The following is a 121,896-nucleotide window of genomic DNA, read 5'->3' as shown; positions in this document are numbered from 1 at the left end:
TGACGGCTTAACAATGGACAAGTCATCGAATGTGCTTGCTCTCTACCAGGCAGAAACAAGGATTATGACTTGCTGAGAGTTGTCGGCAGTCATCTTGGAAACACAAGCAGAGAGTCTGAAGGAGAGTGAGGCTAACATCAAGGGAAGTAGATCCAATGCTGTGACAGGGGATCCAGAAACTGTCTTTCGTCCATTCTTAATTCTGGACATAATCTTTAAGCCCTGGCAAATAACCCTTCCCTGAAGCTTGATCTTCCCTGGATTGTCCCATTACATGATTCAATGTTTCCTTTTATGTATAAGCTAATTAGAGTCAGGTTTTCTAAAACATATCTGTTAAGAATGCTCTCTATGGTTAGGTAGTATTTTTCTTGTCAAATGAAATAAATTTGATCAATCAATATCCAAGGTAGACAGTAAATAGTGGGAAGACATTTTATGACGATCCATGTACATAACGGTTATCATTTACATTCTCCTATGATGGGCTTAGACTCTAGCCCTTGGTCCAAGACAGAAGACCGGGTGGTTGACATAAATGTCCTCTCCTGCACCACCTGATGGTGGATTGGGAGGGAAGGGATTTCTGTAGTTGTTGGTTGCCTAGAAAGATAAACACAGAGGATGTTAATAATTCACTGCATTTCAGCACTTAATCAAGACACTCAAAACAAATTTCTCCTCAATTCATCCATAATATAGGTCAAATTTCTATTACAATTAATTTCACAAAACATTCTCTTCATTGCATGGACTTTCCATGAGAAAATCACATTCTTGATCTCACGACTCTGAGATACAACAGAGATTAGTCTTGATTATCACTTGATATAGAGGGGTATAAATTACCTCTTTAGATGCAAAATTCTCTCTCCTAAAGTTACGCTATTTCAAAGAGAACAATAATTGACATTTTTATGTGGAAGGTCTAGTACAGTATTTTCCCATAGTGGATAACCATTAATTTCTGTTGAATGGATGAATTACCAAAGAAATGTTTTTAAAGTACACCATGTCCTGGCTTAGGAATAAGCAACTGAACACAACTTAAAAATTACAAAAGCAAGACTACATTCACTTTCAAGACGATCTTTTACAATCATTAATCTTCTCTAGCTAATCAAGTCACTTTGACCACATGTATGTATGTGTGTGACAGAAAATACAGAGGCATAAGTGAGAGCGGGGAGAGAGAACAGGGGATGGAAATGAAGGGAAGAGGAGGAGGAGGAGAGAGAGGCCTTTTGGTGAGTAGTGAATAGCTTGAAAGTTTAGAGTGGTGTTGGTGTTTGCACAGAGAAAGTAAAAGGAAAGTTCAAGTGCTATTGCTGTCTACTCAATTTGTCTTTTTTAAAAGAGCCCCCAAAGAATCAAGGAAGTCTCACTTTGACAGACCAGCTGACTATCTAACTTTCTAATTGCCACTCAAAATATCAAAAAGCCTGCAGAAGCCTGGAAGCATTGAATATCTAGGGCAGGAAGTTGCAAAGCGCCTTTCCTCCCCCGGAATTCAGAGCAGTACATGTGCCTTTGCATTGGCTTGAGTGGACAACAGCTAAGGACAGAGAAGAGACCCAAAAATCGTATGTGACAGAACAAAGCCAGGCTTCTCCAGCCTTTGCGATTGGTGCCCAGAAGCAAAACATGAGTTATTGAGGAAGACAAAAATTTGTTTTGCAAAGAGTAACTCCTTAATAGAAGAAGAAAGCTAAACTGAGAGATTATTAAGAAGTCTGAAGCGCACACACTGGATTGTCAGAAGCTTTTTAGTACTAGACGTTTTGGCCATGTAGCATTCAAGTGCAAATAATTTAATTGAAGAGAAATGGATGTAATTTTAGATAACACTCGGGAAAATGTTTTATTGTAAGATTTTGTAAACAGAATAATGTGCATTAGAGGGAATATTTGACCTACAGTGGAGATGAGTGAGCATGAAAATAAGCATACATCTTATCTGCAAACCTAGAAGTAAATTTCCTCCTCTTTCAATTAAACATGAAGGAGCAGGAGCAGGTAGAAACACGGGCACAATGTCACAGTTAACCCGAGTCCTGCCGCCCAGCAGAAGGGTCTCTAGCTTCATAATCTGGACATCAATTAATTAATCAATTAATCCAAACATCATCATAGTAATGAATATCCTGTACTGCGTCCTTTTATGTGCTTGCTATGCATTAGTTCAATTTAATTTAACCCTCACAAAAACCTCAAGACACAGAAATATTATCATGCCCTGCACCGGGTCAGATAGCATCACCCCCAAATGTATGTACTTCCTAGACCTTCATGAATGTGACCTTATGTGGAAATAGGGTTGCTTCAGTTGTCACAGTTTAAGAGGAGGTCGCACTGAAGAACCATGGGCCCTTAGCTCAATATGACTGGTGCCCTTAAAGGAAACGGAGAAGAGACACAGACATTCACATGTGCACGCGGAAGAACGCCATGTGAAGACAGAGGAAGAGGTTTGAGCAATGTGTCGGCAAGCTGCAGATCGCTGATAACCACGGCAACTGAGAGAGAAACATGGAGCAGAGCCTCCTGCCAAAAAGGACCCGACACTGCGGAGACCTTGATTCTAGATTTCAGCCCTCCACAACTGTGAGACAACAGGATTCTCTTGTTTCTAGTCACCCACTTTGTGGTAATTTTGTGGTTGCAGGCCTCCGATGGCGGCAGCTAATTGTGCAATGTTGACTATTATTTTAAGTGTAATTGCTCCTTTATTTATATGGATATAAAACAGTGTCCAAGGGTATTAATCATCAGTTCAGTTCAGTTCATTTCAGTTCAGTCGCTCAGTTGTGTCTGACTCTTTGTGACCCCATGAATCACAGCATACCAGGCCTCCCTGTCCATCACCAACTCCTGGAGTTCACCCAGACTCACGTTCATCGAGTCAGTGATGCCATTCAGCCATCTCATCCTCGGTTGTCCCCCTCTTCTCCTGCCCCCAATCCCTCCCAGCATCGAAGTATTTTCCAATGAGTCAACTCTTCGCATGAGGTGGCCAAAGTACTGGAGTTTCAGCTTTAGCATCATTCCTTCGAAAGAAATCCCAGGGTTGATCTCCTTCAGAATGGACTGGTTGGATCTCCTTGCAGTCCAAGGGACTCTCAAGAGTCTTCTCCAACACCACAGTTCAAAAGCATCAATTCTTTGGCGCTCAGCTTTCTTCACAGCCCAACTCTCACACCCATACATGACCACAGGAAAAACCATAGCCTTGACTAGCCGGACCTTAGTCAGCAAATCATAGGAGACTAAATCAGAAAAGAACTGCTTCATCAAATAGCTGAGACTTGAACAAGAGGCGACTGTGTGGTTAGGTTATTGAGAATAAAAAAGAAGCTTGCAAGCTGCAAAATAGACTGACTTACCAAGACACTTAGGATGCAAGAAAGAGTTGCGGGGGAGGGGTGAGTAACTATTCTGAGAACACTTACCCTATTCTGTGTGATCCAGAAGTCTTTAAATAGGCCTCTTTTCTGTTGCCTTTTCCTTCTGGGAACGCATGTACAAAAGAGAAATTAAGAATGACATGTCAGCACTAGCAGTATTTCTTCTTTTTTTCCAAAGATTTTTTTTTGATGTAGACCATTTTTAAAGTCCTTATTGAATGTGTTACAATGCCTCTTCTGTTTTAAGTTTTGGTTTTTTACCGCAAGGCATGTGGGTCTCAGCTCCCCAACCAGGGACAGAACCTGTACCCCCTGCATTAGGAGGCAAAGTCTTAACCACTGGACCACCAGGGAAGTCCCAGCACTCTCATGATTTCAAACGCTCTATACCTCACCTGCACCCCGACCCTTACTGATTATTCTGAAGTTGATCATGGCTGCTTTATATGTAGTCACTCAAAATTCCATTGACCTAAATTTTTCCATTTTTCCTACATCCTCCAATGTGCTCACAAATGGCAAAGGCAACTAAATGGGTATCCAGTAGTGTAGCTTAGTAATTAATCTCAGGGAGTTTACTAAAGAATGCTGCAGAGTGGGTTATTACATATATGACTGACAACCTTCTCCAAATAATCTCAGACATATCCCACAATTAAAAGTTCCTTTTAAATGCCCACAGTGTAACTTCTTGGATGACAATGACAAAAGAACTAAGCTTTACAAACTCTTTCAGGCATTTCACTAAACCATCTGTATTGCTTTGCTTGCTGAGTCCCTTCAGTTGTGTCCCACTTTTTGCAACCTTATGGACCATAGCCCGCCAGGTTCCTCTGTCCATGGGATTCTCCAGGCAAGAAGACTGCAGTGGGTTGCCAAGTCCTTCTCCAGGGGATCTTCCTGACTCAGGGATCAAACTCTTTTCACAAGTGAGGAAATATATGCAGATCTATGACCTTTGATTCATTGTTAAATTATCATTTATAAGGCTTGTTATATCATAATATAGAGTTAACTTTCTAAGTAGGTCCAAATATATATAAATATATATATACATGTGTATCTGTGTGTATACATGTGTAAAGAAATATATTTTAACATAAGCCTTAGTGTATACAATGTGATGAAAGAAAAGAGAACATGATTTTTTTTCTTCCAGTTTTATTGAGATATAACTAACATGGAGCACTGTATGGGCTTTCCTGGAGGCTCAGCAGTAGAGAATCTGCCTGACAATACAGGAGACGTGGGTTCGATCCCTGTGTCAGGAAGATCCCCTGGAGAAGGAAAGGGTGCTTGGTGCCCAGGGGCTTCTGGGTGTGTGCCAAGCATGAAAGAAGGATTTCGTTTCCTCCAGGCACCCTGTGATGTATTTTGGCTTCTCTCCAGGTCAGCGCATCTGAAGCTGAAGCGGCAGGATTATTTTAAACGTTAAAAAAAAAAAAAAAAGAGTTTTGCTAAAACACAGTTCAGAAGGTCATTGTCAGGCCCTTGGGTTATTTTTCAAGATGTTTCTTTTCTAAGCAACGACCACAAACGGATACTAGCAACAGGGTAGAAAAGAGCACTCAATTTTTGCTTTGTGGTTTTGGCCATGATCGTGCATTCAGGTCCACTAATCTTTTTCTCACATTTAACCAAGTAGAACAATATATTCTACTGTTCCATTTAGCTATTCATGTAAAAGTGATGCATTCTCATGACTCAAAATCCATCCTGGCTGACACCTGTGACCCTCCCGAGACCTGCCTGTCACTCAGTCTCTCTCCGCTGTGTTCCTCGTGTTCCCACGTGCTCCGGCTGTCACGTTGGCCCTTGGCACATTTTTTATGAACCAAGGTGAAGCAGCGGAGAAACCCTCACTGCCACTAACCACCTGGGTTCCACACATCGATTTGCTCGTTTCTGACCAGGGATTGACTGGAGGGCAGCTCACGATGCAGAGAAAGGGACATCGACAGTTTCATGTTTCAGCTTAATTAGACAAATGCTTGTGGGCCATCCACTGTTTGGAAAGACCAGCAGTAAATGCCATCAAGCACGAAGAAATGTACAAAACACAACCCCTGCCATTATGAATAGCAGGGAAGACAAGCGAGGAGGAAATGATTAAACTGCAAAGCAGGCTGCGAGGCGGGGAGGGTGAGAGGCGCGATGGCACTCTGGACGGTGACCTCCCGTCTGCTGGCAGGAGGTGGAATGCAGGGCAGCCTCCCAGAGGGGGCATGCTCCTGCACCAGAACATCCGCAGGACTGAGACTAAATCTGGGGAAACCAGCATTTTGGTGGCATCACAGAGGGGAAGAGCGGGGTGTGTTCACAGAATAAAAGCTGTATTTTAATACAACTGGTCAATATCAGGAGAGTAAGTAAACTAGAAAATACAAATGAATATTAGATTGAAAGAAAGTGAAGTCACTCAGGCGTGTCCAACTGTTTGCAGCCCCATGGACTGTAGGCCACCAGGCTCCTCCGTCCATGGAATTTTCCAGGCAAGAATACTAGAGTGGGTTGCCATTTCCTCTTCCAGGGGATCATCCCAAACCAGGAATCGAACCCTGGGCTCCAGCATTGCAGGCAGACACTTTACCATCTGAGCCACCAGGGAAGTTCCTAAATATTAGATTGAGGTTAGATTAATCAGGCTGAACAGAGGGCACCCGTGACACAAGGTTAATGAGTTTAGCATTATTCTGGTTGCAGTGGAAACACAATAAATAGTCTTTAAACAGGGAGACAAGGTGGCCAGTCTAACTTTTAGAAGAGGAACCAGGGAACGTCAGATGAGTTAGAAGGAGAGAGATACCTGGGAGCAGGCAAGCAATTTGGAGGGATCTCAGAAGGCAGGTGAGCAGTGAGGGCCACTTTTGGAGAGCTGCAGGCTGGGGGCATGGCAACAAGATGGAGAAACCTATGGGAAACCCTACCAATAAGCACACATGAGAGTGTGTGCGTGTGTGTGTGTACATTAGTATTACTGGGGGAGAGGAGTGGAGATGGATGTAGTCATTCACTCAACAAACATATAATAAATGTGTGTCAGACAATGTGTCAGACTTTCAAAGAGCAGACACCAAAATTTGGTTCCTTCTTTCCCTGAGACTTTAACACAAGGGATGGATGGGAGGGAAGCTAAAAGAGGGGGATATACATACACTGACAACATCCATTGGATCATCACTGAAAAAGCAAGAGAGTTCCAGAAAAACATCTACTTCTACTTTATTGACTATGCCAAAGCCTTTGACTGAGTGGATCACAACAAACTATGGAAAATACTTCAAGTGATGGGAATACCAGACCACCTCTCCTACCTCCTGAGAAATCTGTATGCAGATCAAGAAGCAACAGTTAGAAATGGACATGGAACAACAGACTGGTTCCAAATCAGGGAAAGAGTATGTCAAGACTATATTGTCACCCTGCTTATTTAACTTATACACAGAGTATATCATGAGAAACACTGGGCTGGATGAAGCACAAGCTGAAATCAGGACTGCCAGGAGAAATAACCTCAGATACGCAGTTGACATATAACCTCAGTAACCTCAGATACACAGATGACACCACCCTTATGGCAGAAAGCAAAGAGGAACTAAAGGGCCTCTTGATGAAAGTCAAAGAAGAGAGTGAAAAAGTTGGCTTGAAGCTCAACATTCAGAAAACTAAGATCATGGCATCTGGTCCCATCACTTCATGGGAAATAGATGGGGAAACAATGGAAACAGTGACAGACTTTATTTTGGGGGGCTCCAAAATCACTGCAGATGGTGACTGCAGCCATGAAATTAAAAGACGCTTGCTCCTTGGACGAAAAGTTATGACCAACCTAGACAGCTTATTAAAAAGCAGAGACATTACCTTGCCAACAAAGGTCTGTCTAATCAAAGCTATGGTTTTTCCAGTGGTAATGTATGGATGTGAAAGTTGGACTGTGAAGAAAGCTGAGCGCTGAAAAATTGATGCTTTTGAAGTGTGGTGTTGGAGAAGACCCTTAAGAGTACCTTGGACTGCAAGGAGACCCAAACAGTCCATCCTAAAGGAAATCAGTCCTGAATATTCACTGGAAGGACTGATGCTAAAGCTGAAGGTCCAATAATTTGGCCACCTGATGCGAAGAACAGATTCATTGGAAAGGATCCTGATGCTGGGAAAGATTGAAGGCAGGAGGAGAAGGGGACGACAGAGGATGAGATGGTTGGATGCCATCACCGACTCAATGGACACGAGTTTGAGCAACTCCGGGAGTTGGTGATAGACAAGGAGGGCATTCTACAGTCCATGGAGTTGCAAAGAGTCAGACACAACTGAGCAACTGAACTGAACTGAATACATATGCAAATAACTGATTCAGGTTGTTTCATGGCAGAATCCAGCACAACATGGTAAAGCAACCATCCAATTAAAAATAACTTAATAAATAATACATTAGTTAGAATCACGAGTTATAAGGGATTATTCCAACCCAATGTGACTACAAATAAGATTGCAACAAATACCTAGACTGGTGAGTCGATGAATGTGGGGCAGCTAGGAGGGAACGGCCAACCAAGAACATCCTAGAAAATTCCCAAGTGTGTCATAGCCAATAAAAGGTAGGAGACTTTAGAAGAGGCCAGGTGACCCCCTGCTCTCTCTAGGGTAGCCCCTCCCAACTCCTTTCTTCTCAATAATCTCTAATAAAGGCACCTATATTACTTGTTTCAGACATTATATAACCATTTAAAATCACATTGTTTGCTTATTAGAATGTGCATGCCATCACATCTCATTCACCGTGGTCAGAATAAATATTTGATGAATGAATAAATGAAGGTGTTGGGGGTTCCCAGGTGGTGCAGTGATAAAGGACCTGCCTGCCAATGCTGGAGACACAAGAGATGCAGGATAGATCCCTGGGTCAGGAAGACCCCCTGGAGGAGGAAATGGCAACCCGCTCCAGTGTTCTTGCCTAGAGAATCCCACAGACAGAGGAGCCTAGTGGCTACAGTTCCTGGGGGAGCAAAGAGTTGGACATGACCAAGCACACGTATAATGAGTGTTCAGCTCTGGTCTTGTCCTCAGAATCCACCCCTCCCTGACCCCTCTGTCACACACACACACACACCTCGCCCCTCACCTGCCAGCCTTTTGTGTTTGCAGGAGGAAGAAGACAGATACAGCTGCAGACAGGCAGTTGAACCTGTGGATGAGGGGGCAGACGGCCCACTCCTCCTAATTCTGAGATGAACTGCTCTAGCCTTCTCCTCTAACACTCCCACAGCCCCTGCTCCTCCTCTACCTTTAAGAACAGCGTTTAAAGGATGTGGCCTCAGTACATAAGTCCTAAGACAGCTTAGCCAGCTACTGGGTCATTGATAGAGAAATTCGAGCATCAGAATTACTCAGGAGGAGTTCCAGTACTCACCTCTTATAAGTAATGACAGTGATGGTGGTAATTAGGACCAACAGCAACAGCAGAACTGCCCCACCAGCCACAAAGGGGATGTATGTGTTCTTGGTTTCACCTAGGAGGAAAAAAACAAATGAATTATAGGAGGAATTAGGAATTCAGCTAAAGCTAGAATAGAGAGGAAGTTGGGAAAATTTAAAAAGGGTATGTTCAGTTTAGTTCAGTCGCTCAGTCGTGTCCAGCTCTTTGCGACCCCATGAATCGCAGCACGCCAGGCCTCCCTGTCCATCACCATCTCCCAGAGTTCACTCAGACTCACATCCATCGAGTCAGTGATGCCATCCAGCCATCTCATCCTCAGTCGTCCCCTTCTCCTCCTGCCCCCAACCCCTCCCATCATCAGAGTCTTTTCCAATGAGTCAACTCTTCGCATGAGGTGGCCAAAGTACTGGAGTTTCAGCTTTAGCATCATTCCTTCCAAAGAAATCCCAGGGCTGATCTCCTTCAGAATGAACTGGTTGGATCTCCTTGCAGTCCAAGGGACTCTCAAGAGTCTTCTCCAACACCACAGTTCAAAAGCATCAATTCTTTGGCACTCAGCCTTCTTCACAGTCCAACTCTCACATCCATACATGACCACAGGAAAAACCATAGCCTTGACTAGACAAACCTTAGTCGGCAAAGTAATGTCTCTGCTTTTGAATATGCTACCTAGGTTGGTCATAACTTTTCTTCCAAGGAGTAAGCGTCTTTTAATTTCATGGCTGCAGTCACCATCTGCAGTGATTTGGGAGCCCAAAAAAATAAAGTCTGACACTGTTTCCACTGTTTCTCCATCTATTTCCCATGGAGTGTAAATCATCACAGAATAACAATGTATATAAAACAAAGAATCCAGTTTAAAAAACATAGGATGAGTAGGGGGAAAAGACTTCTTCTTTCAGAGTTACCTAAATATCTCTGACTCCTCACAGATTTTCCTTACTTCCTTGATCTAATAGTGGGTTTGACACCTTAAGAAGAATAAGAATAGAAAGCATTTCTTCACGGTAGGTAGCACTTCATTCTAATGAACTCCCAATCAGAAACACAAAATCTTTAGTAGGAAAAAAAAACTATCAAACTAGTATATAAATGAAGATTACTGCTGGTACTTCCCTGGTGATCTAATGGTTAAGACTTGCCTTCCACTGCAAGGGATGCAGGTTCAATGCTTAGTCAGTGAACTAAGATTCCACATGCTTTACAGCCAAAACCCCAAAATATAAAACAGAAGCCATATTGTAACAGACTCAATAAAGACTTTCTAAATGGTCCACAATAAAAAAAAATCTTTTTTAAAAAATGAAGACTACTCCTTAGTTCTGATAATAATAAGTACATCACAACAGTAAGTAACTTTGATCTCTGTAAGTGGAATTTTGCTTAAGAAATACGGTCTACTTAATGACAGTTTAGGATAAAAATAATCAAGAAAAGTATGTTACTTTTCCAACTCAGGTATTAACTGGACAGACCAGCGATCGGGGAAAAATCTGAAATTTTCACACTGATTCTTTCACTATTTAGCTATTTGACCTCCAGCAAATTCCTAACCTTCTCTGCCAGCCTTCCTCCAACAGTCAAGTGATGCCAACACTCCTAATTACATCACGGAGTTGGGATAAGAGTCTAATGAGGCAATATTCAAATGAGCAATATTTGCTCCCCTCTGGACCGAGATCCCAGGAGATCAGAGACCATCTCATCTTTCAGATGTCCTCCTACCCACAGCACCCCTCACCCACCGCCACCCACAGAGCTCCTTGCAAGAAGACATCAGAATGTGTTGTTGATGGAAGTGGGATTGAATGGAAACCAAGGTACTGTCTTTATGGCCATCTCTCTTTAGGTGGCAAATTTTCCAGGCCCCCATCCTGCAGAAAAGGGGCGGCTATGGCAGAGACAGCACAACTGCCCAGCCTGTTGAAACTGAGCTTTAATTTCCTGATTCCCAGGCTGTCTGGAATCCCATGGCATCCTGAAAACCATGCTTCTCACAGCAGTCTTCCCAATCTCTCATTCAGATGATTTCTTCCTTCCTGACTCACTATTTAGCTGAGATTTTTTTTCATGATAAGAGCTCAAAGTTTACTCCACTCATTCTTTGGTAAGATTTACTGCAAAGAGAGACTAAATCACATAATAAACATCATTTTTACTTTATAAATTTGTTTAACCTATAAGGTGAATAAAGGTAGAAAAATATATGAACACTTTAAAGACCTCGTATGTAGCATCTAAGATGGGGTTTTGTTCAGATATGATGGGGAAAAGAAAAGTGAAATTTATTCAGAACAAAAATACATTGAATCACCACTGCAAAAGGAACAAGGGAATTTTCTCCCAATCAAATAATAAATTAGCATTTTTTGGTTCTTGGTACATTTTTAAAAGTAAACAAAATATCTGAAGTTATTCTGCATTATAACATAGGCTTATAAAAGGACTACAGTTGCTATGCTGACATAATTTGAATATAGTAGATGCTAAGGTTAAGTCAAATGAACAATCATGAAAGAAAAAAATGAAAGTTATTGTTAGGTAGGTAGAATAGGGACAAGGAGTCCAAAATGGCGGTGGCTAAAAGACAAAGAAGGGAAAAGCCCGTGAAAATAAAAGAAGGTCCGAGGACCGTTGTGAGGACCTCAGGCAAAACGAAGAACACTCCTGGCTGGCCCAATTTACATAGGACAGGCCCAGGGAGAGATAAACATATAAAAAGAGGAGCCAAAGCTAGCTCTCTCTCTCTCCACCCAGCCACCCCACCCCCACCCCCACTCCCACCCCACCCCGCCCGCCTCTGCACACTGGGGCGCTCTTCTCTTTGCGTCTTTGGATCAACATGCCCTCACACCTCAAAGATGTCACCTGCTGTCTTCTAAATAAAATAGAGCTGTAACACTGATTTGTCTAAGAGCTATAACATGGTCCTTTCGAGACCTGAGAGCTGTGACATGCCGAGGGGGATTTAATGTCCGTCACTCCAAATCTTTGTTGTGACAATACAAAGAACCGAGGAACATACACTCGTGTGACTGTTATGATCAAAAAATTCATTGACAGTACTCTGGGAAAATAATTTACCTACTTTTTGAAATATTATTTAGATCTTAATTACAGTAAAAAAAGAAAGAAAGAAAACCAATCTGGGTAGACTACAGAGATCTAAATGTTTAAATGTAAACATGAGAAAACTGTGAGTATTATTTAATCTCTGAAATGAGAAATGAGTTTCCAGTTTACACAAATAAGCAAATACATAGGATCAACTGGGTCAAAATAAAAAGTATCTGGAGGTCAAAGTCATCACAAACAACATACAGAAACAAGAAAATCAGCATCTTTAACATACCCTTGTTATTAAGAGAAAACTAAGCAAGACAATGAGAAGGATGTGGATAACTTATTAACCAAAGCACTTAAATTTGCATGAAAGGAAGCCAGTGGCAAGATGGATGACCTCAAGTTCAATCTAGGAAGCGAAATCTACCACGACCAGCCTCTAGGAATAAAGCATTCTCTGTACATCGATCCTTTCATGAGCTGCTTGCACATTTGATCAATTTTTTCTCTATAAAAACGTTCAGAAATGTGAACAAAGAGTTTTGTGAAACATTTAGAACAGCAAAAAAAAAAAATCCTTATTTTCCAAGAGCAGACTAAAGCAAGACTACATAGCGGAGGGTCTCAAATGTAACTAGCATCACTAGGGGGCTTGTTAAACTGCAGATGGTTGAGTGGTCCCCTCGGAGTTTTTGACTCAGTAGGCTAGGGAGGGCTTCCCAGGTGGTGCGAGTGGTAAAGAATCCTCCTGTCAATGCAGGAGACACAGGTGACTCGAGTTCAATCCCTGGGTTGGGAAGATCCCCTGGAGAAGGAAAAGGCAACCCACCACAGTCTTCTTGCCTGGAAAATTCCATGGAGAGAAGGACCTGGTAGCAGAAGAGCCTGGTGGACTACTGTCTATGGGGTCATGAAGAGTCGGACATGACTCAGCAACTGAGCACACAGGTCTGGGAGGATCCTAGAATTTGCAGGTCCTATGTGGTGCTGGTTTGGGGCCACCTCTTTGAGAATCAGGGCCTGGACGTTAGAATGATGAATGTAAAGAATTCCAATGAAATGGAAAACTGTTGACTCTAGATAGAAAGTTAAGTAAAATTTCAAATCCAGAATTCACAAATGCGTATGGTAAGATATCTCAATAGAGGATAGAACTTATGAGAAAAAAAAGCCTGCCAGAAAACAGCATGCCACAGTTTCAAAGTGATGAGCTTCATGGAATAGAATTAAAAGCAATTATTTCTTTAGGCTTTTTGCTATTTTCCAAATGTACTAAATGATAATAATCAGAAAAAAAAAAAAAAACAGTAGAAAAACTTAGAGGTCTGCCTGCTTAAAACTCTGCCAGTTTTTAATGGTTATATTTAAAGTGCAGGACGTAGAGAGTTTCTCTGCAGAACTGTACTCAGAACACTTAAGAATCACAATGGCTTTCTTTGTTAAGCTCTACATTACGATAATTAAATAGAAACCGCTAAAAAGTATGGTGATTTGTTTCATGCTGCTCACTTATAAAACCAAAATCAAAATTTCAGATTCTTCACATGCTTTCATGTGAAGTATGTTGGCTCTTTTTAACCTCTCTAGCAAATGTTGGACTCAGATCCATCTTACTCATTCACTTTTTAACACGTAGTATTTTAAGGCACAGTGTATACTTGGCATTAGAGATGAAATGGTGGGTAAAAACAAAAATCATGAGAGTCTGGTAGAGATTCAATCATACTGCAGAGGTATGACAATCCAGATATCTCGGCCTAAAGCCAATACTACTTTTTAAAATTTTTTCTTTCTTTCTTTCTTTTTTTTTTTTTTTTAATTTTTTGGCCAGGCAGTGCAGCATGTGAGATCTTAGTTCCCCAAGCAGGGATTAAACCTGCGCCCCCTGCATTGGAAGTATGAAGTCTTAACCACTGGCCTGCCAGGGCAGTCCATAGGTAATCCTATCTTTTACCTCTTCTGTACCTCCCACTCCTCGGCTGCATTAATATGAACCATACTTGCCGGGGCTAGTGTAACCACACAACTTGCTGGGCCCTCTGTAACTAAAACCAGAAACAAAAGGGAAAAGCAAACGGTGGTGGAAGCTTTAGGGAGTCACTCAATAGTTCCTAATGCTGACTTTTTCCTAAATTCTGCTACTAGATCCTAACTTGAGTAATGTCAGCCCTCAAGCCCCTCTCTTAAAGAAAGAAGAATTACTGTCTCATCTCAGGCAGCCACTTTTTGGCCGATTTTTTTTTTTTTTTTTTTTCGATTTTCATCCCCATGCTGTGTTGATTCATGGGAGGACAAAAGTGTCGTGAACCATAAAGCCATTATTTTCCCACCCATCAGAAAAGATAAATACAGTTAAAACAATTTAAAGCACGTCAGTGAGAGATATAAATGAATAATTTACTCCAGGACTGCAGCCCTCCCAGCTACGTTTCTGCCGATGACAAGTATTTATGGCTGAGTTATAAACCTTTCTTTAGAAAGGCTCGGATAGAAATGCTTTCTGGTCCATTCCTCAGAGCCAGGCGGGCAAGAGCAGGGATTGATGTTTACAGTTCATCCTTTATTACGGTCTGGGGTGGGGTCAGGGAGTGGGGAGACCAGGTAATTCAAAACCTAAATATCTGGATCAAAATAACATGCTGGGAAAAACTCACAGGTCCTGACCCTCTCTCTAGCCAGCTCTGGAAAGGTCATGGTAGATACCAGTAAAAGTTATCTGTGCTGAATTACCCCATTAAAAAGGAGAAGTATTCAAGTTCCCTCTAGGTACAGACGGGATATACACAGGGTATGTGTGTTCCCACAGGATGGATGTGTTAGTGGACAGACTCAGCATTATCAGGTCGATTCCAATTGTTTACTAACGGTACGATGCAAATATCCAACCTGTCCCAAGCAAGATATTGATTTGCTGAGAAGAACAGATTGAGAAGGCAAGCCTTGGGGTCTAAGTTCTGTCTTCTAATTCTTTTCTCTGGAAGACCCCAATACAAGATGCTTGAACTTCTGGACACTTGTCTTAGCAACTGCAAAATGATGATGAAATCAACACCAGAGTGGCTATGGGGGTGGCTATGGATCATGAACTCCTTATTGCCAAATTCAGACTTAAATTGAAGAAAGTAGGGAAAACCACTAGACCACTTAGGTATGACCTAAATCAAATCCCGTATGATTATACAGTGGAAGTGAGAAATAGACTTAAGGGCCTAGATCTGATAGCTAGAGTGCCTGACGAACTATGGAATGAGGTTCGTGACATTGTACAGGAGACAGGGATGAAGCCCATCCCCAGGAAAAGAAATGCAAAAAAGCAAAATGGCTGTCTGGGGAGGCCTTACAAATAGCTGTGAAAAGAAGAGAGGCAAAAAACAAAGGAGAAAAGGAAAGATATAAGCATCTGAATGCAGAGTTCCAAAGAATAGCAAGAAGAGATAAGAAAGCCTTCTTCAGCAATCAATGCAAAGAAATAGAGGAAAAGAACAGAATGGGAAAGACTAAAGATCTCTTCAAGAAAATTAGAGACACCAAGGGAACATTTCATGCAAAGATGGGCTCGATAAAGGACAGAAATGGTATGGACCTAACAGAAGCAGAAGATATTAAGAAAAGATCACAAGAATACACAGAAGAACTATACAAAAGAGATCTTCATGACCAAGATAATCACGATAGTGTGATCACACATCTAGAGCCAGACATCCTGGAATGTGAAGTCAAGTGGGCCTTAGAAAGCATCACTACGAACAAAGCTAGTGGAGGTGATGGAATTCCAGTTGAGCTATTTCAAACCCTGAAAGATGATGCTGTGAAAGTGCTTCACTCAATATGCCAGCAAATTTGGAAAACTCAGCAGTGGCCACAGGACTGGAAAAGGTCAGTTTTCATTCCAATCCCAAAGAAAGGTAATGCCAAAGAATGCTCAAACTACCACACAATTGCACTCATCTCACACGCTAGTAAAGTAATGCTCAAAATTCTCCAAGCCAGGCTTCAGCAATAAGTGAACCATGAACTCCCAGATATTCAAGCAGGCTTTAGAAAAGGCAGAGGAACCAGAAATCAAATTGCCAACATCTGGTGGATCATCGAAAAAGCAACAGAGTTCCAGAAAAACATCTATTTCTGCTTTATTGACTATGCTGAAGCCTTTGACTGTGTGGATCACAATAAACTGTGGAAAATTCTGAGAGAGATGGGAATACCAGACCACCTGACCTGCCTCTTGAGAAATCTGTATGCAGGTCAGGAAGCAACAGTTAGGACATGGAACAACAGACTGGTTCCAAATAGGAAAAGGAGTACGTCAAGGCTGTATATTGTCACCCTGCTTATTTAACTTATATGCAGAGTACATCATGAGAAACGCTGGACTGGAAGAATCACAAGCTGGAATCAAGATTGCCAGGAGAAATATCAATCACTTCAGATATGCAGATGACACCACCCTTATGGCAGAAAGTGAGGAGGAACTAAAGAGCCTCTTGATGAAAGTGAAAGTGGAGAGGGAAAAAGTTGGCTTAAATCTCAACATTCAGAAAACGAAGATCATGGCATCTGGTCCCATCACTTCATAGGAAATAGATGGGGAAACAGTGGAAACAGTGTCAGACTTTATTTTTTTGGGCTCCAAAATCACTGCAGATGGTGACTGTAGCCATGAAATTAAAAGACACTTACTCCTTAGAAGGAAAGTTATGACCAACCTAGATAGCATGTGAAAAGCAGAGACATTACTTTGCCAGCAAAGGTCCATCTAGTCAAGGCTATGGTTTTTTCTGTGGTCATGTATGGATGTGAGAGTTGGACTGTGAAGAAGGCTGAGCGCCAAAGAATTGATGCTTTTGAACTGTGGTGTTGGAGAAGACTCTTGAGAGTCCCTTGGACTGCAAAGAGATCCAACCAGTCCATTCTGAAGGAGATCAGCCCTGGGATTTCTTTGGAAGGAATGATGCTAAAGCTGAAACTCCAGTTCTTTGGCCACCTCATGCGAAGAGTTGACTCATTGGAAAAGACTCTGATGATGGGAGGGATTGGGGGCAGGAGGAGAAGGAGACGACAGAGAATGAGATGGCTGGATGGCATCACGGACTCGATGGACATGAGTCTGAGTGAACTGCGGGAGTTGGTGATGGACAGGGAGGCCTGGCGTGCTGCGATCCATGGGGTCGCAAAGAGTTGGACACGACTGAGCGACTGAACTGAATAGATAAAACATGTAGAGGTGCTTTATATATTTGAGCACCACATAACATAAATCATCAAGAGTGTGCTAATTTTGTATGCATGCATTCAAAATCAGAGTTAAGTAACTAACTTCTGTTCTTTCATGTTGAAATTTCATGTTATTCTAATCATGTAAAACAGAGGGTGTTTGTTTCTGTAACTAGATTCACCTTTCTGGGGAAAGGTAAAAGGGGTGTTGATAAACATGTGTAGCATGGCTGTCCATTTCAGGGACCCCTGGAAATAAAGGTAGCTTTGAGTTTGTTGAACTTTCCCATATGCCTGAAACATGCATCAAGCAGTTTTTGGCATGGTAATATGGTTCCAAGTTTTCAAAGGTCAAACTTCTTTGTGCAAATCAATTTTATACTCTCTGTATTTCAGAAACCTTTCCCTGTTTTATAGCAAGAAGGTCCTAGGGAATAAATTATTTGCAGAGAATTAAAGGACCGTGACGTCAACCTCTAATTTTTCTTCAGAGTGCATAGTAACTATTCCTCCTCAAAATAAAGGTATCATGCATGCAGAATCCCAAGTATGACACAACACAACACTGTAAGTCAACTATACTCCAATAAAATTAATTAAAAACAAGTATAATAAAATGCTGAAACTAAAAAAATGTAAAAGTAAAATAAAATATGACACAAATGAACTTATCTATGACACAGAAACAGATTCACAGACTCAGAGAACAGACTCATTGCCAAGGGAGTGGGGTGGGGGAGGGGTGGATTAGGAGTTCAGAGCAACAAATGCAAGCTATTATGCATAGAATGGATAAACAACAAGGTCTACTGTATAGCAGAGAGAACTATATTCAATATTCTATAATAAACCATAGTGGAAAAGAATATATATGCATATATATTTGTATTAATATAACTGAATCCCTTTGTTGTACAGCAGAAAGCAAAGAGGAGTTAAAGAGCCTCTTGATGAAGGTGAAAGAGGAGAGTTAAAAAGCTGGCTTAAAATTCAACATTCAAAAAATTAAGATCATGGCATCCAGGCCCATCACTACACAACAAATAGATGAGGAAACAATGGAAACAGTGACAGACTTTATTTTCTTGGGTTCCAAAATCACTGCAGATGGTGACTGTAGCCACGAAATTAAAAGACACTTGCTCCTTGGAAGAAAAGCTATGACCAACCTAGACAGCATATTAAAAAGCAGAGGCGTTACTTTGCTGACAAAGGTCCATCTAATCAAAGCTATGGTTTTTCAAGTAGTCATGTATGGATGTGAGAGTTGGACTATAAAGAAAGCTGAGCACCAAAGAATTGATGCTTTTGAGCTGTGGTGTTGAAAAGACTCTTGAGAATCCCTTGGACTAAAAGGAGATCAAACCAGTTAATCCTAAAGGAAATCAATTCTGAATATTCATTGGAAGGACCAATGTTGAAGCTGAAGCTCCTATACTTTGGCCACCTGATGCAAAGAGCCAGCTCATTAGAAAAGACCCAGATGCTGGGAAAGATTGAAGGCAGGAGAAGGGGACGATAGAGGATGAGGTGGTTGGATGTCATCACTGACTCGATGGACATGAGTTTGAGCAAGCTCTAGGAGATGGTGAAGGACAGGGAAGCCGGGCATGCTGCAATCCATGGGGTCACAAAGAGTCAGACACGACTGAGCTACTGAAAAACAACAAGAATGTTAAGACCTGCACACATCTTGCTCACTTCCGTGGTGAATCAGTGTGCAGAAAGGAGTCAGTGTAGCAACCCCAAGACCACTGTCCTTAGAAAGCCCTGCTTACAAGGTTTGCCCTTGGCTGGTGTGTGGGAAGTTGAGTTTGGAGAGCATTCTCACCTTTTCTTAACTGCCAAGGTAGTTTATTGAGTCTGAACTGTTGATACAATGTGGTTTATGCTAAACACCTGTTTTCTTTCTGGGAATCAGCCAATCCTGACTTTGCCCCGCCCATCTTTTCCATTAGCTGATATTGCTGTGTATCCTTTCGCTCTGATAAATCAGGGCCATCTCTTTGAAATGCAATCAAGGAAGAGAGAGCCCATATCTTCCAGTTCTGTGGGAAGACAGGAGTCTAAGTTCCAAGGGCACCATGCTTCAAGGTGCAAAATGACCTCCAGCTGTAAAGATCTAAAAAGCTCATTTTTCCTTTGGATAAAGCCAGTTAGCCAACACAGGTGGTCACTCTGGATGCCAGGTGAATTTAGGAGTAGCTGTGCAAGACAAATGATGTTACCGAGTCCTCCTACTCAAGGACTAGTTACTGTTTACCTTGAAAACATATGTATAGTTGCATCTGTGGGACTCTATGAGAAGATTTCCTTCTATCTTTGCGGTCTCTTAGTGGACTGCCTGTGACGCATATCACAATTCTGGTTTACTGCTTATTCAATAATAAAATTGTTTTCTTTCCCTTCTACCCTTGTGGAGCAGTTTTCTGGGTAGGGAGAAGATTTTGTTTCTAATAATTCCCCAACACATTGTTGTTATTACTGTTGTTTAACCAAGTATAACTGTACCTTACAGTGTCACTATGATGCTAATTGAAGAGGCTATAATGGGAAATTTTTCAAATGTTCCACTAAAATCCAGATGAACATTTCACCCATGCAATAAGACATGGTGGGCATAACATACCATTGAAATATTTTATGTATTTAGCTGTTCAAATAAAGGATACTTAACATAGAAAAGAAACTTGTTTTTTCTTGGGAGATTCTGAGGGTTAAGCCTTCACTGCTCTTATTCTGATAGCTAATAACTCCAGCTCTGGGTTCAATGGTCGTTTTTCGTCTACAAGACCTAGAGGAAGAGCAGGATTTGAGAGGAAGGAGACGGAAGAGACTTAAAATGGAAGGAGGGTGATGTGGGGAACTCTGAGCTGATTCCAGGGAAGTTGCTCAAGGGAATGGAGCTTTCCCACGGGGCAAGTGTACTGGGTGGGTCTGGTGAAGACCTAGGAGGCAGTTGGTTGCAAAGCTGAGAAGCCACCTGAGAGCTGAGCTCTCACCAGTTCTCTCCAGCAAGAACCTTAACTCTCCTTTGCTCAGGGGTTACTCCTAAAGTTCCCTCATCAGTTCCTGGCATGGCCTGGACCAGCCCTCACCTCCAGACCCTAATACCTGATACCTGATTTTGCTTGTCCTTCATGAGACTGATGCAAAGAGCTGACTAATTGGAAAAGACCCTGATGCTGGGAAAGATTGAGGGGAGGACGAGAAGGGGGTGACAGAGGATGAGATGGTTGGATGGCATCACCCACTCAGTGGACAGGACTTTGAGCAAACTCAGGGAGACAGTGAAGGACCTGGTGTGCTGCAGTCCAGGGGGTCGCAAAGTGTCAGTAATGACTTAGTGACTGAACAACGTGAGACTGTGTGAACACCCTCCCTCACGTGACTTCATGATACTCACAAGCCCAAGGAAAGGGGACGAGTCAGTGGGGAACCCACAGACACAGCACCTAGATGACCTGAGCACACGTAAGCACAGGGGCTGGAAGAAAATAGTGAGTGATCAAACCCCCCTTCCTTTGCCTACACCTGTTCCATGTGTTGGTTCAGTAGGTGATCTATGATACCTATTCACTTCCCAAAAGGAAGAGCGCAAGGCTGTGGAACTCCACCATAGCCAGCTTCTCCTGTGATGCTGCTGTTGATGGCAGTAACGTTCTTTTTTTCCCTTCTGCTTGTAGAAGTAATTCAGTGCAATGGTTAAGAACAAGAACCCTGGAGCCCATCTTCACGGCTGTGAAACCCAGCCCCACTCCTTATTAGCTATGAAGCCTGAAATAAGTTTCTTAAGCTCTTCATGCCTCGCCTTCCTCATCCATAAAATGTAGATAATAATAGAGTTGTTGTGACAACGGCATGACTAATTATCAGTAAGTCTTAGAGTGACTGGCACAGACATAAACATAATATGCAAGGCTGTCATACAGCAGCCAAGACAAAGCCTTGTGCCACTTAGTCCTTATAACTGCTCTTTATAACTTTTCCCTCGGGTCCTTAGAAAATGTTATACCTCAAACTCTATGACATTTATAAAGGCGTATATATAAATGTGCTATAAATGTCATACAGATAGTTTCAGAATATGAAACAGAAAGCATTGGGCTGAATATTAATTTTTCTGTCCAACTTTAAGTTATGTTACATGAAAAAATGTTTACTAATTGCCCTACAAAACATGTAAAAGTCAATGCCTGGTTATAAGAAACAAGGGATCTGGTAATAGTTTCAAAATCTACAGCTTTATCCTCTAGAGTTTAACTATTCATCCATTCTCTCCATTTTTTAAAATAGCCAGTGATTTTATTAAAAAAAGAATTGCATGATTGGATTTCAAAGCTGATATCTTTACTTACTAGACCAGGAAGTAAAGACAGTCATCAACATAAAAGCAAAACAACTTGTTTTGATTAAAGTATTTGGGATTTGTGAGTTTCCTGTGAGTGTAAAATTGCCCACACAAGCACATGTATTTATTGAATGTTTGCCATCTGGCAGATTGTTCCTCCTAACAAATATTCACAGTTATCTTAATTCACAAATGCATATACACATATGCACATTAAAAGAGTGAAGAATTTATCTCAATGCTCAATATAAAACATGAAAAAAAAAAAAACAGGAGAATAATTACACTTTGCAAGCCTGGATTGCTTTATATTTATAAACTCGCCTCCTCTGTGGCCCTGATTTAGGGGTCATTTGCATATCCATCACATCCTTAAGATTCTTTGATTTGAAGTCACAAAAAATATCCTATCCTTTGTTAACATCATTTCTTCTCATCTCAACAATTACTCTTTACTTGTCCATGTCCATCATTGCAATGATAAGGATTTTTCATCACTCACTATTCACCTTTGCTAAAGTCATTTCACATGCCTGACCAGCACTATGGAGAGCTTAAAACAGCTCAACACTATGTCCGTGAAAGGAAGCATTGCCTCCTGTGGGTTAATTAAATAAAACCACTTATATATTTAAAAGATTATGAGCAGCATAGTTACTTCTGAGTTTTAGCCAAAGTGAACTACATTCAATTAATTCTGAAAATTAGGTGTAGAGGGATCAATGAGGATTGAAAAATATTTATTTTATAAAAATTTATCCAAGCATGTTCTTCTGTTGAATGTGAAAGGGTTGGTCACTCAGTTGTGTCTGACTCTTTGTGACCCAGTGGACTGTAGCCCACCACGCTCCTCTGTCCATGGGATTCTCCAGGCAGGAAGACTGGGGTGGGTTGCCATTGCCTTCTCCAGGGGATCTGTGTGACCCAGGGATCAAACCCATGTCTCCTGCATTGCAGGTGGATTTTTTACCATCTGAGTCACCAGGGAAGCCCTATGCTGTTGAATAAATACCTTTAAAGAAAACTCTGAATCATTTCAATATACATAACTTTACAATACAAATGGGGGGTTCAAAAATGTATCTCTACAGCTGACAGGCCTGCATTTATTCTTCATTTCTTTTTCTTTCAAATAATAATAGTCTTCTGAAAACGAACTAGGTCACCTTTGAATGCTTGTCAAGGGTCAGGTCAGAACATGTTCAAAATATCTCAGTTGAAGTTGGAAGTAGTTGTCTGACTAATTGAACTGCAATACTTAAAACTAGAATTTCTATTAAGAATGAAATACCATTAACCTTATACAAAGAACTCTTTTTAAACATTTAAGAAGTTTTCTACTTGCCTTTGGGGAAAAATTCACACCATCATCTACGTTCAGTTCCTAATAAGGCTCTAAGAGATCATTATAAGCTGTTAACGATTCCCAGATGTTTTAAAATTTAAAAAAAAAAAAATCACACATGACAAGGAAGAACAAATGGCTATTTTGCAGTTGGAGTCATTAGACAGGTCTCTCAGGTAAATGTGGTCATGGATTTTAAGTGGGAGCAAAATCAGTCCATTTTTCTGAATTTGAATTCCTCCCTGAACTCTGAGCTTCTAGGGAGAGGAAAGCATTATAAAAATTATTTAAAATTCGGGCTGAGGATAAAGATCCACTTAAAGAAAAACAGTTCCTAGGATTAGCTGCTTTCTAATACCATCAACTCGGGGATTCCCAGGTGCCTCGTTGGTTAAAAAAAAAAAAATCCACCTGCCAATGTAGGTGATATAGGTTCAATCCCTTGGTCGGGAACATCCCCTGCAGGAGGAAATGGCAACCCACTCCAGTATTCTTGCCTGGAGAATGCCATGAACAGAGCAAACTGGAGGGCTACAGTCCATGGCATCACAAAGAATCGGACGTGACTGAGCGCACATGCACACACACACACAGTACCACCAACTGCTTTGTTTACAGGAGTGATGACAGTGAACGCTCAACAAGGTTCCTTATGCAAGAACTCCATCAGATCAATTTAACAGGAGAGTTTCAGCGTTTCCTTCTCTCTGACACTAACTGGCCATTTTCATTATTCAATTCAATATCTTGTTCATCTACATAAATATGGTATGTACAAACAATGACTTCAGGCCAAAATTCCAGGATTGTGTGCTTTAGGACAGATGAATACATCAAGATGCAGGGCTTATAAAATAAACTGACTGACTGCTTGCTTTTTTTGTTTGTTTTTTTTTTTTTTTAATTCGGTGACTCGTAAAAGAAAGATGTGGGCAGAGGCAAATGTGAAGTAAAGCTGTGATGTGTGCTCCAGTCGCTCAGTCGTGTCTGACTCTTTGCGATCCCATGAACTGTAGCCCACCAGGTTTCTCTGTCCATGGGATTTTCCAGGCAAGAAGAAAGGAGTGGGTTGCTGTTTCCTCCTCCCAAAGTAAAGCTACAAGGACATAAGAGGGCCCCGACTGAACAGGTAACTTGTTTATGATGATGGAAACAGTATGTTTCATCTGGATACCCAGTTATCATCCAGGATTTTAATAACGACTAAACGGGCTAAAAACCATAGGTGGTCTATATTGGTAGAGGATACTGAACTTGCCACACCGGTGCTCTGAGACTCTAGTCCTGTGGTTCCAGCATATAAGCTATCGTGACATGATTTTCTCTGGAGGAAGAGATCATAAAAGGCAGATGTTCATCATATCAGGTCATGGAAACAGGCTTACTTGGGAGCCCGGCGAGGACCAGCTCAGACAGCCACCATGCCTATCATTTCAGGGTCTTTTCCAATGCCTACGACAGTCACATCTATTATAAATTCAGAAGAGTCTGTCAGAAAGTTCTGGATTAATAAATCCCTAAAAGATATATTTTGTCTACAACTTCAAACTCTTTTGAAATCCAAATAAGCTGGAAAAAAACAGAGTGAATTTTAGCAGAAACTAAGGTCAAATAAAGAAATGAAATTTATTCCTCTTCCTTAACAGTCTCATAGTCCAACTCAGGAGCACAGAGTCCAGAGTCAGTGAACTCTGCAAGCCATTAGAGGCAAGATTTAGAACCTAGAGCAGCTACTCCTCAACACTACCCGTGCTGACTCATACCTCACAAAAGAAAGATCAGGGAAGAGTCTCTTGGGTGTGGGCCCATGATTTCCTAGTGAAAACTTCTTCAATCTTCATTTACAAATCCCATCCTCCACCTCTATTGACTAGTAATTACACATCATTAACACAGAATTGGAAGGACTGATGCTGAAGCTGAAGCTTCAATACTTTGACCACCTCATGCAAAGAGCTGACTCACTGGAAAAGACTCTGATGCTGAAAAAGATTGAAGGCAGGAGGAGAAGGAGATGACAGAGGACGAGATGGTTGGATGGCATCACTGACTCGATGGACATGAGTTTGAGCAAGCTCTGGGAGTTGGTGATAGACAGGGAAGCCTAGTGTGCTGCAGTCCATGGGGTCCCAAAGAGTCAGACACAATTGAGCGACTGAACTGAACTGAATACAGAATATGCACAACAAGAAAAGTTTAAAAAGAAGATATACTTTTTGAAAGATATATATGTAAACAAAGCTCATGATAATTTTCTCCCCAAACATTCCAATGGATCTTCTGAGAGCTCAGGTTTCTTTTGATTAGCAATCACTAAATCTCAAATGTTAAGTGTTGATGAAGAAAACCAGAAGCAATCCAGCTAGAAAACTGGAAAAATGAAATGGACATAGTTCCTATTAGAACACACAGGAATATCGACATGCACAGTATGGGTGCATTACTTACTAAGCATACTCTGGAAAGATACTTTGACATCTCTAAGCAGAGGTATCATGATCCTCAATTCAAGTAATTTCTAATGTAAGGGTCTGGGTCATTGCAAATAGATGCAGTTACTCAATAACTTGAGGATATCACCTTTCCCGCTATAAAAGTTTGAGAAATTAAAGCTGCTTAATGGTTCAATGTCAGGGAATCATTTGAAGTTATATATTCATGAAGATGATGAGATCTGACCGAAACTCTAAAGGAAACGAGGTAACTGTGGTGAGAATGAGTAAATGGGTTAGGAAGAGGAGAGAGTAGGAAGGTGTGAGTGACTGTGGAGGTGGTGACAAGCACAGGCTGACATTCTCATCTGACCAACAACATCTTTTCGCTTCACCAGGCTACGTGTGCCCAGCCGAGTGGTAGGGGACCTGGGGCCCATCACCAAACTTGTACATGAGCTTGGATCCACATCGGTGCAGGGAAGGGGTTACCTTTTTCTAATTTATATGCCATTTGTAATTTGTCTATCAAACTGTGGGCTCCCATTTGTGGGCCAAAGACCCAGAATGTGACAGTGGCAGTTCATCTGAGAGCTCCCTCGCTGCTGCCCTGACTGTTGCAACCAGCTCTTAGCTAATTCCCTTTGTCTCCAGTGTCTCTTTCTTATTCTATACTATTTGATTGACACATCCTTAAATACTAACTTGTGCCACCTGCGATAAAACACTGAGAGTAACTTTCATTGCTCTTATACAACATCCAGAATTTCACCAAGCTATCATTCAATTGAGATTACCTCCTGTATTAACCCATAACTCAGAATCTCAGCACCAACCTAGTCATTTGATTGCAATCACCTACTCTGTCCATGGGGATTCTTCAGGCAAGAATACTGAAGTGGGTAGCCATTCCCTTATCTGGGGGATCTCCCCAACCCAGGGATCTAACCCGGGTCTCCTGCATCGCAGGCAGGTTCTTTACCATCTGAGCCATCAGCGAAGCCCAACACACACAACTCCTCCTTCCCCACACGTTCTGTGTAAGTCCCCAGATTCTGTTTTAACTCTTTCTTCTGCTCTGATCATCAAAGTCTTATTTGAAACTTAATGGTTCAGCTAAATACCCTCATTAGTGGGAAAAGATCGGAGAAGGATACTTCTTAGCAGAGTTAGAAACAGGTCTTCTCCAGAAACTTTCTGAGAGGACTACTCTCATGTCTTTGATCCTCCTTCTTTTTATTTTTTTCTATTTTATTTTATTTTTTTATTTGTTTATTTTTTATACTTTACAATATTGTATTGGTTTTGCCATACATCAACATGAATCTGCCACAGGTGTACACGTGTTCCTAAAATACCTGTAGTCAGAATGCTATTTAGTTAATATTAGAAGACCTCAAAAATCCTTCTGATGAAAGTTAAAATACTTTTCCCATGACTAGTGAAAATCCAGAGGATATTAAGGGTCCAAAATAATTTTGGTCATTGTAAGTATAGCTGCATTTTCCCCTGTTCCTGGCCCTTGGTCTAGACAGGTTTCAAATTCAGAAATCTCAGTCTGGATCCATTTTAGACTATTTACCAGGTCTTGAATACAAAGAAGGGGAAACAAACATTTCATTCAGCAGAGAAAATGCTTCTGCCACTTTCTGCCTCTGTTCAAAATAAGTCAAGGCCTGGATATACGATGTATCAGTTGACATTGTGTCATCTATTGGTGGCCTCTCAGTACCTGGTACTTGTCTGAAGAAGAATGCAAGTGGGCAAAATCAGGGGAAGAGGCATGTGTGCATGTGCGTGTGTGTAAAATACAAGAGTCATGAAAATCTCTTTGGATCCCATAAAAGAAGTTGATGGGAGCTCACAAAAGGATGCCCAGCAGTTTACAAAATCTGTGTCACCATCACCTTTCCCTTGACAGTTGAAATAAATTAGATCGCCTCCACATCTCATACCTGTCTCTCTGCTTTCATCCCTACATTGATTTTTGACCAAACAGCCTTAGGACTTGAAATAATCAAATCATATCAAAGAAACACAAGTGATCTATTTTTGCTTTCCATCTGATTATTTTTAACCTTCAATCTTTACTTATAGTTATTTTGAAAAGAAATTAAACCAAAATATTGAGTCAACAGCTATCATCTTCTTCAATTATAATGTTTTACTAATGGGCCCAGTTGATATTCTTTCAACCTGTCAATTGAATGTCAAAAATCCATTTTTCAAGTATTCAAAACACTTGAACCCTAACTATTCTGATCATTACATTCAGTCATTTTCAACACTGTCTGTGGCTTATTTACAGAGAAAATAAATAGCTTTGTGCAAGGAATTTAGCCATGTTTGGATAAAGTGAAAGACGTTTTTATTAATTATTTAGAGTTAAATAACTATACCTGCTAAGAATCCATTTTTCTCTAGGATTTCAGATGTTTATAATAACTTTTTCAACATATAAAGGGCAAGATCTTATTTCAGATGTGTTTGAAAATGGTTATGACATTTTCTGAATAGAACATTCTCTCACCTTGGGCTCTGAGAGATTTGTTGTTGTTGTGTTATTGTTTAGTCGTAGTCATGTTCAATTCTTTGCCACCCCATGGACTGTAGCCTGCCAGGCTCCTCTGTTCATGGGATTTTCCAGGCCAATGTACCGGAGTGAGTGGTCATTTCCTTCTTGAGGGGATCTTCCCCACCCAGGGACTGAACCTGCATCTCCTGCATTGGGAGGTGGGTTCTTTATAACTGAGACACCAGAGAAGCCTTAATGATTGCTTTTATTCTTTCTTTCTCTGGCCAGGTGTTAAAAACACTTCTATAATGCAAGAGTATTTCTTTAATGCAAGAAGTATTTTCTCTATATGTATGAAGGAATGGAGTCAACATTTAAAATGAAGAACCTCTGTTAATTTTTCTCCCCTGAATATTTCCTCCCTTCTCAACATTCTATTAACCCTCTAGTTCACTTGAGAACCAAAGAAAGCTTTGATGCCATCCAAGGTGATCAGATACTGACAACTGCTAACCTCTGGCCAAGAACATCCTTTGCACACACAGCTGCCAGGGCACAGCTGTGGAGGCTGCTGTACACACGAAACCTCCTCTTCTTCCCAAAGCAGGAAGGCGCTCTAGGCAGCAGCGTGAGCAGCGTGTATGCAGCGTGTATGCAGCGTGTATGCAGGAAGGCGCTCTAGGCAGCAGCGTGAGCAGCGTGTATGCAGGGCAGCCACATCCTAGGAAGCCTCGGTTCAAAAGTCTACACACAGGCCGAAGCACATGAGGTGGCTGGAAGCACATGAAGGTAATGGAGAAAGGGATATGGGTGGATGGAGAGAAGGAAGGAAAGAGGAAAGGAGGGAAGGAAAGCAGAAAGGAAGGAGAAGAGGGAGGAAAGTAGAGAGTGAAAATACCGTGAAATAAAATTTCTGTCATCAGTAAATATACATTATTTTCTCTGACAGGTTCCTCTTGCCCAGAGGCAGAAGGGGGAGCCTGAGATGGCCTTCCTCCCACTAGGTTATAACTCAGGCCTCTGGACTGACTTCTACACAGGTCCGTACAGGGCTCTCTGTATTTGCACTTCAGCAGGTGCACTTTTTCTTACTCTCACACAGGTTTTAGGGCTTCATTAGGACACAGCAGACAAATGACTAATACTAAATAAGCACTGGGCCTTGAGCCGGCTCAGGTGAGAAGCCCTGAAGGTCAGTTTCAAAGCTCCAAGGACAGTCTGTTCCTGCTCCCAGGTCTGAAAACAAGTGAGGGAGCCAAAGATCTGATCTGGCAAAGGAGCAAGCATGTTACCACACATGTATTACGTTCTACTCAATGCTGATTCAGCAGACGCCAATCGAACAACTTCCTGTCATTGCTGAGGAGCCACGAAGATGGTAAAACCCAGTCACCACCGTCAGCAAGTTTGAACAGAATTGAAAAGTTAGAAATTATATAGCTGAGGGGATTCCCTGGTGGCTCAGTTGTAGAGTCCGCCCGCCAATGCAGGAGACACAGGTTCGATGCCTAGTCCAGAAGGATCCAGCATGCCAAGGAGCAACTAAGCCTGGGCGCCGCAGCCATTGAGCTGTGCTCTAGAACCCAGGAGCCACAACCACTGAAGCCCCCGCGCCCTGGAGCCCGTGTTCCACACTAGAGGAGCCCTCAAGATGAGAAGCCGGCGCGCCACAGCTAGAAACGCTTGCTGCCACTCGAGGGAAGCCTGTGCAGCAACAAAGACCCAGCACAACCAGAAATAAATTGATTAAATTAATTAAAAAAAATTTTAAGACCTTTTTAAAAAAAGAAATTATATAGTCAATACGTATTGGGTGTTGATACCACATATTTTTCAGATGCACTGAATTTTTAAAAAGTTTTTGGAAAGTGACAGATCCAAAAAAATCTGAGATTGACGGATCAGCAAGATAAAGAATAACATTCAGTAACTGACAACTTACCAAGGGTAAGGTGAAGTCGCTCAGTCGTGTCCAACTCTTTGCGACCCCATGGACTGTAACCTACTAGGCTTCTCCGTCCATGGGATTCTCCAGGCAAGAATACTGGAGTGGACTGTCATTTCCTTCTCCAGGGGATCTTCCCAACCCAGGGATCGAACCCGGGTCTCCCGCATTGGAGGCAGATGCTTTAACCTCTGAGCCGCCACGGAAGCCCAACTTACCAAATTCAATCATTAAAGGTATTTTGTATAAGAAAGTCATGAGAAAGACAAAAGAAACTGACCCACAGCACCAGGCTTTCCCCATTTTTGACATGTGGAGATAGGCGCCCCCCACTCACCGTCGGTTACGGTCAATCTTATCACAAAGGTTTCTTTTTCCCCAGTGCTGGCTTTGAAGCCACAGCGGTAGAGTCCTGAATCAGAGCCTATAACATTAGGTATGGTGACAAAGGCCTTTTTCATGTCTTTGTTGCAGTTGCTCAGTATCTGTCTTGGGTACTTGGATGTGTAACTTCTTCCTTGGGACACGTTGCAGCTTATTAAGAGGTCAATCTGCTGGGGCTGGATCTTTTCCCATGACACTTCTTCCAACAGAAGGTTCTCTCGAGGCTCGCATGTGAGTGTGACGTTTTTTCCAGGTTCTGAGACCATCTGGCTATTTGGTGGCCCAGCATCCTCAAAATTGTCTGAAAAGAACAAGCAAGTGATTACATTTTGGTCCTCAAGTTCTTGGATATGAAGGTGGAGATATCCAGAAAGCTCTATGAAAATGATGACTAATGATGTTATTTAACATAGTCTCACTGAGTGTAAATGATACCTTTACAACGCATTTTTTATAAGAAAAGGATTTCTGAAAGAGGCCGGAACACAAATAGAAAAGAGGATGTGGTTGTTCACACATATTCAACATTTCCTTGGTTAACCATATAATAGGAACATAACTGAACCCCCTGGAGTTTTTCTTGGTAGTGACCATATCAAAAGGCTCAGTTTCACAAGACCGTTCTTTGGTGATGCTAGGCTGGTGACTCAAACACTTTGAGTGTTTGAGTATCAAATATACAGATTGTAACCTTACTGACCAAGACTTTAATGGTCATTAAAGAGAGTGCAAATCATTTTCACAGAATATATACATAAACTCATCTTTCAGATATACAGGTTGTCTCATGCATAGATAGAGCAATAACCCACATGTGATATGAATTCCTGGAAACCAAGAAAGCTCTCTACTACTTTCCCACCTCCCTATCACCATAGCTGGCATACCCAGCACACAGTGCTCAGGAAATCATTACCAACTATCTATGTCAGTAGTTCTTATAGTGTGGTCTGAGGACCCTAGGGAGTTCCTGCTCTGAGACCTGCAATAACAAACTCATTTTCACAGTTATATTAAGATTTAACTTACCTTCTTAAATCTTATTATACAAAAATATATATATTTTTGAAATACCAAGCTGAATGATTCATAAGCTGGAATCAAGATTGCCAGGAGAATTATCAATATGGCATTTCACATGATATACTCTGCATAGAAGTTATTTAAAAGTAAATCATAGAGCCTCTTGATGAGGGTGAAAGAGGAAAGTGAAAAAGCTGGCTTAAAACTCAAAATTCAAAAAACTAAGATCATGGTATTTGGTCCCATCACTTCATGGCAAATAGAAGGGGGAGATGTCGAAGCATGGACAGATTTTATTTTCTTGTGCTCCAAAATTACTGCAGATGGTGACTGCAACCATGAAATTAAAAGACACTTGCTTCTTCTAAGGAAAACTATGACAAACATAGACAATGTATTAAGAAGCAGACACGTCACTTTGCCAACAAAGATCCATCTAGTCTAAGCTATGACTTTTCCAGTAGTCATGTAAGGATGTGAGAGTTGGACCATAAAGAAGGCTGAGCACTGAGGAATTGATGCTTCCAATTTGTGGTGCTAGATAAGATTCTTGAGACTCCCTTGGACTATAGGGAAATCAAGCTTATCAATCCTAAAGGAAATCAACCCTGAGTATTCATTGGAAGGATTGATACTGAAGCTAAAGCTCCAAAACTCTGCCCACCTGATGCAAAGAACTGACTCATTGGGGAAAATCCCTGATGCCTGTAAAGACTGAAGGCAGGAGGAGAAGGGGGCAACAGAGGATGAGATGGTTGGACAGTATCACTGACTCAATGGACATGAGTTTGAGCAGATACCAGGAGATAGTGAAGGACAGGGAATCCTGGCATGCTGCAGTCCATGAGGTCTCAAAGAGTTGGACACAACTAAGTGACTGAACAACAACAACAATTTGTAAATTCTTGTCTTTTCAGTTTTATACCATTTTAATATCTAATATAGTAAATATTGATAGTTATAAGCTGTATTAACAAAAGACTCTTTGGAGTCCCTGATAATTTTAAGAGAATAAAGGGAACAAATAATTCTAAAATTTATATGGAACCACAGAGCCAAAACAATCTTGGAAAAGAACAAAGCTGGAGGCATCACACTTAATGATTTCAAACTATTCTATAAAGCTACAGTAATTAAGAATGTGATACATAAAGACATAAATACAGACATATTTCTAAAGAAGACATACACACGGCCAACAGACACATGAAAAGATGCTCAACATCAACAACCATCAGGGAAATGCAAATCAAAACCACAATGACATAGCTTCTTACACTTGCCAGAATGGCTATTATAAAACAGACAAGAAATAATCAGTATTGGTGAGGATGAAGACAAACGGAAGTCCTTGTGCACCGTTGGTGGGAACATAATAAATTGGTATGACCTGTGGAAATAGTACAGAGGTTCCTCAAAAAATTAAAAATGTAACTATAACATGATTCAGCAACCTCACTTTTGGGTATTTATCCAAAGAAAAATGAAAGCACTTATTTGAAAAAAATACATGCACCCCTAAATTCACTGCAGCATTATTTACAAGAGCCAAGATTATGGAAACAACTAAAGTGCCCATCAACAGATGAATGGATAAAGAAGATGATGTATATACACACAATGGAATATACTCAGCCATAAAAAGAATAATGAAATCTTGCTCTTTGCAACATCATGGATAGACCTAGAAGGTATCATGCTAAGTGAAATAAGTTAGAGAAAGATAAATACTATATGAAAAACAAATGAACAAACAAACCAGAAGCAAACTTATAGATACAGAGAACAAACTGGCAGTTGCTAGTGGGGAAGAAGATGGGGGATTAGGTGAAACAGAGGAAAGGGATTAAGAGGCACCAAATTCCAGTTATAAAATAAACAAACAACAGGTATGTAATGTACAGCATGGAGACTATAGTGCAAGTGAAGTCGCTCAGTCGTGTCCGACTCTTTGCAACCCCATGGACTGTAGCCTATCAGGCTCCTCTGTCTATGGGGTTTTCCAGGCAATAGTACTGGAGTGGATTGCCATTTCCTTCTCCAGCGGATCTTCTGGACCCAGGGATGGAACCCAGGACTCCCACATTGTAGACAGACGCTTTACCGTCTGAGCCACCATGGAGACTATAGATAATAATATTGTACTGGGAATTCCCTGGAAATCCAGGAGCTAGGACTGGACTCAGCAGTTTCAGTGCTGTGGGCCTAGGTTTAATCCCTGGTTGTGAACAAAGATCTGCAAGCCACTCAGGGCAGCCAAGTAATAATAATATTGTACTAACTTTGTATGGTGACAGATGAATAAGACTTGCTGGGTGATCAGTTCGTAATGAACATAAATGTTAAACCACTGTGTTGTACACTTGAAACTAATATTACATGCAAAATATACTTCCAATAAAGAAAAAAAGAGTAGAGATGAGAGGACAGAAAAGGAGAAAGGACACCACTCTTGAAAAAACAATTTGTTACAAAATACAATAAGACATGCCATCTGTGTTAAACTACAATACTCTGTCTATGCAGGTCTCATGTCTGCCGAAAACCAGCTTCCTCCTCAGCGAGTGGATCCATGTGACAAGATGCTGTTGGAAAGAGAAACCACAGCCCTGCAGTTTACAATCCGCAGCCATACAACAATTCCCAGAGGTAACACTCCAGACAGAAAACACTTCCTCTCCAAGCAAGACGACCTGACACCAGGGGAAAAAAAGAAAGGGAGAACATGCATGAGAAGAAAATAAAAGCTTAAAGGAAACAAAGGAGAACTGAAATTCAGACAGGGGGAGGAAGGTATGAGAAAAGAGAAGGAAACGTGGGGCAGTATAAATAAAAGGCTCCACCAGAGAGGGGGCCCTGTGCTGGGAGAAATGAAAGAACAGAAACACAATTTTAACAAAAAAGAGCAACAAAAACTTTCTGCGAGCCGTGCTGGACCCTGGGAAGTAAGAGGCCCACGTGCTCTTGCCGCGGTTCAGCTGTCTGTCGTCAGGGCCAAAGCCTGTGTTTGTTTCGCTTTGCTTTCCTCTGTGGGTCTCACTCAGGGTCTCAGGTGGACAGACCCCTCAGGGAGCAGGCAAAGGGAGGTTTTCACAGCACAGGCCCTGTGTAAGGACCTGACCCACCTGTCACTAGACACAAACTGGACTGAAGGCCAAGGCCCCCATCGCAGAGGCAGGTGACTCTGCAGCACAGACTCGCCCCCATTGACCTCTGCCGATGAACCAAACAGCTGCCTGGTGTCCCGTGAGAATCCAGACCCCGAGGAGGGCTGCAGAGCCTGTCTTGCCCGCAGGCTTGCTGGAGCTCAGGCCACCTGGTCCCTCTGCTCAGCACATGTAAAGTGACATGGAACGACCCTGAAAGCAACAAGCAGGGAGACCCCACAAGCCCGAGACGACCTGGCAGCTGGACGTGCTTGGAACTGGAAAGGGAATCTGGAGGGATCAAAATGACATCATTAAAAGGGAAGGAAGAGTTTGATTAAAAATAGAAACAAAAAATTATAAAAACTGTTAATTTTATATGTATTTTAGTTACATATTGATCTGTAGTGCACAGGTAGAATAGTCTGTGTTGTTTTGAAAGACTAGTTTTTAGAAGAGTTTATGGTTCACAACAAAATTGAGAGGAAGATACTTCCCTGCCTTTGTATGTGTGTGTGTGTGTGTGTGTACACACACACAGCCTCCCTCATTATCAACATCACACAGAGAATTATAACATCTTTTGCCAAGGCTGAACCCACAATGACACATGATAATCACACAAAATCCATCATTTACCTTAGAGTTAACTCTTGGTGTTGCACATTCTACGGTTTGGACAAATGTGTAAAGACATGTATCCAAAATTACCATGCCATGTAGAGTTTCCCTGTTCTAAAACCCTCCATGTGCTTCTAATAACCCCTCAGTCCTGGAAACCACTGAGCTTTTTAGGGCCTCAGAGTTTTAACTTTTCTAGAGTGTCATACACTTGGAATCTTACATCTGTAGTCTTTTCCCAGGGCTTTTCTTATGGCTCAAATGGTAAAGAATCTGCCCACAGTGCAAGAGACCTGGGTTCCATCCCAGGGTTGGGAAGATCCCCTGGGGAAGGAAATGGCAGCCCACTCCAGTATTCTTTCCTGGAGAATCCCATTGACAGAGGAGCCTGGCAGGCTACAGTCCATGGGGCAGCAAAGAGTCAGGCACAACTGAGCGACTAACGCTTTCACTTTTCTTTCACTTAGTAATATCGATTGAAGTTTCCCCTGTGTCTTTGCATGGTTTGATAGCTCATTTCTTTTTAGTACTAAACAATATTTCATCATCAGGATGTACCACAGTGCCATTCACCTACTGAAGGACATCTTAGTTTATTCTAAGTTTGGGAACTCAGGAATAAAGCTGCTATAAACAACCGTGCACAGGTTTTCACGTGGATATAAGCTTTCAGTTCCTTTGGGCAAACATCAAGAAGCAAGACTGTTGGACTGAATGGCAAGAGTACGTTTAGTTGTATAAGGACTGACCGTCTTCCACAGTGGCTGCACCATTTTGCATGGAAACCAGCAATGAATGAGAATTTCTGAGTGAATGAGCTCCACTTTCTGGCCAGCATTGGGTATGCTCAGTGTTCTGGCTTTTGGCCATTCTAATAGGTTTGTCGATGTGTTGCTTTCATATGATTTTTTTTTTTTATTCTAGAATAACATGATGAAATCCTCTGCACTTTGTATGTGTTTTCCCTGGCAGGGTAATGGATCATTTCTAAAAATTACTTCAGTGCTTCACTGCTGTTTCCAAGCACCATTCAGTCCCTGGGCACCACCCACGTTCCTGGGTGCCACTGGTCATCGCACCACTGCCTGCCCACCTATCACATGCCAGCCACTCACCATCCTCCCCCACAGTCCTCACTGGTTCTGCCTGCAATGTGAGCAGCTCTGCCACAAAAGTCACCAATCTCACAAAACCCTGAGTTTTGTTTCACTTCAAACTTCCTAAACCCAGACCTTCATTTACCATTCTATCTTTAGGACCTAGAACAGTGCTTGGCATAGAGTAAAACTCAACTGATAGTTTTCTAACAACAACAACAACAAAATTTGCAGTTTCACTTGGCAGACAATATGTAATGTGTATCAGTTGATAATATTAAGAAATGTGCTTAGTATCACATTTAGAATGCCTAAATGAATTAATAGGGCTTCCCAGATTGCTCAGTGGTAAAGAATCTGCCAGCCAATGCAGGAGACGAAGGTGTGATCCCTGGGTGGAGAAGATCCCCTGGAGAAGGAAATCGCACCCCACTCCAGTATTCTTGCCTTGATAATCCGATGGATAGAGGATCCTGGCGGGCTACAGTCCATGGCGTGATGAGTTGGGCACAACTTAGCAACTAAACAACAACAACAAAATGAATTAATGTTTCCCAGCAACCATTATCCATGTTGACAAATTCACAACAAAGGCACTAGAGTCGCCACAACGCCACCCTGGAAGTAGTATCCTTGCCCAAATGATCAAACCTGACTGTGATCAAGCCTCTTAATCTAAGAACCAATTTGCAGAACTACTAAGGGCAGAGAGACATGCCACGTGACACCCTGGCCAACACTCCAGGGGAAGACGGGAAACAGAGAACTCCTCGGCACTGAGCAAGGTCTCCCCCGGCCCTGAAAGCCTGCTTTGCACACTGACCCTTTGCTTCCCCATCCGTTCCGAATTCTGCAGGGCATCCGCTGCTCCAGACTCCGCCTGCTCAGTTCTGACATGAGCTTCAGCACAGGGGCACCAGGCCCCACGCTGCTCAAGTCACCCACACTCTTGATCCTCAGAACTGAACGCTCACCCTCCTGGAAATGACTTGGCTTCGCTGACCCCACACCTTCCTGCTTTCCCCTTCTCCTTCCTCACCTGCCCTGGTCTCCTTCCCTCTTTCTTTACTGGTGTTTTAAAACATCATTGTCCTCCCAGGATTCCACTGCTCTCCCCTCTGCACTCACCATCCCTGGGTCATCCCACCCACCCTCCCAAGAAAGGCCATATCCGTAACCCCTGGTCAGTCAGACCTCTCCCCAGGGCAGAGCCTGAGACAACACCTTCTCCTGCTGAGGTTTCCAACAGGCTAAAAATTCAACAGCCAGAATGGCCTGAAGCTTTCCGCAAGAGCACCGCATTTTTAAAATATTTTATTTTTAATTGGAAGATAATTGCTATACAATGTGGTATTGGTTTCTGCCTTACACTTATGTGTAGGACCTATGGATCAGCCATAGGTATACACGTGTCCTCTCCCTTTGGAACCTCCCTCCCACCTCCCTCCCCATCCTACCCCTCTAGGTTGTCACAGAGCACCAGGCTGAGCTCCCTGTGTCATACAGAAGAGCGCCGCCTTTACACCAGCTAGAAGCCTTTACACTTCACCAGAAGTGAGCAGAGCAGAAGCCTTGTGTACTCCCAACTGCACCGCAACTATGTATGTGCTCAGTTGAGAACTTCTCTAAAACCTCGCCAATAGAAAGTGTCCCCTACAAACGCAAGATAAAATGTTGACTGCATGGGACTGTGGAAGTATTCTTAAGTGACCTGAGATAGAATTCTCAAAAATAAGCAAGCAGGGACTTGTGGGCCAGTGACTGAGGTTCCATGCTTCCAATGCAGGAGGTACAGGTTTGATCCCTGGTCAGGGAACTAAGATTTCACATGCCATGCAGTGAGGTCAAACTAAATTTTTTAATTATCAAATTTTTAAAAAGAAAAACAAGCAATCACTAACAGAACACATCTTAAAAGTCGTCAGCACAGGAAAATTTTAAATTCTGTGTATACATAGGGTGATGATTTTACAGTATGTACAAATATCAAATCATTATGCTGCACATCTGAAGCTAACATAATGCTATATGCCAACTGTATCTCAATAGTTAACTAATTAAAGCAGTGTAAAAGGCAAGAAAAAGAAACAGAATCTCAAGGACTCCCCTGGTGGTCCAGTTGTTAAGAATCCAGGCTTCCAGTGCAGGGAGCATAGGTTTGATTCCCGGTCGGGGAACTATGATCCCACATGGCATGCAGTGTGGTCAAAAAAATTGAAAATAAAGAAATAAATAGGGGTGGTTCTAACATGGCAGAGGAATAGGACAGGGAGACCACTTTCTCCCCCACAAATTCATCAAAAGAACATTTAAATGCTGAGTAAATTCCACAAAACAACTTCTGAATGCCAACAGAGGACATCAGGCACCCAGAAAAGCAGCCCATTGTCTTTGAAAGGAGGTAGGAAAAAACATAAAAGATAAAAAGAGAGACAAAAGAGGTAGGGATGGAGCTCTGTCCCGGGAAGGGAGTCTTAAAAAAGAGAGAAGTTTCCAAACACCAGGAAACAATCTCACTGCCGAGTCTGTGGCGAGCCTTGGAACCACAGAGGGCAACATAACCGGGAGGAGAAGTAAGTAACCAATTAAAACCCACAGATTATGTGCCCAACAGTAACCCCCCAGCGGAGAAGCAGTGCAGACGTCCGCACTCACCACTAGCAAGCGGGGGCTGGAGAGGGAGGCGCGGGCTGCATTGTTTAGAGTAAGGACCGGGCCTGAATGCCCCGAGGGCAGTCTGAGGGAACTAACAGGGTCGCGAACCAGACTGTGGGATAGCTACCGTGTGAAAAGCCCTAACCTAAGACACCGCCAGGCCCACTCACAGAACAAAGGACTGAGCAGAGCTAGCCCGACCCATCCCCCTGCCTGGTAACAGGCAGTCGAGGGCAGCCAGAGCCAGAAGGGAGCAATCACGGCCCCAGAGAGGCATTATCTACCAAACTGCAAGCAGGCTTCATTGCTAACCAAGACTTCTTGGGATTCTGGACGGTCAACATCTGCCTGAGAAGATGTGCCAGTTGTACACCCAGAAAATCAAGCAGCGTGGATGGGGGAGGTGATAAGTCTCAGCAACTGTGCTCACCAAACACCTGGTTACCTGAGCTGCTCGGACTTGGGAAGGTCACAAACAGCAGGCCCAACCGAGTCTGCACCTCTGAGGACTACCCGAATTCCTGAACCTGAGCGGCTTAGACCTGGGAAGTGCATGCAACCCAGGGCCGGCCTCAGACAGTTCCCAGCAGAGCAACCTAGAGCCTAAGCAGTGTAGACAGGGAAAGCACACACTCCTTGAGCTGGGGCAAACCCAGTGTAGCCAAGACACTGCAAGCACGTGCCAGTATTATTCATTTGCAGCATCCCTCCCTCCCCACAGCACGACTGAACAAGTGAACCTAAAAATGTGTCCACCACCACCCCCTTGTGTCAGGGTAGAAATTAGACACTGAAGAAACCAGCAAACAGAAGAAGCTAAAACAGAGGGAACCTCCTTGGAAGTGACAGGTGCAATAGATTAAAAACCTGTAGTTAGTACCGATTGCATAGGAAGGGGCCTATAGTCCTTGAGAAATATAAGCCAGATGAAGGAACTATCCGAAAATGAACTGACCCCACACTGCCCACAAGAACACCAGAGAAAGTCCTAGATATATTTTTACTATTTGTATGATCATTCTTTCATTTTTTTAAATTTTTTTTAATTTTTAAGTCCTCTATTACTCCTTTAATTTTCATTTTTATAACCTAATATTACTTTGCAAAAAAAATGAGAGACCCTATTTTTTAAAGCAAACTTCATATATATATATTTTATAATTCTTGTGACTTTGTTTTCTTTTTTTTTCTTTAATATTGTATTTTTGAAAATCCAACCTCTACTCTAGATTTTTAATCTTTGCTTTTTGGTATTTGTTATCAATTTTGTTCCTTTAAGAACCCAATCTTATTACCCATTTTTACTTGGGAGCGAGATCACTGGCCTGATTGCTCTCTCCCCCTTTGGATTCTCCTTTTTCTCCACCAGGTAACCTCCATCTCCTCCCTCCCCCTTCTCTTCTCTACCCAACTCTGTGAATCTCTTTATGTGTTCCGCACTGTGGAGAACACTTAGGGAACTGATTACTGGCTGGATCTGTCTCTCTCCTCAAAAGGAAAGAGGAGAGAGGAGGAAAGAGGAAAGAGGAAGATAAAGGATTCCCCCCTTTATCCTCCTGGCCACGCTCTGTCTCCTTCCTCCCTCTTCTCTTCTCTGTATAACTCTGTGAACATCTCTCAGCAGTCCAGACTGTGGAGAGCACACAGGGAAGTGATTACTGGCTAGCTTGCTCTCTCCCCTTTTGATTCCCCCTCTTCTCCTCCTAGTCACATCTATAACCCTCCTCCCTCTTCTCTTCTCCATGTAACCCTGCGTACCTCTCCGGGTGTCCCTCACTGTGGAGAAACTTTTCATCATTAACCTAGATGTTTTATCATCGGTGCTGTATAGATGGAGAAGTCTCGAAGCTACTGTAAAAATAAGACTGAAAACCACAAGTAGGAGGCTTAAGTCCAAATTCTGAGAACACCAGAGAACTCCTGACTCCAGGGAACATTAATCGACAGGAGTTCATTAAACGCCTCCATACCTACACTGAAACCAAGCACCACCCAAAGGCCAACAAGTTCCAGAGCAAGACATACCATGCAAATTCTCCAGCAACACAGGAACACAGCCCTGAGCTTCAACATACAACATACAGGCTGCCCAAAGTCACTCCAAACCCATTGACATCTCATAACTCATTACTGGACACTTCATTGCACTCCAGAAAGAAGAAATCCAGCTCCACCCACCATAACACTGACACAAGCTTCCCTAACCAGGAAACCTTGACAAGCCACCCATAGAAGAACCCCACCCACAGTGAGGAAACTCCACAATAAAGAGAACTCCACAAACTGCCAGAATACAGAAAGGCCACCCCAAACACAGCCCAATATAAACAAGATGAAGAGACAGAGGAATACCCAGCAGGTAAAGGAATAGGATAAATGCCCACCAAACCAAACAAAAGAGGAACAGATAGGGAATCTACCTGATAAAGAATTATAACTAATGATAGTGAAAATGATCCAAAATCTTGAAAACAAAATGGAATCACAGATAAACAGCCTGGAGACAAGGATTGAGAAGATGTAAGAAAGGTTTAACAAGGACCTTGAAGAAATAAAAAAGAGTCAATATATAATGAATAATGCAATAAATGAGATCAAAAACACTCTAGAGGGAACCAATAGAGAATAATGGAGGCAGAAGATGGATTAATGAAGTAGAAGATAGAATGGTAGAAATAAATGAATCAGAGAGGAAAAAAGAAAATGATTTAAAAGAAATGAGGACAATTTCACAGACCTCTGGCACAATGTTAAATGCCCCAACATTCGAATCATAGGAGTCCCAGAAGAAGAAGACAAAAAGAAAGACCATGAGAAAATACTTGAGGAGATAATAGTTGAAAAATTCCCTAAAATGGGGAAGGAAATAATCACCCAAGTCCAAGAAACCCAGAGAGTCCCAAACAGGATAAACCCAAGGCGAAACACCCCAAGACACATATTAATCAAATTAACAAAGATCAAACAGAAAGAACAAATATTAAAAGCAGCAAGGGAAAAACAACATATAATACACAAGGGGATTCCCATAAGGATAACAGCTGATCTTTCAATAGAAACTCTTCAGGCCACAAAGGAATGGCAGGACATACTTAAAGTGATGAAAGAAAATAACCTAGAGCCAAGATTACTGTACCCAGCAAGGATCTCATTCAAATATGAAGGAGAAATTGAAAGCTTTATAGACAAGCAAAAGCTGAGAGAATTCAGTACCACCAAACCAGCTCTCCAACAAATGCTAAAGGATCTTCTCTAGACAGGAAACACAAAAAGGGTGTATAACCTCAAACCCAAAACAATAAAGTAAATGGCAATGGGATCATACTTATCAATAATTACCTTAAATGTAAATGGATTAAATGCCCCAACCAAAAGACAAAGACTGGCTGAATGGATACAAAAATAAGACCACTATATATGTTGTCTACAAGAGACCCACCTCGAAACAAGGGCTGCATACAGACTGAAAATGAAGGGCTGGAAAAAGATATCCCATGCAAATAGAGACCAAAAGAAAGCAGGAGTAGCAATACTCATACCAGATTAAAAAAATAGACTTTAAAACAAAGGCTGTGAAAAAAGACAAAGAAGGCCACTACATAATGATCAAAGGATCAATCCAAGAAGAAGATATAACAATTATAAATATATATGCACCCAACATAGGAGCACCGCACTATGTAAGACAAATGCTAACAAGTATGAAAGGGGAAATTAACAATAACACAATAATAGTGGGAGACTTTAATACCCCACTCACACCTATGGACAGATCAACTAAACAGAAAATTAACAAGGAAACACAAATTTTAATGATACAATAGACCAGTTAGACCTAACTGATATCTATAGGACATTTCACCCCAAAACAATGAATTTCACCTTTTTCTCAAGCGCACGTGGAACCTTCTCCAGGATAGATCACATCCTGGGCCATAAATCTAGCCTTGGTAAATTCAAAAAAATTCAAATCATTCCAAGCATCTTTTCTGACCACAATACAGTAAGATTAGATCTCAATTACAGGAGAAAACCTATTAAAAATTCCAACATATGGAGGCTGAACAACACACTGCTGAATAACCAACAAGTCACAGAAGAAATCAAAAAAGAACTCAAATTATGCATAGAAATGAATGAAAGTGAAAACACAACAACCCAAAACCTGTGGGACACTGTAAAAGCAGTGCTAACAGGAAGGTTTGTAGCAATACAGGCATAACTCAAGAAACAAGAAAAAAGTCAAATAAATAACTTAACTCTACACCTAAAGCAACTAGAAAAGGAAGAAATGAAGAACCAGTAGAAGGAAAGACATCTTAAAAATTAGGGCAGAAATAAATGCAAAAGAAACAGAAGAGACCATAGCAAAACTCAACAAAGCCAAAAGCTGGTTCTTTGAGAGGATAAATAAAACTGACAAACCATTAGCCAGACTCATCAAGAAACAAAGGGAGAAAAATCAAATCGATAAAATTAGAAATGAAAATGGAGAGATCACAACAGACAACACAGAAATACGGAGGATCATAAGAGATTACTATCAGCAATTATATGCCAATAAAATGGACAACGTGGAAGAAATGGACAAATTCTTAGAAAAGTACAACTTTCCCAAACTGAACCATGAAGAAATAGAAAATCTTAACAGACCCATCACAAGCACGGAAATTGAAGCTGTAATCAGAAATCTTCCAGCAAACAAAAGCCCAGGTCCAGATGGCTTCACAGCTGAATTCTACCAAAAATTTAGAGAAGAGCTAACACCTATCCTACTCAAACTCTTCCAGAAAATTGCAGAAGACAGTAAATTTCCAAACTCATTCTATGAGGCCACCATCACCCTAATCCCAAAACCTAACAAAGATGCCACAAGAAAAGAAAACTACAGGGCGATATCACTGATGAACATAGATGCAAAAATCCTCAACAAAATTCTAGCAATCAGAATCTAACAACACATTAAAAAGATCATACACCATGACCAAGTGGGCTTTATCCCAGGGATACAAGGATTCTTCAAAATCCACAAATCAATCAATGTAATACACCACATCAAAAAAATTGAAAAACAAAAGCCATATGATTATCTCAATAGATGCAGAGAAAGCCTTTGACTAAATTCAACATCCATTTATGATCAAAACTCTCCAGAAAGCAGGAACAGAAAGAACATACCTCAACATAATAAAAGTTATATATGACAAACCCACAGCAAACATTATCCTCAATGGTGAAAAATTGAAAGCATTTCCCCTAAAGTCAGGAACAAGACAAGGGTGCCCACTTTCACCGCTACTATTCAACATAGTTTTGGAAGTTTGGGCCATAGCAAAAAAAGAAATGAAAGGAATCCAAATTGGAAAAGAAGAAGTAAAACTCTCACTGTTTGCAGATGACATGATGCTCTACATAGAAAACCCTAAAGACTCCACCAGAAAATTATTAGAGCTAATCAATGAATATAGTAAAGTTGCAGGATATAAAATCAACACACAGAAATCCCTTGCATTCCTATACACTAATAATGAGAAAATAGAAAGAGAAATTAAGGAAACAATTCCATTCACCATTGCAACGAAAAGAATAAAATACTTAGGAATATATCTACCTAAAGAAACTAAAGACCTATATATAGAAAACTATAAAACACTGATGAAAGAAATCAAAGAGGACACTAATAGATGGAGAAATATACCATGTTCATGGATCAGAAAATCAATATAGTGAAAATAAGTATACTACCCAAAGCAATCTATAGATTCAATGCACTCCCTATCAAGCTACCAATGGTATTTTTCACAGAGTGAGAACAAATAATTTCACAATTTGTATGGAAATACAAAAAACTTCGAATGGCCAAAGCAATCTTGAGAAAGAAGAATGGAACTGGAGGAATCAACTTGCCTGACTTCAGACTCTACTACAAAGCCACAGTCATCAAGACAGTATGGTACTGGCACAAAGACAGAAATATAGATCAATGGAACAAAATAGAAAGCCCAGAGATAAATCCACGCACCTATGGACACCTTATCTTTGACAAAGGAGGCAAGAATATACAATGGAGAAAAGACAATCTCTTTAACAAGTGGTGCTGGGAAAACTGGTCAACCACTTGTAAAAGAATGAAACTAGAACACTTTTTAACACCATACACAAAAATAAACTCAGAATGGATTAAAGATCTAAATGTAAGACCAGAAACTATAAAACTCCTAGAGGAGAACATAGGCAAAACACTCTCAGACATAAATCACAGCAGGATCCTCTATGACCCACCTCCCAAAATATTGGAAATAAAAGCAAAAATAAACAAATGGGACCTAATTAAAATTAAAAGCTTCTGCACAACAAAGGAAACTATAAGCAAGGTGAAAAGACAGCCTTCTGAATGGGAGAAAATAATAGCAAATGAAGCAACTGACAAAGGATTAATCTCAAAAATATATAAGCAACTCCTGCAGCTCAATTCCAGAAAAATAAATGACCCAATCAAAAAAATGGGCCAAAGAACTAAACAGGCATTTCTCCAAAGAAGACATACAGATGGCTAACAAACACATGAAAAGATGCTCAACATCACTCATTTTCAGAGAAATGCAAATCAAACCCACAATGAGGTACCATTTCACGCCAGTCAGAATGGCTGCTATCCAAAAGCCTACAAGCAATAAATACTGGAGAGTGTGTGGAGAAAAGGGAACCCTCTTACACTGTTGGTGGGAATGCAAACTAGTATAGCCACTATGGAAAACAGTGTGGAGATTCCTTAAAAAACTGGAAATAGAACTGCCATACAACCCAGCAATCCCACTGCTGGGCATACACACCGAGGAAACCAGAATTGAGGAGACACGTGTACCCCAGTGTTCATCGCAGCACTGTTTATAATAGCCAGGACATGGAAGCAGCCTAGATGTCCATCAGCAGAGGAATGGATAAGAAAGCTGTGGTACATATACACAATGGAGTATTACTCAGCCATAAAAAAGAATACATTTGAATCAGTTCTAATAAGGTGGATGAAACTTGAGCCTATTATACAGAGTGAAGTAAGCCAGAAAGAAAAACACCAATACAGTATACTAAAGGCAATGGCACCCCACTCCAGCATTTTTGCCTGGAAAATCCCATGGACAGAGGAGCCTGGAAGGCTGCAGTCCATGGGGGTCGCTAAGAGTCAGATACAACTGAGCGACTTCACTTTCCCTTTTCACTTTCATACATTGGAGAAGGAAATGGCAACCCACTCCAGTGTTCTTGCCTGGAGAATCCCAGGGACGGGGGTGCCTGGTGGGCTGCCGTCTATGGGGTCACACAGAGTTGGACACGACTGAAGTGACTTAGCAGCAGCAACGCATATATATGGAATTTAGAAAGATGGTAACCATAACCCTGTATGTGAGATGGTAAAAGAGACACAGATGTATAGAACAGTCTTTCGGACTCTGTGGGAGAGGGAGTGGGTGGGATGATTTGGGAGAACGGCATTGAAACATGTATATTATCATATGTGAAACAAATCGCCAGTCCAGGTTTGATGCATGATACAGGATGCTCGGGGCTGATGCACTGGGATGACCCAGAGGGATAGTATGGGGTGGGAGGTGGGAGGGAGTTCAGGATGGGGAACACGTATACACCCGTGGTAGCTTCATGTTGATGTACGGCAAAACTAATATAATATTGTAAAGTAATTAGCCTCCAATTAAAATAAATAAATTTATATCAAAAAAGAAAATTAAAAAGAGCTTCCTTTAAAAAAAAAAAAGAAATAGAAACCCAAATTCCTGATCAGGCAGTAAGGTTCAGAAAGGGGAGCAGTGGCCACTGAGGGGCTCCCAGGGTGGGTGGGTGGGAGGCAGAAGAGGCAGCAGGTGGGAGGAAGAGCTCAGACCCAAAGGGTGAACTGGCCACTGCGTGGTCTTCGGTGACTTTGCCTCCCGCCAGCTCTGCCTGGTCAGACATGGAGCCACGCTGAACCAAGAGTCCAGCAGCTTCAAGCTGAACAGAACTAGAGCACCCTCAGGAAGCCGTATGGACCATATGCTCTGACCACCCGCAAACTCTTGAGGTGTCATCGTTTCAAATGTAGAAAGCACTGCAAGAGTAACAGAATTCCTCCAAAAACCTGGACTTCTCCCAGGTGATGTCTGGGGTGTTGTGGGTTGAATTGTGTGGCCCCCAAAATCCCTGTGCTAAAGTCCTACCCCCCAGCACCTCAGAATATGACCTTGTTTGGAAACACGGTGGTCGCAGGGGCATCAGGTAAGGTGAGATTGAGCTGAAGGACGGTGGTCCTGATCCAGCAGGACAGGTATCCTTGTAAACGAGGGAACTCGGGACACAGACAGGCACACAGAGAGACTGTCTGTGATGATGCAGGCAGAGATCAGGGTGATGCGTCCACAAGCCCAGGAATGCCAAGAATGCCCAAAGAGCACAGAAGCTGGCAGACATGACGCAACAGCCCCTCCTTGAAGCCTTCAGTTCAGTTCAATCGCTCAGTTGTGTTCGACTCTTTGCGACCCCATGAATCGCAGCACGCCAGGCCTCCCTGTCCATCACCAACTCCCGGAGTTCACTCAGACTCACGTCCATTGAGTCAGTGATGCCATCCAGCCATCTCACCCTCTGTCGTCCCCTTCTCCTCCTGCCTCCAATCCCTCCCAACATCAAAGTCTTTTCCAATGAGTCAACTCTTCGCGTGAGGTGGCCAAAGTACTGCAGTTTCACTTGGGAGGAACCAAACCTTTGACACCTTGATTTTGGATGCCCAGCCTCCAGGGCCATGAGATAATACACTTCTGTGGTTTAAGCCACCCAGCCTGCTATCTTGTTCCAGCAGCCCCAGCAGACTAATGGGAGGCAGGCAGTGAGGACTTCAGTGGCTGAATTTCAGTACAATCTGGATCTCACCAGGACTGATCAAAAGCAGCAAGACCACCCGGTTAGGGAAATCAGGGGTCTTCACAAAAATCCTCTCCCCATGTCCTTCATTTAAAGTGCAGATAAGAGGTAAGGGAACCAAACAAGATAAAAATAAGCTAAAAGACTGCTTGACAGAAACAGGCAGATAAATCTGGAAGAATGAGAGCTGCGTCAAGAGATAAAAACACCAGCCACAAAGCCCTCAGGGAGGCAGGACTAGCGCGGTCATTTGTTCAAATGTAGGACGTAACCAGAATCAGGCAGTCATGTCCTGGGTGGTAAGTCAGAGATTCGGCCCCAAAATTACATAGTAAGACAAAGTTTGCCTCATGTCCAAAATGTGATGCCCCTGTCTGAGCATCAAACAGTAAAAGGCTTGCAACTCAGGCTGCCCAGACTTGTGATTAAAACCCTCTGTGATTCAAAGCTGCTGCTGCAGCCCCAACACCCCCAGCCTGATCCCAGGCAGCCCCCAGCAGCTTCATGGAGCTCTTAGATGCTATGTGAAGGGTGACCAGGCCTTCTTACACAGCAAACTTTCCTCATGGTTTTTTGTTTGTTTGTTTGTTTTGGGGGGGGGGGGGCTTTGTTTTAAGTACAGGCTTCCTTCGTAGCTCAGTCAGTAAAATCTGCCTGCAATGCTGGAGACCTGACCTTGATTTCTGGGTCAGCAAGACCCCCTGCAGAAGGAAATGGCAACCCACTCCAGTATTCTTGCCTGGAAAATCTCGTGGACAGAGAAGCCAGGCAAGCTACAGTCCATGAGGTCGCAAGAGTCGGACATGACTTGGCAACTAAACCACCACCACAGTTGATTTGCAATGTTTGTTAGTTTCAGGAGTACAGCAAAGTGAATCAGTTATACATTTATCAATTATACATACATATCAGCTATACACATAAAATGAATGTGTGTGCTTGTTGCATCTGACTCTTTACAACTCCATGGACAGCAACCCGCCAGGCTCCTCTGTCTAAGGGATTTTTCAGCCAAGAATACTAGAATGGGTTGCCATTTCCTTCTTCAGGAGATCTTCCTGATTCAGGGATCGAACCTGAGACTCCTGTGTCTCCTGCACTGACAGGTGGATTCTCTACCACTGAGCCACTGGAAAGCCCTTAGTTATACATAGATACATATATATTTCACTATTTTTTAATGCTCTTTTCCCATATAGACCATTACAGGGTATTGAGTAGAGTTCCCTGTGCTATACAGAGACTCCTTATTAGTTACCTATTTTATATATAGTCACCCACTCCAGTGTTCTTGCCTGGAGAATCCCAGGGATGGTGGAGCCTGGTGGGCTGCCGTCTGTGGGGTCACACAGAGTCAGACACAACTGAAGTGACTTAGCAGCAGCAGTGTGTATATGTCAATCCAAATCTCCCAATTAACCCTCATGGGTTTTAATTGATGAAAGAACACATTGCAATCTCTCAGTCATGGTACAATGAAAATGATGCTTTTTATTTAAGTCAATACCATAAGGTTTGTTGAAATAGTTTAACTTTGGGGCATACACTGCAATTTCTCCCAACTAGGAAAAGAAATGACCCACAGGATATAAGAATTTTAAATAGTCTAGTTCTAAGGTCTTGTAAAACCAAAAATGACAATAGTGCCCAGGAACATTGGCTTATTTTCTGCTAAAATGTTAGCAACTGCCCCCGACCCCAGATTTGGAAATTTAATGTAGAGTTTCTACATGGCAGAGTTTTCCAGAAAAAGAATCAAAAGATTAACACCAACTCTAATCATACCCTTCCATGCCGGTGTGCTAATTCGCTTCAGTCATGTCTGACTCTTTCTGACCCCACAGACTGTAGCCTGCCAGGCTCTGCTGTCCATGGAGTTGCCCAGAGAGGAATCCTGGTGTGGGTTGCCATGCCCTCCTCCAGGGAATCTTCCCGATCCAGGGATCGAACCTGCGTCTCTTACATCTCCCGCATTGGTAGGCGAATTCTTTACCACTAATGCCACCGGAGACTATTCTGTGTTAGTGAATTGTCTAGACTACATTAAAACATTTGGTCTCAGATACTTTAAACATTTCTAACATATTTTAAAGCAAAATAACAAACCTTGGGTGAGTCCTTATCATACGCCAGCATTAGACGCATGACGAGTGCCAACTCAGACTGACAATCGAGGTGAGTCTCCCAGATGGCGAGTAGCACAGAATGGGTGGGGTTCACGGAGTCACCCTCAGCCAGGGCTGGGGCTCCAGCCCTCATCTCCGGGAAGAGATCACACGTTATACCCTGAGTTCTCCTCTCCACCCTGCAAGAGGGCTGAGTTGCACAAAGGCAAAATAGGCTCCCAAGAGGTCCTTGCTTCTAAAAATCTTATTTTATGATGCCTTAAGTCCTATAATTAGAAATCAATTTCTTTACTTGTCCTTGTTAAAATGCACGTAACAACCTCTGCTCTTGGCAGGCACTCACACATTAGTGTGAAATAGTCCATTAGATTGCTCTCTGCGTGGAAGGAAAGGAGGCAGGCTCCCACGGGCAAGTGGCCTGGAGCAGACCGGCTCCGGCAGAGGACACAGAAGAACCAGGAGTCAGGCCCTCACCGGCCACGAGGCCCCCCGGGGAGCAGAGAGGGGAGGGGGGCGCCTGTGGGTGCAGGAAGGGGTGGTGGGAGACATAAGCAGGGTGACGGATGATGGACGGGAGGCAATGATGTTTTACCGATTTTGTCATTCATTCATTCAATAAAGATCCCTGAATATTGACATAAAGTAAGGCACACATATATCAATGAAGTTAGAATATTTTTTAAAAAAAATCAAAAAATGGGCAGAAGGTCTATTAATAAATAGATATTTATCCAAAGAAGTCATACAGATAGCCAAAAAGCACATGAAAAGATGCTCAACATGGCTAATTTCTAGAGAAATGCAAACCAAACAAGGACCTACTGCATACATAGCACAAGGAACTATATTTGATATCTTGTAACAACCTAAATGGAAATAATCTGAAAAAACAATGCTTATATCTGCTATACATATATATTAATATATTAATCACTGAATCACTTTACACCTGAAACTAACACAACATTGTAAATAAACTATACTTTGATTTTTTTAAAAAAGACAAATAAAGCACAGTTCTAAGTGGATGAATAGACACATAATCAGGTCGCAGAAAAACAGAGCCTCTAGAAATTGTCCATTGAGACTCCATGTTCACAGAAACCCTGGGATAGAAAAAGTGTCATTTTGATTTCAAGCCAACTGAAAGCCATTCTGTAGGCTGACTCTGGGGGCACCAAGATCTCTCAAAGGTTCTTTGACCAATGCAAAGTTATTCGCCCTAAGAAAATCTGCTGAGGACATGAAAGGCAGATGGTTGATTAAGTTTCACAGCATCTACCCCGTGTTCAATTTCTTTCCTCATTTAGCATTTTCTGGCACATCACTATTTACAGTATTTATTTTAGTATCTACTTCATTACATTTCTTCAATATGTTCAGTTGGCTTTGTGCAGAACAAATAAAAAGAATTTCTGATGAATGACACGAGAAATGACTAAGAAGCAACTGATATAAAGCTAAAAGGGACAGAGAAGAAGTGATACATGCACATCCCCCAATTCATCAATATAGAATGTGAGTGACGTCATATAAATATATGTCTGAGGACTTACCTACTTCAACTGCCATAGAAGGACACGATGTAATAAAATTAACTGAATTGCAAAACTCAGTCTTTAAAACACACTGCTCAGAAAAATCGGGAGTTCACAATTTTTACCAACAGGATTTCTATCCAATTCAAATTTCTCTGAGAAACTGGAAAGCAATTTCTGCAAAATTCTACAGCCAGAAGACAAGATCTATGAAACAGAAGACATTTTAAGTAAGGAAAGGGGAACTTGCTGCCCTTTCATCTCCCTTGGCTTTGCAAAAATCTCCAGTTAATAATAGCAACAGCATTTAAAGAAAAGCAAGCTGAATATTCACTCTTACAGCTCTCTTTTGACTATCTGAATATAAGCCTCTTTTACTTGGGAAAAATATCTTATACATATGGGGCCATCACTAAGAAAGGAGAGGGCTTCTGGGGAGCTTCAACGCTCAGACATTTGTGTCCTCTGTAACAGATAAAGGCAAGTGATGAAGGGAGAATGGAAAAACCTGATTCAATGCTTGGGTGTCTCCAAGCAGTGAGCTTCAAACAGCCCTGCACTGCAGGGAGCTCCGTAGACTTGAGGAGGGGCCATGCACGACGCGGACACTGACGAGATTTCAGCACTCCCTACAAGCCCCTTGGGCCCTCTAGACGCTGGGGGACACCTACCCCTGTGTGCTTCTCCCTAACAGCCAGCAGTTGCCACTCTTCACTGGGACCGCCCAGGGAGCTGGAACCTGCTGTGCCTGGGAACCCACACACCGAGAGACCCTTACCCAGGCCTGATGGGGTGGGATCCTCTGCCCTGTGGTTGGTTGGCCCAGCTTCACCATCAGCATCTTACCCGGATTCATAAAGACATCTTCCCAGCCTTCGCCACATGGCATTTTCAAAAGCAGTGGAGAAAAAAAAGAGAGAGAGTGAGATCTGGAGATTAGCAAGGGTATCACAGAAAGAAAAAAGAACACAGGGGCGTTTCAGAACATAGAATGGTAGAGCTCTGACCACAAAACGAGTCCTTAAATAAATATGCTTAAAGGATTTGACATCCTCAACAGATCACAGATCGGATCATTTTTCCATTTAAATTTCTCATTTCTCAAAGTGGAAGAAGGACTGGCTTGGCCACAATCGGAAAACAAACCAAATTGTTTACTACTTCAAATAATTGTATAATAATGCATGCATATGGAAAAAAAATAGTATAGATGAGCCTGTTTGTAGGGGAGGAAAAGTGACGCAGATGTGGAGAAGGGACTTGTGGATAGCAGGGGAAGAAGAAGGTGAGATGAGTTGAGAGAATAGCATTGACATATAGCTGCTACCACACGTACAGCAGACAGCTAGTGAGAGCCTGCTGCATAGCGCAGGGTGTGGAGCTCAGCGCTCTGCGATGAGCGGGTCGAGGGCATGGAGGATGCGAGGGAAGCTCAGGAGAGAGGGGGATTACGTATACACAGAGCTGACTCACTTTATTGTAGAGCAGAAAAACTAGCACAACACTGTAATGCCACTACACTCCAATAAAAAATTTATTTCCTAAAACGGAAAACTACCTGAAGCAAATTCAGAATTTCCTTAATCTATGCTCATGCATAGATTAACGCACTTCATGCATCGATTAATGCATAATCTATTTATGCATATATTCACAACAGATTTCACTAATCCATGCTCATGCACAGAATAATCTATGCTTGTGGGTTTTCCCCTGTGGCACTAGTGGTAAAGAACCCACCTGCCGGTGCAGGAGACATAAGAGATGCAGGTTTGATCCCTGGGTCAGGAAGATCCCCCGGAGAAGGAAATGGCAACCCACTCCAGTATTCTTGCCTGGAGAATTCCATGGACAGAGGAGCCTGGCGGGCTACAGTCCCTAGGGTCCCAAAGAGTTGGACATGACTGAAGTGACTTAACACACACGCACACATGCTCATGCATTAAAGTGTGAATTTTTTTTTAAGATCACCTTTAAATTGGTAAAATTCCATCTATCTTGCTCTTGAGTGACAACTGGAGAGCATTTACCATTACATTCCAAGAGCGGGGTGAGCACCAGTGACGGCTGAGAAGGAGGTGGCTGTGGTCCCTCCGCCAGCACGGATCTCAGAGGCAGGGAAAGGCACTGTGGATACAGAACGCATCTTCCGCGGCCCAGGAGTCCTAGTCAAATGGTTGTTACTGAGCAAAGGACTAGTCCAAAGGAAATAGGCGAGAACTCAGCTAGGCCAAGAGGATGATAGAGGGTGATAGGCCACCCCATAGGAAGAAAGGGGAAGGAAAGAAGCCGCTGCTCATCAAAGGGTGCAAGGAAGAAATTGGCATCTCACACCTTCTCCATCCCTGGGTCAGATCTTCTCGACTTTCTCTATTATCCCTAGTGATCCTAATGAAGTTTCTGGACACAAAGTAAGTTGGTTAAAATACCTCACAGTTATTAGAGGACATTCCCAAAATTTGGAAAGCTGTGTTACTGTATTCATATTTTCTGAGTGTTATTTCAGAGCAATGATCAAAAGCATCTATGATTTATAATACTGTCCAAGAGTTGGGTCTGTAAATATTATATCAGGAAGTAGACATTTTCTGGCTCTGAAATCCTTTCTACAAAAGGATTCTGTGCACCACATTCAAAACAGCTCGCAGCCCTTAGTCTGCTAGATGACCATGTGCTAAGAAGTCTCTGCATTGCTTAGCCCGTGAGGAGTTTGATGAGATCTTCCTTGACTGTTTCCCGTCAACCACCTCTTATTAGTGCTGGTGGCAATAAGAAGAAGCAGTGGAACTTAGTTCATTACCACTACGAGAAAGGAAACTCACAGTGTACACCTTACATCAATATATTCATGATGTTCGTGGACCCAGGGCAAAATATTTTAATTTTGATTTGCACCTGTGGTTGGCAGTTCCTTAGCAAGGGCTCTTTGGATTTTTTCACTGCAGAGCCGTAGAGTTTGGTATTTCTGCCAGGTCCTATATATCACTCTTTTAGAAAAGTAGTTCTACCAAAAGAAATTGGAAAGAGAAGAAAGGCCAAGATAGACCAGACTTTCAGCCCTTTTTCTAATTGAGAATGACAACCGAAACCATTTCAGTTGCATTCAGCTGTCATTCTGTTACTCCCAATAAAATAGCCATGTTCACACTCTAAAGTAACTAACACACAAATAACCATCAATTGAGGACCTACTATATTTAAGACAATGTTCTGAGTTCTGAGACAAAACCTAACAACATTCAAAGGGGTTACAATTAATAATGTAAGAGGTCCTGACTCATCTGAAAATGAATTGGTACAAGAAAAAGCCCACAAAATATTTCTGAACCCTTTTAACATATCCTGACTCTTTTAGGAATTCTATTTATGGTCAGTTTGAATCAGAGTAGATTTCACTTTGAAGTATCAGAACTTCACCATAAGTTGTTCATTTTGAAAATAGCATTGTTGGTGACAACGCCACTCAAGGTAACTGCATCTTCAGTGGCACATGAAGTCATGGTTCACAGTGATTCTAAGTGGAGTGGACACATTTGACCACTTTATTTTGTCTTTTCACAGAATAAAGCCTTAATACTTATACATTAAAGTATAGACTCAGTTCAGTTCAGTCACTCGGTCATGTCCGACTTTTACAAACCCAAGGACTGCAGCACGCCAGGCTTCCCTGTCCATCATCAACTCCCAGAGCTTGCTCAAACTCATGTCCATTGAGTCGGTGATGCCATCCAATCATCTCATCCAACCTTCTCCTCCTGCCTTCAATCTTTCCCAGCATTAGGGTCTCTTCCAATGAATCAGTTCTTCGCATCATGTGGCCAAAGTATTGGAGCTTCAGCTTCAGCATCAGTCCTTCCAATTAATATTCAGGACTGATTTCCTATAGAATTGACTGGTTTGATCATGAGAACACCATGAACAGTATGAAAAGTATAGACTATCTTATTATAAATTAATTTATTGTTACTTCTCCTTGAAATTATGCTTAAAGCACTAAGTTTACTCTGTTAAAATGGGCTGTGTAGGTAGGTTTTATTATCTAAGAATATGATTTTAAAATAGTTAAAGGGATTTATAAAGTATTGATTATGAAAGATAACACTGACTCTAGGGTTCAGAACCACTGCTACCTTAATTTTTATAGTCTTATCTAAGTATCTGGTTCTGGCTGTGCTGGTCTTCATTGCTGCACGGGCTTTTCTCTAGCTGTGGCGAGCAGGGGCTGCTCTCCAGTTGTGGTGCACGGGCTTCTCACCGCAGCGGTTTCTGCTGTTGCGGCTCCCGGGCTCTAGAACGTGGGCTCAGTAGTTCTGGCACAGGGGCTTAGCTGCTCCATGGCATGTGGGATCTTCCGGGACTGGGGATCGAGCCCATGTCTCCTGCATTGGCAGGCAGATTGTTTACCATTGAGCCACCAGGGAAGCCCTACCTTAGTTGACTAGTAAGTGAAAATATACAGACAAGTTTAGGCATCAAGTGATCAAGTAGCCTGTGCAATAGACTCTTTCATCTAATAAAGGAATCCACTATTAATGTCACTGACCAAAGACCCTGGGTACTTTCTTTTTTCCATGGCTCTCCACATGTTAGAATTCACCTAAAAGCCACATTAAATGTGTAAACACTGGAAGCAAATACGAACTAGGAAAAAGAAACAGATTTCTTTTTCAGATTATAGTTAGTTCTCAAACACAGTTTGCAGCCTTGAAGAACTTAGATAAATATGTCTTTTAGGAACGTGTATGTCCTCTTGTTACATGTCATTTTTTTAAAAGCAGAAACTAATTAAAATGGTTATATCTAAACACTGCATTTGCCATCTCTCCAGCCCATCTTTCTGTAAACCCCTCCTTTAAATTAGGGGTGACTTCCATTTCCCCTGCACGGTAGAGACTTTCCTCCAAAGTCTGCAATTTAATTTCCACCTCCATCATTTTAAATATTTTAAAGTCATCATTTTACACTTTCCATTTTCCTCTAAAATTGCCTTCACTGATGGCTTCCTAACTCCATTATCTTGAAATTACATTTATCACATTTATGGGTTTGCCTTTTAAAAACAAAACAAAAAGCTGTGCAATTGGGGGATCAGTGTCTAATCACGGGATGTGTTGGAGCTGGCCGTCGTGATTACGAATACTCCCTAATGTGCTGCAATCAAGGTGAGGTTTATCATAGTCGTCTATTTCATTTCAGGGGTCTACTGTGTAGAGTAATGGATAGGAGAATGAAGCATCTTTTTTGTCTGTCAATAGAATCAACTGCATTCAACAGCAAAAGTAATTCACTCATGGGTTTAAATTAGGTATCTAAGCAATGCATAAAAATAAATTGCTGGTGGCTTCAAGCTACCAGAAATAACCACCAAGATGATGATTTGTGAGTTGTGATACACCACAAATAAAACCCAAAACCTCTCTCCATATTTCAGGAAAAGATTAATTTAGCACTTACTTACTTATAAAATCATATAAGATAAATAAACCAAAACCAATTTTAAATAATAGAAGTTACCAATATGCTAGCCTTCGGGAGTAATTTAGTATGACATTGACTATCCACCCATCTCCACTTTCCCTCTCCCCAAATGTTATTTCAACTCTAAAATGAAATACATCTTCTGAAAAAATTAAAAATAAAAGGTAAAAAATTAGGCTGTCAGGCTAATCTGTATGAAATAAAATGTTTTCCAGAAAGCTATGACTCAAAACATTTATCATCTCAACTAGAAACAGTCCTACGTTTGATTCACTGAGTAATATGAAAAAGTATATTTTCTTGATATTTAAACAAAAGATAACTACAAAATAATATTTTACAATGAGTCATTCCCAAGGAATTAGAGATCTAACTTCAACTTCTGTGATGAATGATTGAATGGTTCATCAACTACAGCAGAAACCTACTCCGGGCATGAACCATGCATAGGCCTTCTGTATCTAAGAGAACAGCAGGGAGGATTTTTACACTCAGTATGGGTATGTGATCAGCGTTTGTCATGACCTCAGTTTTGCTCTGAGAGGTGTTAAAAGAACTGACTTCCTGCATGTCACTTCTGAGCCTTTGTGACATGGTATCCTGCTGATGGTCTCTATCCTGGTAAACACATCCCCAGACACAGTAAAGAATCTGCCTGCCAATGCAGGGGATGCAGGTTCGATCCCTGGGTAGGGAAGATCCCCTGGAGGAGGAAATGGTAACCCACTCCAGTATTCTTTCCTGGAGAATCCCATAGACAGAGGAGCCTGGCGGACTAGAGTCCATGGGGTCAGGAAGAGTTGGACACAAATTAGCGACTAACCCACCACCACCACATGCCCTGTTACCTGGTTAGAAGCCAACCTTTCTCTTCCTCTGTTCCCCCCTCAGCTAATGCAGCTCCAAATCCTCTCACTTGTGCTCCCCAAATGCCTTCACACACCCCTTCCCTACATCGCACTCTTGGGAGATTCTTCTCATCCCCACTGCCCTGGGTGGTAGCAATAGACTGAAACTGACGCTTTCTACTCAGGCCCACTTCACCTCCATCCACCCCTCATCCGAGAGCAATCCTGGGAAAAGACACAGCTGGCCCTATAAATCCCCAGTTTAAAGTTCTTGAATGTACCCTCAAAGCCTGCATGGGGCCGGTTTTGCCAGTGTGCAGCATTGGTGCACACCGGTCCTCCCGTCCCTGAGTTCACTCTTGTCCGCCCGCACACCACTCATGCAAGGTCGCCCCTGCCTCCCTCCATCCTTTCCTCCTGCCCCTTGCCTGGCTGCTTCCTCTGGCTTTGCAGTCAGGCGTGGATTCTTCTGTTAAGCTTCTCTGTATCACTCTTCTTCTTTTCTCCTCCCGCTAGTTTAGACCAGCCTCCCTCAACCTTGCCCATAGTTTAGCCTGTACAGTTGTTGACTTCAAAAAAATAGAACAGAAGGACTTACATATTTTCCTACCCAATTTTGCCTTGACAGTTTGATTTACATATTTCCAAATTGTTGCTTTTCTCTTTCCTCCTTCAGAACATCAGATAAGCCCTGAGTTTTGTATATAAACCTTTTTTTTTTTTAATTCCTTATATAACTTGTTGGCAAAAGAGAAAAAAATGTCATTAAAAATAACCAGAGGGACTTCTCTGATGGTCTGGGGGTTACGAGTACACGATCCCAACGTAGGAAGAACGGGTTTAGTTTCTAGCTGGGGAACTAAGTTTCCACATGCTGTGGGCACAGCCAAAAGGGAAAAAGAAAAAAGGAAATGATCTGAGACCGAGACTCCAGTGTAATAATTCATTCACTGCTCGCTGTGCTTTGAGATCACAGTGGGAAGGTTTAGCGAAAATTTTTTAAAAATGAGTAGTTTGGATTTCCTCTGAAAAGGAGTAATAGGGCTTGATAACTGCTGAGCGCCCCTGGGGTCAAACCTTGGAAATGGCTGGAGTGCTGGGTGTGCGCTTTTGCTGAGTCTTGCAGATTAAACGTCTGGGCCAAAGCTGTGATGGTGCCAGGGAGTGAGTTGGACGCAGTTCTCTGTGTGGACACACGGGAAGGCAGCAGAGACAGGCAGAGGAGAGCCTGTGCAGGGCCCGGAAACTGAACAATGAAGAGGACTTAGGAAACCACGGAGCTGAGCGATGACCTGGCCACCAAAACGAGAGCAAAGAGCCACGGGGAGAGAAACGTCAAGCCCACAAAGAAGGTGAAACTTTACACAGTAAGCATTTTGAAGGGAGAGGCTTCAATCACTGCATCGAATGAGACTGGACATTATCTTGGCTAACTTGCCGCCTCGTTTCTCCAGGGTGACCTGCACTGGCTGGGGCCACTGTCCTTCCATCACGAGCGCTGGGGGAGCTCAAGCCACTCAAATGCTGCAGAAAAGCTGCTGGGGAAATGGTTTCAAAAAAACCTGACCTTTTACATGACTAAAACAGAATATCCAACATACTCCAAAGGAAGCCATGAACCAGGAAAATTTATCACATAGGACAAAATATTTCATTTACACCGTGATATTTACAGGGTCATCTGGAGTGTAGAAAAAACTCTTCAAACAATGGCTGATGACTGTAAAGTCGTGACTCTTTATTTTATTTTTTGGAAGAACTGAAGACAAGATTATCTCAATTTTAAGAATAAACAAATGGTGTAGAGCCCGAGCATATCATCTCTGTGTGAAGTGAGTGGCCTTCTGCAAAGCATATTTTCACCTAATCTTGCTGAACAACACAAGGCAACACCGTGGAGTTTAGCAACGAAGGATGGTTTATTGTGGCTGGTGCATGAGTGCTAGTAACAAGGTGTGGAGTTTGCTGAATAGTATAGGATGCTGAGTGACGATTTTGCAAATCAAGTTCTTTCAAAAAAGAGTCAATTAATTATCCCGAGGAACGTGAACCACCCCCTTACTGTCATCTGCTCTGTTCTCACTCTTCCTTCTTAGACTCAACCCCAAACTGGCAAACACTGAAGATAATCTTCACTGTCTCCCTTACCTCAGGAAAGACACGGCAAATGAACCCACTGCTGTCCCTTACTGGTTCTGATAAAAGGTGACCTCGTGTCTTTGAGCTCATATTTCGAAGCTTCACATCACGTGTTCTGAAACACAAGAATTTCCCCACAGAAAACACACTTCTGTGCATATATGTGGAATTCAGAAAAATGGCACAGGTGAACCTACTTGCAAAGCAGAATAGAGACAGAGACATAAAGAAGAAATGTATGGACACCAAGCGGGGAAGGGGGGCTGAGATGAACTGGGAGGTTGGCACTGACACACATACACACTGCTATGTATAAGACAGACATAACTAACGGGAACCCAGTGTACAGCACGGGGAACTCTGCTCAGCACTCTGAGGTGACCTGAATGGGAAAGAAGTGTGAAAAAGAGGTAACACTCCCCCAGTGGCTCAGTGGTCAAGAATCCTCCTGCAAAGCAGGAGACATGGGTTCAATCCCTGGGTCAGGAAGATTCCCTGGAAAAGGAAGTGGCAACCCACTTCAGTATTCTTGCCTGGAGAATCCCAAGAACAGAGGAGCCTGGTGGGCTACAGTCCACGGGGTCGCACACAGTCGGACACGGCTCAGAGACTGAGCACATGTGCACACATATATGTATGGTTGATTCACTTTGCTGTAGTAGAAACTAACACAACATTGTAAAGCAACTATGCTCCAATAAAAATTTTTCTTAAAAAAGAAGAAAGAAAGAAAACACTCCCATGTTACTTTCAAATGTCCATTCAGACATGAGATGAAAGGATGCCCGGAGAAGCCCTTATTGTCCTCTTAAGGCATCCCTTTCTTTTCTTATTATCTTATTTGATGCATCTTATCTCTTCTCCCTTTTACTTGCATGAATAGATGTCTTCTGCCTCTGTCACTCTACATGGCACTACTCTTAACTCTTTCCTCAAAACAAAACAACTCCGGCACATTCTCTTTGATGTGGTATGCTGTGCTTAGTGGCTCAGTGGTGTCTGACTCTTTGTGACACCAGGGACTGCACCCTGCCAGGCTCCTCTGTCCATGGAGATTCTCCAGGCAAGAATACTGGAGTGAGTTGCCATGCCTTCCTCCAGGGGATCTTCCCAATCCAGGGATCAACCCAGGTCTCCTGCCTTGCAGGTGATTCTTTTACTGTGTGAACCACCAGGGAAGCCCAAGAATACTAGAGTGGATAGCCTATCCCTTTTCCAGGGGATCTTCCCAACCCAGAAATCAAACCAGGGTTTCCTGAACTGCAAGCAGATTCTTTACCAGCTGAGCTACCAAGAAAGCCCCTTTGATGTGGTAATTTGGGTCAATTAATGAAAATAATATTTAACATGTACTCAGTACTTACGCCTTGACCTGAGATGTGATACTATCTGGGGAGTGTTTCACTGAATCTCAAAACCACCCTATGTTTTAAAGGCTCTATTTTTATCCTTCTCACTTTCAAGATAAGGTAACAAAGTCACGGCTATGGAAGCCACAGTCAGTATCTGAATCCGAAATAGGATTAACAGAAAGAACCAAGGGCTCCTGATGGACCAGAATAGTAGGTGTCTCTCTTACAGCACATCACAGCTCCCGCTTTGACATCTATAAACCACTGATCCTGGAGCCCTTTCAATAAAAATGCCATCTCCCACGTGCAGTGCCAATCGGCTGTACGTGTCCTCCTGTTATCTTCATACAACCAGTTACCGTCATTCTCAACAGCATTTGTTTTTCACGCCCAGGCTGTGGAGAAAGACACCCGCCTCTCTTCCGAGAGCTCAGTCTTCCCCAGTTGTAAGTCTGACGGTGACCACCTCTGCCCCGCAGACCCACAGCCCAGCACCCCGGCGCGAGCACCGTGCGCCGCTCCGCCTCTCTGCCCTGGCCAACCGTACCTCACCCTCCTGTCTGCCCGAATCCCATCAAGCCAAAACACTCAGACCCAGGAGAAACTGGGGACAAGCAGTGCTGAAAAGGAAAGGCAGGAGCCCTCTACGGCTCCAGCTCCAAATAGATCCAAGGTGGGAGATGGGAGACTGAGAGGCATTGAGAGTATATTTAAAGCAGAAATATGGTAACGAAATAGCAAAATATGGCCTAATGTTGGAGAGGAGGAGTCAGGTTGCAGGATGTCAAGACTGGAGGGAACTGACCGATAGAAATCCATCTTTATCTCCACCTTTCTTAAAATGTGCTGTCCCCGAGTGAAGTCTCCATCGACCCCACCCCAGTCCGGGAACTGACTAACAAAAATCCATACTTTATCTCCACCTATCCTGGAGCCTAAGGAAATTCAGTGGATTAATGGAAAACTTATGAGAAACTGACAAGCTTCATCGAAGCAACATGTCTGATTTGGGGTGGAAAGAGGTTACTCAATAAAAAATCAATGGAATATTTTGCCTTCGGACAAAAGAAAATGTTTCTGAGAGACAGATACAGCATCATTTATAAAAGAACAGCATACACAGAAATCACCTGAATAGGCAAGTGTTACAGAAACATCAAATTACAAAGTGGGCACTAACTTCTTGGTTTTCTTTCTCTTTTTTTGAAAGTTAGTAGCATCATCATTTTATTTTGTTCACTGGAGAGATGATTATGTGAAAAAAATATTCTTTTTATTTTTTTATTCTTTAAGTTATTTTAAAATGAAAGTATTAATTGAGAAACTCAAAATGGTAAAAGGGAATCAACATATAATGCTGAATGTTAAAGAAAACACAAAAGGAAGTAAGTTTATATAGGCAGGTGGCATAAACAATGTTTCACTAACAAAATTATACATAAATAGCTTTAAGGTCTATCTTCTTGGGCTTGGGTTGTTCTTTGGACCTTCTAGCCAATATTATAAAACTTAGAGGAAGATGTGCAAAATGGAAGAGGAAACTGGTGAAAGTTAAACTTTAATGAAAGTTAACTTTAATGAAAAGTTAAACTGGTAGACTCCTTAGATGTGTCTACACTCCATCGTGAATTCCCCCTCTGAAAAAGCTATCTATGCTCTAAATTTGGGTCGTACATATAACTGGTCCATGTGTCTACAGAAAATAAAAATATCTTGAAATTTATATCACATTGTGAAAGGGAATAAATACATGCTATGCACTTTGAAGCACCTATCAGAATCCAAATGACTAAAGGCAATTCTAACTAGAAAGCAAATTTTAAAAAAAAAGAAAACTGGAAATTCTGCATAAGTAGAAATGATAACAAAATGCACATTTCCTGGTTAAAAAAATAAAAGATATAGTTGAAAGGGTAAAAATCCCAAAAGAAACCCCAAGACTACTGAAAAACACTCTTTTGAAAGCCCGGGGGAAGTAAGTGCTGCAGATCTAAAGGGCTGGGTGTTTGAAACCAAACCCCTCACAGCTAGGCTGGCAAAGGGAAAGTGCCACGGACGGATGAAGCTCTCACCCAAAGACGTACCCTTCAACTGAGAGTGATGAAACCCAGAGGTACAAATGAGTAACGAGGCCAAAACAGTATCTGAAAAACACTGTGCAAAAGACTACAGAATAAACACCAAAAAGTTTTACAATACATCAAAGAGAGAAAGTGAGTGACAGAAACTTGATGGCATTTGAAACGAGCACACAAAACAAGTTTTCGAGAGAACAAAAAGAATGAGAATGAGGACACTTAAGGAACGATCTGATTCCATCTTTCTGGGGCATGCTATTACATTAGGGAATTTCCAGATTTCCCCATTAGAACAGGGAGATAACAGGTTACTTTAAAGAAATGATGAGCGCTTGACCTAACTCAGGAACTGAACAGAGAAATGACCTCTCCAGGAATAGTTTCTCCTCCACTCAAAGTTTCTCTGCAGATGCTAGACCCAACTTGTACGAAATGTGCATGATATTTCGTAATGGGTGTCATGTTTCAGAACAAGTATCTTTCCAGCGGGTACCATCTAACAGGGGAAGTCTAGACAGGTCATGAAATTGGCTTCACTGAGGCTCCCTCCTGTCCAGAAAACGGGGAGAACCTATTGGAACAGTACTTAGTGCATGCATGCATGCTAAGTTGCTTCAGTCATGTCCGACTCTGCAACCCTGTGGTTCATAACCCGCCAGGCTCCTCTGTCCATGGGATTCTCCAGGCAAGAATATTGGTGTGAGTTGCCACGCCCTCCTCCAGGGGCTCTTCCCAATCCAGGGATCAAACCCCCATCTCTGACCTCTCCTGCACTGGCATGTGGGTTCTTTACCACTAGCGCCACCTGCACAAGCCAGCTATGCTATGGCAACTAGAAAGGACACTGCAGCGTTGTTCTCCAAAACGAAACAAAGTCCAACTCGCCTCCTAGAATTTCCTAAGTAGACAGTTACTCAGCAGAGCACTGATGGATGCACCGATTTAGGTCTCCGGAACTTCCTTCTCCACTTTCTAGTCACAGATACTGCAGAGACACATTCCCCTTTCCAAACTGACTCCTTCCCACTCTCCCGGCTTTCAGAAATCCAGGGCCATTCTGAATTTCCCTACCCATGCAATCAGGCTTCGGATCCCATCAGTTCTACCTTCTAAACATTTGTCACCCATCTCCCCTGCTCTCCACGCCCATCACCCTGTTTGCTCCCTCTGTGTTACCACAATAGCCTCCAGCCCGTGCTCTCTGCAGTCTCTCTCCCATGCAAAGCCCTCCCCACCAGGCCCAGTCCACTCCCCCCCCCCCCCCCCCCCGCCCCGCTTCAGTCGCTCTCCCTGGCCTCCCCCCGGCACACTGAACTGCCCCGCACACAGAACCGCATCGCGGCGCGTCATGTTTGGCGCATCATGTTTGGCGCATTGTGTTTGGTCCCTGCCTGCCTCTCCCATTGACCTGTCCTCACTCCCACCTCCTATTTCACCCTCCAGGACCATGGGCTCCCATCTCTACCACCTCACATGTTTTTGTTCTCTGGACCTCTATGCATGCTGCTCCTGCCACAGAGGACATGCCTACTAGGCTCCCTCTTTGGCCAACTCCTACCCCCCTTTCATTATCAGATGGCCCTGCCGGCAGCTTGAACAATGGGAAAAACTAGGGTAGTCTTAAAGGCCCTGACAGCCCTCTTTGGCATTTCTCTGCATCAAAGCATCTATCATACTACCATCTAAGACCACCTGTTTTTCTCCCCTACGAACATATAAAGGGGATGAGGGCAGGAGCTATTTCTTCTCACTCATCACATTCTCTCAAGTTCCTGATGGGCTGCCTGGCAACTGATAACTGCCTACTCTGCAACTGTGGAAACATTCTCTTTTTTTAGACTCAGTAATTCATTTACTCAGCCATTAGTTATTGAGTACTTATTATATATCAGGTGCTTTACTTAATGAACAGCATCAGTTCTAACATTAGTGCTAAACCTTTATTCTTTGCATATATAACAGGTACTAGTGATGATAGGTAATACTGATTGAACCTTACACGGTACTGCTGTAATACTGACTGAATCCTACACATTGTATTTATGTTATCTGGTTTACTTCTCTCAATAAACCTATAAAATAGGGAGTTGTTATGCTTTTTACAGGTATATTTTCATACAGTGCCTTTCCATTGGGATCAAGGTATATGATCTACTTTTAAAATTTTGTTTTTGAAATTTGAAAATCTATACTTTAGTTAATATTATTGTATCACATGTTAATTGGGGGGGGTACAACATAATATTTCTTTATATCCTCAATATTGAATTAGAAGTTTCAAGCCTCATTCAAATTTTATTTTTAAAAATCACTAAGGTAACAGAGTTTCTAGACTTTTAGTGGCAATGCTGCTGCTGCTGCTGCTAAGTCGCTTCTGTCATGTCCGACTCTGTGCAACCCCATAGATGGCAGCCCACCAGGCTCCCCTGTCCCTGGGATTCTCCAGGCAAGAACACTGGAGTGGGTTGCTATTTCCTTCGCCAATGCATGAAAGTGAAAAGTGAAAGGGAAGTCACTCAGTCGTGTCCGACTCTTGGTGACCCCATGGACTGCAGCCTACCAGCTCCTCCATCCATGGGATTTTCCAGGCAAGAGTACCGGAGTGGGGTGCCATTGCCTTCTCTGTTAGTGATAATACTAGATGCCAAAATACATGGAACTGTACCAAAGTTTTGAGTGAATATAAATTAGAGCTCTAGCACTGTGGAAATGCTCTTGACACAGAACAAGAAGATAAACATTTTAGGGGGCATGGAAAGGGAATTCAATGTGGCCACCATGTACCCAGCATCTGCTGTGACTTCACAGGGCCTCGCACACTTGATCTCATTAATCCTCAAGCCTGCCCCTTAGGTACCCATTATTATTCCCGTTCTATAGGTGAGCAAACGGAAGATCAGTAAACAAAAAGAGATTTTCCCAATATCACAGGAGTACTAGGAAGAAGGGCAGACACGGAACCCAGAGTCCTCTGCCAACAGATCCATTTTCATTCTCACCGTCACGAAGACAAAAAGCCACACAAACCAGAGCGAGAATTTCTCTACAGAAAACTGTTAACAGTGAAACTGCCCATGAGTTAATCCTGTAACTAAACTCACTGTGTATTTAATATATGCTATTTCTATATTTACATTTAATTGTCATAAAATTTATGTAACATCCAAGTGACCATTTCACCACCTTAAGTGTGCAGTTCCATAATGTTAGTATATCCGCACCATCGTGTAACCAGTCCACAAAACGTTTCATCCTCCAAAACTGAAACTCTGTACTGCACCCACTAAACAAGCCCTCTTCCCCCAGCCCCCACACTGCTCCTTTCTGTTTCTGTGAATTTGACGACTCTAGATAACTCATAAAAAGGGATTGTGCAGGATTTGCCGTCTTGTGACTGGCTTATTTCACTTAGAATTATATCCTCAAGGTTCATCCAGATAATTTCATGTGTAAGAACTTCCTTTCTTTTTAAAGGCTAAATAGCATTTACTGCATGTCTTTACCACATTTGCTTACCCGTTCATCCCTCCTTGGAGACCCGCATTGCTTCCATCTTTTGGGTATTATGAATAATGCATCTAGGAACTTGGTGTACTAAACTCACAATATATTCACAAATAATGTGCTAACAGATATCATAACAAAATGTCATCCTTGTGGATGACACTAAATCTTTCTGTGTGTGAATAACAAACCAGTGGGGTGAATTACCAAAGTAACTTAGCAAGCTGTGACTTATGCACAAAAGTGGTTAGATACATTTTAATAAATGCCCAATGGAAAGAAAACTTTGGGGGTAAAAAAGAAAAAATCTACCCTATCTTTTAGAATGAAGTTAATATAAATAACTAAATTATTTAGGGAAAAAACTACACCTCAAGGTACTCCAAACTCTCTTTTATATATGAAGAAAGTAAAGTGAAAGTTAGTTGCTCAGTCATGGTGTCTGACTCTTTGCGACCCAATGGACTGTAGCCCAGCAGGCTCCTCTGCCCATGGGATTTCTCAGGCAAGAATACAGGAGGGGCTTTCCATTTCCTCTTCCAGGGGATCTTCCCATCCCAAGGATCAAACCAGCATCTCCTGCACTGGCAGGCGGATTCTTTATCACTGTGCCACCTGGGAAAATCAAATCTTTACTTCCACCCAGGAAAGAACTTCACACTTCAGGAAGTTATTCAGAAGAGGGCATTCTGTTTCACATAATTGTCTCTAGAATAAATACTTTTTTCCTGTCCACCAAACACTCTTTTACCAAGTCACCCTTATGTGCTAAGTTCTTTTTCTCCCTACACTCTCATGGTTTGTCCTTCACTTTCCGCTTTAATGCATTTTCAAAATTCTATATTAAGACTATCTACTTCATGGGGTATTTCAAGGATTAAATGAAAGAATCCATGTAAAGCCTTTAACCCTGCCCAGGGCTGCCGTGTAATAAACACTTAATAAACCACAGTTACTGATGTAAAAGAATCACCAGACAAAGCTCTGCACACTCAGGGCTTCACTGCGCTTGCATCTCCAACCCAACTTCTCTCTTGGGCTCTGATTCAAAATCTTCCTGCCTACAAAAGAGAGCTTCCCTGGGATGTCCAGAATTAAACCACTCAGCCCCACCCTAGACCGTCCCTTCACCCCATACACCCCAGTTCAGGAAATGGCAGCATTATCTGCCCAGGATCTCAGGTTAAAACCGGGAACCACTCCAGTGCCCTCCTCCTTCTTCACACCCAACATTCACTCCACAGCTCTCCTGCTTCACAGTCACTATCTGAGCTCATTCCCAGAAACAGGGAGGCTAAGCAGACTGCCTGCCTCATCTGGGGGTGATCAACAATGAAGGAGGTCACATACCCCTTATCTGCACGTAGAGCACAGATAACTGGAAACAGTCCTGGCAGGTCCAGAAGCCAAAATCAGGGGCAACGATGCTGTCATTCTGGGAAGATGACGGGTTATGTTACTCAGGTCAGACCTTCACGTAAACACATCTAGATAAACTTTTTAAAAAATACATAGAGGTGAGAAATAATAGCGTAATATGGATAGAGATACAAGGATGAGATACTTCTTTTGAAAGTCTAGCCTCTTAAATAAGAAGAATGAGAGAAAATAAGGTAAAAAGAAAAGAACCAGAGATGGTGACTCCAGTGACAGAGACTGGGAGCAGAACAGATTGGGGGGTGAGTTTATTTTTAGAAATGTCAGTTCAATTCAGTTCAGTTGCTCAGTTGTGTCCGACTCTTTGTGACCCCGTGGACTGCAGCACACCAGGCCTCCCTGTCCATCACCAACTCCCGGAGCTTGTTCAAACTCATGTACCATCTCGTCCTCTGTCACCCCCTTCTCCTCCTGCCTTCAAGCTTTCCCAGCATCAGGGTCTTTTCTAATACGTCAGTTCTTTACATCAGGTTGCCAAAGTATTGGAGCTTCAGCTTCAGCACCAGTCTTTCCAATGAATATTCAGGACTGATTTCTTTTAGAGATGAAGATATTTCTAGTAAAATACCAAGCTCCATTGTTAGCACTCAGCCTCCTACTAAAACCTAAATAGGTGTGCTGCATGATTTAAACTATCTTAAAAGCACCAAATTTCTGACAGCATGGGAGTCACCAGGAGCAATCTAGGAGCATGTAAGAAATTGGGGAGGTCAGAATGTGGGAGAAGCACACTGGCGGTACTCAGCAGACTGGGGCTCTGACTCAGCCTCACACAACGCAAGGGACACGGATGTCACAGCCCAGGGTCTCCCCGCAGGGGAATCGGGAAGACCCCCTGTTGAGAGGCCTGAGGGGGCACACCCTCGTGGTGAGGATGAACCAGAACTAAACCTGGCCTCATCCACACGCCTAGGAGACCATGGAAACAAAGAAAATCCTTGAGGAGCTATAAAGCACAAGCCAGTTCTCATGTGAATTTTCTGTCAAAATTCCCATTACATGGGTGCTCTATAAAGACTAAAGCAATCCAGGATAACGCCTCTATGAATGAAGGTCCCTGCATTCAGAGAAGAACCGGCAACGCTTTATGAAGAATGATGAGCAGCACACAGTCAGAAACAGCCAAGTACTTAAGGAAATAAAGCAGTAAGAGGAAGAATCAGCGATGGGGGCAGGAAGGGGGGACTGATATTAGAAATAGAGCCTTTTGATATGAGAATGTCAGACACAGATTATGAAGCCACTGTGTGTCTCTATTCTGGGAGCGATAGGAAGGTGTGTGTTGGGAAACACAGCTTAGGATAGAGAGACAATGAGAGCCAGGAGTGGCAGGTGAACAAAGTCCTCACAAAGTGCATGGTGGGAGGTGGGGGGGGGGGGGGGGCAGTGCTCCAGCAATGTCTAAGCCAAAGGGCTGGCAGCGGCAATGTTTCTTTGTTTTTTTAAAGAATATAAGTTTTGACTCTGGGAAGGGAAGAACTCAAAATAATGAGAAGCACACTAGAAAGAGATTCAATATCCTACCGGTGTAAAATAGCTCGTGGGAACCTGCTATAAACACAGGGAGCTCCACCTGGTGCTCTGTGATGACCCAGAGGGTGGGCTGGGCTGGGGAGGGAGAGAGGCCCGCGGAGGAGGGGACGTATGTATACACGCAGCTGACCCACGCTGTAGGACAGCAGAAACTAACAGCATGGTAAAGCGATTATCCTCCAGTAAAATAAAAAAAATAAATGTTAAAGAACCAAAAAGAAAAGGAGACTCTCTCTTGAAAATGGCCCCTCTGCTTCAGCCCCACTTCAGCGGCCTCAGTGGTCTGACCTGTTTCTCTAGCTGCTGCATGAGTCTGCCATGGACTGGGTGGCTTAAACCACAGAGCTCTGTGCTCTCACAAGGCTGGAGGCAGGAAGTCGGCCGTCCTCCTCCTGAGGCCGCCCTCCCTGGGTTTTCACGTGGCCGTGGCTTTGCGTGTGTCTGTATCCCAATGTCCTCTTCTTTCAGGAGAGCAGTCATACTGGATTAAGGCCCACTCCAGTGATGTTATCTGAGCTCGGTTCTCTCTTTACAGATGATTTCCATATACAGTCGCCTTCTGAGGTACAGGGGATCAGGGCCTCAATATACAAATTTGGGGGGAATGCGACTCACCCCACCACTGCCTCCATCCTTCCCCCTCACCTCTAACCCCCTGTAGACTCTTGTCTGATTTCTCTAAGTTGCAAACCATTCAACTAATCAAAATTCTTAATGGCTCCTCATTGCCTAAAAGAAAATAAAGTAGAACCCCTTAGAATGGAGTATGGTTGTGACACAAAGATGGAACCAGAGTGAACCCTCGCTCCTGCCCCACAGCAAAAAAGCTGCAGTCTAAGCCCGAATGAGGCCTTGCACACACAGCTCCAAGTCGAGTATTCTGAAAACTGCCCCCACTCCCTCCAAATCAAAACCTGGAACCCCTGCAGAAAACAAAATAAATTTCTTCTGTGCTGCTCTCTGCCCCTCCAGGCTTGCCCCTGGGTATCACTAGCCATTTAAACTAATTTACACTCTGGCGTAACTCAGCCGCCTGGCACCCAATCATACAGTCTCAATTTGCTTTTTGTACTCTTAGCATGAATTGATGCTTTTGAACTGTGGTGTTGGAGAAGACCCTTGAGAGTCTCTTGAACTGCAAGGAGATCCAACCAGTCCATCCTAAAGGAAATCAACCCTGAATATTCACTGGAAGGACTGATGCTGAAGCTGAAGCTCCAGTGCTTTGCCCATCTGATGCGAAGAACAGACTCGTTGGGAAAGACCCTGATGCTGGGAAGGATTGAGGGCAGGAGAAGGGTTCGACAGAGGATGAGATGGCTGTATGGTATCACTGACTCGATGGACATGAGTTTGAGCAAGCTGTGGGAGATAGTGAAAGACAGGGAAGCCTGCATGCTGCAGTCCATGGGGTGGCAAATAGTTGGACACGACTAAGCAACTGAACAGCAACAACTATTAGCATGAGCTCCCTCTAGCAGGAGGGCTGTCCTGCAAACAGCTCAATCATCCTCCAACCTAAGAGGTTTCTAACTTCCCTCTATGAGTAAGCTCAAGCATCTTTTGCTCTCTGAGGCTTCCTGAATGACCCCCTCCCCTGCCAACAACCATTCTTCCAACACACACACACACACACACACACACACACACACTACTATCCCCACCACCCTGTTACTACCAGCACCTCTTCTGTATATTGAATGCCATTAAAAATGATCCCTAAGCTGGAGATCAGAGACTGGGACATTTCTGTGTACCCTCAAACCTCACACAGCCAACATTCCATAACTATGTACTGAAGGAAAGCTGGAAAGGGGCGGGAAGCAGGCACCTGAGGAGGGGAGAGCTTTATCTGGTTGTGATTTAGGGAGGTAAACAGAGACCCCGTGAAGACTGCACTGGTGGGCCATGCACACTCCCTGCCCTTGCTTCCTAGTCTCCCAAGTCTTCTCCTTGTCCTGCCTCTAAGTGATCCCACACGCACCTGCCACAGTAATGGTCCCAAATAATGGCTGCAATCATGACTGACGTGCCACTTCCATGGTTTGGAAACTTTATTAAACACCGAAGAAGTTCAAAGCTACACCTTCCACTACTGCCCTTCCTCCACTCCTGTGATTGAATGTATTTTTCATTTGCCCCAAATGCAAAGAGTGTTTCCCTTTTATGGGATTTTTCCCATGATGCATTTTCCTCTGGAATCATACCTAGATTCCCTGTTGGTGCAGACAGCTTTCAAGGTCTCCCAAGCTGTAAGCTAGTCCCCACATGTTATTCTCCGCTACTCATCAACTACCACCGGACATCACGGTCACTTGGTCCAGGTGTTTACATAACGCATAGGACCTACTTCCCATCTGAGATTATAAACTTCTCGAAAATAATGACCTTCTTACTCAATTCTCCTTCTCCTCACAGCAAACTGTAAATGTCTATTCAATATCTTCAGAGAGGTCTTAAAAGGCTTTAAATTACTGTTATCAACATTCACCCAATAAAAGAAGAACATCTCAAAGTGTCATTTGAACAATAAGGTATAATAACTAGCCCTCTGGTTCAGTTGCACTACTTTCACTGAAAACATAATAATCAGGACTGTGTTAAGAATAAAAATTCAAACATTGTGTCAGCTTAAAGAAACACAATACCCGTGATTAGAAATGCTTCCATCTTATTAAATATTCATTCTTTCTGGAAACATTTGTAGGATTTCAGGAAAATGGGAGGAAGAAGATGCAAGTCCTATGGTAAATAAATATGCTATTTACTTATTTAAATGAGCAACTATGTTTCTTAAAAGATAGCAGGGACATAACTTGAGAATTGTGGTGTCACAAGCTAATGGGATACAAAATAATCTCATTTGGGGACATATGCTAACGTCACTGAGCTTTGCCTCAGAGACAAGTATGGAATCCCTGGCTGCTTCTCAGATGTAAAATGGTAGGTGCATCCACTTTCAACAGTAGCATCCAGTTTGTAAAAAGAAATAAATGTACTCTCTCCATTAGTGGAATGGATTAGGTAGATGATCTAAAATTTTCTGAAGTCTTGGGGTCTTTCTGTGTCAAGAAGGAAATTTTATACACAGGCATGCCCCTTCGGTACACTATTCTGGAAATGCCAGTGTTGGTATTAATAGCATACAGGATTTCACGTAGCCTGGCGAGAAATGGGACAAATATGGTCTTAAGAGGTAATCTGCCGAAATGAGACTGTTAAGTTCCTTAAGTATTCCAGTAGTTAAACGGCGCACAGAGATGCCCACAGAATTCATGCTCAGACACCATCCTCACCGGCCCCACCAAGCCCAGCAGGTATGATGCATGTGGCTATTTACAGAGTCATTAAATGTGAATTCTGCATCTAATATCTTCGTCCTTAGCAAGCTTTCTCTATCAATCTTCTATGGAACATGGGTCTTTCTCTCTAGGCAGATTATGAAGACTTTTTTTTTAATGTAAGTGGGTTAAATAGCTAAAGTCAGGGAAAATTTTCTCACATTGAGATTTATTGGGTAGTGAATAATCTCTCCAGGGAAGTAGCAGAAGCCCCATCAGCTACGTTATTTAATTAAAACTATTGTGGAGTAAGGAGAAGAGATGGTGCCTGGGGGAATAATTTCGCATTGATCCCTGAAGGATGGACTTGATAAACTTTAAAATTCTTAACGGTTTCAAAATCTTAACTGTCTCCAGAAATGTGCCTGAAGGAACAGAAGAACCATCCTGCTTGTGACCTCCCCTCCCTACAAAAACTAAATGAAAACAAAAACCAAAGGCAGAGCTTAGAGACCAAGTGACTTTTGTCTACACTAAACCAGCTCCCTGCCCCAGCATCAGCTCAAAGAGACAGTGGGTTGCAGAGTCCCAGGCCTCTGGCCCTGAGAGCTTGACCTTTCCCGTTGCTTCAGTTATTTATTTTCATTTCTCTGCTTTGAAACATCTGAAATCTAGCATTTTTATCTAATAAAATGCAAAAGTATCATTTTATACTCAGTCAGTACTGTCAGGATGCCTGTCCCCATAAGGTTTCTTTGAAGGTCCCTGACACCACCTCTAATCCTATGAGAAGCTTCTGAGCAAAGGTGCAGTGAACACACCTTCTCACGCTTTGATGGGAGGAATTTTTTTTTTTTAAGACTCTAAAGCTGAGATGGTGCAGGGGAGGGTCTCAGCGTGTGTGGGTTGAGGAGGTTCCAGTTAACCCAGGGGTAGTGGAGGGGGTGGCTCTTACTCACACTTGAAGCCACAGTCCCCACCCTGCACTCACACCCGCACGCCAGCAGCACCCACTCAGCAGAGGAAGTGTGTTCCAGAGGCTGCGGTTGGCAGACATCTGAGTGCTGAGGAGAGAAGGGCTGTGGTCACGAGCGACAGAAGAGGTATGAGCTGGAGGAGGAAAACCCGAGAGCTGTGTGTCTGTAGGCACTAAGGCGATTTCCGAGGGCCGCGGGCAAGCTGGAGCGCATCTTCCAAAATCAGGCCAAAGCCACCCCACCCCGGGAAAGGAGAGCAGCTGCTCAAGGAAGGAGAGGGCTTGTGAAGTCAACAAAAAAGCCTGCAGGCAAGCAGCGCAGCCAGTGGCCTCCCCTGCTCTGGATGGCCTGGGTGCATCTTCCCACAAGCCTGCAGTGACCATTCTCTCCCGGGATGCAGACACCTAGCGGAGTGGGAGGGACCAAGTAACCCCACAAGGCTCGCAGGCAACACCCTGGAGAGAGGTCTGTGCCCTGGGATGGATGAACAGAAAAAAACTACTCTCATTAAAACTGAGGCAGAGGACGGGATGCCTCTCAACAGACATGAGTGTGAGCAAACTCTGGGAGACGGTGAAGGACAGGGAGGCCTGGCGTGCTGCCGTCCATGGGGTTGCACAGAGTCGGACACAGCTGAGCAACTGGGGAACAACAAAATTGAACTCCACCAGCCACTCAACTGTTGAGTTTAATTTTGTATACAAATCCATATAGCCTTGTTTCAGAGTCATTTTTTATGTCTCCCTTTTTGATTTTTGATTACAGAGCTCTACCCCAAAGGCCAAGAGTTGAATCTCATGGTGAATCTCAAGCATCTCCTCTGGGTTTAGCAACCAGAAAGAGAGTCAACAGAAGCAAGCATAGCCTGCATACTGGCGACCGTTCCACTTTTCAGGCTCCCATTAATTTCACCCTTGAAAAGTGCAGTGACCGTGAACTTGCTCTTCACACTTCTTAAGATGCTCTTTATCGTCTGTCTCCCTATCTGCTATTTTATTTCATTAAGGAGTGAGATTTCTCAGCCTTTAAAATATTTCTGCTTTCCTCAGCTGGCTATTTCTTACTGACACTATTTAATATCTTTTTCCCTTCCTTAAATGAAAAACTACTGAAATGTAACATTTTAGAGAACCCATTTTTCTTCTCATATATGTGTACAACACACAGCTGTATAGATGGGGAAACATTCATGACTTACTTCTGAGCTTGTAAGAATGGACCTTAAGAGAGTTTGGTATTTATTAATATCATTTATTATTATCTATTAGTAGTAATTTGTTAATCCTTTCAATAGTAAATATGAAAGAATTTCTTATTTTTCTACCTCACTTAAACAAAAAAACCCAACTTCAAAGCAAGAGCGATGCATCTGATGGGCAAAACTGAAATAATCCAGCAGGGATGAGACTTGCTGGTGTGCCCTGGTGACACTTGTAACGGGAGAGTAAGAAAGACCCTTTCCCATGGCCTCTTAGTCCGGTCTGGAATTGCCACTGATAGACAAAGAAGCCTTTTAGACTAAGTCTCCTCCTCCATCTCTTGTCACTAATATATAAGGTAGTGTCAGTTTCTCTGTTTTCTTCCTTTCTTCTGAATTTGGGATAGATAACACACCAGCTGAAATGAGAGTATGACAATATCTTGAGATAGACTGTAAAATATAATTTCCGAATACATCTGGATTCCTATGCCTCTTGAAGCATTAAGTCAACATGCTGAAATAAACCAAGCCATGAATCGTAAACCAGAATAAACTGCATCTTCCCGACCCAGGGATCGAACCCGGGTCTCCGCATTGCAGGCCTTTACCATCTGAGCCACCAGGGAAGCCCATGCCTAGGTGTTGTCTTGCAAAGTGGGTTAAAGCAGAGCCAAAGTTGTCTACTTTTTAGATAATATTTGAAGTGATTCTCCTGAATGCTACTATCTCCTTATCCAAATATTCAAATTTACCTCCATCAGGGTGAACTTCAAATTCCCCATTTCCAGGAAATTTATCCTGAATTTCCCAGTTGAAAGTAAATAGCACTTACTCTTCGCTTTAAATTATAATTTGCAATACACAACTTCTGTCTCCCCTAATACTCTGTGTATGGTTTAGGGCTAAGATCATGTCTCTCTGGTTTCCCAAGCACAGACGTTATCTTGAATAGAGTAGGCTCTCAATAAAGCTGTGATGAGTGAATTAGTGAATGGGTGATGTCAGTCCCACAAATCAGCCCAGCCAAGTCTACCTGCCAGATCTGGGCCACTTGCCCATTTCCAGCTTTAAACAAAATTTAAATCCTGAGATACCCCAATATTAGAAAAACCAACTGGCAAGACAAGAGCAAATATTGACATTGATGGGCGTAGCGATAAGACCCATCTAAGGCCAAGCATGGACTACATACAGGGAGTCTCATCCCACCCAGGAAAGAACAAAACCAGAAAGGAGACAGTGAGGAACACCCTCACTGTCCGAGTTGAGATGGGAGGAGGCAGGGCTGGAGTGCCGAAGAAGACAGGGTCAGGAGCCTGCATGATGCAGCAACACAGGGCACCTCTGCTGTGGACACAGCAGCTTCCACACCAAGAGCCCCCGTCCTGCTCTCGAGTGTCCCCCACTCCCCCCTCCCCACCCCCAGCACTCTCCAGTCTTTAACACGAATGCTCCCCACCAGCTTCAGTGTGACCATCCTCTGATGCGATGGTCTCAGCTTCCTCCCACCCACAAGAACTTGATTGGTTAAGCACTGTCTTCACATGTGCTGGGTGATCATCCAAATGTCTTCAGTCCTCAACTTTCTTTGTTTTCTCTTCCATAATCCCAACCAATTAACTGGTCAAAGGCTACTTTTCAACTCAATGTATTTGAAACCATTTGCAGTTACTTCCTCTCTTCCAAGACAAGCCATCTCCTAAGTTTCCATCTTTTTAAATGAAACCATCATTTTTCAGCCCTTGGATCATAAAACTTTGGACCGTTTTCCCTCTTCTGGACCTCCAGCCCAAATCAGAATGAAGATTTCACCCTTAATTTAGATAATTAATTATCTGCGAACTTCTCAAAATTGCAAGTGCATTCTTCTTCACTGTTTATTATTATTATTATAATTATTAGAAATTCAATAGATGAGAGGAATTTCATAAAACATTTTTAAGACAGATGGGAAACAAAGTTCCTGGATAAGAAAAACACCTGACTGGGAACTCTGAAGACCCTCGTGTCTCTCCCTGACTCCATCTCTTTCCAGGCTGTGCCTCGGAACCCGCTTTCCTCAGTTTCAGCACACATGTGCATCTCTAAGTAACATATCGCTTAGTTCTGCAAGTTTCTAAACTATAAAGGAAAGGAACTGTACCCTATGTGTTCTCCGGAAACTCTTGCTTTTTTCCTTTCGCATGATGTTCCCCAAATTCATCCTGGTCGGGGAGCACCATGATCAGTCATTCATTTGTAGGCTGTCACAGCAACCTGCTGCATAAACCTTCTCAGGCATTTCTCCTACATGTGGGCAATCCCCCGAATACACAGTGGGGTGGAATGATTAGGTCTTAGGAATCAGGTTCTTTAACTAAAGTAAAGTGAAGTCGCTCAGTCGTGTTCAACTCTTTGCGACCCCATGGACTGTAGCCTACCAGGCTCTGAGGAGCATCTCAGTCCGTGGAATTTTCCAGGCAAGAGTACTGGAATGGGTTGCCATTTCCTTCTCCAGGGAATCTTCCCAACCCAGGGATCGAACCCAGGTCTCCCCCACTGCAGGCAGACGCTTTACCATCTGAGCCACCGGGGAAGCCTTCTTTAACTAAAGCAGTATCGTTTTCCAAATAAATGTGATGGCTAATTTAGGGTATTAATCTGGAGAATGGTTTTGGTTAAGTTGTTGTTCAGTTGCCAAGTTGTATCCAACTCTTTGTGACCCCACAGACTGCAGCACTCCAGGCCTCCCTCTGCTTCACCATCTCCTGGAGTTTGCCCAAGTTTATGTCCATTGAATCAGTGATGCCATCCAACCATCTCCATCCTCTGTTACCCTCTTCTGCTTTGCCCCTCAGTCTTTTCCGGCATCAAGGTCTTTTCCAATGAGTCAGTTCTGGTTAAGATTAACATTTAAATTGGTGACTGCTGAGCATGAAGATTGGTCTCCCTAATGTGTGTGGGCCTCATCCAATCACTTGAAGTTCTGAATACAAGAAAAAGCCCGCCCCGCTCCCACCTTCAGCAGGCTGCTTTCCGACAGCATCTGCAGCATCACCGGGTCCTCCTGGGCCTCCCTCTGCTGGCCCGCCCTGCGCTATCCAAAGTCACATGACACACGGTATTGACTGTTTCTCTGAGCAGCCCTGAGTATTACCATCACCAGTAACACAACAGATCCACCAACTTGCACTCCTACCACCTGTGGATAAGCGTTCCAACTCATAAAATACTATTAATAATTGTTCACCTGCCCTTCAACTCTTCCCCTTCTATAAGGCTGCAGTGAGTTTAACCTAGGTGATAAGGAAAAAAACTGTATTATTATGTGTCTCCCTCTGAAAACATTCAGAGACTTCTGACAGTCTACACTGCAGAATCAAGTTCAAACTCCATCAGGCACAGCGACATTGGGCCATCCAATCTTTCCAGGCTCTTCTCTCACTTTCTGCTGCTCTGTGGGCTTTGGCTCCTTTTTTTAAACATAGAATCTACTGTATAAAACCTTACCTGGGCCCACAGACAACCTCTGCTGTGAGCGCAGAGAGAGGGTCCCACCGTTACAGTTCCTTCTGTGACCTCAAGGCCGCCTCTCAGGCGGTGAGGGGCCCCGAATGAAGCCCAGGTGAGACGTGGAGCTCTGCCCTCCTGTCACAACATCCAGTCTCCGTCTGCCTGAATCAGACTTCCCCACGCCCTTCTCCTGGCCATCACCATCCCCCCTTTTTTCCCTCCATTTTCTCTCTTTCCCTCCCCCAGGCTATGCTAAAAAATTCCTTGTAAAAATGTATTATGTATTAAATAAGCTACAAGGATATATCGTACAACACAGGGAGTATTAGTTGCTCAGTCATGTTTGACTCTTTATGACCCCATGGACTGTAGCCTGCCAGGCTCCTCTGTCCATGCGATTCTCCAGGCAAGAATACTGGAGCAGGTAGACATTCCCTTCTCCAGAGGATATTCCTGACTCAGGGATCAACTGGGTCTCCTGGATTGCAGGCAGATTCTTTATCATCTGAGCCACCAGGGGAATATTGCCAATATTTTTTAATGACCATAAATGAGGTATAACTTTTAAAAACTGTGAATCACTACACTGTACACCTGTGATTTATATCGTGTGTGTGTGTGTGTGTGTGTTAGTCCCTCAGTTGTGTTCCAGCTCTTTGTGAACCCATGGACCCAGCAGGCTCCTCTGTCCATGGGATTCTCCAGGCAAGAATACTGGAGTGGGTTGCCATTCCCATCTCCAGGGGATCTTCCCGACTCAGGGGTTGAACCCGGGTCTCCAGGGTTGCAGGCAGATTCTTTACCATCTGAGCCACCGTGGAAGCCCAGCTGATATCATACGGTACAGCAATCATATCATAATTTTTTAAAAGATCCTTCCAAGTCCTCCAGGTCCAGCAGGGCCTGTTCCTCCTGAGCCTACTTTTTCACACCCACTCTGCCGGCATCTGGCTCTCCTTCCTCTCATTCTTTGAAAATACCACCTGGTCTCACCCTGGTGTTGCAACTTGGCAACCTTGAATTGGCTAATGACCCTTTGGTTTCCTCAGCTGTATTTGGACTTCCCAGGAGGCACAGTGGTAAAGAACCTACCTCCCCATGCGTGAGATGCGAGTTCAATCTCTGGGTTGGGAAGATCCCCTGGAGAAGGAAATGACAACCCACTCCAGTATTCTTGCCAGGAAAATCCCATGGACAGAGGAGCCTGGCGGGCTACAGTCTGTGGGATAGCCAAGAGTCGGACATGACTGAGCAACTGAGCACACACGTAACAGTACTCTCTGCCCCCCACCTTGTTTCATGAGCATTAAACCAGAGGACAAGTATCTACCTCATGCACACCTGGCATGAGTCAGAGTTAGCTAACCTGGTCAGAGTTAGGTGGTGGAGTATTTGGGGTGCATGACACATTTGGGGGGACATTTCCATCAGTGTAACTACATTTACCCTGACTAGTGAAGCCAGAGACACATGGGTTACACAGTCATTTTCTCCACAACCCCACTTCCTCCACAAACTCTTCCATGAAAGGGCTGCCTTTGAACTGTCCCCTCTCGAGATGCCTCAGCATATTTTTCCATGAGGCACTGAAATAAGTGTAGCCATTCTTGCCATTAAATGCTCTAAATCAGTTACTGATTAAGAAATGCCTGCCCTGACAGGAACGCACATTTTCACATAATTTTGCACTAACAATATCATTTATCCAGAATGAGATGTTCAACGTGCTCTTCCACTCTGCTCTGAAAACTCAAGGAGGAGAAGGACCGCAGGGACGAGCAATGATGGGTGTCCCCTCAGCCCCCACCTGCTCGCGTGTCCCCTGAGCCGGCACTTCCTGTCCTCTACTTGCAACTCGATCCAGGGGACACAAAGCCTGAGAACTTGGGCAGATCACTAGACCTCACTTCCCTTCGGTGTCCTCACCCGCAAACCTAAGTTACATCTACATCCAAGTGGGAAGGAGGGACGGTTAAATGAGAAGACCTCAGTAAGGTTGACTGAGCTCCTCACACACTGTCAACTTTCAGTAAAGAGGAAAAATCTGTATATTTAGAGCGCACATGGCTCAATTCTTTCATCTTTTTGAAGATCTTACAATCTGTTGTACACATGACGATCTCTGGATTCTGAGTCCAATCTTTCACTGTTAAATAGATCAACTACCCCTCTATGTTATACAAGAAGGTGATGTTTATAGACCCTGACATGTACTAAAACACACATGGGACTTCCCTGGTGGTCCCCTGGTTAAGAGTCCCCCAGCCAAGGTAGGGGACATAGGTTCGACCCCTGATGAGGGAAGATTCCATGTGCCATGGAGCAATGACTGAAGCCTGCAGGCCCAGCACCAGGGCTCCACAACAAGAGAAGCCACTGCAATGAGAAGCCACACACCACAACTAGAGAGGAGCCCCTGTTCCCTGCAACTAGAGAAAGCCCACACATGGCAAGGAAGACCCAGCACAGCCAAAAATAAATAAATAAATAAGTTCTAAAAAATAAAGCACGCATGGAAGAGTTCAAGTATATTTAAGACTCATTTTGAAATATAGCTACTATATTTTATAAATTCACTATCATTCTTAGCTTAAAAGAAAAAATGAAACCCTCCAAATCTCAAAAGTGAATGAAATACTCTCACCGGCTGGTTAATGCAATCTATCCTTTAAAAATATAAATGATCAAAAACAACAGCAAAATATGTTTAAGAATACCATTATCAGAATTCTGGCAACAAGGAGAATTGGCCTTTCTCTGACTGGTGACTGACTGACAATCTCACCAGTTTCTGAAAAAGTCCCATATGGCAGAGAGCTCGCTTTTCTTCAAAATAGCAACAGGGAGAAGTAAATCTGGATGAGAGACATGGGAAAATATTGCTGAAGTCATTCACACATGATGCTAAAAACCCTACCTTGGGGTGGCAACCATAATTTAGTTTTCAATAATTTAGTGCTACCCTGTAGCCTTAAAACTTCAGAAGAAGTCAAGCTACATGTTTTCGTTCCGAATAAAAAGTGTATATATTTAGGGCCTATACCACAAAATGATATGTAGAATAATTGCTAAAGTCAAGTTAATTCACATATCTTCTCCCCACACAGTTACATTTTGCTGTTGTTGTTGAGAAGAGCACCCAAAATCTACTCTCTTAGCAAACCTCCAGTGTTCAAGATGATGATATTAACTATGGTCTTTACACTGTACATTGGGTCTCTAGACTGATTCCATCTATGTAACTTCAACTTTGTACTCTGACCAACATATATCTCCCCAACTTCCCACCTCCCCGCCCTAGTAACCAGTGCTCTGTTTTCTTTTTCTAAAGAAAAGCCTTTCTCACTCACAGTGGTTATTTTAAGACAATTGGGTATAGACATGCCAGTTCTAGAGACAGAAAAATACAAACTTTATACAAAGCACTTTTTGTTTTCATATAAAGAAGACAGTGCTAATAAATCTTATTGAATCAAGACCTTGAAAGAAGCAGAATAGTCTGTACAGATCTCAAATACACCCATGAAAAATATATTACCTGGCTGCTGCTTCATAACACAGTATTTTCATGTTCTCATTTCATTGGAGTACAGCTGGTTTACAGTGTCGGGTCAGTTTCAGATGCACCTGTTTTCAGTTGACTGCTCTTTGACAGAGATCAGAATACCTGACTTGGAACCCAAACTACAAAATCTCGCCGCCCAAGGCAGGGTGGGGAAGCATATCGGTTTCTGGCCCAGGTGGTTCAGGCCGTGTGTCCAAGAGCTCACCCCAAGACCCTTGTCATCCCCTGCTCCACCTGCACGGCTCATCAGAGTGGATGAGACACTGAAGACGTGCAAACAGCTTTTAACAGCTTTCACCAGCAAATGAGAGTCTGACTGATTACTGAGGTCTTTAATAAGTGAGTATTTCAGGAGAGATTTTGCTGATTGACACTCTGTAAGGCTCATTCATATGCACAGAATTGTTCTTGAGCTTAGCTACACCTAAAGAGAAAGGGAAAACTAACACATGGAAGTTTGTCTCACCTCCTGACCATTAGATATTCCTATATATGACTGTAAGTTGTTAGTTTATAATACGGATTCCTTAAAAAGAGAGCACTGTATCAGGTGGTATAGGATGTGCTCTGCTGGAAGTCTGTTTGGGATATAACTTGAGAGACACCAGACAGGAAACACACAGTCCCGAACTTTTGCTTTCCCAAGTCTATCTAAAAATGTCATCGTTAGTCATTTTGCATCAAAAGCACAGGCCTACCCTGGTGGTCCAGTGGTAAAGAATCCCCCTGCTGATGCAGGGGACACAGGTTTGAGCCCTGGTCTGGGAAGAACCTGCATGCCACGGAACAACCAGGCCTGTTCATCGCAATGACTGAACCAGCGTGCCAGGGTCCACGAGCCACAAGAAAAGCCACCGCAAGGAGGACCCTGTGCCCCGCAACGAGAGAGCAGCCCCTGCTCACCACAACTAGAGAAAGCCCATGCGGCCATGAAGATCAGCACAGCCAAAACTAACAGAAGAAAAACTTTTTAAATTTTAAAAAATAAAGTAAAAAGCACAAGCAATAATAATACCTACCAATAATAATAATTCCCCGGCTATCGAGGACCGAGTTCTTTACATATCTGATCCCTAAACCATTCAACAAAGAGAATGGAGCTCTTAACTCAATCTGCTGTTTAGGAACCTGAGATTCAGAGACTGAGCAGCTAATTCAAAGTTATAGAGGAACTAAAGGCTTTAAAACTGAGTTTTTCCAAATATAATACCCCATCCATGTGGGTATTCCTCACAGGACTCACTCACTCACTAAGCACTAAACCACAGTCACTGGCAGACACGGCAGGAAACACTTAAAGAGCTCATTTGATTCTTCCTGAAATGACAGCTTGCAACTTATAAAGCATCCTCTCTAGTGAAACTTGGGTGAAGAGAAAACAGGAGCCAGGGCTTGAACCCTGCCCAGGACTTACTAATAAACCCAGATTTTGCTGTCACAGAAAGGACGGAATGCACAGAGCTGAAGCACCTGGAGTCTCGCAAAAGGAAATGGGACCACCACACAGCAGGTGACTGGCCCCAGAACCCAAACACTGTCCACAGCAGCTTCAGTGAGGTTCAGCTTCTCTTCAAGACAAGGTAAAGCCTGTGCTTTCTCCCACGACGTTTGAATTTGAGATGATAGCACATTAAGAAAAATGGAATTGATTCACAGTATTATTTCTTTGAAACAACAATATAGAATCTAGAAATGCAACTGGGAAATGACCCCAAAATGGGATAAGGCATTTCACAGTTTCTACATGGTCTTCATAGAACCAAATATCGGAGGTGGGTGAAAAGGTAAACGAAAACGTACTTACCTGGCGGGACCACCCGTATCACCTTCTGCCAGGTTCCGTGTGGGAAGGTATGCAAGAAGCAGGAATAGAAGCCCATGTCCACCTCAGAGGCATTGTGGAAGGACAGGGTCATGTCGTGAGAGGTCATGGTGTGATTTGAGAAGTAGACCCTATCAATGTAGGCCTCTCTTACGATCCCATGGAATGCAGGGTTGAAAATGGCCATCGACTCTCTCTCCGTCTTAATCTTGAACCACTCCGTCTGGGTTACAGTGTCCGCTAATGGATACACACATGCTAGGGTCATATTCTTGGCAAGTTTAACAGTCGTGTCCCAAAAAATCTCTTCACATGGCACTGAAAGACACGTCATCACGTGAGTTCAATTAGACTGAAACACCAGAGAAATATCAGAAACTTATTCTAGACCTAGGAAGATAGTCTTATGAATATTTATAAATACATTGGAATCAGGGTAAAGGCTGGCAGTTTCTACCTTAGCCTAAAAAGGTTTCCACCGCTGATTATTGGCATTCGCAACTGGTAGTTTTTCTGAACAAGTGAGAAGTTATCTAGACCAACCCAGAGCGTCATAAATTCTGAACATGTCACAGTGTAAGACTTGAAAAAGGAGTAAATTCTTTAAATGAAGACATTATCGTTACCTGTGTACACATAAAGAATTGCCAAGAGGAGGGTGAGGCGATCCATCTCTGGAAGCTGTCGGGGAGGCTGGTCTCTAGAAGGACAATCTATAATGTCATCTGCAGAGCCCTGCCACCCGGCACTGCTTCCTTTCTCTCAGATCCTATCAGCAGCGTCTTCTTTATCTGAAGTGTGAACACAGGAAAAAAGGTCTGAGCTTCAAAGTCAGGCTTGCTCGCGTGCAAGGATGGGTAGATTCGAATTACATCTCTCTCGGGGAAATGGCTTATTTTCAAGCTTTCATTTTCTACAAAAAAACTCATTCATCAAACAAATGTGGTCTGAGTGTGCGTGCTCAGTGCCCAGCTCTGCTCTAGTTGATGAGGATGGACCAATAAATTAAAAAAAAAAAAAAATCCTTGCCATCATGCACCTTACCTTCTAGTGGGAGGAGACAGAAAATAAAATAAGGAAGTACAGGGTGTGGTGAGGTGGTGAGTGTATGAAGGAAAACAAAGCAGGGCAGTGGATGGAGAAGAGGTGGTGGTGTTCCCCCTGGAAGGAGGGCCAGGGAGTCTGCACTGATAACAAGAGGCGGGAGCAGAGTCTGCTGGGGTGTGGGGAGGGGCCTGAACTCCACCAGCATGAGCGGCCCACGGTCACGGCCAACCCGTCACCTCTGCCTCTTTGTTGACCTCAGGCAGTTGCTTTGGGGGTAAATTAAGGGACTGCGGAAGGCCCTCCAGAGCGTGGCTCTGGTCATATACAAATCCACCATTGTTGTTGTTGTTTTTTTTAACAACTTTTTATTTTGAAATAATTGTAAAGTCACAGGAAGTTTCTGGAGAAGGTAATGGCAACCCACTCCAGTACTCTTGCCTGGAAAATCCCATGGACAGAGGAGCCTGGTGGGCTGCAGTCCATGGGGTCTCGAAGAGTCGGACACGACTGAGCAACTTCACTTTCACTTTTCACTTTCATGCATTGGAGAAGGAAATGGCAACCCACTCCAGTGTTCTTGCCTGGAGAATCCCAGGGACGGAGGAGCCTGGGGGGCTGCCATCTGTGGGGTCGCACAGAGTCGGACACGACTGAAGCGACTTAGCAGCAGCAGCAGCACAGGAATTTTCAGAAAAAGTACAGAGAGGGTCTGTGTACCCTTCACCCAATTTCTCCTGATGCTCCCGTCTTACATAATCCTAGTAGGTGCATCATTGCTCTCCTCCTTCGCTTGTAAAACAATAATCAGTTTCCTGAGAAGTTGCTGGGAACATACTACCATGTCAGCGGGAAAATGTATTATTGCCTCTGTAACAAGAGACAATGAGGAAGAATGCACCTGACCCCCTGATGAAAGGGTCGAAATAAAAGGTGGGTGAAAAATGGAGAAAATGGGGAGCAGGAACCATTAAAGGCACCTTTGCCTGATGCTGACTCTGAGCCTACATGAGTCCATTCAAAGTCCACCAGTATGTGTCTTCTCCTTCACATCAGTAATGTGGGAACTTCAAGTGTGACATCAGAAATGTAATGATAGGGTTTTCCTGGTGGCTCAGGGGTAAAGAATTCATCTGCCAATGCAGGAGACACAGGTTCAGTCCCTGGTCTGGGAAAATCCCACGTGCAGCACGGCAACTAGGCCCATGCGCCACCACTACTGAGCCTGTGCTCTGGAGCCGGGAGCCCAACTACTGAAGCCCGAGCGCCCAGAGCCCGTGATCTGCAACCAGAGAAGCCACCACTGTGAGCAGCCTGCACAGGGCACCCTGCCCGCAGCACATAGCTGAAGTCCCGGCACAGCAGTGAAGACCCAGCATAGCCAAACATAATAAAAAAAATTATTAAAAAAAAAAAGGTAATGATAATCAGAACAAAACTCTGACGTGTCCATATAATACCACACAGTGGTTCCTTATGTCTACAGAGCACTCTGTTTTCCAAAACCTTTCCCCTCTGTCTTCTGTGCCTATGACTGTTTTGTGACCTAGTCCGATGAGGCAACTGTCATCTTTGTTTTGTAAGTAATTTGATGAAACAATTTGACAAAAATTTTACTGAGCCCTGATTAGGTCTCAGGGACCCTGATTAGGTCCTGGAGATACAAGAATGCTCTCTGCCTTCCAGTCATGTATAACACATCACACCAGACAAATGCAAGGAGCAATTTATGATAACAAAACTAAATCATTTCTATTCAAGTTGTTTGATCGAGTTTTATGACATCCCAAAGAGGAACAAAGTCATTCTATCAGATTTGGGGAAGATTTCATAGGAAAGCTGCACCTCTTTCTGGGCTTTTCCACCTGAATGAGACTTTCCAAGTAGAATGGGAAGAGGGGGGAATGCCCTGGTAGTCCAGTGGTTAGCACTGGATGCTTTTACCGATGGGGCCCGGGTTCAATCCCTGGTCAGCAACTAAGATTTCACAAGCACAGCCAAAGAAAAATGTGAATGATATCATTAAAAAAAAGACAGAGAGAAATGGAAAGAGGAGATAAAAGTGCATAACACAGGGCATTTTCAGGAAATGATGTGACTACAGCCTAGAGGGGTGGGAAGGGACACAAATGAAGTTGGGTCTGGATCCAAAGGGTCTTAAATGACATCCAGAGAGGAATTCAGACTTGGCAGCTATTTTACCACTGTTGTTCCAGCACCAAGCATGATTCCTGGGACATGTATTGATGACACAAAGAATCCCAGCTCCGGAAGGAAATGTAAAAAGTCACTGCAGCTGAAGCCATTGAGGGCAGATGGGGACAGAAAATGACAAGAGATTAGACTGTGCAGAAAGACAGGATGAGGCTGTTTGCCCTCGAAGACCTTCTGATACGATTCTAGGAACAAGTGGAAGCTGTTGGAGGCACTTCAGACACTAGAGTTACATGGTCTGCTTTAAATTCTTAGAAAGAGAGCTGAGCATCACCCATCTTCCTCTCCTGACTCCTAACAAAAACCTGTTCTAGTTTGGGTATTGTTTTCTCCCACACCACCAGGATATCATGACCGATCGGAGCCATTCCACTGAGAACTATGACAGATTTGGGGGCTGGAGATGGAGAAGACAAGTGGGGTCTGAGTAGAACGAAGAAGAATCAAGGAAATGATCTACATTTCACATCAGAAAGACAGAAAGACCCCCAGTAAACCTCCTCGTCCAGGCAGTGAGGACTAGGGAATGCAGGAGGCTGACCGGGAAAGGGGTGTGCACGAACAAAAACTTGTAGTAACCCCTTCATTCCCAAGGAATCCGAGGCCAACTTACTAAAAGGTGAAGAGAGCAGAGGGCACTTGCATTCTGAAGCGTCTACACTCAAGGGGCCTAGAGGTCACAGATGTGAATTAAAGGTACAGAAAGACATGGGGCTGGAGATAAGGTTCAGCTGCTACACCTTTGCTAAGGATGCACCCTATTGATCAACATCCAGCTGAAGACAAACAGAAACTGTGCAGGATCTATTTTTTGCTGTGCAGGCAGCCTTTTTTTTTTTTTTTCTGCGTGATTTATGAAGGGATTTGGGCTTGAGGATTTTTCCTAATACAGCCGTCTGTGTTAAAAAGAGCCCATTCTCGAGGATGGCATTCATCAAGACATGCCTTGACTTCTCTACCGTTGACCGCATCTCTGCAAACTGCAGAAGTGTGACTTCAACGCACAGGGCTGATGCCCGCCAGGTGTCCTGGGTTGGATGCCCCTCCCTTGGCCGGCCTCACAGACCCTCCCCACCTCCTCAGCTGCACTGCTCTGCTCTCTGTGAGGCGTTCGGCTTTTCCAAGTGCCGGTGAGTGAGGCGTTCGGCTTTTCCAAGTGCCGGTGAGACTGGGAGGATCCTGCTGTCTCCTTAGTTCCCCAAGTCCGCCCTCCAGGGCTCCTGCCGAGACTCTTGGTGCGTCTGGGAGCCCATCCCTGCTCCCGCCTCCTCCTCCCTGGCCTGGACAACGACCCGCATGCCCGGGAGCCGAGGGCCATGGAACAGAAAGTCTTGGCTAAGCCCTGAGAACAAGGTGGCAAGGCAGGTGGGTCAGGCCCGCGCGAGCTCTGTCCTCTCCCCCGTGTTCAGAGGCAGAGCTGACGGGGCCTGTGGCTGGGGGTCCTGGCTGCTCAGAGGCTCCTGCTCACAGCCAATCGGGGGAGCAGCAGGGTCCAGGGGCTGCTTCTGCCTCACTGAGTCTCCTTAAAAGAACCTTTCCCACCAGGGCCTCGTGGCCAGTCACAGACCTCCCCCTGGGACAGGTTCTGCTGCCTGTGAGGGGCAATGGAAACTTGCTTCCATTCCAGGCAGAGACTTTGCTTTGGGATCCTCCAGAACAAGCCAGCCCACTGTCCCATCTCTGGAGAGAGCTCAGCGGGAACTCAGACATGCCCGTTTGGCTGTTCCCTGCCTTATGAGGAGCTGTATTGGACAGCATGCAGCCTCCAGAACCCAAAGTGTTGACTCTCCAGCCCTTTGCAGAAGAAGTTTGCCAGCCCTTGCCTAGGGTTATTTACACCTGGAGATCAAACCTTTATGACTAAGTTATCCTCGCTCAGGCTTTCTTGATGGCAGGTAGGTTAAGCCAGAGGCCTTACCTGGTAGCTCAGTTGATAAAGAATCTGCCTGCAAAGCAGGACACTGGGGTTTGATCCCTGAGTGGGGAAGATCCCCTGGACAAGGGAATGGCAACCCACCCCCGCATACTTGCCTGGAGGATGCCCCTGGACAGAGGAGCCTGGTGGGCTATAGTCCATAGGGTCACAAAGAATTGGACATGACTTAGTAACAAAACCACCATCACCAGGTTAAGCCAGGCAGCCCAACACTGGTAAAAAGGCCCAGTTTTCTTATTCTCAAGATCCAAACTATCGGACCTTCCCAGGAACAGACAGAAAAAGGACTCTGAGCGACACCCTTTGGCTAAACTATGCCCATCATTAAACTTACATGCTTGTGGAAATGGTCGTCCTGGAGTCAGTCACAGCTCTTCCCCGCAGCAACTTGCCTGTTTTCCCTGCTGGTCATCCTTCTGGATCCACAGCCCCCCTCTCCCTGATCAGTATTAAGTTTGAAAGTGTGAGTTTGACCACATCCAACCTTCGTCTAGAAGGTTACCACCAACCTGGAGACGCGAAGGCTCGGCTCGTTCTGAGTCCTCTTCCCGGTGTGCGTCTCTGGTAAGGACTTCCTGTTTATCGGGAGCTCCTGGCCTCACTCCCTCTCGGTCAAGGCCATCTCCCCACCTCGCTCCATTCCCTGGGGGTGCGTCTTGGGGGCAGCTGGGGCTTGGTTTGTCCCAGAGCCTCCTGGTCCCACACCCCCTCCACACCAGGGCTCCCTCAGGTCGGAGCTGAAGTTAAATCACTGATATTTCACCTGGGAGGATTCAAACCAATCAACAAGCAGCCCTGCTTCTCTCTGGGAGCATCTCTACTGTTTCAGCCACTCAGACTCATTCCCAAGTCAGATATACTTTGGTCCCTTCTCTTTCCCCCTGGTAAGCTTCTACAGTTTGAGAGGATGCACTTTCACTGTCAGTGTTCTAACTCTGAACTGAAACTACATGCACAAAAAGAAAAAACCTGAAATTGGTTACTTTGCCTTTTCTTCCCCATTCGTTTTCCTGCCAGTCAAAGCACTTCAGAGGCAGAAGTCTCTGAGGCCCAGGAAGCTTATCTCTGCCCAGATCTGAGCGCTGCCTCCCAGATACCCTTCTCGGTTTTGTTTTCTGCCTCTCCCACTCTCTGACACAGAAAGCGCACGGGTTGGCGGTTTCCTAAGAACCTTCCCCACAAATCTATCAGCTTCTTTGTTTCAGACACACAACAGTTTCTAGGTTGTTCCAGAGGACAGCAGAGTTAATTTTATCCATGCTTTTGACTTAGCAGGGGATGGAGGTTAAACCAACACACAGGGTTTGTGGCTGAAGCTGAGTTCATGCAGTTCGTGGAAATATTGGCGAGAAAACGCAGCATCAAACAGAAGAGAAGGCATGACCTGGCCCCAGCGTTGAACAATGGGTCGCAGCCTCAGGCTGGCCTCTTCTGCAGACCACATGGATGCCTGAAAGCATGCAAAGGCCTGAAGTGCTGCCTTTTATTACATAAGTGTCTCTCGAGTACGTTGCTGTGGGACAAAGGAAGCTTCCCAAAGCATCTGCCTGACTCTTGTCCTCCTTTCAATTCCTCACCATCCTCAAAAAGAAGATCCAACTTCTTGCTGACTTACAAGGCCAGACACACTTGAACTCGGCCATTTTTTTTTCTAGGCACATGTCTTACAAATTCACTCACTCCCTTCCTCCACTCCTGATCCTCCTAATGGCTGATAATTTGGGGAACATATTCTGAAGAGCAGAGGTTACTTTGCTGTGGCTTCTCTTCTTTTTCCACCCAGCAGGTCTCAGCTTAGACGTCCCTTTTAGAGTCCTCTCCCTGAGCACACTCCCCGAAACAGAGAGGTGTTCTTCCTTTGAATTTCCTGAGAATCCTAGGCACATCCTGACTGAAACACATACCACATCCTTTGCAATGGCCCATTCAGCTGCTGAATTTCTTATGATACCTAACCAAACCCCTTCAAGGTGAGGATGAGCTCTCATCCAGCGCCGTATCCACAGGGCCTGGCGCGGTGCCTGGCACATGGTGGGTGTCCCATCAGATGTTGTGGGCGGGTAAAGCGATGACTTCTGTTAGATTTCACAACATATGATCTAACTACAATCAGGAATCTGTCCCAATTCCAAGGTGTGATTTTTATTTTTTCTTTTGTCTCATCTTTCTATTTCTCCAATGAATAAAACAAAAAAGAAGAAGAAGAAGCCTCAGTCCAAAATGCACACTGATTTTTCAGGACCAACCCAAAGACAAACTTCGCAGTTTGGGGCCCACCCTTTCTCAAAATGACACAATAGGCCCTGAACTGAACCTCAAACAGCACCCGGAACTGTCCCATCTACCCAGATGATTCACATTGTGCCAACTATCAGAGCCTATTGTCATGGTAGGTTCTATTTATTTACATCTCTTGGGTCTTAGGCTTGCAAATTCATTCTTCCACACAAAATCCAGATTCATACAGGTTAGGGGCTTTGCCACAATTTCTTCTATACTCATGTCCTAGGTTTCCGTCCACCTGCAAACACATGCATTGTCATCACCTATATCGTAATACATTTATCACTATTACTAAGGAAGGAGGAACGGAGGCAGTTTCTATTGCTTCCCTGTAGGATCCTCTTTGGCTTCTTCTTGGGGCTTTTGGAATCTAGTGAGAAACTAACCATCAGCTTTATATCTGCTCCTGTGGGGACACTGGCATCTCAATGTCTTGGCCCCAGGAAAGCAAGAGCGTTCTCCCCAGCAAGGTCTTACTCAGCAAGTAGGGGAAACATTAAAAGATCACATGATCAATAATGAATCCAAAACAGACAGTAACAGCATCCTATGCAAATGAAACTGTCTGGCGCCTCCAGACAATGGTAGTTCCAAGTGTTCCCCCCAGCACGCTGCTGTCAAGACGAGGAAGAGCAGCAGGTCAGGATGAACAGTACCTGCCACTCAGAGAGATGAGCAGAAGTCCTCCCTCCAGTGGTGTCACTGACTCTTGTTAAGGACTTCTTCGACAGTTTAAAAGTCAAAAGACTCTTTAACATTACCATTTGTTGACAGAAGTAGAAAACACAGCTAAAATCCTCACATCTCTGCATAGACCACTATCTCACCTGCCACCTCCTTCCTCCTCGAAGGTGCTCAGGGCACCCACTTGTTGTTCTAACAAGTGGTAAGTTCTAACAAATGCCTTTGCTATACAAATTGCATTTCAGAGTGACCTACATTTCTCTCTGAAGAAAAATTCAGCTACTGAGTGGAAAAAAACAATAATAGATCTTTTCAAATCACTGCTTTTCAACACCTATTAAAGTAATAGCTTGAGACAATCGTCACTAGATGCTAAAGCCATTAGGCAAAAAGTGAGTAGGGGTTTTATAACGACATATACTCTTGACTGACAACACCTGAGCCCTCTGATCAACCCTAATCTCACTAAAATGGTCCACCCAGACAGGAAGGGACTCCTGATGTAATGTGGCAGAAGGAAATACAGCGCCACTTGGGAAGAACTCCCACCAGTGATGGAGCCTGCATCTGGACCAGCCTCTAGTGTCTGGAGATACGGGCACTAGAAGAATGCGACCATGAGAAAGCAATGAGCTGAACACAGAAAGCAAGAGATACCATGGGACAAATGTTTTGGGTTCTCAATAAATAATGAAAATTATGGTTAACATGAGAAAACGCCATTTAATCCAGCAAATGCCCCAAGGAAACATCTTTTCCTAATAAAAACTCAGAATGATTTTGGAATATGATTAGCATAATAAAGAAAACTGATTAGAAACACATGGTGAACTTGATGGTAAGACATAGAAGGATCATAATTAAATTCCCAAGATGAGGATGACTACTATCAAATGCCACTATTTGGCACTGCTCTGGAAGTTTTCACTGATGCTCTAAGTTTTTTTAAAAAGAACAAAAAATTGTAAATGTTGAATTATTTTAAATACACTATTATTTGCAGATGATCAACAATGTATGTGGAGAACACCACAGAAATCAAACCAAAGAAAGGAACTGAGAAGAGAATAAATGATATGTCTAGCAAAAAGATTTCATAAGGCTCATCAGCTTTACTTTATATCATATCAAAAGAGCAGCAAAATGAACACATATATATACAAGTCTATGCATATACATATGTATGTATGAATATATATGAATTTTCCTCAAGAATCTGTAGTAATTATACAAAATATGTGAATTCTATTGAAGGAAATAACATGAAAGTCTTGAATAAATGAAGGTAGCATGCTATGTTCCTTCATGGCAAGAACCAATCTTGGGAAAACATACCAGAAATGTTTCAATTTACCTAGAATTTTTAAATCTTCTATATTCTTGAGCAGTTCGGGCTGGGAGAGACTGATTGTGAAAGCCTCGCTGACTCATGAGATGGCGAAGGCCATGGGAGGCAGTCGGGGTACTTTTCGTCAGCGCTCGGTGTGGTTGGTGTGTATGGATGTTCATAGAACAAACATTTCTCTATGAGTAAGAGCTTTGTTTAAACGCCTAAGACCAAAGTGCACTTTTAAGAAGAAGAAAAATGGAGTGAGGTCATTGTGCACTACCAGATATTAAAATGCATGATAAAGCAACAATGTGAAAAGGTTTTACTCTATTAGAACTGAGAATTCAGAGGCAGACTGGAAGAACTAGAGATGTTCAGGGGTCGAGATTCAGTTCAACTGTTTGGAAAAGAACACTCATGACCTCCTCCAGAGGCAGCTCCTAGTGTCTGTGACACAGTGCTGAGTGTGTGATGCTGGCGGATACTGCAGCCAGGAAGATGTGTGGAGCCTGCCCTCAATGCCTCCCTACACCAACACCCTCCTCCCATGTCTGGTGGAGGTGGTGGTGTTATTACTCAGTTGTGTCTGACTCTTTGCAACCCCTTGTCCATGGGGTAGCAAAGACATGACTGAGTGACTTCCACTTCGCTTCACTCACTGGGCCTAAAGGTGCTGCTAACTTGAAAAATGAAGATGGCCTAGTGATCTCATGTGGCCCAGAAAGCAGCTCTGAATAGAAACCAGGAACCCTTCAACAACTGCAAAAGAAATGTCCCTCTCTTGGGACAGGAGGGGAGTCTGCCACATTCCTTCAGCCAAGAAACAGCAAGGATACCTGCACAGGCATCGCCATTCTGCCTCCATCAGGCTTGAAGTCATAATAAGCAGCAAACCCTGCAGGAAACCAGTCTACAACTGTTTCATCCGAGTTCCCTCTGGCTAACGAGGGAGCGAGTGAAAGAAGTAAGCTGCTCTGTGGCTGAAGCTCAGCTCGCATAAGAAGCCCTTCCATCTCCTGCAGAAGGATGCTGGGCAAAGGGACGAGGCCTTGTGCGGGGGGGGGGGGGGGGAGGGGCCTCCCTCCTGGATACTCCCAGCACCTGTGGGACGTGGAATACTTTCTTACCTCATTAAACAGGCTTTATTTGTCTTAGATGAATGGCTCACCATCTTTTCAATGCTAACATCTCATTTCCTGTGTCACCCGATGTTTTACTTGGTCAGGATTGGGTAGATGGTCCACATATGTGTAAAATGTTTTCTCGTAATTGAAAAGTAAAGTGAAAGTGTTAGTTGCTAAATCGTGTCTGACTCTGTGCAACCCTATGGACTGTAACCCGCCAGGCTCCTCTGTCCCTGGGGACTCTCCAGGCTAGAATACCGAAGTGGATCACCATGCCCTCCTCCAGGGGATCTTCCCAACCCAGGGATTGAACTCAGGTCTCCCTGCATTGTGGGAGGATTCTTTACCACCGAGCCACCAGGGAAGCCCTTTCTCGTAATTAAGTTACATCAAATAAAACGTAGTTAGGTCACAGGAAAAATGATTTTTTAGAAATGAGTAGAAAAGTTATGACCAACCTAGATAGCATATTGAAAAGTAGAGACATTACTTTGCCAACTAAGATCCGTCTAGTCAAGGCTATGGTTTTGCCAGTAGTCATGTATGGATGTGAAAGTTGAACTGTGAAGAAAGCTGAGCACCGAAGAATTGATGCTTTTGAACTGCAGTGTTGGAGGAGACTCTTGAGAGTCCCTTGGACTGCAAGGAGATCCAACCAGTCCATTCTGAAGGAGATCAGCCCTGGGATTTCTTTGGAGGGAATGATGTTGAAGCTGAAACTCCAGTACTTTGGCCATCTCATGCGAAGAGTTGACTCATTGGAAAAGACTCTGATGCTGGGAGGGATTGGGGGCAGGAGGAGAAGGGGACGACAGAGAATGAGATGGCTGGATGGCATCCATGGATGTAAGACTCGATGGATGTAAGTTTGAGTGAACTCCGGGAGTTGGTGATGGACAGGGAGGCCTGGCGTGCTGCGATTCATGGGGTCGCAAAGAGTCGGACACAACTGAGCAACTGAACTGAACTGAACTGAGACAGTGGATGGTGACCCTGCAGGTCAGGTTGTCAGCCTCTTTTCAATAAACCCAGAATTAATTGGGGTTTGCTTCCATGGTGTGGCTCAGGTGGTAAAAGAATATGCCTGCAATGAGGGAGACTTGCCTTCAATCCCAGGGTTGGGAAGATCCCCTGGAGAAGGGAAAGGCTACCCACTCCAGTATTCTGGCCTGGAGAATTCCATGACTGTATAGTCCATAGGGTTGCAGAGAGTCGGACACAACTAAGCGACTTTCACTTTCACTTTTCCCTGGTGGCTCAGACAGTAGAGAATCCGCCTGCAGTGGGGGAGACCTAGGTTCAGTCCTTGGGTTGGGGAGATCCCCTGCAGGAGGGCACGGCAACCCACTCCAGTATTCTTGCCTGGAGAATCCCATGGACAGAGGTGCCTGGCAGGTTACAGTCTATGGCATCACAAAGTGTCAGACAAGACTGAGTGACTAAGCATATTTGGGGTTTAAGAAAAGAGAACAGCAGATTTTCAGCACATGACAACTGTGAGATTTCAGCATTGAGTGGGGCAGGGCCTGGCGGGGAGGAATGCATTGCTTACCATACGGTGTTAGAGAAAGTGCCTAGCTATTGGGAAAAGCTGACGTGGGCTCCCACCCCTGCCCGGGGACATCTGCCACTCCCTGGCAGTAGGACTCCCCCACCACGCCCCCCTGAGGGCCCGCACAGCCCGCACACTATGCAGACATAGGCTCCGCCCATACATTTATTTCATCAGAATCGGACTCCCAAAGCTTGAGGATTCAAAGCAGGGTATCAGCACGGCCCCAGGTCTCCGCTCTGGCCTGAGGGCCGCAGGGCTGTAGCCCCACCCATGCCCTGGGCAGCAGCGTACAGTCTCTGCCGGCAGCTGGGAGCAGGCTGTCCCCGCGAGGGTGGTGGTGGGGCCGGTGCCAAGCGACAGCTGCAAGGGTGTCTTCCAGGTCCACGAGGGGCGGTCCTGGGGGACTGTGGCCGGTACAGTGGCATGGAGCTGGCTCCCCGCAACTCACCCCATTCACTCTGTGGCCTGTTCCGCGTCCCCTGTCCTTTCAAGTCGTTTCCTTCTCAACTTAAGACGGAAGCATTTTGGAAAGTTAGGACCAAGAACCCTGATCCGTGCACTCAGCTCTCACAGCAGCTGACACTTCAAATATATTGATAATTTAAATGGGGAACATATTCTAAAAATGGGAGAAAAAGTTTTATTAGCCTGAGAGTGAAGACAGAATTTTGGTTTAGAGATTACATACATATATAATATGTATATATGTAAAATATATTAAGATACACATATTAAGATATATATACGTGTGTGTGTGTGTGTATATATATATATATATATATATATATTGGGCTTCCCTGGAGGATCAGTGGTAGAGAATCCACCCGCCAATGCAAGAAATGTGGGTTCAATCCCTGGGTTTGGAAGATCCCCTAGAGAAGGAAATGGCTACCCACTCCAGTATTCTTGCCTGGGATAATCCCATGCACAGAGGACGGGGTTGCAAAAGAATCAGATATGACTTGGCAATTAAACAATATATATATTGACAGTGACTAAACAATACACACACATACACATACACACATATAATGCCAAAGCCAGGGAAAATGTGACAGTTTTTCCTACATAAAAACTTAAAACACTGACTTGGCAAAAATTCAGTTCAGTTCAGTCACTCAGTCGTGTCCAACTCTTTGCGACCCCATGAATCGCAGCACGCCAGGCCTCCCTGTCCATCACCAACTCCCAGAGTTCACTCAGACTCACATCCATCAAGTCAGTGATGTCATCCATCCATCTCATCCTCTGTCGTCCCCTTTTCCTCCTGCCCCCAGTCCCTCCCAGCATCAGAGTCTTTTCCAATGAGTCAACTCTTTGCATGAGGTGGCCAAAGTGCTGTAATTTCAGCTTTAGCATCATTCCTTCCAAAGAAATCCCAGGGCTGATCTCCTTCAGAATGGACTGGTTGGATCTCCTTGCAGTCCAAGGGACTCTCAAGAGTCTTCAACACCACAGTTCAAAAGCATCAATTCTTCAGCGCTCAGCTTTCTTCACAGTTCAACTTTCACATCCATACAAGACTACTGGCAAAACCATAGCCTTGACTAGACGGACCTTCGTTGGCAAAGTAATGTCTCTGCTTTTGAATATGCTATCTAGGTTGGTCATAACTTTTCTTCCAAGGAGTAAGCGTCTTTTAATTTCATGGCTGCAGTCGCCATCTGCAGTGATTTTGGAGCCCAAAAAAATAAAGTCTGACACTGTTTCCACTGTTTCCCCATCTATTTCCCATGAAGTGATGGGACCGGATGCCATGATCTTTGTTTTCTGAATGGTGAGCTTTAAGCCAACTATTTTACTCTCCTCTTTCACTTTCATCAAGAGGCTTTTTAGTTCCTCTTCACTTTCTGCCATAAGGGTGGTGTCATCTGCATATCTGAGGTTATTGATATGTCTCCCGGCAATCTTGATTCCAGCTTGTGTTTCTTCCAGTCCAGCATTTCTCATGATGTACTCTGCATAGAAGTTATATAAGCAGGGTGACAATATACAGCCTTGACGTACTCCTTTTCCGATTTGGAACCAGTCTGTTGTTCCATGTCCAGTTCTAACTGTTGCTTCCTGACCTGCATACAGATTTCTCAACAGGCAGGTCAGGTGCTCTGGTATTCCCATCTCTTTCAGAATTTTCCACAGTTTATTGTCATCCACACAGTCAAAGGCTTTGGCATAGTCAATAAAGCAGAAACAGATATTTTTCTGGAACTCTCTTGCTTTTTCCATGATCCAGTGGATGTTGGCAATTTGATCTCTGGTTCCTCTGCCTTTTCTAAAACCAGCTTGAACATCAGGAAGTTCTCAGTTCACGCATTGCTAAAGCCTGGCTTGGAGAATTTTGAGCATTACTTTACTAGCATGTGAGATGAGTGCAATTGTGCAGTAGTTTGGGCATTCTTTGGCATTGCCTTTCTTTGGGATTGGAATGAAAACTTACCTTTTCCAGTCCTATGGCCACTGCTGAGTTTTCCCAATTTGCTGGCATATTGAGTGCAGCACTTTCACAGCATCATCTTTCAGGATTTGAAATATCTCAACTGGAATTCCATCACCTCCACTAGCTTTGTTCGTAGTGATGCTTTCTAAGGCCCACTTGACTTCACATTCCAGGATGTCTGGCTCTAGATGAGTGATCACACCATCGTGAATATCTGGGTCATGAAGATCTTTTTTGTACAGTTCTTCTGTGTACTCTTGCCACCTCTTCTTAATATCTTCTGCTTCTCTTAGGTCCATACCATTTCTGTCCTTTATCGAGCCCATCTTTGCATGAAATATTCCCTTGGTATCTCTTCATTTCTTGACGAAAATGAGAGATAGTCTTTCCCATTCTGTTCTTTTCCTCTATTTCTTTGCATTGATCACTGAAGAAACCTTTCTTATCTCTTCTTGTTATTCTTTGGAACTCTGCATTCAGATGCTTATATCTTTCCTTTTCTCCTTTGTTTTTTGCTTCTCTTCTCTTCACAGCTATTTGTAAGGCCTCCCCAGACAGCCATTTTGCTTTTTTGCATTTCTTTTCCATGGGGATGGTCTTGATCCCTGTCTCCTGTACAATGTCATGAACCTCACTCCATAGTTCATCAGGCACTCTGTCTATCAGATCTAGGCCCTTAAATCTATTTCCCACTTCCACTGTATAATCATAAGCGATTTGATTTAGGTCATACCTGAATGGTCTAGTGGTTTTCCCTACTTTCTTCAATTTAAGTCTGAATTTGGTAATAAGGAGTTCAAAATTACACACTAGTAAAGCCAAAGGTGGGACAATTAGGAGAGGGATGTGGCAGAAGGATAATATTTTCTAAGTGCAAAGTACTTAAATATGAGTGACCAAAAAAATCCCACAAATGTCCCAATATAAAACAGGCAATGGATGTTGAACATCAATTCACATCAGAAGAACTACAGACTGAAAAATGTAAAAACCTCTTTAATTTCATCAGTTGTAATAAATGAAAACAAGGACCAACTAATTTTTGCATGTCATGCCTGCAATGCAAAAGACCCCAGTTCCATTCCTGGGTCTGGAAGCTCTGCTGGAGGAGACATAGGCTACCCACCCCAGTATTCTTGGGCTTCCCTTGTGGCTCAGCTGGTAAAGAATCCGCCTGCAATGCAGGAGATCTGGGTTCACTCCCTGGGTTGGGAAGATCCCCTGGAGAAGGGAAAGGCCACCTGTCATGGAATGTTTAACAGTAGGATTCCTGTGTGCTGTTTCCCATCTCTCTTGAGCCCTCTGTTCCTTATCAGTTCCTGTCAGGAGCAAGAGGAGTGGCAAGCCACTCCCAGGACTGAGATCATAGAGATGGCATGCTTGCATAGGATTTCCTTCATTAGCCTTTCCATATGGTGAAAGGGATTATCTATGACCCTCTTTTGATATGGATTGCCTTTTGGCTTTATGGCCTCTATTGCTCCTTGTTTCCTTGGTAACTTGTAAAGTCTGGTCTTTTGATCTTTATCTGAAAAAGCTACCTTGTAATATGGTATATATACTCACACAGAATTCAATAAACCACCCTTGTTCCACCAGAGACTTGGGTCCCTGTGTCCTTCTCTCTCTCTCTCTCTCTCTCTCTCTCAATCTCTTTATTTCTGGCTGATTCCCTGGAGTGCAAAGGCCAGCTGCATAACCCAAGGAATATTAGCCTCTTTCCTTCTTTCACTTTCTTATCGTCGACTCCAGACCACCGGGCTCCGGTCCATTAAAGGACCCCAACAAGTGGCGCCCAGAACAGGGGCCTGGTATATGCGGCACTTCGGACGGAGTGACTCAGGGCCTATTGAGGCTGGTAAGTACAAGGACATGGGTCAAACAGCTGGAAAGCCCCCTCACTTTTCTACTTTACTTCATTGTTTATTTAAAGTTCAGGGACTTTCGGTTTCGCACTAATGAGTAGAGGCTTGCCTTCAAACAATAGTTGACCATAATCCCTGGCTCCCTGATGAAGGCAGTTTTGATTTAGAAATTTGGCACTGGGTCAAAAAGAATGTTGAACAAGCAGCCAGATGGGGAAAAAATATTCCAGTTGATTTCTGGCCCCTGTGGGCTCTCATTAAAGCTGTAATTCTGCCATTTCAAGGCAATTCTAGCCCTTCTGATATTCGACGACAGAATGCTTATTACATGAATATGAATTAGATGATGAAACTTTACAAAAGGGCCAATCAGAACAACATAAAATATTTCAGAATTTTCCTACAAGCCCTGCCCTGGCTGCTCCAAATGCTCCTCCTCTGCCAACAGGCGCGAATCCAAAAGTCTCTCTTTTTCCAGAACCTAATGATTCTGACAACAACTCTCCGGAGACACTTTTTGACACCAAAACTGGCAATACTTTTCTGGATAATAATGATAAGTCCTTAGCACAAACTCATATTTGCAAAAAATTGCTACCTACTCACTCTCCTTCACGACAGAGGCTCTCTGAATTGCTGGCTTTGCAATCACAAGTCTCTGAAGCGGATGGTTTTTCCGCCTTCCTAGTTTTAAGAAATGCTAACACTCAAGGGCAAATAATACCTCAGTATGAAGGTATTAACCTTTTTCACATGCAACAAATGAAAAAGGCTGTAACTATGTATGGCCCACATTCACCTTTTATTAGAGAAATTCTAAATGCTATGGTGTCTTCTATTGGAACCTTTATTCCCTATGATTGGTGAACTTTAATAAAAGCTCTCCTTAAACCAGGAGAATATCTTCAATGGACAATGTGGCTTCAAGATACAGCCAGAGATCATGCCAACAAAAATGCTCGAGCCGGCGCTCCCCAAAACCAAATAACTTTTGAAAAGTTAACTGGCACTGGACAATTTGATGCTATAGAAGCTCAAATACAGTGCCCTCCTTTGTTGCATGAACAATTACAAACAGTGGCCCTTGAAGCTTGGGATAGAACTACTCCTCAAGGGGAACCTACAGGTAGCTACACTAAAATATTGCAAGGACCTAATGAAACGTATGCTGGTTTTTTAGCTGGATTAGAAACTGCTACTTCCCATACTGTAATCGGAGAAGAAGCCAAAAGGCAACTAGAGAAATTACTTGCTTATGAAAATGCAAATCAGGAATGTCAAAAGGCTATAGCCCCAATTCGTGAGACAGGGACTATTACTGATTATTTGAAGGCTTGTCACAATCTAGGATCAGAAACTCAAAAAATGCAAATGCTAGCTGAAACAATGGCTGCTTGCTTTAAAAAGGGAAATGAGGGATGTTTTATATGCAGGGATGAGAACTATTTAAAAAGGGATTGCCCTAAGAAAGCTAATAAAAATCCTCCAAAAGTCTGCCCCCACACACCTTTAGTCTTTTACTCGGCCAAACTAGTTTGACTTCTAAAGGAATTACTGTTCACCCTGGAGTAAAAGATTCAGATTGTAAAGGAGAAATTCAAATTATGATGTCATCTAAGATTTCATGGCAATTCAAAAGGGGGGACAAAATTGCTCCATTATTTCTTTTATCCTACATTTCTATTAACTCCTCTAATGATGTACGGACAGGCGGATTCAGCAGTACAGATCAAAAACAATCTTTATGACATCGTTGATATCTGAAGATGCCTAACAAAATATAAATATCAAAATTAATGGTAAAAGATTTTCTGGTCTCCTTGATATGGATCTGATATTACTATTATATCCAAACATTTATGGCTCAAATACTGGCCTATACAAAAAATCTCTTGCCAAATTGCAGGAATTTCTCAAACCAAAGTACAAGAAGTTTATCAAAGTGTTCAAATCTACCCATGTGAGGGACCAGAAAGCCAACCTGCAACATTAAAACCTTATGTGATAGATTCACCCCTTAATTCAATAGGAAGGGATTTACTTATGCTATGGCAAACTCAGATATACATTCCACATTTTTCCTTGGGGCCACTGCTCATTTAACAAATAATACAATTATTAAAATAACTTGGAAAAATGATGAGCCCATTTGGACAGAGCAGTGGCCCCTTACAAAAGATAAACTATAGGCTGCTAAAGAACTTATAGACACACAATTAGAATTGAAACATATCGAGGAATCTTGCTCTCCTTGGAACTCTCCTATTTTTGTTATAAAAAGAAAATCTAACAAATGACGTCTCTTAAAAGACCTTAGAAAAGTTAATGCATCTATGAAACCTATGGGTGTATTACAATCAGGAATCCCATCACCTACCACTGTTCCTAAAAATTGGCACATTATTATTATTGATTTGCAAGATTGCTCTTTTAATATACCTCTACACCCTTTAGACAGAGAGAGATTCGCTTTCTCCCCCCTTATCCTAATCATATCAGGCCTCATAAATGATACCAATGGACTGTATTGCCTCAAGGAATGATGAATTCTCCCACCGTGTGTCAGTACTACATAGCTAAAGCCCTTGAGCCTGTGAGAAAACAATTTCCTGACTTTCTTGTTACCCGTTATATGGATGATATATTGTTTTCGGCTCCATCCGTTTTATAAACTCAACACATATTTGATATAGCTCAACAATGCCTAAAAAACTCTGGATTAATCATTGCCCTTGAAAAAATTCAAACCTCTATACCTTATCTTTACTTAGGATTTGCTGTTAATAGACAATGTATTACTCCCCAACTAACTCAGATTCATACTGATAAATTATCAACCTTAAATGATTTTCAGAAACTCTTAGATGATATAAATTGGATTAGACCCTCTTTGAAAGTGAAAGTGAAAGTGAAGTTGCTCAGTCATGTCTGACTCTTTGTGACCCCATGGACTGTAGCCCACCAGGCTCCTCAGTCCATGGAATTTTCCAGGCAAGATTACTGGAGTGGGTTGCCATTTCCTTCTCCAGTGGATCTTCCTAACCAGGGATCGTCTCCCACACAGCAGGCAGACGCTTTACCGTCTGAGCCACCAGGGAGATCCAGACCCTGTTTAGGCACTGCTAATTATCAACTGACTAACCTATTTAACCTTTCAGTATCACAGTAATCCAAGTCTATGCCCCAACCAGTAACGCTGAAGAAGCTGAAGTTGAACCATTCTATGAAGACCTACAAGACCTTTTAGAACTAACACCCAAAAAAAGATGTCCTTTTCATTATAGGGGACTGGAATGCAAAAGTAGGAAGTTTAGAAACACCTGGAGCAACAGGCAAATTTGGCCTTGGAATGCGGAATGAAGCAGGGCAAAGACTAATAGAGTTTTGCCAAAAAAATGCACTGGTCATAGCAAACACCCTCTTCCAACAACATAAGAGAAGACTCTACACATGGAGATCACCAGATGGTCAACACTGAAATCAGATTGATTATATTCTTTGCAGCCAAAGATGGAGAAGCTCTATACAGTCAACAAAAACAAGACCAGGAGCTGACTGTGGCTCAGATCATGAACTCCTTATTACCAAATTCAGACTTAAATTGAAGAAAGTAGGGAAAACCACTAGACCATTCAGGTATGACCTAAATCAAATCGCTTATGATTATACAGTGGAAGTGATTTAAGGGCCTAGATCTGATAGATAGAGTGCCTGATGAACTATGGAATGAGGTTCGTGACATTGTGCAGGAGACAGGGATCAAGACCATCCCCATGGAAAAGAAATGCAAAAAAGCAAAATGGCTGTCTGGGGAGGCCTTACAAATAGCTGTGAAGAGAAGAGAAGCAAAAAACAAAGGAGAAAAGGAAAGATATAAGCATCTGAATGCAGAGTTCCAAAGAATAACAAGAAGAGATAAGAAAGCTTTCTTCAGTGATCAATGCAAAGAAATAGAGGAAAAGAACAGAATGGGAAAGACTATCTCTCATTTTCGTCAAGAAATGAAGAGATACCAAGGGAATATTTCATGCAAAGATGGGCTCGATAAAGGACAGAAATGGTATGGACCTAACAGAAGCAGAAGATATAAAGAAGAGGTGGCAAGAATACACAGAAGAACTGTACAAAAAAGATCCTCACGACCCAGATATTCACGATGGTGTGATCACTCATCTAGAGCCAGACATCCTGGAATGTGAAGTCAAGTGGGCCTTAGAAAGCATCACTACGAACAAAGCTAGTGGAGGTGATGGAATTCCAGTTGAGATATTTCAAATCCTGAAAGATGATGCTGTGAAAGTGCTGCACTCAATATGCCAGCAAATTGGGAAAACTCAGCAGTGGCCACAGGACTGGAAAAGGTAAGTTTTCATTCCAATCCCAAAGAAAGGCAATGCCAAAGAATGCCCAAACTACTGCACAATTGCACTCATCTCACATGCTAGTAAAGTAATGCTCAAAATTCTCCAAGCCAGGCTTTAGCAATGCGTGAACTGAGAACTTCCTGATGTTCAAGCTGGTTTTAGAAAAGGCAGAGGAACCAGAGATCAAATTGCCAACATCCACTGGATCATGGAAAAAGCAAGAGAGTTCCAGAAAAATATCTGTTTCTGCTTTATTGACTATGCCAAAGCCTTTGACTGTGTGGATGACAATAAACTGTGGAAAATTATGAAAGGGAAGGGAATACCAGAGCACCTGACCTGCCTGTTGAGAAATCTGTATGCAGGTCAGGAAGCAACAGTTAGAACTGGACATGGAACAACAGACTGGTTCCAAATAGGAAAAGGAGTACATCAAGGCTGTATATTGTCACCCTGCTTATATAACTTCTATGCAGAGTACATCATGAGAAACGCTGGACTGGAAGAAACACAAGCTGGAATCAAAGTTGCCGGGAGAAAATTGTGATACCTGTCAATAAATCTCAATTCAAGAATGCCTTACAAACTTCTACTGATTTCCAAATAGGTTTTCTGGATATTTTGGAGAAATTTCATTTCATTATCCTTCTAACAAGCTATGGAATTTCTTCAAAAATACTGAATTTATTATTTTCCTCATTGTCAGCTCACAGCCAATACCTCAAGCTGAAGTTTTCTATATAGATGGGACTAAGAACACTAAAGCCTCATTCTGGTCTCTCAAAGAATAAAATGTTTTTTACACTAAATTCCATTCTGCTCAGCAAAACGAATTATATGCTCTTATTCACATCATGCACTAAAATTGCAAATAAAAAAATTATAAAGGGGGAATACACTGGAACATTGCTATCTCCCCTTTCTAAAGCAGACTCTACTAGATTCCAACATAAGATATTCTCTAAACTTATAACTATTGTTAGTACAGTTTTATTTGTCTTAAAATTTTCAAACTTACCACAAAGAGATATCTTGACAAGAGCAGAAAAACATTTCGAGTAATTGAAGGATACTTCTCTTCCTCTGCCCATTTGGTATCAAGACAGGTTCAATAAGCAATGGAAATCTGGGGAAATAATCTTACAGGGAAAGGGATATTTTTGTATTTTCCCAGATGGATCTAATGAAGTCACATGGCTTCCTCTTTGGAAGTTTCGACCCAAAGGGGTGGCATTCAAAATGGAGACTGAAACAACAAAAACCCCAGGAGGAAGAAATTTCAATATGGGCCATGTCGGCTCTAAAGATCTCCAGGAAGCACCGTCCTCGGCGACATCAACCTTATGACCTCCCCTCTTGGAGACAGATAAAAACCCTTGCTAATCAAGCTGAAAATCTGGTTTCTCAACAGGGAATGCCATGGAGTCCTGAAAACCTTCTTATCACTATGCTTGCTCTGTTGGCCTGCATGTCCCCTGCTCGAGCCAGATTAACTAATCATACTTACTGGGCTTACTTACCCAAACCCCCTTTATTGCAGGTCGTAGAATGGATGGAGAAAAGACGTATCAACCTATGACTCCACCCATATGCCCCTTCCCTGGAACGTGAAGGGGCCCTCACACCCTGGGGAGGAGGGAAAACTAATCAACATTTCTTTAGGCTCTGAAGTCCTTCCCTTGTGCCTGAGCCCAGGGTAAGTATGCATAAACGTCAGCCGACAAACTTGGGCTTTAGTCCTGCCTCCAAAAGCAGACTTTCAGACATTGCTTGGATTATTTACTGCCCTTTCTTTGTCTGTGAACCATGTTTATACTACTGAAACTTTAGGGAAAGAACAAAGAACATTATGTAAAGGGTTTACTTATAAGAACTTTAAATATACTCCTGTTCGTTGGGACAAATGTCAAGCCAAATCAGGAAAACTAATATTTGTGGCTAGCCACACCATTGTCGATTGGGGACCCCATGGTATGTGGTTGTCTAACTATTCAGATGATATTAATAGCACTGTGTGCTTATGCTACTCAAGTGGCTTGGAAAGTTACTAACACTACGATGAAACATTACCATGACAAAGGACTTCTTGGCTGGCTTGACGGTGGAATGGCACCCCCTCGTCCTCGGATCATCCTCGATAAACAAACATATGGAAACTTGTTGCGAGCACCAAAGAACTTGGAACTTGGACCGGACATTTCACAGGAACCAGTCGTAGTCATAATAATTATTTCTTTTGCTATAATCAATCATATTTCATACAGGCTTGTATTCCCCTTCCTTTTGTTTTAGCCATAGGGAACTTACAATTCACTAAGACTTTGCATTCTGTAACTTGCATAAATTGAAAATTGTATACCTGTCTTAACTCTTCTATTTCCTTAAGAAATTAATCCCTTTTGATTCTTTGATCTTGACGTAATCTGTGGTTACCAGTAAATCTCCAAGGGCCCTGGGAAGAAGGTCCCATGTCCAGGCTTGCTTCCCAGTTACTTACTAAATTACTCCGATGATCTAAATGATTCATTGGATGGCTGATTCTTGGCATTTGGGGATTAATAGCTATTTGCACTACTGCTGCCATCGCTGGTGTTGCTTTACAAACCTCAATTCAAACACATAATTTTATCCAAAATTGGACTAAAGATGCTCATACTATGTGGGCCACTCAGGCTCAGATAGATGAGGATATTCAAAATGAAATACAGGAACTAAAAACAGCTGTCAAGTGGGTTAGAGATCAATTAATAGACGTACAAAAACAAGTGATACTAAAATGTGATTGGAATCCTACTCAATTTTGTGTTACTCCTGTTCAATTCAATAATAGTGCCTATAACTGGGAGCAAATCAAATTTCATTTACAAAATATACATGATAATGACTCTCTGAATGTACAATTATTGCAAAAAGAAATCTTTGAAACCTTCTCTAAAAGTCTGCCCTTACCCCCCATCTGGAAATTTTAGCTGAAAAACTAGCTGATCAATTATCTGGGCTAGACCCACAAGGATGGTTTCAAAGCATCACCCACAGCATTGGGTCTGGAACTGTAACTCTGGCGATTGTCTTGGCAATTATATTTGTTGTTTACCATTGCCTTTCTGCAAAAACTGTTAAAACTAAACAAACTCAAATGGTCAGGACCTTTTTTACAAATATAATAAAATAGGGGGAATTGTCAGGGAATGTTTAACAGTAGTATCCCTGTGTGCTGTTTCCCATCTCTCTTGAGCCCTCTGTTCCTTATCAGTTCCTGTCAGGAGCGAGAGGAGTGGCAAGCCACTCCCAGGACTGAGATCATAGAGATGGGATGCTTGCATAGGATCTCCTTCATTAGCCTTTCCATATGATGAAAGGGTCTCCCTGGTGGCTCAGACAGTAAAGTGTCTGCCTGCCGTGTGGGAGACCCAGGTTTGATCCCTGGGTTGGGAAGATCCGCTGGAGAAGGAAATTGGCAACCCACTCCAGCAATCTTGCCTGGAAAATTCCATGGACCGAGGAGCCTGGTGGGCTACAGTCCATGGGGTCGCAAAGAGTCAGACATGACTGAGCCACTTTCACTTCACAAATGTAAATATATAAATGAGAAAAATGAAAGTGATCATTATTAACAAGGGTAGATGGAGGACTTCCCTGGTGGCAAGGTGGATAAGAATCCAGCTGCCAGTGCAGGGGACACGGGTTCAATTCCTGGTCCAGAAAGATCCCACATGCTGCGGAGCAACTAATCCCTTGCATCACAAGTACTGAGCCTGTGCGCCAGAGCCTGCGAGCTGCAACTACTGAAGCACATGCAGGTTAGAGTCTGCTCTGCAACAGGTGAAGCTGTTAGGTAGGTAGAATAGTCCAAAATGGTGGTGGCTAGAAGACAAGGGAGGTCAAAGGAAGGTCCGAGGACCAGAGTGAAGACTTCAGGCAGAACAAACAGCACTCCTGGGTAAGCCCAATTTGCATAGGGCAGGCCCAGGTGGAGGAAAAAACATGTAAAAGGAGGAGCCAAAGCGCTTTCTCTCTTTCTCTCCCACGTACGTGCGCTCTTTCTCTCTTTCTCCCTCTCTCTCTCTCCCTCCCCCGCTCGCTCCTCCACTCTCTTCTCTTCGAGTCTTTGGGTTGGCATGCCCTCACGCTTCGAGGATGGATTCTCCTGCTATCTTCTAGATAAAATAGAGCTGTAAGGCTGATTTGCCTAAGAGCTATCACACGGTTTGTCCAAGACCCGAGAGCTGTGATGCGCCGAGGGCTTTAATGTCCATCACTCCAAATCTTTGATGTGACGAGACAAAGAACCGAGGAACACACACTCGCGTGACAGAGCCATCGCAGTGAGAAGCCTGTGCACCACAACAGAAAAAGGCCCAAGCAGCGACCAAGACCCAGTGCAGCCAACAAATAAATAAATTGAAAAAAAAAATTTTTTTTTAAAGAGTGGATAGAAACACAAATGCCAGATTCTGTGAGTGTAGACTCAAACAGGTTTGCATTTTCTACATGGAAAACTAAAGCTATGACTTATTTTCTCCTCTGACCCAGTAAGGCCACCGCAAGATATTTATCCTACAGAACAGCACGTTTAGCAAAGATCTGTGTTTAAACACCTGAATGTTTATTACAGCACTGTTTCTATGAATGAAAGCTAGGAACTCTCTGCGTGCCTTTCTCTAGGCAACTGGCTCAGCTCATGCTGTTAAACCCATAGGCTGGGATGCTCCACGGCTCTTCAGTGGTTGTGCAGATCTCTACTTAAATGTGCAAAATATGTCACATACCAAGGGAAGAACTTTTTTCAATACACATATGCTCATAATTGCCCGCCATGCAGAAGACCTGGGTTTGATCCCTGGGTCAGGAAGATCCCCTGGAGAAGGGAATGACTACCCACTCCAATATTCTTGCCTAGAGAATTCCATGGACAGAGGAGCCTGGTGGGCTACAGTCCATGGAATTGCAAAGAGTCAGACATGACTGAGCAATTGACACACACTTACTTATGCTCATAAAAATAAGACATCCATTCAGAAAAGCTCTGCGCGGGCCAGGAGGCCCAGCCTCTGCTCACCTGGTGTGGCACTGCCAGGCCCAGCAGACTGCACCTGGACCTCTGCTGGCCTCTGTCTTCTTCTTCCTCTTCTGTGTGTACCTCTCCTCTCTCCTGATGGTCTCAGGGTCTCAAGAAAACAAATATTGCACAGACATTTTCAGGGCTCCTGACCTGAGCATCAGGCCCAAGTGAGGACTAAGTTCTCTGGGAATTTATTCAGAGGCCCCAGGAAATAGGAGAAGTCACTGTCCATGGACGGACGGGGACTCGCAGATATTCCTATCTCGTCCCCACAGCTGTCCCCTGACCAAGCTCCTTCCTTCCTCCTCTGCTTCCCACATCTCTCTGGGCTGCTGCTAAGTGACAATATTCCCTCTGCACCATGGTTAGTGAGTGAGCAAGAGCAAGAGTTACTTGCCCATAAACAAAAGAGTGTGGGCTTTGCAATGACACTGGAGTTCAAATCCCACTTCATCATGGACACACCATGGGGCCTGCAGCTCCCAGTGTTTTGCTGAGAGCACGGACTCTGCCAGCCTCTTGGGAGCACCCAGCCTGGCAAACCCCACCCTCATGCTGTCCCAGCCAAGGCCCTCCACCCCATGGGGAATTTCAGGCCCAAAGCTCTGAATATCTTATTTGGCTTCTTGCACTCTTGATACTGCTGCATCCCAGGTCACTGAAAGAAATTTTTTACTTTCTAAAACAGCACAAAACATACATGTGCTAGGATACAAAAGTAATATACAGAAATGTGTACAGATGAACCAATATACAAATAGTTCACATTTCTCCTAACCGGATGCTGCACTATGTTTACAGTTGTGCCTGTGTCTTATTCTCATGTTTTGTGTCTGTCTCTGGATTCTCCAACTTGAACATGAGTTCCTTGAGAGCAAATATTACCTGTTCATGGTTGTGCCAAGCATGACCTGCCATTCTGGTTTACCTGAGGCCAAGCAGTTTCACAGGACCTGGGATTTCAGTGCTAAAGCCAGGACAGTCCCAGGCATCCTGGGCAGCTGGTCACTCCAACTGTATCCCCAACCCAAGGGCAGTGCCCAGGATGCAGCAGGTGCTCAATAAATAATAACTCTGCTTGAACGTTTACTTTCAAGTTTGTTTTTGGAATAAGGGGAGGGGAAGGGGGCCAAAATGCCCCACAGGAGCTCAATAAATAAGTGTTTACAGGAGAGAGGCAAACAGAACCTTAAGGCAACCCCAAGGTGATAGCTATGCACTAGTTACAGAGATAATCAGTCCAGACTGAAGCCCTTCAGAGATGCAGAGGGATTTCTGAAAGAAATGAGATCTGAACAATTTGAGAAGAGATTTTGATGACTGGAAGGAGTTTGAGGATTGAATGAGTAATAAGAGTACGAAATTTTAAGCAATTGAAAAATAATGCAGCAATAAACTTTAAGGAAGACAAAGCGTGATTCGAGAAAGGAACAGCATCAAAGATCCTAGATGGACCATGTGGAAAGAGCATGTGCACAACCATGACCATGGAAACACTCAATATTTATGATGAAACTATGCTGGGAGGGTGAGGGGGATTAAGCGTCAGTCAGATGTTGGGAGGTTATATAGCAGTAACGAAATCAACCTCAATGGCCAACAAAAAACAAACGAGCAAAAAATAAGAGTGTTGGCTTGAGTTTAAGGCTTTCTCCTGCTGAAAGTGAAAGTGTTAGTCATTCAGTCCTGTCCGATTCTTTGCGACCCCATAGTAGACCGCCAGGCTCCTCTGTCCATGGAATTCTCCAGGCAAGGATAGTGGAGTGGGTAGCCATTCCCTTCTCCAGGCCATCTTTCTGACCCAGGGGTCAACCTTGGATCTCCGCCATTGTAGGCAGATTCTTTACCGTCTGAGGCACCAGAGAAGCCCTTTCTCCTTCTGGGCTCTCACGAAGTCCTGGGAGGAGACAGGACACTGTGGTCAACCAGGTGTACCAGCTGATCTCCTGGCTAAGCAGCACTGTCTTCTCTTCCCATGTTTTCCCCTGTGCTTCAGGAGCTAGAACAATGGGCACTGCATTTACCAGATACCTGCCAGCAGGATTTTAAGTTAGATTCTGCCAAAGAAATGCACCTGCACTAGATCTGGAAATCAAAAGATAAGTAGGATTTCATTTCTGCTGAACTGAAGTCATGCTCTCTGTGAAACTATGTTTACTACTGTTCTTCAGCTGTGGTGGACAGCTGTTAGGGCTCTGCATAGAGGAGGCTGGAAGCAGCCTCCTCGCCAGGGTCTCCCTGGAAACGCCCTGCATCCATGCTCCAGGTAGCTGTGGATGGTCCAGAGGAGGCCCTTGCTCCATCTTTCAAGTCAACAACATCGCCTCTCTCTGACCATTCTTCCCTGGTCTCAGCTCCATCTGACTTTCCGCTCTGCCTCCCTCATCTACCTTTAAGGACCCAGTGATTGCCCTGGATCATCCTAGATAGTACACGATCATCTCCCTACTTCAAAGTCCTGAACTTTAATCATATCTGCAAAGTCTCCTCTGCTGCGAAAGGTGAGATAGTCATGGGTTCCAGGGGTTAGGACATGGACACCTTTGGGATGCCACTACTCTGCCAACCACAACAACAAAATGCAAATGAATTTATTTCCTTTGTTCCTCCCCAAAGCACTGACTCTGGTTTATTCAAAGCCCTAATACTTCGCACAGAAATAAGCAATATCATCTAAGAAAATTCATTCATGATGTTCAGAGCTGTAGTTTGGCATCCTGAGGGCTGATGGAAAAGGTGATCTGGGGGAAGAGATAACAAGCAGAGAGAGAGAGAAGGAAAACTTAAAAGTTGAGCATACACAAATGCATGTACATTTATTGACTAAAATGCTAACTCATTGGAATATTTATATTTGTGATCAAATGTTTTAGACTTGTTAGTTTCACAGAAAGGCCATTCTGTTCTCTGGCTGGTTCCCAATGGTTGGGATCCAAAGGCAGTATACAAGAAAATTAGAAATAAGATGAAAACAAGATCAAGCTATATTCTGACTCAAAGTCAAGTCCTTTACTATGCTTGCAGCATGTGTTAAAATGTACACGCTTGGCTTATTTTCAGTCATTTGACCGACTTTCCCATTTGCTTCAATCTTCTCTGTGATTGCAATCCCATTTTCCTTGTCTCCCATTCTTTAGGTTATGTTTATTGATTTCTCTAGGGACCTTTCCAATTCTTCCTCATTGTATTGTTTTTCTTCATCCTGAGCACCAGCATGCCTTTCTCTCTCTTAATTTCCTCTGAGCAGCCATTCCACCACATCAGTGCCCTAAATAAAAAGCTGAGATGTCCTCAGAGTTAAAAATTGTGTCGTGGGCATAATTTTCCTTGTAGTACAGCTATGTAATCAGACTGTTCCTTTACCAACATTGATCCGATTTCATACTTCAGCATAATAGAATGAAACTCTTTATTTTCCTGCATTTATTAAAACCAGAAATTGAAATATCTATGATTTTTTAATTGGAATGCTACAATTATCTGGCTGACACATTACTATTCAGGACACACTTCATACATGGCAGGGGTGGGGTAGGGGGTGAGGGCTACAATAGCCATTTCCCTAATGCCAAGTCCGAACCTTGGTGTCATCTTAGAGTTGTCTTTTTCAACCCCTCATTGTTAATCACCAAGTACTGCAGCGGCAAAGAAAATATTTTAAAGCAGCCTCTCCATCCACACGCTCATTGTGCTGGTCCTCAAAACATCCAACATGAGAGCATATTCACCAGCTTCTAAGTCATCCTACAACTTAGCAGCAACAGCAGCAAAGAAATTCTACTTCAACATATATAACGTAAAGAAACTCGTTCACAGGACTTCCCTGGCTACCCAGTGGTTGGGACTCTGTGCTTTCACTGTAGGGGGCGCGGGTTTTATCCCTGGTCAGGGAACAACTGCCTGTGGGTCCACTTCCCCAGTAACTACTTTCTGAGTAAAAAAATCATTAAGCATTTTTCTGGTCATCTCACTTAATCCTTCAACTATAAACAGCACGGGTATAAAGCACTATTAAATGGTCACCATTTGAGTGACACTTTTCTAACGCTTTAAGTGTTTCATTCACTAAACCTTTTAAAAATATTAGAAAATGGGAATTGTTACTATTCTTACATTACATTTGAGCGAACTGAGGCACAGACTGAAGTAATTTGCTCAATGTTCCCCACACTTCTCAGGTGGCAAAACCAGAATTTGGACTCAGATATTGGACTGACCCTGATGCTGGTAAAGACTGAAGGCAGGAGGAGAATGGGATGACAGAGGATGAGGTGTTGGATGGCATCACTGGCTTAATGGACATGAGTTTGAGCAAGCTCTGGGAGTTGGTGATGGACAGGGAAGCCTGGAGTGCTGGGTCCATGGGGTCACAAAGAGTCAGACATGACTGAGCAACTGAACTGAACTGATTAGACTGTAGAGTACACACTTTTCATCTCAACACCCCTCTGCTCACCCATGGGAGTCAGGTTTTTTCTCTGCTCAAGAGATAAGTGAGTCTTCAGCAGACAGGAAATCTGTATGAAGTTCCATGTGCAAGAGCCATCACAGCACACTGCTTTTCTTCAATGACACTCCCCAGGTCAGAAATTCTCACTGGAAAAAGTTTTCCCATGGCAATGTTTCCCAAAGTGCATCTTCCAGTTATCACAGAAATTATGGAAAGTGGATTTTTGTGGATAAACTGGCTTTGGAAACTTTACACACGTTACTCCCCTTTTAGAATACAGACATCATTCAATGCAGTGTGTTAAATGTCCTCATAAATTCAGTAGCAAAGAATCCCCCTGAATTTAGTTTAACCTACTGTTTCTCAAATCCATTTGACCATGAAATTATATCTTTATGTATCCTCTGTTAGCCTGCATCTCAGAACACACTTTGGAAAATGCTGTGCAATACATTCATATATAAATACCTTGGCTTCATTTTCAAAGTCTTAGTCTACTCCCTTCTTTACCTGTCCAAAGTTGCTTCTTATTTGAGAATCAAATAAATGTAATTCAGTACATCAACAAATTAAAGAGGGAGAATTATGTAATCATATTGACTGACATATAAAAAGAATTTGACAGAAAAATGCATATCACCCATTCACATTTAAAAACCTTCATCAGTTAGAAATAGACGGAAATTACCTCAACTTGATAAAAAATCATCTTGCAAAGAACCTATAGCTAGGACTGAATACTTTCCCTTTAACATTGTGGGGGAAATAATAAGGTCTGCTTTACTCACTGCTATATAACATGGTGGGCTGCCCTGGCAGCTCAGAGGTAAAGAATCTGCCTGTTAATGCAGCAGATGTGGGTTCAATCTCTGGGTTGGGAAGATTCCCTGGTAAAAGAAATGGCAACCTACATCAGTATTTTTGCCTGGTAAATCCCATGGACAAGGAAGCCTGGTGAGCTACAGTCCATGGGGTTGCTAAAGAGTTGGACACAACTTAGCAACTAAACAACCACAACATACAACATAGCACTGGATGTTCCAGCCACTGCAATAAAGCAAGAAAAAGAAACAGGAGGCATACAGATTAGGAAAGAAGAAGTAAAACTATTCCTACCTGCAGAGGCCATGACTATCTATGTAGAAAACACAAGAAATCTATAAAATCTTCTAGAACTAATGAAAGTGAAAGTTAGTTGCACAGTCATGTCCAACTCTGTGATTCCACAGACTGAAGCCTGTCCTGCTCCTCTGTCCATGGAATTCTCCAGGCAAGAGTACTGGAGAAGTTGCCATTTCCTTCTCCATCTAGAACTAACAAGTAAGATCACTAATTTTGCAGTATACAAGATCAACACCACAAGACTAACTGCATTTCCATATGCTAAGAATAATAACAGACAGCCTAAAATTTAAAACATAACACAATTTACATTCACTCCAAATAAAATAAAAGACAGGTATCTGGTATATTCTATACTATGGAATAATACTACTAAATAATAAAAAGGATCAAACTATCGATACATGCAAAATTTTGGATCAGTCTGCAGGGAATCATGCTGAGTAAAAAAAGTCAGCCTCAAAGTTTTCACACTAAATGTATTCCATTTATACAACATTCATGAAATGACAAAACATTTTTTGCAATTGAGAAATTTGAGAACAAATTAGAGGTTTCCAGAGGTTAAGACTGGGGAGTGATGTGAAGATATAACAATTATAAATATATATGCACCCAACATATGAGCACCGCAATATGTAAGACAAATGCTAACAAGTATGAAAGGGGAAATTAACAATAACACAATAATAGTAGGAGACTTTAATACCCCACTCACACCTATGGCCAGATCAACTAAACAGAAAGTTAACAAAGAAACACAAACTTTAAATGATACAATAGACCAGTTGGACCTAATTGATATCTATAGGACATTTCACCCCAAAACAATGAATTTCACCTTTTTCTCAAGTGCTCATGGAAACTTCTCCAGGATAGATCACATCCTGGGCCATAAATCTAGCCTTGGTAAATTCAAAAAAATTCAAATCATTTCAAGCATCTTTTCTGACCATAATGCATTAAGATTAGATCTCAATTACAGGAGAAAAACTATTTAAAAAATTCCAACATATGGAGGCTGAACAACACGCTTCTGAATAACCAACAAATCACAGAAGAAATCAAAAAAGAACTCAAATTATGCATAGAAACAAATGAAAATGAAAACACAACAACCCAAAACCTGTGGAACACTATAAAAGCAGTGCTAAGGGGAAAGTTCATAGCAATACAGGCATACCTCAAGAAACAAGAAAAAGCCAAATAAACAACCTAACTCTACACCTAAAGCAACTAGAAAAGGAAGAAATGAAGAACCCCAGGGTTAGTAGAAGGAAAGACATCTTAAAAATTAGGGCAGAAATAAATGGAAAAGAAACAAAAGAGACCATAGCAAAAATCAACAAAGCAAAAAGCTGGTTCTTTGAAAGGATAAATAAAATTGACAAACCATTAGCCAGACTCATCAAGAAACAAAGGGAGAAAAATCAAATCAATAAAATTAGAAATGAAAATGGAGAGATCACAACAGACAACACAGAAATAGAAAGGATCATAAGAGACTACTATCAGCAATTATATGCCAATGAAATGGACAACGTGGAAGAAATGGACAAATTCTTAGAAAAGTACAACTTTTCAAAACTGAATCAGGAAGGAATAGAAAATCTTAGCAGACCCATCACAAGCACGGAAATTGAAACTTTAATCAGAAATCTTCCAGCAAACAAAAGCCCAGGTCCAGACGGCTTTACAGTTGAATTCTACCAAAAATTTAGAGAAGAGCTAACACCTATCCTACTCAAACTCCTCCAGAAAATTGCAGAGGAAGGTAAACTTCCAAACTCATTCTAAGAGGCCACCATCACCCTAATCCCAAAACGTCACAAAGATGCCACAAGAAAAGAAAACTACAGGCCGATATCACTGATGAACATAGATGCAAAAATCCTCAACAAAATTCTAGCAATCAGAATCCAGCAACACATTAAAAAGATCATACACCATGACCAAGTGGGCTTTATCCCAGGGATGCAAGGATTCTTCAATATCTGCAAATCAATCAATGTAATTCACCACATTAACAAATTGAAAAATAAAAGCCATATGATTATCTCAATAGATGCAGAGAAAGCCTTTGACAAAATTCAACATCCATTTATGATAACAACTCTCCAGAAAGCAGGAATAGAAGGAACATACCTCAACATAATAAAGCTATATATGACAAACCCACAGCAAACATTATCTTCAATGGTGAAAATTTAAAGCATTTCCCCTAAAGTCAGGAACAAGACAAGGGTGCCCACTATCAATGCTACTATCACTAAGCGCGGGCAGCTGCGAGAGCCGGCTCACTAAGCCCGACCGAGAGGAGCTACCCATGTCCGAGGTCAGGGGCAGTGGCCTAGAGTGCCAGGCTGCAACAGTGCAGGAACGGCTGAGAGGAGCTACCCTGTGTCTGATGTCAGGGGCAGCGCCGAAAGGAGCTACCCCGCGTCAGAGGTCAGGGGCAGCAGCCGGGAGGAGACACCCCACGTCCGAGGTCAGGGGCAGCAGGTGGGAGGAGATACCCCGCGTCCGAGGTCAGGGGCGGCCGGGAGAAGCCACCTCGCGCCTGAGGCCAGGGGCGGTGAACCTGAGGAGCCACCCCGAGTCTGAGGCTAGGGAGGGCAGCTGGAAGGAGCCACCCACGCCTGAGGCCAGGGCCCGCAGCCAGGAGGAGCAACCCGAGGAGCAGTGGCTGCACAGGCGCAAGAGGGCTTAGAGGAGCTATCCCACGTTGAAGGTCAGACGGTGGCAGTAAGGAGATACCCTTCATCCAGTGTAAGGAGCAGCGGCTGTGCTTTGCTGGAGCAGCCATGAAGAGATTCCCCCACATTCAAGGTAAGAGAAACACAGGCAAGATGGTAGGTGTTGCAAGAGGGCATCAGAGGGCAGACACACTGAAACCATACTCACAGAAGACTAGTCAATCTAATCACACTAGGACCACACCCTTGTCTAACTCAATGAAACCAAGCCATGCTTGCGGGGCAACCCATGATGGGCAGGTCATGGTGGAGAGGTCTGACAGAATGTGGTCCACTGGAGAAGGGAATGGCAAGCCACTTCAGTATTCTTGCCTTGAGAACCCCATGAACAGTATGAAAAGGCAATATGATAGGATACCAAAAGAGGAACTCCCCAGGTCATTAGGTGCCCAATATGCTACTGGAGATCAGAGGAAAAATAACTACAGAAAGAACGAAGGGATGGAGCCAAAGCAAAAACAATACCCAGCTGTGGATGTGACTGGTGATAAAAGCAAGATCCAATGCTGTAAAGAGCAATATTGCATAGAACCTGGAATGTCAGGTTAATGAATGAATGAAGGCAAATTGGAAGTGGTCAAACAAGAGATGGCAAGGGTGAACGTCGAAATTCTAGGAATCAGTGAAGTAAAATGGACTGGAATGGGTGAATTTAACTCAGATGACCATTATATCTACTACTGCGGGCAGGAATCTCTCAGAAGAAATGGACTAGGCTACATGGTCAATGAAAGAGTCCAAAATACAGTACTTGGATGCAATCTCTAAAATGCCAGAATGATCTCTGTTCGTCTCCAAGGCAAACCATTCAACATCACGGTTATCCAAGTCTATGCCCCAACCAGTAATGCTGAAGAAGCTGAAGTTGAACCGTTTTATGAAGACCTACAAGACCTTTTAGAACTAACACCCAAAAAAGATGTCTTTTGCATTATAGAGGACTGGAATGCAAAAGTAGGAAGTTTAGAAACACCTGGAGTAACAGGCAAATTTGGCCTTGGAATGCGGAATGAAGCAGGGCAAACACTAACAGAGTTTTACCAAGAAAATGCACTGGTCATAGCAAGCAGCCTCTTCCAACAACACAAGAGAAGACTCTACACATGGACATCACCAGAGGTCAACACCGAAATCAGACTGATTATATTCTATGCAGCCAAAGATGGAGAAGCTCTATACAGTCAACAAAAACAAGACCAGGAGCTGACTGTGGCTCAGATCATGAAGGCCTTATTAACAAATTCAGACTCAAATTGAAAACCGCTAGACCATTCAGGTATGACCTAAATCAAATCGCTTATGATTATACAGTGGAAGTGAGAAACAGATTTAAGGGCCTAGATCTGATAGATAGAGTGCCTGATGAACTATGGAATGAAATTCGTGACATTGTGCAGGAGACAGGGATCAAGACCATCCCCATGGAAGAGAAATGCAAAAAAGCAAAATGGCTGTCTGGGGAGGCCTTACAAATAGCTGTGAAGAGAAGAGAGGCAAAAAGCAAAGGAGAAAAGGAAAGATAAAAACATCTGAATGCAGAGTTCCAAAGAATAACAAGAAGAGATAAGAAAGCCTTCTTCAGTGATCAATGCAAAGAAATAGAGGAAAACAACAGATTGGAAAGACTAGAGATCTCATCAAGAAAATTAGAGATACCAAGGGAACATTTCATGCAAAGATGGGCTCGATAAAGGACAGAAATGGTATGGACCTAACAGAAGCAGAAGATATTAAGAAGAAGTGGCAAGAATACATGGAAGAACTGTACAAAAAAGATCTTCATGACCCAGATAGTCATGATGATGTGATCACTAACCTAGAGCCAGACATGTTGGAATGTGAAGTCAAGTGGGCCTTAGAAAGCATCACTATGAACAAAGCTAGTGGAGGTGATGGAATTCCAGTTGAGATATTTCAAATCCTGAAAGATGATGCTGTGAAAGTGCTGCACTCAATATGCCAGCAAATTTGGAAAACTCAGCAGTGGCCATAGGACTGGAAAAGGTCAGTTTTCATTCCAATTCCAAAGAAAGGCAATGCCAAGGAATGCTCAAACTACTGCACAATTGCACTAATCTCACATGCTAGTAAAGTAATGCTCAAAATTCTCCAAGCCAGGCTTCAGCAATACATGAATCGTGAACTTCCTGATGTTCAAGCTGGTTTTAGAAAAGGCAGAGGAACCAGAGATCAAATTGCCAACATCCACTGGATCATCGAAAAAGCAAGAGAGTTCCAGAAAAATATCTATTTCTGCTTTATTGACTATGCCAAAGCCTTTGACTGTGTGGATCACAATAAACTGTGGAAAATTCTGAGAGAGAGGGGAATACCAGAGCACCTGACCTGCCTGTTGAGAAATCTGTATGCAGGTCAGGAAGCAACAGTCAGAACTGGACATGAACAACAGACTGGTTCCACATAGGAAAAGGAGTACGTCAAGGCTGTATATTGTCACCCTGCTTATTTAATTTATATGCAGAGTACATCATGAGAAACGCTGGACTGGAAGAAACACAAGCTGGAATCAAGATTGCTGGGAGAAATCACAATAACCTCAGATATGCAGATGACACCACCCTTATGGCAGAAAGTGAAGAAGAGCTAAAAAGCCTCTTGAAGAAAGTGAAAGAGGAGAGCGAAAAAGTTGGCCTAAAGCTCAACTTTCAGAAAACGAAGATCATGGCATCTGGTCCCATCACTTCATGGGAAATAGATGGGGAAACAGTGGAAACAGTGTCAGACTTTATTTTGGGGGGCTCCAAAATCACTGCAGATGGTGATTGCAGCCATGAAATTAAAAGACGCTTACTCCTTGGAAGAAAAGTTATGATCAACCTAGATAGCATATTGAAAAGCAGAAACATTACTTTGCCAACTAAGGTCCGTCTAGTTAAGGCTATGGTTTTTCCTGTGGTCACGTATGGATGTGAGAGTTGGACTGTGAAGAAGGCTGAGTGCCGAAGAATTGATGCTTTTGAACTGTCGTGTTGGAGAAGACTCTTGAAGGTCTCTTGGACTACAAGGAGATCCAACCAGCCCATTCTGAAGGAGATCAACCCTGGGATTTCTTCGGAGGGAATGATGCTAAAGCTGAAACTCCAGTACTTTGGCCACCTCATGAGAAGAGTTGACTCATTGGAAAAAACTCTGATGCTGGGAGGGATTGAGGGCAGGAGGAGAAGGGGACGACCGAGGATGAGATGGCTGGATGACATCACTGACTCGATGGACGTGAGTCTGGATGAACTCTGGGAGATGGTGATGGACAGAGAGGCCTGGCGTGCTGCGATTCATGGGGTCGCAAAGAGTCGGACACGACTGTGTGACTGAACTGAACTGAACTGAACTGATTCAACATAGTTCCGGAAGTATTGAACACAGCAATCAGAGCAGAAAAAGAAATAAAAGGAATCCAAATTGGATAAGAAGTAAAACTCTCACTGTTTGCAGATGACATGATCCTCTACATAGAAAACCCTAAAGACTCCACCAGAAAATTATTAGAGCTAATCAATGAATATAGTAATGTTGCGGAATATAAAATCAACACACAGAAATCCCTTGCATTCCTATACACAATTAATGAGAAAGTATAAAAAGAAATTAAGGAAACAATTCCATTCACCATTGCAACGAAAAGAATAAAATACTTAGGAATATATCTACCTAAAGAAACTAAAGACCTATATATAGAAAACTATAAAACACTGATGAAAGAAATCAAAGAGGACACTAATAGATGGAGAAATATACC

At 43.1% G+C, this 121,896-nt stretch overlaps 1 protein-coding gene across 1 annotated transcript; it reads right to left on the bottom strand.

Annotated features, from left to right (window-relative positions):
- Positions 1-489: 489 nt before the first annotated feature.
- On the bottom strand, positions 490-84,585 carry CD226 (CD226 molecule). Its single transcript, XM_052660591.1, has 6 exons — positions 84,540-84,585; positions 83,896-84,231; positions 30,041-30,388; positions 8,812-8,911; positions 3,450-3,507; positions 490-603 (listed from the first exon to the last, which is right to left on the bottom strand). The coding sequence occupies exons 1-6, from the start codon at positions 84,583-84,585 to the stop codon at positions 490-492; spliced, it is 1,002 nt and encodes a 333-aa protein (XP_052516551.1).
- Positions 84,586-121,896: the final 37,311 nt, after the last annotated feature.

Source organism: Budorcas taxicolor, chromosome 22 (assembly GCF_023091745.1).
Source record: "Budorcas taxicolor isolate Tak-1 chromosome 22, Takin1.1, whole genome shotgun sequence".
In the NCBI taxonomy this organism is placed as follows: domain Eukaryota; kingdom Metazoa; phylum Chordata; class Mammalia; order Artiodactyla; family Bovidae; genus Budorcas; species Budorcas taxicolor.
This window is presented reverse-complemented; position numbering and strand designations above follow the sequence as displayed.

Coding starts and splice junctions, on each gene's coding strand:
- CD226 (XM_052660591.1), bottom strand. CDS start 84,585: ATGGATCGCCTCACCCTCCTCTTGGCAATTCTTTATGTGTACACAG. Junction 84,232..84,539: donor AATTCTTTATGTGTACACAG/GTAACGATAATG, acceptor CGTGTCTTTCAG/TGCCATGTGAAGAGATTTTT. Junction 8,912..30,040: donor AAGATTGACCGTAACCGACG/GTGAGTGGGGGG, acceptor TTTTCCTCCTAG/GTGAAACCAAGAACACATAC.